The sequence below is a fragment of the Papio anubis genome, chromosome 11, assembly GCF_008728515.1.
Source record: "Papio anubis isolate 15944 chromosome 11, Panubis1.0, whole genome shotgun sequence".
Lineage (NCBI taxonomy): Eukaryota > Metazoa > Chordata > Mammalia > Primates > Cercopithecidae > Papio > Papio anubis.
Window position 1 is genome coordinate 57,196,510 of NC_044986.1, and position 144,179 is coordinate 57,340,688.

General features: G+C 38.0%; 3 long non-coding RNA genes across 4 annotated transcripts; 2 read left to right on the plus strand and 1 right to left on the minus strand.

The window, feature by feature from the left end:
- The first annotated feature begins 401 nt into the window (after positions 1-401).
- Positions 402-14,255, plus strand: LOC103887597. The gene is made up of 2 exons (XR_001906460.3): positions 402-5,185; positions 13,631-14,255. It is a non-coding gene; the product is annotated as an uncharacterized LOC103887597 (long non-coding RNA).
- Positions 14,256-32,336: 18,081 nt separating this feature from the next.
- On the minus strand, positions 32,337-74,561 carry LOC103887596. 2 transcript variants are annotated; one of them, XR_001906458.3, is made up of 4 exons: positions 74,495-74,561; positions 43,086-43,199; positions 40,215-40,367; positions 32,337-33,480 (listed from the first exon to the last, which is right to left on the minus strand). It is a non-coding gene; the product is annotated as an uncharacterized LOC103887596 (long non-coding RNA). The 2 variants fall into 2 exon arrangements; XR_001906457.3 differs by lacking the exon at positions 40,215-40,367.
- Positions 74,562-74,642: 81 nt separating this feature from the next.
- Positions 74,643-94,543, plus strand: LOC103887595. The gene is made up of 3 exons (XR_651756.4): positions 74,643-74,699; positions 80,158-80,352; positions 86,336-94,543. It is a non-coding gene; the product is annotated as an uncharacterized LOC103887595 (long non-coding RNA).
- The last annotated feature ends 49,636 nt before the right edge of the window (positions 94,544-144,179 follow it).

Below are 144,179 nucleotides of genomic sequence, written 5' to 3' on the forward strand. Positions count from 1 at the left end.
TAAATAAGCAATCTTATTAATAAGTTAACAAATAAATAAATATTGGGGACATATAATGAACATTTCTAATTGATGCAGTGCTTTACCAAAAAAGTTTGGAAACCACGGATTTACATATACAGGAATAAAATAATTTATTGGAACACAAAACCTTGGTCTTGAAGGAGAAGAACAAATAAATCCAACTTTTTTTTATTTAGTTTTCCTTATTTTTGTGAGACAGAGTCTCATTCTGTTGATCAGGCTAGAGTGCAGTGGTGTGATGGCTCACTGTAACCTCTACCTCCCAGGTTCAAGAGATTCTCATGCCTCAGCATCCTGAGCGGCTGGAACTACAGGCACAGCCAATTTTTGTGTTTTTAGTAGAAACATGGTTTCATCATGTTGGCCAGGCTGGTCTCGAACTCCTGGCCTCAAGTGATCTGCCCACCTCGGCCTCTCAAAGTTCTGGGATTACAGACGTGAGCCACTGTGCCCTGACCAAATCTAACTTTTTAATTACAGAATATCTACTAAGGGTATGGATTATTCAGCACCTTTCTATATCTTTCTTCTCTCCTATGCCTTTTAATCATTTCTCAATTTCAAGAAAAATGAGAAGAGAATAAAGTTTGTTAATTTACCATGATATTTGAAGAGGAAATTTGATTTGCCAAATAAAAGAAGTTTGAGATCTAATTATGGGTTTTTCAGTTTTGATTTCTTACAGATGATAATAATATGACTTGAGATTCACCCATCTTCAAATTTGTTGATTTTTCTCTTACAATGGAAAGTACCCATAAGACTTGAGATTTGAAGTAATATTCAAACATGGTCAAATTCTTCTCACTGTTCTGTCTCACATATAAGAAAGTTTTGTCCTACTTTTTCAAGCTATCAAAAACTCCCTTCTTCATACTCTAAAATTTTACATGTTCATTGGCAGCATGAATTTTTACATTTTCATATTCAGCCACATGTATTGTATAACTATTGGTATAATATTTTAATTAGGACTGTCTAGTTCTAGTTTCTTAGCTGAGTATCATCATATTATAAAATTTTGAGGTTGGAGGGATCCTTGGCTACAGTTCATTGTGTGAATGAAGATGCTGAGTTTCAAGATGCCTAAGGGGCTTGCTCATGGTCAAACCACGAGATCGTGGCAGAACGGAGACCAGACATAAGTCTTCTGACTTCTCATTCTGCATATTTTCTACTGCGACATGCTGCTGCAGAGTGAGCTTGATGAGAATGTTGTTTTTCTTGTCAGGTATGAGTTAGAGAAAGTGGGAAGCCTTCGGCTCTCTCAGGCAGCCCAGGGAATTCCAGTTCCCCAAATACCCCAACCCCAAATGGTGCCCATGAAGGAAAAGGAATCTCTCCTGGATATTTATTTATTTTACAACTAATAAAAAATGAGAGGAGACCTTATAGGTAATTTAATTTTTCTGCTTGAGTTTTAGAGATTAACTCACCGCTAAGCCACTGCCAGCTACTATTTTCCCAATTAGAACTTTAACCTTTATAAAAAATGTTATTTTGATAAGATGGTCCTAGTGAAAAAAATGGGAATAAGAATATCAGTAAGACACAGGCATGTGGCATACTTTAAACTAGTTGGTAGGGATTATTGGTTACTGATTAGCAATAATACCTAATGGTTTGGTAGAAAATTTTTAAGGAGAGTGAATGGAAACTTAATATACTGAGGTACTTAAAATACAACTAAATAAAATAGTGAAGAGTGTATTGTAGAGATAATCTAGTTGCCCAGATGGCCTTTCCATAGTTACAGTTTTTATTGTTCTCAAAATGTGTGTGTTCTTTATCCTTTTATGAAAAAATAAAGATTTTCTTTTTCCCAGGGGCATGAAGTTACCCTGCAGTTTAGTTGTTAAAATACACTGAATATTTTTTTTTTGTTACTTCTAGGACACTCATATTTATTCTGGAAGTCACCTTAGTTCCTGTGTTTTCCCTCTATATTTGAATTTCCAGATTTTAAGCTTGTTAGTTATTTCTCATGATACTCCTCATTAACTAGTTAATATGAGATTTTATGCCATGGATTAAAGAAGAAAATTGTTAAGATTTGGTTGTAGTCTTATGTTTTTAACTTTGATACTTTTTTTTTTTTCTCTCAACCTTGGAAGCTGCAGTAGGGTGGGGTATGTCTGAAAGGAATTTGGAAATTTATTTGTAGTTGCTACAAAGGTGACTTGTAAATTCTATAACCAAATTCCTATGGATTGTGAAAAGATTCATTTCATTTTCTTATGAACAAAGTCTCAGAGTTTAAAAAGTACGTATTTTTACAGCACTGTGCCTTCTGAGTTTTATTACAAAAGAAAACATTGAATAGTAAAATGACATCTCTATAAAGTCTGTCCAGATGGATTTTGTACATGTGGGCACCATCTTTTTTCCTTCCATAAAAGAAGATAAGTCTTTGATTATAAGGATTCTGTGTGTTTTGCTTTCTCAATATGCAGTGCCTAATAAATTTGGTTGTAATGTATTCATTTTCCACCTACAACATGCTTTGTGAGTAGAAACTGTAGACCCTGGAATTTATTGCAGGGGTTACCTGGAATTCTGAAACCATGATGTTAGAGTGCCAATATGAGAGCAAGTATTTGACCTTGAGAGGATATCCAAGCCTGAAGAGATGACAGTCAGAGATGTTAATATCATTAAATATTAGTAAATTAAAATCTGATGCTTCATCTCCCACATATTCCATTATTTCCTAGGATAGAACAGATTGCTGAGGGTACAAAAATCTATTTTTTTTTTTAGGCTTTTTGTGCTTTGGTCTCTTTACCTTATGCTTTTATATCTTTCTTGCACCTCTCTCCATGATTAAAAAGGATGCATTACCTATACTTTAAAAAATTAGGTTACAATTATGCCACGTCCCTCCTTAAAATGTGGTTCCCATTGGACCTAGAATTAAATTCTCTTAGCATAGGTGGCAAGGCCCTGTAGGAGCAACTCTAACTCTGTCTACCTCTCTTATCACTAAGTTGGTGATACTAGATGACTTTTTATTTCTTGAAGATAGTTTGCTCACTTTTGACCTTGCATCTGTAAACTTGTAATTCCCTCTGTCTGGAATGTTCAGAGCCCAAAATTTCAAATGACTGGTTCCTTCTCAATGTTCCTTTCCTCCCTACCCATCGAATGTGGCCACATACCCCTCCAGTCCTTCCACATCACTTTAATCTATTTTTAAAGGCCAATTTTGAAAATGGATTATTTATTTATTTTACATGTTATGACATAATCTTCATTAAAATGCAATTGCCAGGAAATTAAAGACCCTGTCTACATGTTCACATCTGTAGAATCATTATTTAGCACAGAACCTAGAACATAGTAGGTGCTTGGTAAATACATATTTTTAATGAAAATATGGTTGCAGGGATGATATAAGTAGTAGTCAAAAGTATAGAATTGCCATGATCAAATCCTGGTCTCTTGCCATTTAATTTTTCTCAAGTTCCTTCGTTGCCCCAATCACTATAAGATGGTAAAAATACTCATCAGTCAGGCTGTGGTGGATATTATTTTGAGGTGATGCATATTAAGTGTTCAGCACATGCCTAGCATATAGCAATTGTTCACTAAATAGTAGCTATAATAGTTTTTCTTCAAAACAGGAGCAGAACAGGATGGGCATCAGGCCATGTACACTCAGAATCCTGAGGCATGCCAGGGCTTGAAAACCAGAGAACAAATTCTTTTCGATCAAGTTCAAAAGTGCCAACATCCAAAGTTCAGAATTTGGGTAGAGTAGGTGAGAGCAAGAAGCAAGGATGAAGGAAAGGCAGAACGCTGAAGACAGTGTTTGCTAGTGGGATTTAGTCCATTTTTATTGGCAGGATTGCACATGAGTAGCTCTATTTGGCTGAAAACTCCAGAAGCAAGGCTAGAAACTGATTCTCTATAAATAAAACTTACATTACTTTGTTTGTTGATTTTTGAAACTATTTTGGATATTATATCTATCTTGCTCTAAATATCTAAGAAGAGCCTAATTTGATTATTCTGTAAGATAAACTATCTTCTTTTATACGTATGACTCTTCTCAATTTCATACTGAAATTTAGTGACTACATAAACCTTATTTGATCACTTGATGGTAGTTTGTTCTAAGTTATACAGGCACAGTGCTTAGGGCTATAGCAAAATAATGGACAAAAAAATGTCTTGTGAAAACAGTTTAATCTTTGATGGTTTAAAAAATAAGAAAGAGAAACAAGGAACAACAGCGTAGTTATAAGAAAAAACATCTAAACTTGGTTAGAATTCCTTACACATATTTATGACTTTGCTTTGCCATATTGAATTACATATAGATAGAGGGGTCAGGGCCAAACAAAATATCTCCAGGGCTTGGGCCTCCAAAGGCTTTAATTCAATCCTCTCTAGACACATTTTTATAAAACAGGATTGAAGATTTTATATCTCAAATCTCAGGTCCCAGCTGCAATTTTCAGTCTCCAACCCTAAGCAACTCTTCCTTAAATGAAAACAAACAAACAAAACCAAATACCTACACATTCAAGTCTTTTCTGGAAAAGGGGCATATGCTGTGGGGAGGGATGTTTAAATTTTCTGTTTTTAATTTTTTAAACAACTCTCCAAAGTAGAGAAAATTTGAAGAATTAAAAAATTAAAAAGGTTATATTCTAATCTCTGATGTCATTTTACAGTAGTTCCATTCAAAATTCTTTTTATATGCATTTCTTTAATAGCCTAGTAGTAAGCAGAGTATCTGAGAAATTAACAGTTGTTTGGGCCCTGTATGTTTTTGAAGTTAGTTGTAATCAGGATAGAGTAGGCTATTATGAGGTAACAAACAACTCCAATCTCTCAATGCCTTTACACAATAAAAGTTAATTTCTTCTTCATGCAGACCCAGGGGATTTGAGTGATTCTTCAGTTGTCTTCCACAAGGTGACTTGGCAATTTAAGGTCTTTTGATTTTGTTGCTCTGTTATCTCAAAATCTCAATTCAAGACTTCCTTGATTGTTACAGTGAAGAAAGGGGACTATACGGGCCTTTTCAGTTTTTCAGCCCTGCTCACATTTCACTGGACAGAACTAGGCCCTGTGATTCTGCCTAACTGCAAGTGCATTGGGAAGTGAGGTTTTCCATGTGCTGTGGAAGGAACTAGGAACCTGAAATATATAGGTTAGTTGTGTCTATCATTCCCCAAATTAATTTTTTAAAAGCAAAGGATTTAGCTCAGAGCTCAAAATTATTCAAAAAGGGGGTTTGACATGCATACAAATTTATAACCAGTAGAACTGGATTATTGGCCACTTGAGGCAGTCTAAGGATCATGCAAGGACTGCTCTAAAGAAAATACATTCTTATGGCAGATGTGACATAGCCAAGTACATTTTCATAATGTTATTATACTTATGTTCTTCAGCTTCCTTCAGAAAATTGGTTCTTGGCTATTTTGTCTAACCTCTTCACTTGGGCAATGGCCTCTACAAGAATAGGAGATTTAAGTTATTCCTGCTGTGATGTAGACTTGCAATGCTATTCTGAACTGAGACTATGTCAATGAAGAAACCCAGCCAAACTATTAGTTTGCCTTATGAAATTATTGATATTTAATGATTTTTATTACAAAAAACAAATTTATATGATTCATCTTTATAGTTAATATTAAGTAGAACAATAACTAGAATATTGCCATTTCTCTTATTTTACCTTTTTGCATTGGTGTAACTCTAATTTGGGTCTTTTAATAGGATCTTTGATCTCAAGTAAGGAATTTTGTACATAGAATTTTGTATTGTAAGCATCACTGCTTTACACAACCTTTTCAACCATGACCAAAGGTTCACAACATGACTGATGGTTAATTTTAGTGAATTATTTAACAAGTTAATTATCCCCAGTTTCTTTAGAACATGCAGTTCTTCCTTAGGTCAACTACTTATTTCACGTCTCTTAACTACATGGCTTATGGTAATAAAATATGCGTGAAGTTTATTTTTTTCCAGGTTTATTGAGATATATTGACAATTAATAATTTTATATATTTAAGAAAAATGTGATTTCATACATATATATCACTAAATAATTATCACAATGAATCTAATTAACACATCTATTGCCTCATAGTTACCTTTAGTTTTGAGAACACTTAAGATCTACTCTCTTAGCAAATTTCAAGTATACAATATGGTATTATTAATTATAGTCATCATGCTGTGTATTAGATTCCCAAAACTTATAACTGAAAATATGAACCCTTTGACCAACATCTCCCTGTTTCTCCCTCTTCCCGGACCTGGGCAACCATCATTCTACTCTCTGCTTCCATAAATTTGACTTCTTTACATTCCACACATAAATGAGATCATACATTATTTGTCATTTTGTGTCTGGCCTATTTCACTTAGTATAATGTCCCCTAGGTTCATCTATGTTGTCAAAAATGGCAAAATTTCCTTCTTTTTTTTTTAATGGTTGAATGATACTGTGTTGTATATATATTTCACATTTTCTTTCTTCCTTCATCTGTCAATGGATACTTATGTTGTTTCCATATGTTGGCTGTTGTGAATAATGCTGCAATGATCATGGGAATGCAGATAACTCTTTGAGATACTGATTTTATTTCCTCTGGACATATGCCCAAAAGTAGGATTGCTGGATCAAACGGTAGTTGTGTTTTTAATTTTTTGAGGAACCTCGATACTGTTTTCCTTAATGGCTATACTAATTTACATATAAATGGCCAACAGACACATGAAAAGGCCCTCAAAATCACTAATCATGAAGGAATTGCACTTCATTCTTCAGCCCAACCCAAACTTAGTTGCTTTACGATAACATACCAAGGAAGTATAGATAGTGATGTAAATTCTTGTTGTTTTGCAGTTTTAAAAATTGTTGTCACTTTGGGAGGCCGAGGCGGGTGGATCATGAATGAGGTCAGGAGTTTGAGACCAGCCTGGCCAACATGGTGAAACCCCATCTCTACTAAAAAACTACAAAAATTAGCCAGGCATGGTGGCCGGCACCTGTAATTCCAGCTACTCAGGAGGCTGAGGCAGGAGAACCACTTGAACCCTGGAGGCGGAGGTTGCAGTGAGCTGAGATCGTGGCATTGCACTCCAGCCTGGGTGACAAGAGCAAGACTCCATCTCAAAAAAAAAAATTGTTGTTACAGCATCCCTGAAAAATGACATCTTACCTCTTCCTCTCCAGGTTACTTCATTTCCAATAATTATGAAGATGACTACCATTTACTGAACATGTTCTTTGTTCCTAGCATTGTGTTAAGTGCTTCAATTACATTATGTAATTCTCCCAAAAACTCTATTAGGGAAAAAGTACAATTATGTCTATTTATGGATGAGAAAAACACATCTAAGTCTATGTATCTGGTAGGGGGAAAAACTAGCATTGGATCCAGCTGTGTCTCCTATAGTCCACTAGTTCATAACCACTTAGCATGTTATCCCTGTTCTCCTTCACCTTCTGTTTCTTTAAAACAGCAATACAGTTCTTAAAACTGTACTCCTGTAAAATCACCCTTGTACATAAGTATCATTTCTATTTCGATTGAAGGGAAGTCTTAATAGATGGTTTGGCAAACCAGAAATGTAATAGTGCCGTATGTCTCACAAGGCTTGGGTGTACAGAATTCTAAGTGAAAAACTGAGTTGTTGATATGTCTACTGGATTTTTACATAATAAAAACAAGATAATAAATATTTAACCTTTCTTAAATCTAGCTGCTGTGAAAGCGATGTCTGTTTTATTATTTTCATAATGAAAACAAACAAAATAAACAAAATAGTCTAAAAGATGAGCTCTTTGAAGTCATATCCCATACAGTATCCCTCATCGGGTCTTGAGTATGATAAACGTTCAGTAAGTTTTTGATGCGTGACTACAACAGTGGTTTTGAAATAGACCATAATGCATTGTTTTGCTCTAAAGTCTATTTGGGTGAAATCCTTATATTCTCAAGTTACTTAATTTGCTCCCCAGTGTAAATATTTAAACTTTTTAATTTTCATAAAACAAAATTAAAGCAAGGAATATTTTGGCTAAATTTCATACAGTTTTGGTTTCAGATAGTGAACCACGAAGTATTCCTGAATTGTAAGCTATCTTTATTAAGATAACATGTTAGTCATATTTTCTAAAAGGCTCATAGGTTTCTAAACTTTCAGAGAGAAAATGGTGTCATACCTATTTTATGCACATAATCTTCATGAATATGATACTAATTGGACTACAGCAAATGGAAAATAATAAAGGAAACAATGAATATCAGATTTTATATATTTGCTTCTTTACAAAAAATAATTCCTAAAATGGATGGAATGTAATGTGGTACTATCAAAACCTTTGTGGTTAAATTTACTTTTAATCATTTTTCCTTTATTATCTTTTGGTGGCAAGAAAACCTTTGATTAATCTCTGTGAAAAGAAATTAAACTTTAAACCTTACACACTAAAGAGAAAACGCTTCCAAGGTACACAGTGAATAAGCTTATTAACTTTAAAATTAGTCAGTTAACACTAGAAAATTCACAGTTAGGAAACTATGCTGATAATTATATAATACTTACATTATGCTCCTATTTGATTTACTCTGTTTGCTAATTTCTCAGTAATAATAATTCATTATATTTTTGATAGCCTGTAATTTCTATTGCAAAGATTTCAATTTGCACTCTTTACATACTTTTGATTTTATGACAGAATTTTAAAATGATATGCAAACTTGAGTTTAGAGAAATAATTACACAGATGCAAGAAGTACAATAGATAACTTCCAAAATAAACAGATTCATCCTCACCCTCAAAGCACAGTAACATGGAATGAAATGGTATGGGTTTCATTTCTACCTCTATCACTTATTAGTTTATATATTTGTATAATTATTTCACGTGTCTAAGTCTCAGTTTTCTTTTCTGTAAAATGAGAGTAACTGAAACTTCTACCTCCTAGCAACCTTGTGAAAATTAATGACATAATCTACCTTAATGCATTGAGTGTTGGAAGAGTAAATGACACATGGAAAGAACTCAATAAAGTTTAGCTATTATTTTTATTAACATGTCAGTAACTTTTTAGGAGTAAAAGATCATTTGGTTCTATAGACATAAATATGTCCATGTTGATTATGAGGGACCCGATAAAACAAATATTAAATACATTAAGGATGTTTCTAACAATTGTGGTTTATTGGTAGCATTTATAACAGTAATATGAAATACTGCTTACAATAATAAAGATCCCCATGAACAAATCATATTTATAATAATGAGTTTAATTACAATGGATTAATGGCATAATTAGAATTGTGGTAACTATTTAAAAGTGAGTTAGAAAATATTAACATTATATATGTGTTAATATAGATTGTTTATGTCAATATGGAATTGCAAATGTGTGAAAGCGGGAGATAGCACTGAAGGAACTTATGCTGCCTGATAAAAGAATTGCATGTAGGGAAAACAACTCTTGATCAGAGAAATAGACACGCCTGAAAATAAAAAGACATTTTCTTTAAGAAAATGAAATCACATGGTAAGTCAAGAGAGGGCAAGACATCCCACTGGGAGTCAATATTGTGGTATTCTTTCATAGCATGCAAAATAGTGGACTATTAACATTTGACAAAGACTCTATTGAAGCAACACAGAGATAATTTGCATGCAAGTCAGGAGAAATGCTTATGCCACAACACTGCATTTTATATAAAATGAAACTATGAAAATACAATTCTATTAAGACTGCTTTTTGGAATCACAACTGAAATTTCACGGTCTTCATGCTTTCTCTGCTCTGTGAGATCTCACTGGATACATTCATTATGAACTGACCATATATGAAGGAAAAATAAAGTAACCAGGAATAAGTGATTTCTTTTCAGAGATGAAAATTTGAGATTAATATAGAGTGAAAGAGTAACAAGTCAGAATTTTATTATCACTGAAAACTTGTTCCAAACCTTTTTCCTTGACAAAGAGTACTTTGTTACAAATACATCATTTATTTTATTTGACCACTATTTTAAATTCACTTAATCAGTTAAAATTGGTGGAAGACTTCATAAGCGCTATGAATAGGTATGCAACTGTAGGATGAATCAGGCACACAGATCTCGTTCTCAAAAAGCTTATGGTCAAGAAAGAAGGTTAAGAGTATGTGATTAGGCAAGAAGAGATCAAACTCTAAGAGATGTACTGTGAAGTCCATTATGCTGTGAACAGGCAAAATTATATGTAAGTGCTAGTTCTTCTGATAAGATTCAGGATAATGATCTCTGGGCTATTTACAGAGATAATGTAAACTCATACACTTAAGCTCTTCTTACTATTTCGTTGTAGCAATCATTCCTTTATTCATCCATATATCAAACATTTATAGAATATCTGCTCTGCCAGGCATTGAGCCTATAAGAATGAATTAACCTTTCATGAGGTTCATAGTGTAATAAGAGAGACATCACACTTCATTGTATTTTATTTCCTTGTCTCAGTGCTAGGACTGAAACATGAACCAAGTGTTTAGGGGTAAATAGGATGTAAGTTTAGGGTACAAGCAGAATAATTGTTGTTAGACTTGGCTTAAAAGTGATCAATTTAGAAATACAGAGAGATTTGCCGGGCGCGGTGGCTCACACCTGTAATCCCAGCACTTTGGGAGGCCAAGGCAGGTGGATTGCCTGAGATTGGGTGTTCAAGACCAGCCTGACCAACATGGAGAAACCCTGTCTCTATTTAAAAAATACAAAATTCGCCAGGCATGGTAGTGCATGCCTGTAATCTCAGCTACTAGGGAGGATGAGGCAGGAGAATTGCTTGAGCCCAGAAGGCAGAGGTTGCAGTGAGCCTATATCGCACCATCGCACTTCAGCCTGGGCAACAAGAGTGAAACTCTGTAACCAAAAAAAAAAAAAAAAAAAAGAAAGAAAGAAAAAAGAAATGCAGAGATTTAAATCTTAGGGGTCATAAAATTGACCTTCTTCATTTTACACAAGACAAAATGTTCAGAGAAGATAAATGATTTGCTCCATGTCACATGGGTTATTGGCAACTGAACTGAAAGTTGGATCCACCTTTGGTTCTTTCAGTTCCAGTCCATTCCTCTTCTGATCAAGCCCACTCCCTCAGGAAGGTTAATAGCTAACATAGATGTTTTATGTAGAGTCTGAGCCAAAGAAAACATTCCTAAATGGCTATTTTAAAGGAAAATAAATTAGTGATATGAGCAGCTTAATAGCAGGTGACAGATTAGAAATAGATTTATTTTGCAAAGATCAACAAAGGAATTAATGCAACTCTATGAAGATATTGTCTTACAAATTACAGAGTCATCAATATTCTGCATGACTCTGATGAGAATGCGGAGAGACATTTCATAGAATGTTAAAAAATGTAAAAGCTGGGGGCAGTTTTATAAATCCAATAGGAAAATTTCCATGCCTAATCAGAGGTGAATACAAATGGTATTTTTTTTTTTTTTCAAACTACAGTTCCTTGTGATAAGGCTAAAGTAATCTTTTAATAAATTAAGGATGTCTTCTTTGTCTACCTTTTTCTTCTTTTGCCACACAGGAATCTGTAGGCCTATATTAAACAGCTGATAGAGAAAAAATATTAGGACTCTAGGATAGTTATTGTAATAAGACAGTCTGGAAGCATGACATCTTCTCTGCCATCGAGTAGCTATTGACTTAGGACCGGTTACTACATTTCACTGAGCCTCAGTTTCCTCATTTATAATGTGACATATGTAATATAAAACTATTAGGGCTCCTTCCAGCTTAAAAACTCAATGTCTTCTCAGTAGATAATAGTTGCTTGTTCAAAAGGTACCTCCAAAGATGGTTAGCTGAGGTTTGTGTTCTACTTAATACGCATTGGTAAATAAAGTTGCTGATAACTAAGAATAGAAAGAAAAATGATAGCTCACTCATTTTAATGAGAATGCTGTAAGCATATGCAATGGTTTATTATTAAACTATTCCACTAGTGGAGAAATTGGAAAAATCACAATAAAATTTTTCAATTTTCCATTTCAGTAACTTTATTGAATTGCCAAGTCATATAACAACAGCCAAAGTTGATACATTAAATGTGGATGTTTAAGAAAAAAGTTAATATGTAATATTATTGTTTCTCATTTTAGTCCTTTTCTGTCAACCCTCTCCAAAGTTAAATAAATCTTCTTTCTTATTGCTAAAAAGTGTCTTACTATTTCTGATAGTTTGAATATTTTTTCAGTTAATTCTTTATTCTTATGTAAAGGTTGTAAATCACTGTGGATTTCTATTTCTTTACTGCCAAGTATAATACAATGTCAATATTCCCTTCCTTTCCAGAGTCTGTCTTATGGTTTCTATTTTCAGTTTATGATCCTTGTGTCTATATTTGGTAAAAGTCTGCTTATGTTTTTCAAATCTGATGTAAGGCAATCTTTTAACAAAATGTTTCTGAGTGGAACCTAAAGCAATCTGAATTATAATTTTAGATATATGCTTCCCAAGAAAGCAATATAATTTTTTTTCAAGGAGAGAGTTGCTATTTGGTTTCAAGTGTTGTTACATTTTATGTATTCACACTATATTTAATAATATTCTCATCTTTTTCTTTGACTATCAGGATCTGCCTGCCTCCTGACCCAGATTCCTTCTTTGTGTTTCCACACCCGGACAGAGGAAATTTCTTCTGGGCTCTAGGCACTGTTTGCTGCAACCGCTGTGGGCCTTTATTGTGACCACTAGGGGTCTTTGGCTTTGCTCACATTCTAACAATTAATTAGAGCAATTTTTAAAAGAAGTTACACAAAGAGTTCATTATAACCTATGTTCTTTTGCCTTAAGAGTTCTCAGTAGATAAGTATGATCCACAAGGGCACATGATCAATACTCTCTAAGGATGATCGCTGATGGCCCGGATTTTTTGCTAGAGAGGAGATTGTCAGGCTTCTGTGGCTGAGATTCTCCGAATCTCAGCCCTATTCTTGTCCTTTCTGAGGTTTAGTTGGTCGTCATCTTTAACTCTACAAGAAACTCTCGCATTCTTCTATTTTTCTTCTTTTTTTGGCTTAAATTATGCATTTTCGGTTTTGTGCTTGCAGCCCAAGAGTGCTCACTGTCTTTGTCAACTCGGACTGCGGTAACAAGTTACCATAGAATGGCTGGCTTAGACAGTAAGCATTTATTTCTGACAGTTCTGGAGGATGGAAGTCTGAGATCAGGGTGCCAGGATGGTTGGGTTCTGGTAAGGATCCTCTTCCTGGCTTGTAAATAGCTGTTCTGTTCTTTTTCTTATGAGGATACTAATCCCAGCAAGATGGATTCACCTTCCTAAGGCCCCACCTTCAAGTAATATGGCATTGGGGAATGGGTATCAACATATGAATTTTGGAGGAACACAATCATGTGGTCCATAACAAATACCTATAATAACTTGGTATATTATTTTGCTCTATTTGTATAACAGAACAACACATTACCTATGCTCAAATAATACACATGAATTCCATTGTTATTAACTGCAAATGCTGAGAGGAATGATTTTGACTTCTTCCCATTGTATCTCTGTAGTCAATGACAGCAGAATTGATATCCTATTTGTTCCTAGGTCCTGATGTCAGCTGAAGAGAGAAATGGTGTCTCCCAGAGTGTCCTCGGCTTACCTTTCCATCTGGAGGGTGCCTACTCAATTCAAGAGGAAAGAGTTTTTGAGAGAAGACCCAGTTTTCTTATTTTGCCATTCCAGTGGTTTCTGGCAAGCCAGGACACCCGCTCCTCCTTTCTGAAACTGATCTAGCTGTCATGTTTGCCTTAGCAGAGCCAGGAACTGCACCCACACAGACTCTTTGTTGGGCAAGTCAAGTCTCTGCTCATTTACTAGGAAACTTCTCTTTCTCCGCTGAGTTTTCCAAGAGAAAGATATTTGTACATGGATTTGTACATGGATTTCTCCTATAAAATGATGACAGTATGGATTTTGATTTGACTTTTCTCCAAGATGATGCCTCTTAAACCACCCTTCTTATTTTATTGTTATTATTTCTATGAAATCATTTAACTGGAACCTTTCTAACTACACAAATCATCTACATCTGTGGAGTCTTCTCTGCTCCTTCACCAAGAAACCTCACTCCACAACAGATCATAGTGATTATACTATGTAATTTTGAAACCTATGGCATTTAAAAATATATGTGTGGTTCAAAAAAAAATTTCAAAGTCCTTTTCTGATACGAAATTGTATCTGTGAAGATCCACTATAGAAAGTAAAATTAAAAAACCAATAAAAAAAACCCAAGAGTGACTGTGGTGGAGGTGGAAACCAAGATGTGGGATTGGGCTGAAACGCAATGTATTTGATACTTCTCTTATTTTCTGTGGCAGCTTTGAGAGTTACCCTACTCCCACCCCAACACTTGGGGTTACCTGGAGCACAGTTTGCAAACTACTGATCTCAATATTGTTCACTTAACACTTAACCGGTTACCGTCCTTTGATATTTCCTGCACTGCAACCTTGTTATTATATTTTGCATGGTTATTTAACTTTCCAAGTATTTGTGTTGACTTCCCCAGGAGGTTGTACTTTTCTTGAAATTAGAAACAGTATCTTGTATCTCAGAGAGGAGCCAAATCAAAATCCGCATAGCCAAAGTTAGTACTCAGCTTGTGAATATGGAGCTCTGTTAATTTTTAATTGATCATTGATTCTGTCTGGTTTTAGACTCAGAAGAGGAAACCATTCAGAAACATGGACATAAGTAAGTAGTTAAGTCTAAGTAGCACAATCAGGTGGTAAGTTGGACTCTTGCTCTGAGAAGTCAAGGTATGGATCCTAGGCTGCTGACATTCTTACAAAAGAATGCCATCAGGTAAAGTGATTCAGAAAACTGTGTGTACTTTTTACTAATGGCAATATTTGCTTGATATAGCTGAATTGATAGCTGAATAAAAGACTCAGAATATGGCTCCACCTATTCCAAGTGTGATTTTGATGTGTGCAAAGTTTCAAATCACAAGCGGAATTGATAACAGATTCTGTCCTTCATAGAACACTGTTCAATACCCAATAAATCAGAAAAGATATGGGAAGCTAAGTTCTCTTATTGAAACTAGCAATGTTACTAATTACATGCAGAAAGAATGGGCAGTATTATGAGCAACACTTCAATAGTCAGCTTAGGATAAAATTTTTCATTCTGTTCGTTGGTGTTACCACTGATTAATAGCCAGCATGACTCAAAAAATATATTTATATCCACAGTAGTTGGTGACTCCCGTGATTGTTATTTATCCAACATATACTATCTGAAGATGGTTGTGCTTTACAATATGTTTTATAATCAGAAGTCACTTGTTTCTCTCAGTGTGAACTAAATGTTTTATAAAGGAAGAATAAATATATAACATATGCTATAGGATGAAACTTCCTTAATATGTATTATAAAGCTCTGACTTGTTATTTTAAAAAAGTTAAAACTTGCTTGAACAAAGATCATACTGGAAATATTTAGTGGGAAGTGCTTATATGGCAATCTATAGTAGAAAGAATATAGTATATATATGTAGTAGAAAGTAGTATAGTCTTTTACTATATATAGTAGAAAGTAGTATATTCTTTACTACTTTCTATACTAAAGAATATTTTACATTCTTTCTATAATAGAGAGAATATACTATATTCTACTATATTTAGTATAAAGTGATTATATAGTGATCTCCCATTGCTTAAAAAAGTACCTTCGAATTTCCAAAGCCTAGGTAGTACAAAGAACTGGTATCATTACAGAGGAATTACACACACCTGGCCTTTTGACAACAGTGTCTAGGCAGAATTTTTGAATCCAATTTTTATTATTAATAATATAAGGTATGCACACATTCTCATCTTCTGAAGAGTGTCTCCACATATGTGATCTTATTCCCTTTTACAAGTACCCTTTGCAGGAGAAATGAACAGAAATGGCTGTGATTCTTTTACTGCTGGAGCAGCTGAAGAACAAAGAAGTGGTTGATTTGCCACTGTCACAAATGGATTGGGTTGAAATGAAGATCCCTGGTCTCCTAGCCCAGTACTCTATTCATCAGCCATGAAGTCTCAGTCTTGCTTCCCCACTGGCATCATGAATGTGAGGATGAGACACACTCCATGGATAATCACAGATCACAGTTCTAGAGATTTTCATGGGACATGTGTATGTGTGTTGGAGGGGATATTTCAAAGGGGTGTCTCAGAATTTTGGTGGGGTTACTGAGTGTAGTTTTAAAATGCACCGAGAAGTCCCCTAACCTTTTAAAATCATAGTAGCATTAATGCATTTTCTGTGCTTTTCCCAAATCTTTCCATCTATACCCCCTAAGCTTTTTCTTAGGAGTCCAGAAATCTTTTTACTTTGGAAGCTAAAATACTTCCTCGTTGGGCTGTTTATATAATATATGTTGACTGTTTCATTTACACAGTGAGCCCTTTGCCATATTGATTATTCTAGGTTTGGTTCAAAGCCAACCTGCTGCCCAGTGAAACCCAACCTCTCTCTTCTGACAGATTGTGACCTGGCTTCTGGTTGTACATTTCCCTACACCCTTGAAAGAGCACAGTGTGCTCCTCTCCTTTCTGCTTACCCCCTGAATTCTGGCTGAATCAGCCAAATATTTTCCATGCTAACAATAGTAATGAGTATGAGGTAGCCCTGTCTTCCTGGGGAGGTGGTCCAAGGATGAAGGAGAGGTGGAGAGAATGTGACTCTGTCGGTTGTTGGGACAATGAAGTATTCTGCTCAAGACACTCCTTGGTGAGATACGGAGACACCAAAGGGATATGACTGAGTTTCCAAAGAATGTAGGAAGGCATGATCATAGCTGTGATGTGAGGTAGTCTGGGATGGGGAGAATGGGTGTCTTAGTCCATCTGGGCTGCTGTAACAAAATACCATAGAATGGGTGGCTTATAAACAAAAGAAATGTATTTTTCTCAGTTCTGGAGGATGAGAAGTCCAAGATCAAGGTGCTGGCAGATTCCGTGTCTAGTGAGGGCTTGATTCCTGGTTTATAGATGGCTATCTTCTCACCAAGTCATCGCATAGCAGAAGAAGCAAGGAAGCTCTCAGGGGGGTTCTTTTATAAGGGCATTAATCCCATTCTTGGAGGCTCCACTGTTATGATTTAATCACCTTCCAAAGGCTTCACCTTTTAATACCATCTTATTGTGGGTTAGCATTTAAACATACGAATTTGGGGGGAACATAACATATACATTCAGTCTATAGCAGTAGGCAATGAGGGCGTCATATTCATTACTCCCTAACTCCCAACTTCCAAGGAAAAATCCATTTGTAACTGCCAGAAACATGATAGAGTCAAGTATCAGATATTTGCTCAAGGTCTACAAAAGTAGTAAAATTAATGACTAACACACAGAATGTGCTGACAGTGTGTCAGGCGGTGTGTGGAACACTTTGCACTCATTATTTATTTAATTCTTACAAAAACCTGTGAAGTATGTCATGATTTTACAAGTGAGGAAATAGAGGCTCAAAAAGGTAGAGTAAAATGCTTACAGTTACACAGCTTGTAGGTGAAAGGCAGATTTGAATACATGTTTTCTGATCCTGAAATCCCCCATATTTAACCACCACACTCCATTATCAAGGGCCCCAAAATGGAGATGCTCCAGAGCTTAAAGCAGATCAAGTCATCTGCTTTCATGAGACTCCTCTGCCATTAGGGTGGCCAACTATCCTGATTAGCCTGGGATCATCGCAGTTTTAGCACTGAATGTCTCACACTGTAGGAAACATCTCAGTTCCAGGCAAACTGAAACAACTGGTCACCAATGCTGCTGGTGCAAATCTAGGTCTCCTTGGGCATGGAGAAACCTGCCACCACTATGTCCAAGGGAACGATGCCTCCCTTGTCATGTTATCTCTGTGAAGCCCAAACTGGAAGGAGTCAGTGGTGTGGAGGAACCCAAGACCCTCTGGAGTACACTTTTCAGCCCTCTTTGGTGTCCATGAGGACGTAAACATAGCACAGAAAAATGGCTCCAGGCCGGGCACAGTGGCTCATGCCTGTAATCCCAGAGCTTTGGGAGGCTGAGGCTGGTGGATCACCTGAGGTCAGGAGTTCGAGACCAGCCTGGCCAACATGGTTAAACTGCATCTCTACTAAAACTACAAAAATTAGCTGGGTGTGGCAGTGCACGCCTGTAATCACAGCTACTTGGGAGGCTGAGGCAGGAGAATTGCTTGAACCTGGGAGGCAGAGGTTGCAGTGAGCCGAGATAATGCCACTGCACTCCAGCCTGGGCAACAGAGTGAGACTGTCTCAAAAAAGAAAAAATTGGCTCCAGGATGGAGGAGGCTTATCCTGGAGAGGAGTCCGAGGGAGACTTTCCACCCTCTCCTCAATTTCCTCTCTCCCTCTTTCATAGTGCATCCTCTCTCATGCTACATATTACTCACTTCTCTTTCAATCTGTGTTTTACTTTTGAGGAAAGATTCACTGCTTAATAGCTAACTCTTTGGTGATATAGGTGAATCCTACTATAACAACCCCAGCATCTAGAGATACAAATGTATTATATAAGAGACTAACTCTGGACATGATTTATTTTCTACTAGGATATTTTTTAGTGAAGACGAGAATAAGGTACCTGTATTCTTGCCAGCAGTAATTCCAGTTGCCACTATCATAAGCTCAGGTTTAAACTGATGGAAGCTTTGTATTTTACATTTCTTCTTTTTTTTTTTTTTTTTTTTTGAGACGGAGTCTCGCTCTGTCACCCGGGCTGGAGTGCAGTGGCCGGATCTCAGCTCACTGCAAGCTCCGCCTCCCGGGTTCACGCCATTCTCCGGCCTCAGCCTCCCGAGTAGCTGGGACTACAGACGCCCGCCACCTCGCCCGGCTAGTTTTTTGTATTTCTTAATAGAGACGGGGTTTCACCATGTTAGCCAGGATGGTCTCGATCTCCTGACCTCATGATCCGCCCGTCTCGGCCTCCCAAAGTGCTGGGATTACAGGCTTGAGCCACCGCGCCCGGCCACATTTGTTTTACATCTGTTCTTTTCCTTCACATCATTCACCTCATGCATTCTAATTGCACTTTATTTATGGTTTGAGCTCCTCCCTACTAGACTCTAAACTCCTCAAGGGTAGACACCATAATTATTTTCCTCTATTATTTTATTATGCATTCAACACAAAGCATGACATATGATATGCCTTCAATAAATATTTCTTGAATGAATAAATAAATCCTATATCAGAAAAATAATAGCATTTAACTTAATTTTCACTTTTTAGGCTTACCTCATGCAAAGCAAATAGGAAGGAACTTACAAAGTAAAGTGTGAGTCTAAGCTGTTTTCCAGTATGTACAAAACAACTAAAATGTATTCAGTGTATATTATGTGCCACACACATAAGCATGAAATACACACACACACACACAAACACACACATACATACACACACACACACACACGTAAACTCACTGGATTCTCACCTAGTTTCATGAATGAAAAAAAGGCAGAGAGAGATTAAATCATTTGCCGAATATTAATAAATAAGTGATCTGAACTTATTACTGACCAGAACTTAAGCGTGGGAAATCCAACTCCAGTTTTCCAAGCATTGTGGACAGCTGCCCTGTCTACTTACTTTGTGGCTGACTTTGTGAGTGTGACACAGCAAAATGACTCAGGGCCATGCACCAGCTTCCTCATGGGACCAATGCTCAAAATGAATGGTTCAGCAGGTACCCTTTCCTATCCCCAAAGGGCTCTACAAATATGCTTATATAATCCAATTTGTTATTCTCCCATTAAAGAGGTTTATTTTTGGCCCAAATAAAATTGATTTTGGCATTCACTGATTCTGATATCAGTCTTTCAGGAAAAGATGTTTATGCTACTACAGAAAGCATCCAAAGGTATAGACTTGATGACAGTGGCAGAAAAAGGAAAGGTTGAAGCCATTCAAAGACGGAAAAAGAAAGTGAGGCTGCTCAGATGGGATTATTATAAAGGATCATGTGATTAGCACTTTAAATTTGAAGTATATTACATCTAAAAACAAAATTATGACATAGAAATCAAATAATATGCTAGCTAACAGTGCTCCAGGAGTCACTCCAGCTCAGATTTTTTCTGGGCTTCAGTAACCTGGTGTCCTGGTTTTCTGGGAAGCTGATTACACGTTCTATCCTTGAAATCATGGGTCCTCCAGTGACCTTATGGCGACTGCTGCCCCAGGTACTCTTGCAGCAAATCTCAAACTTACCTCTTCCACAGTCACAAACAGCCCAAGTGACACAGCTAAGTAATGTACAAATACATTAAAAAAATGCCATAAGTTAAATCTTGGCCACTAATTGCTATAATAACAATATTACTGGGTTATTCTACTTGATATATTGGCAAAAGAGTCTTAAATATAGCAAAGGGTGAGCGAGGCAAAAAAATAAATAAAGTATATTTGAATCAGTATAATCTGATATTATATGCTTTATTCAGTGTATATTTGAGTCAGTACAATATAAACTCCAGAGGAAGCACTGAAATTTTGAAATTTTGATTACTGGTATTGAGGTATACATAAAGCATGACATAATATACTTAGTTTTTAGCAGAGTAAATATTCCTTAAAATGGTAGTGTGAAGAACGAAAAATAATTAGTCAACCAAAACTTCCCCCAAATCTTAAAAAAATCAGCTGAATCTCTTTCAATACTAATTGCTGTAAACTTGTAAATAGTAAAGAGAAAAACATTTTTAATGAATTGATAAATTTGGTGAATTGACTCTTTGCTTAATTGATTTTTCAGCAAAATGATTTTTAAAAACATGCTCAGTTCCCAAAAGGCCTCCTTTTCCAAGCTGCCATCTGAAACATGTCATGTATCATCTCAAATGGGCATTGGATGGGAACTGCTAAAACGGCCGGGTGTTATCCACCCCAGGAGAGCCTTAGATATGTTTCCTTTTAGCTATGCTGACAATCATTCTTTCCTGACAGGCCCTATTAAGAAAGGGTGTGGGCTTTCTTCCTTATTGTCTTCAATACCGCATTCCAGGATTTTCTTATTTGTACTTTATCCCTTGAATGGCCTTTCTTCTTGCCAAACTTTGCTTCATTTTTCATACTCTTTATTATCTAATTCTCAGTAAGTTTCTTTGTATTTCCTCCTCATCCCAGTCCTATGACCTCGTTCAATTTTCACCCACCCTTTCAACTAATTTCTTTCCACTCTATGATCCAGTGGTCACCCATCAAGCTATTTACTATTTTATTTCCCTCTGTATCTTGTTATGTCTTGAAGATATTGTCTAATACTCATTATTCTGATTAGCTACTTATTAAATTCTCAACCAACTGTATTTGGCACCCAACGTTTCACTCCCCTCCACTGAAGTGGTTCTTAAGATCATCAATGCTTTCTTAATTTCCAAACTCTGTAACCTTTTATTTGTCCACATCCCTAAAGTCATCTATGCAATATTTGATTCTCCTTCTTCATTTTTCTTTTGACACCATTCTCTTAGCATTCTCTTACTTTCTGCCTGGCTGTTCTTTCTTAGTATCTTTTGCTCAACTTTCGTCCATAGTTCTCTTTAAAGAGCTGTAGAGCTCTACACAAATGTAAGTGGAATTGTTGTCATTAATTTATTGATGTTTAAATTCAAACAAGGGACTGGAGGTTTGTTTTCCGTATCAAGAAGAGTGCACACACACTCACAAGGGACAGCAAGTCACTCAGAATTCTACATAGAATACCCTTTCTTGGATCTCGATGACTTTGGCAGAAGTAGCTATGCAATTGTTACCGGGAGTGGAGGGCTGGTAACAATTGTTCTTAGAGCTCTGAAGATGGTGGTGGGCACTCCCAAGATGGCAGCAAACCTCTTGTTCTCTGACCTGGGGTTCTTGGCCTTATGGATTCCAAGGAATGGAACCTTGGGGCCATGTGGAGAGTATTAAAGCTGTATTAGAAGCTGTGGGTCATGGAAGAGAACCATGGAACCCAGCGACTAGTGTTCAGCTCAATTAAGATGAACCTGGGCACTTAGCCATGCAGGAACAATGGCAAACCTTTAGCCCGATTGGGAGTGGTAAAGGGCACCTCACTGGATCGGGAACTCAGCAGACACCCTGCTGGATCCAGAGAGGTGGAAGTCAGTGGTGGGTCTGTGATGGTGGCAAACAGCAGTGGTGGATAGTGAGCGAAAGTTCAGCTTGAGCCTAACAAACACAAACCAGAAGAGTGTGCAGTTGCAAGATTTAATAGAGTGAAACAGTGCTCCCATAAAATGGGAGGGTATCCAAAGGGGGTTGCCGCTCCCTACTTGAATGCGTGGGTTTTTATCCTGATCACTGTTCCCGCCTTGTGCTCTCAGGTGATATATGATTTGACTATTTCTTTACCTTCTGCTTTAGCCTAATTTGTATTTTAGTGAGTCCTCTTTACTACCTTATTGTTCAGGTATGAGCTGAGTTACAAGCCTCGTGTTTAAAGGTGGGTGTGGTCACCTTTCCCAGATAGCCTTAGGAATTCTTAGTTGGCCTAGGAAATCCAACTAGTCCTGTCTCTCAGTCCCCCCTCTCAACAGGAAAATCCAAGTGCTGTTGGGGAGGTTGGCCGACGACCGTTCTAACTGCTTCCTGCTGAACTGGGGTGTAGTAGGGTTGTGCAGTTGAGATTTCCTCGGGACGGATGCCTTCCATGTCGTTAATATCAGAGCATGGGCTAGCAGGCTGGTTCAGGGGTCCACAGTAGATCTTAGTCATGGACTGCATCTGGGGCTCCATTCGAAGAACGATTTGTAATTTTACAACTTAGATTCTGGAAGAGATGAACTTAACAAGGAGGTTAAAGATACAGGGATTTACATGTATGGCCTGAAGTGCAGGGGCATATGGGTGTGGGTGGTGAAAGTGGGGTTTCCTTTAGAAAAACTCCTATACAATGGGGCATCAATATTTCTGGGAAGCCGCATTCTCCATAGAAGCTCTTGGTAAGGGGAACTACTGGTAGTACAGCAGCATGGAAGAGGAGCAGTGAGAGTGAAAGATTTGGTGAAGAGTTTTAAGTAATTTCCCTTGGTTAGCTGCAGGCAAAACTATTTTTCCTTCTTCGGTGGCTAGCCATCCTGAGGGGAAGAAACTATGTCCTTGTGAGGTTCCTCATTCTATTTCTTCTGCTGAGTACTGGTGCTTGGTTTCCCAGAGGGGATTACCCCATACTAGGGGTCCTTCTATAACCATTTCTAATGGAGGGTCCTGCCTTGTGGCTCTTTTGGCTTCAATATCCTCTTGGTAGTTCCCTTCTATTTCCCTTTCCTTTCCTTTCTGATGACCCCAGCAGTGTAAGACTGTCATCTCTTTAGGTTTCTGTAGAGTCAAGAATAATCTCCTAATGGCTTCCTGATGTTTGATAAGTGTTCCCTCTGAAATTAGGAATTCCCTTTCTCTCCATATTGCTGCACGGTCATGGAGTACTAGGTAAGCATACTTAGAGTCTATATATATTTACCCTTTTTCCTTCTAATTCTAGTGCCCAAGTGAGGGCTATTAGTTCTGCCAGCTGAGCACCTGTTCCTGGAGTGAGGGGATTATTTTCAAGTATTCCATTATACTGACCACTGCATACCCTGCTTTTCAAAGTCCTTTTTCTACAAAGAAATTTCCATTAGTATACAAGTTGAGGTCGGGATCAGTCAAGGGAAACTCTAGAAGATCCCCTCGAATGGCGTAGGTTTGAGCAATCACCTGTTGACAGTTATCTTCTATTTTTTCTTTATTGTTTGGAAGAAATGTGGGTGGGTTAAGAGTTGCACAAGTGAGCAGTCACAGCACTGGCCCTTTAAGTAATAGAGCCTGATATTTAAGCAAATGGTTGCCTGACAGCCACAAGTCTCCTTTAGCAGAGAGTATGCCGTTTACATCATGAGATGTCCACACAGTAAATCTCTTCCCTGTATTATTTTAACTGCTTCAGATACTAAGACTGCTACTGCCACCTCTATCCGTAAACAATGAGGCCAACCCTTTGCCACTACATCAATTTCCTTACTTAGGTATGCCATGAGTTGCAATCTGGTCTCTTGGACCTGTGTAAGGACTCCTGGAGCTATTCCTGTTCTTTTCTGTGACATATAAAGAAAAGTCTTGCCCTGTTGGCAAGCTTAACACTGGGGCTTGGGTTAGGGCCTTCTTTAGGGACTGGAATATCACTTTGGCTTCAGGTGTCCATCTTACTAAATGGGTATTGGTTTTCCGAGTCTCCTTAATTAGCGTATATAATGGCCTGGCTATTTCGCCGTATCTGGGAATCCATATTCAGCAGAAGCCTGTTGTGCCAAGGAAACTCTTAGTTGCTTTAAGGTTTTGGGATAAGGATAAGCCAGTATAGGCTGGATACGTTCCTTACAGAGGGCCTTGGTGCCTTTGGATAATTTTAGCCTTAAGTATTTAAGCTGCTGTGAGCAGAGCTGAGCCTTTAGTTTGGAAACTTTGTAGCCACAGGTAGCCAGGAAATTTAAGAGAGCTTGGGTGACTTGATGGCACAAGATTTTTGAATGAGCGGCTAAAAGCAAATCATCTACATACTGAAGGACAAGAGTGTCCAGGTATGAGAATTGGCTCAAGTCTTGGGCTAATGCCTGGTCAAATAGATGGGGGCTATCCCTGAACCCTTGGGGTAAAATAGTCCAGGTGAGTTGAAATGTTGGGTTCAAAGGATCTTCAAAGGCAAGCAAGAATTGAGAGTCAGGATGTTACAGGGATGCAGAAAAAGGCATCCTTAAGGTCCAGGGCTGTAAACCACTCTGTTTCCTCTGGTATTTGGGAAAGCAGAGTATAAGGGTTAGGTACAGCTTGGTAGAGAGGGACAACGGCCTCATTGATAATCCTGAGATCTTGCACTAACCTCTCCTGTCCTTTGGGTTTCTGTACTCCTAATATTGGAGTATTGCAGGGGCTATTGAATGGTTTTACTAGGCCTTGGGCTTTTAGGTCCTTAACAATCTTTTGGAGTCCTTATTGGGCCTCAGGTCTAAGGGGGTACTGCCGTTGGTAGGGAAAGGAGGCAGAATCCTTTAGTTTAACTTGAACAGGATGGGCATTCTTTGCTCATCCATATTGTCCTTCTGTTGCCCAGACTTCAGGATTAATTCCTTCCTCAAGCAGGGAACAACAAATGGGTGCTCCTTCTTCTATGTTCAGGTGTATAATGGCCCCTGCTTTTGCTAGGATGTCTCTCCCTAACAAGGGTGTGGGGCTTTCAGGCATAATTAGAAAAGCATGTGAAAAGAATAAAGCTCCCCAGTCACAACTTAGTGGCTGGGAGAAGTATCTAGTGACTGGCTGTCCTAGGACCCCTCAGATAGTGACAGATCTGGAGGACAGTTGTCCGGGACAGGAGAGTAAGACTGAGAAGGCCACGCCAATATCCAGGAGACAGTTAACCTCCCGGCCCTCAATGGTCAAGCATACCCGGGGCTCTGTGAGGGTGATGGCATGGGCTGGCACTTGCCCCGGCCACCCTCAGTCCTGCTGCTGGATCATCTGGTTAGTGGCTTCTGACTCAGAGGACCTTCATCCCCTGGGGCAGTGGGCCTTCCAGTGATTCCCCTGACATAAGGGACATGGGCGAGGGGGTGGCTTATTTCTATTCGCACAAACTTTTTTAAAGTGTCCTTGTAGACCACACTGGAAGCAAGCCCTATTAGGCTTCGATTTGCCCAGCCTTTCCACATTCCAGAGCCTCCAAAGTCCGCCTGCCTGAGGGCCGTGACTAAAGCGGTGGCCTTTTTCTTACCTCGTTTGCCCCGTTCCGCCTGCTCCTCCTGATCTCTATTATGAAAACCCGAGGTTACCAAGTTCAACAGGGTTTTTAAGTTTTGCTCCGGGCTTAAGGTGGACTTTTGAAGTTTTTTTTAGTATCTGCAGCTGACTGAGTGATAAACTTATCCTTTAAGATTAATTGGCCTTCAATAGAGTTGGGTGACGGAGAAGGATGCTTCCTCAACGCCTCCCTTGTCCGGAAAAGCAGTAGGATTTTCTTCTTTTCCTTGTATTATAGTGGACATCATTGAATAATTCATAGGCTTCTTCCTAGTTTCCCTTAGTCCTTCTAGAATGCAAGTTAGCAAATGTCTGCCGCACTAATCTCCATGTTCTGATTCTGCGTTCCAATGAGGGTTTACACTGGGAACTGCCTGCTGGCCTGTGGGGAATCGTTCTCTTTCCTCTGTTGTCATCCTGTCATTGACCTGACTGAGATACCAGAGATCGCCGAACTCTCAGGCTACAGTTATGGTGGCACTTCTCTCATTTGGGGTTAGTGTCTGATCTAGCAGTAACATTATATCTCTCCATGTCAGATTAAAGGATTGTCCTAACCCTTGTAAAACATCAGTATAGCCATCAGGGTTATTTGAGAATTTACCTAGGCCTATTTTAATTTGCTTTAAGTCTGACAGGGAAAAAGGTACATACACTCTGGGCTGAATTCTCCAGAATACATCTTAGGGGTGTTTTTGCCTTAGGGGGAATGTTTCCCATCTGACAAAACAAAACAAAACAAAAAACACAGGATGCTAGCACCCCTAGTCATTTTCCGATGAGCATTAGTACTAGAGCATCCTCTATGGTCCTAATGCTTATTCCTTTCTGGGGTGCGTAACCACCCATGGACCTCTGCTTATCGGATTAGTTACGCTCACCAACGTAGCAGTCCTGCACCCCTTTTCCTGCCTTCCTTGACCACAAAGAAAGGGGTCTGGGCTGCTGGATTCTCGTGGTCCTTTACCAGCATGCCCAACATTGCCTTTGTACTCAGGGGTGAGTCCTAGAGCTGGGCTGGGTTTCTGAGTATTTAGTAACAACCCAGTTGCCCCATCAAGATGCATTCCCACAAACAACAGTTCTCATGCAAATTCGTTTCAGAGAGGGCGTAGGTTACCTTTTGAGTCAGGATCCAGATAGATTTTTGATTCTGTAAGTACTTTAAGGCTTGGCTGAGTGCAAACAGCTCCAACGTTTGAGCAGACCAATTGTTAGGCAATTCTCCTAATTCTGCTTCCACAAGAGTCTCCCCGTCAATTACTGAATACCCATTGTGTGTGTGTGTGTTTTTTTTTTTCTCAATCACCTGGGAGGAACCATCTATCATCCTGTCCTGAAGGGAGTTCCTCTTAGGTCTGGTCGGAACTTTGTATGGTAATTAAGATTTAAATTCCCTGTTAGGAAATCTGCTGGGTTAAGGGAATTTTCAGTGGTTAATGTTAAATTATCTTTTTCTAACAGAATAGCCCCAAACTTTAAGATTTGAGTTAGTAAGCTACTTTTTGCTTTTTTGACTTAGGATAGCTCTGAACTGGTGAGGTGTGCTCACAATGAGGTTTCCTCTAAAAGTTATTTTTCTTCTTTCTTCTGTTAGCAAAGCAGTTGCTGCTACAGATTGAATGCATTTGGGCCATCTGCGGGTTACTGGGTTAAGGATTTTTGATAGGAAGGCTACGAGTTGTCTGTGGTCTCAGTGTTTTCAGGCTACACCCTTGTTTAGACTGACAACAAGGTAGTATTGGAGTGTTGTAGGGTCACAGAGAAGACCTTCAATTATCAATTATAGGTTTTAAATTTACCCTGGCTTTTAAAGGAATAGGGCACACTGTTTTTTCTTTACTACTTCTATCTTTCTCTTTCTCTTTGACTCCCTCTTTGTCTCTCTCTCTTTCTCTCCTCTCTGTCTCTTTCTCTCTCTTTTCTCATAGCCCTTTACAAACTTGGTGCCCTGGTAAGGGTGGTGGGAAACGGGTCCCACACAACTGCCCATGTTGAGAGCTGTATGCCTAAATTGGGAGGGACACCAGGGACAAAACTCTCTGGGTTCATAGCCTAGGGGCCTAAGGATACAGTGTAGAGCTTCCTTAGATCCCTTTGGAGATACCACCTGCAAGAGGAAATGAAAGTCTGAACCATTAGTACTTAGGAGGCAGGGATCGGAAGAAGTAGATTCAGAGGTAAGGAGAATTTTGGGGCTACACTTTCAAGAAAGTCGTGGTTGGGACCCAGGAGGTATGGATCAGAAGGAAAGGTAGTGGCACACACATGGGTGACTGTTGAGTAGAGACTTCTGACTGAGCCACGATCTCAACCAGCTAACGCAGGGAGTTCAGGACAACAACTTTCTACCTCTAGTTGGCCCTTGGCTTCCCCAGGAAAATTGAAAGTGGAAGCTAGTTGTAGGCAGTCCAACACTCCCAACCCAGAAGGGTTGGGGGTTGTTAGAAAGCCCTTTCCCAGACAGCCTGACACCTGCGTCTTAAGTCTGGTGGCACTAATCTTTTTTCACCAGCCAGCAGGTGCCTGGTATTTTCCTCCAATTCTAAGGAAGGATAGGACAGAATAGCAAGTGAGAGTGGTCCAATATTACTTACCACTTTGGATGTCCCCTCGTGGTCACCAAAATGTTACTGGGAGGGTCCTTGTTCTTAGAGCTCCAAGATGGTGGTGGGCTGCTTCCAAGATGATGGCAAGCCTCTTGTTCTCTCACCTGGGGTTCTTGGCCTCATGGATTCCAAGGAATGGAACCTTGGGCCATGTGGGGAGTGTTATAGCTCTATTAGAAGCCGTGGGTCATGGAAGAGAACCGTGGAACCCATCAACTAGTGTTTTCAGCTCGATTAGGAGAACCCAGGCACTTAGCCATGCAGGAACAATGGCGAACCTTTAGCCCGATTGGGAGTGGCAATGGGTGCCTTGCTGGATCAGGAGCATAGCAGACACCCTGCTGGATCCAGAGGGGTGGAAGTCAGTGGTGTGTCTGCGATGGCAGCAAACAGCAGTGGTGAATGGTGAGTGAAAGCTCAGCTTGAGCCTAACAAACACGAACCAGAAGACTGTGCAGTTGCAAGATTTAATAGAGTGAAAACAGAGCTCCCATAAAACGAGAAGGGACCCAAAAGGGGTTGCCACTCTCTGCTCAAATGCCTGGGTTTATATCCTGATCAGTGTCCCTCCCCTTGTGCTCTCAGGTGATATATGATTTGACTATTTCTTTACCTCCTGCTTTAGCTTAATTTGTATTTTAGTGAGCCCTCTTTACTACCTGATTGTGGGGTATGAGCTGAGTTAGAAGCCCCGTTTTTAAAGGTGGGCATGGTCACCTTCCCCAGCTAGGCTTAGGAAATCTTAGTCAGTCCAGGAAATCCAGCTAGTCCTGTCTCTCACAATGGCATCAGAGACACCATGGGGCATGGGATCAGAGAATCTACAGAGAAGTCATGGGAGTCGAATCCCGACCTTAGGAGAACAGATTTAGCCAGAGGTGTCAGTGCTGACAGGAACATGAGAAAAGAAACTCAAATTCCTGAATTTCTAAGTGTTGTGGAATGAATTGTGCCCCAGCCCTCAATCACAATTCATAATGTTGAACTTCCAATGCTCAGTAACTCAGAATGTAACTGTTTTGGAGATAAAGTCCTTAAAGAGGTCATTGAGTTAAAATGAGAGTATTACAGTGGGGCCCTAATACAACCAGATGGGTGGTCTTTTTTTTTTTTTTTTTTGAGATGGATTCTTGCTCTGTTGCCCAGGCTGGAGTTCAGTGGCGTGATCTCAGCTCACTGCAAACTTTGCCTCCCAGGTTCAAGCGATTCTCCTGCCTCAGCCTCCTGAGTAACTGGGATCATGGGTGCCCACTACTGCACCTGGCTAATTTTGTATTTTTAGTAGAGATGAGGTTTCACCATCTTGGCCAGGCTGGTCTCGAACTCCTGACTTCGTGATACCTCGGCCTCCCAAAGTGCTGGGATTATAGGTATGAGCCACTGCGCCCAGCTGGGTGTCCTTTTAAGAACAGGAGATTAGGATGCACAGAGAGACACCAGGGATGTGGGTGCACAAAGGGGTGACTATGTGAAGCGGCAGAAAGAGGGCAGCCATCCACAAGCCAAGCCACTTGTAATCCAAAAGAGACCACAAGAGAAACCAAACCCACTGATGCCTTGATCTTGGATGTTCAGCTTCGAGAACTGTGAAAAATAAATTTCTATTGTTTAAGCCACCCAGTCAGAGATATTTTGTTATGGCAGTGCTAACAAACGAATATGCTAAATTCCTGGATAATGAGTTTGGCACCTAAAAGCTGATGGGTTTGTCAGAAAAGGAAATGTACCCTAATATGGTGTTCCTGCTTGGAGTAAGTAAAATTCTTCCTTATGGATATTTTTCCCTAATCAGAAAAGGTTGGAATTTGCTATTTCCAGAAGAGTGAAGTAACCCTCCTCAATATGCCACTTGCTTTTTCAGTTGGAAAGACTATTAGCTATGTATGACCTTCACGTAGAGAATTGTTTGTGACAGTGATCTAGCAAATATCAAAATTTGCCTCAGCGAAGAGCTAAAAAGCAAAGCAAAACAAAAAATCCTTGATATTTGAAGAGTTTGTGTCCCTTACTCTAGAAAAAATTTTCTGCAATTCAAACAAGTTTTCTGCATCAGGCTTTGTGCTAGCTTCAACAGAGGATATACACTCAATTGGAATAGGGCTTTAAATTTGTTTCATGACAAAGGCTATAAATTTTACTAGGTGACTCAAATTATTCATGAGAGAGAGGAGATCTTGATTTATGCTCTAGTTTTGTGTAAATTTCATTTTTGTAAAGTAAATCACTTTTCCCATTGACTCACATTACTACTTGAGAGACTCTTTATCTTCTTTTCTGAGTAATCTCCTATTGACAAAGCCTTTTTGCACTTCTGTGCAAGCATTTAATGACCTAAAAGCAAATCCTTAAATGAAGCATAGCTATTTTCAGAAACTGCAAGAAAACCATATATTCGTCCAGCAAACATAACAAGCACTGAGTGCCAACTATGTGGCAAGGGCTGTGGATTCAGACACTGACCTCCTGTCTTCAAGATGTTTACTGTCTTTGGTAGACTGAAAAAGTCTTTTGAGAAGCAAATAAACAGCCCCCACATATAAATGCTCTGTAATATACATATTTTGAATGTTCTTAAAAATTGAATAATATAACTGTCAAAAATAAACGAGGCTGGATAACTACTTAAAGTGGTAAGTATAGATATTCATCGGCAATAGCTACTGTAACAGGGAAAACTACCCAGTCGGAACTGAACTCAACTTTAATTTGTACAGAGGTGACTGGGGATTTTAAAGGGAGAATGAGGGAGCAGGGAGGGAAGTGAAAAATTATCAAAAGCAGCATGAGGTTGGTCCATGTTCATTCCCTTTGGGCTTGGTAATTGTAGCTTATGCAAGTTACATTCCTTTCCCTCCTTCTCCACCCCAGAGACTTGGAGACAGGACTTGTATCTACATGGTGGCTGGAAAAAACAGTAAATGCTTTGGGCAGTCTTGAGTTTTCTCAGGCAGGTGCTTTAGGCAGGGCTAGGGTCATTAAGGGATGTGGCCTTGAGCTGTTAGAAATGATACTAGAGTGTGTTCAAGTCTTTATTGGCCAAGATTGAAGCCTAGTTCAGAAGAGAGCTCAGAGAAACCTGGCTGAAGTTTGGTCAAGCAGAGAATCTTTGTCAAACACTGTAAAGAATTTCGTCATTGTTTGCTCAGATCCAGTCTAGTATGCATCACTAAAATTGATGTCATGTGTATCACCAGCATTTCCATGATCATTTTATTGCTTTGGAAATACAGGAATTCTTAATCTGGAATTAAGTACATTAAAAGATGTATTATCTAAAATTGATGTAATATCAAATGTGTATGTGTACATGTAGATTTTTCTGGGAAGAGAGTTCATTACTTTCATCAAATTTGCAAAAGAGTCTGTGACACTAAAAATGATTATTTTGGGCTGAGCGTAGTGCCTCACATCTGTAATCCTAGTACTTTGGGAGGCCAAGGCAGGAGGATCACTGGAGGCCAGGAGTTCAAGACCAGCCTGGGCAACAGAGTGAGGACCTGTCTCTACAAAAAATTTAATAAAAAGGATTTAAAAATATTATTTGTTGCCTTGGTCCAGTATCCACTGATAATATTTCTAAGAATCTAGTTTCACTACAAACAATTTTGAGAAAATGAACTATAGTTATATGAGATAATTTATTTCTATACAAGAAGCATTTATTGAACACCTAACATGGTCATTGCATTTCACTAGCCCCTGTAGGGTCAATATGGGATCTTGAGATACAGCTGAAGAAACCATAACACTAAAAAAAATTAAATAGAGATGGGGTCTCACTATGTTGCCCAGGCTAGTCTTGAACTCCCAAGTTCAAGTGATCCTCCCACCTTGGCCTACCAAAGTGCTAAGATTACCAGTGTAAGCCATTGTGCCTGACTGGTAGCACTTTTTTTAAAATGAGGGAATGGGTGTGGGGTGGGTAAGGCTAATTGACAGGAATAGCATCAGGATGGACAGTTGCCATGAACAGCTAATAGTTCTATTAGGAACTATATAATATTTGTGCAGAAAATCTTATTAAACATCGATGGCTAGTTATGTAAGGGAATTTTAAAAATATTGTGCCAGCCTGTAAGTAGTAAGCAACTTATTGACTTGAAATGCTTTATCGCATGGAAAGCGTTACTAACATAGAGTATTTTCCATTTTCCATTCATGTTTTTCCTCATTATTTCTCTTGGGCTAATACTGTTTGGACACAATGAACACATTAACAGTACCCACCCTTGAATGCTCTTTAGAAAAACACAAAGTATTTATTGATTCTTTATGGGTTTTTATACCTAATTAAAGCTGGTTAGAATCAACAACCTCAGCAGCAATGTGTTGTATTCTCCCTGCTGCTAAAAAACAGCAGGAAAACATTTTTTAAGCAACAGAGTCATGCTGCAAGTTAGAAGTAAATGAGCACTTTCCAACAATAAGATCTGCGAAATTACTGCATTTATATCCTTTCCTTAATCCCTATTATGAAGATCATACAATGAAGAATATCTCTGTATAATGAAGGCTGTTGCTAACTCAAACACGATAGCACAAAGCAGGATGCCATCTGTTAGAATAATTTGGAACCTCTAATTTTACAATTGTTGGGAGCCCATCATTACTTTTCTATTTATTTAAAATATATATTCAAAAACTTAATGCTTCAGGCTTCATAATAAGACTTTGGTGATAAGTTCTATAAAAACATGTCGCTATAGTTTTCTCTGTGCTTGTCAGGCAATGTCTTTTACAAAGGAACAAAAGAAACCTCTAATATTGAATCCAAGACATTCAGAACTCAAAGAAAACAGATTGACAAAAACAGTCTATCAATTTTCTTTATTTGTGAGTTCTGGTACATGGAGTGGATGTTTGGACTTCATTATAGAAGTGGTGAATATTGTGGCATCCTGGTCTTGATTCTTCAAGCTGTGTGAGCACTCTTACCCTGGGTCATTCTCAGGCAACGTGTGCCCCCAAAGACACAGCAGACAGGCAGGAGCTCAGTTATTTCAGAGAACCTGGGAAAATGAAAAACATTGGTTGAGATCCAGGGAGCTTATCATACTGCTTAGTATAGCTGCTGGCTAGCAGAACCCATAGGAAGCTGATTTGTCAACTGTCTGAAGGGAGACTTTTATTGTTTTTGTTTTTTGACAAGGAGTGTCACTACGTTGCCCAGGCTGGAGTGCAGTGGCGTGATCACGGCTCGCTGCAGCCTTGACCTCCCCAGTCTCAGATGATCCTCCCACCTCAGTTTTTGTATTTTTAGTAGAGACAGAATTCGGCCATGTTGCCCAGGCTGGTTTCAAACTCCTGGGCTCAAATGATCCATCTGCCTCAGCCTCCCAAAGTGCTAGGATTACAGGCATAAGCCACTGTGTCCGGCCTGAAGGGAGACTGGAGAAGCTCAGTTCTGCTTGGCCATTTGGCTTAAGTATATTTTAGCTATGAACAGAGGTTGAGGTCAGAGATGGAAGAAGGAGAGAACGTCCATTCCTTGGCAAACAACCTCAGAGATATGCTCATGATCACGCAGCTCTTGAGGGGAGCAGGATTGAGATTAGAATTCAGGCTCCCTGGACTTTCAGTCCAGTATTTTTGCCCCTTGGTGTTATGGTGCCTAATTGCAGACACCATTCTATGTCTTCACTTCTGAGTAGATCTCCAACACATCAGAATTTCTTGCCTTTCTCTAAAGAGCTCCAATGACAAGGTTTTCCACGGCACCCATGCTTCCACCAGTTTGACCATTTGATTTTTATACCAACTGCCTCTTCCTCTTCTCCTCCAAATTTATTTATAACTCTTCTTCCACTTTTCTTTCCTCACATTTCCTTCCCATATTCACAAGAAACAGGTAACGTAAGACGGAAGAAGAGCTCAATGTACCATTTTTTAATTTATTTCTTCTCTTTTTCAAGTTCTAGGGATAAAGACTTCAGAGGAAGTCATGCAAACTTACAGATTCTCTTCCTCTTGGCTAGAGTGATGACTCCCTATAGCTCGCTGCCTGGTCCTCAGGCTTTGCCTGTCTGTTTTGGTTTCCTCATCTCTGAGACAGAGATAATACTGTACTTCTCAGCAGAGGGGCAGATAGTTGAACTGGTGATTGTTAGCCATTTCCTTTCTTGGCCAGTCAGCTGCAGTCCCTCTCTATTTCAGGGGCAAGTTACAGCTTAAAGAAAACAACAACATCACCTGACAACACCTAAAAGAAATGTATTCTGCAGAGAAAGTGCATCTCCTTGTACTCTGAGGCTTTCTTCTCACAAAGGCTGTTTGTCTATCACAGCTCAGAAGGTTGTGCAGTTGAATTTCCTAATGTGACAGCTGGGTGTTCCAATATACAGATGTCCCGGGAGCCAGGGTGGTGGCAGAATGAGGGGAGCTAGTCCAGGGGATACGTAGGGATCACCAGTAAATACCCTTCCCAGGTGCTTGGGTGGCTTGGGTGCTGTGTAGTCTATCACTCTCCCAGGCAGAGCTGCCTCCAAGTCGGGAATATTGTCAACAATTCTGAACTGCACATTTGGAGGTGGTGAAATATTACAGTAAACATGTGATTTTTATTTTTCTAATATTCCTTGCTTCCCTGCTGCTGTCTATGTCTTCTCTTCCACACTCAGCCACATCGGTTCCTGTTGCTCATTTGGCATTCCTGGCTTCATAAATATAAATTTTATGGTTTACTTCCTTGACTCTATCTTAAATGCTTCCCACTCTGTCAGTTTCCCATGCATTTTTGAGCTACAGCCAGTTTTCTTTAACAAGCTGTACGTTCCTTCACAGTCTGTTAAAAACCGCTATTTCTTTACTGCTGTCCTATAGACTCTTATCAATATTTCAAATCTTGTGATCACCAAGTTGCCCAAGAATAGCATCTGCAGTGAAATTAACAGGGATAAAATTACAAGATCTATCAATTTTATGCTTCACGATATAAGGAGGTCATTAACTGAGGTCAGGAGAAACTTTTGCCTGACAGCGAGCTCCTTCAGAATTAGTGCGTTATGGGAACATTTACAAATTAGTCTCATTATATTTAGGAGCATCTGGTATGAACCTCTTGTCACAATCATGATTCTGGGAAGGCAATTAATAGGTTCTTGTGAGTTCTCTGTAACCTCCAGCCTAATTTAAAAAAGAAATTTGGATGCATTTCAGCTATTTTATCCAAAAAGACTTTTCCCCCTCTCTCTATGGTTGTTAATCCAGCAGCCAAGAAGTCCATTATGAATTGTGGGTCTTGATGTAATTGTATAAGTAGTGTCAGTTAACATAAGACGACAATGCCATTACTTGTCTTTTCGTCACATATATCCTACACTTTCCAACTTACTATCGGTCACAGAGTCACAAAACACCAGAGCTGGAAGAGAAAACGGGTCAGATTCTTCAGCATTTTCCAAAGCCCATTCTGTGGAACACCACTTCTGTGTGATGCTATGAGGTGTGACTTTGCGGGGCAAGGATTTGTGGTCACATCATGGGGTTCAGCTAACTTAAACCACATGACTTTTCTTTACTACATGACTTTTCAGAAACCATTGGATGTCAATGCCTTCTGAGTGTCTCCTAGAGGAGATAGTATGCAGGCTTCTTCATAGGTATTTAAACACAGAATTCTTTTGTCAATTCCTGTGCTTTGTAGCAGGTACTTTTGTAAATGCTGATCCTCTTGCACCCTTTTATTTTGTAGCTGAAGACTCAGCAGAGGAGCAGAGGCTCAGGTAGCACACCAACACATGGCAGAGGCAGCCTCGGGAGCCTTGTCCCCTGATTTCTGGCCCAGGGTTCTCACTGCTTTACTCTGTGCACGCAGAGCGGACCTACAGAGGCCTCTCGTAGTGGGGTGATGCACATCAGCGACTTACATTCACACAGCTTCTTCTGCAGCTTGGCTTCTTCCAGGTCTAGTAGGGAGCCACAATGGGCTGGCCACTGGCATTCCCAGTCCATGTTGGAGGTATCAGCTGAGCTATGCTTACGATTAGGAGTCTTCTCATTTTGCCCATGACTGAGAAGGTTTCTGGTGTATAAGATTTTCAATGCTAAACCAGTAGAATCTAGGGCAAACCAGGACTAGTTGGTCACCCCACTAGGCTGCTCACCCAGTATCTTGAGGGGTCACTGTGCTGAATAACTTCCTATTGCTTCTTTACCCACTAGATCCTCTCTTCACCTTTTTTTACCCTGTTCTGTTTCCCAAAAAGTGATCCCTTACCCTTCGGATTCCAGATGAGCTGGATCAAGGGTGGTATTATTAGGAAGAGGTGAACGTATTTATTCTCCTGCTTCTTCCTTGCCACTGCTGCCAGAAGCTGTCTGCATCCCTTTTCTGAAGGCCACAACTCCTTGTAGATGGTCATCTTTGTGCAGCTACTTCCCACAGCTAATTACCCTGGATTCCGGTTCTAGAAACCACTGGTTCCTCTTGTCTTTTCATTTCTAGGGGTGGTAATAGCTTCCCATTATTGCTGGGCCTGTAATGCTGCAATATCTCTTTTTTTTTGTTTCCTTAGATTCTGCCCACAATTTTATAAACAATTCCTTTATTAACTTCTCTTCAAATTACCCAGTTTGAGAGTCCCGTCTGTTTCCTGTCAGACCCCTGGCTGAGACAGTCACTGGTTGATCAGTGTCGCTTTGAGATTCAACTGGCTTTTGCCCAGGCAAAGTGATGGCATGGCTTTGGAGGATGCTGTGAGAGCAAACAGATCTTTCACTTGAGGATACTTTTCCTTTTCATGCTAGATGGGAAGCCAGGTAAAGGAACCTCTGATCTTAGACAAGGCCTACATAGCCAATAATTAGGGGCAGTAATATCTGCCCAACATAACTCTTCGGACTAGCAGCTATTCCATTTGGAAGCACAGATAAGATAATTATGCGATAATGCTTTCAAAAGTAAGACTTCTTAGTCTTACCTTCATTCCGAGGTTGAGGGGAATAGCTGAGGACCTAATTGCCTGTACACTACCAAACTTTTAGGTGAGCTTTGTATAAAAACTAGAATTGGAGGTAGAAACATATATCTGCAGGCATCACAAGAAGACAGGGGCTGCAAGACTGGCTCCCTTCCAGCCCAGCCTTGTTACTTCTAGGTTTGAATTTACCAGTTGCTTGGTGCACATCCAGGCAGCATTTGGCATTTGATGCAGAGTACTGTAACATGACTATTGCTGTTTGCAGGAAGATGGATATCTAAAAAATCTTGAGATTGGACCCAGTTTCATGGAATATGCTGGAGGCATGTTTTCTAAATAACCCTAATCCAGAACCTCATTTCCGGAACCAAAATCTGAACACAGCTTCAGTTTAGTATGATAGTTGCTTCAAGTAGGTGATCTGCCCAGACTATGCAGAGAGTTCTTTAATATTCATTCATTCATTCATTCATTCATTCATTCATTCATTCAATATAAGTGGACTTCTATTATGAACCAGGTACTGTGCTCAGTGCTGGGGATAATGCAGTGAGCAAGGCAGGCAATGTACCTGTGGAAAGAATATTCTACCAGCTGTGGTGGCTCACACCTGTAATCCCAGCACTTCGGGAAGCCAAGGTGGGAGGATTGCTCGAGCCCAGGAATTTAAGACCAGCCTAGGCAACGTAGTGAGACTCAGTGTCTACAAAAATTGTTTTAAAAAAATTAGCCAGAAGTGGTGGTGTGCATTTGAAGTCTCAGCTACTCAGGAGGCTGAGGTGGGAGGATTGCTTGAGCCAGGCAGGTTGAGGCTGCAGGGAGCCATGATCACGCCACTGCATACATCCTGGATAACAGAGCAAGACCATGTCTCAAGAAAACAAAAAAAACTTTTTAAAAAAAGAATATTCCAGTGCAGGTACCTGGGAGAAACAAACAAGCTGACTAATGTAAAAAATAATTACAAGTTATGACGTATTTTATGTGAAAGGTACAAGTAAGGACCACAGAGAGAGAATGACAGGGAAGAGATGCCTAACTTTAGATGGGGTTAAAGGAATGCTTCCTAAGGAGGTGGTATTTAGGCTCAGAGCGAAAAGATGAGAAGGTACCAGCAGGGAAGGATTCTGCAGGCAAAGAGAGCATGTACGAAGTCACCAGGCTGGCGAAAGCCTCTGAGGGATCAAAGGACTGGAAGACAAGAGGGTAACTGGAGTATGAGCAGCAATTATCTGGGTTTGAATCATGGTTCTGGCACTTAGGCTGTGATCCTGGGCAAGTCCCTTAACTTCTCAGGGCTTGATTTCCTCTTCTGTATAATGGGGATAAGAATAGTACCAACTAGGGAGGCTGAGGCAGGAGAATGGCGTGAACCCGGGAGGCGGAGCTTGCAGTGAGCTGAGATCCAGCCAGTGCACTCCAGCCTGGGCGACAGAGCGAGACTCCGTCTCAAAAAAAAAAAAAAAAAAAAAAAAAGAATAGTACCAACTATTCTTAGCATTAGCTAAATTTATTAAGTTAATATTTGCAGAGTCCTTAATATTTTTTATACAGTAAGTACTCTCATTACATAGCCAGTGCTGTTAATATGAGGTTGCAAAGAGAGAGACAGAGAGATACACAAGCCCAGACTGTGTATAGGACTTCAGAGAAATCAGTCACAGATATGGTATTAAAAGATAAAATATAGTAGAACATCTTTTTTCAAGGCACAACACAAACTAACGCCTGATGATGGAATGTGAAGTGCATAAATTACTGCATTTATTTTTAAAGACAAATGATGTCTTTTTTGTGGTCTTTCAAATTCATCAGATGTTTATATAGGCAAATAGGGCCCTCTTTGACCCCCTTACTCATCCCCCCCAATAATTCACTCTGATATATATAGAACATTTTTTTCTCAAGGACATTTGGAAGTTCAGAAGTATGGGGTACTATTGATTATTTTAGTAAGTGTACCATGCCTGTCATTTTATCCTGCTTTTGTGCCTCATCAGAATTTAAACCTATTTTTAGTTCCACATGGGCATAATTGTATATGATCTAAAAAAAATCATGGTGAGAATAACATTGGACAAAATCTAAAATGCTCCCTATAGCTTGCATGACAATAGCGTTCATTGCAAGCATTTTATATAGATTCTTTAGGAATGCCACTTGTTAGTATATTTTATTTTCTAATTTTTCCCATATTTTGAAGGAAAAAAACCACACATCATTTTCATATATGTCTCTACTTACAAAACTGAAATACAAGGTGGTGAGGGAGACAGAAAGATAAGAGAAAATGTCCTCAAGCCATATGTTCAAAAATCTGCTCTAGAGAGAAGAGGAACCAGAATAAATATTTTGGTGAAAATTAGAAATGTGGTTGCACACCAGAAGTTTTCCAAAGCCCTTCATTTTTCTTGGTACGCTTTCTGCACACAGTTCTAAAAAAGTTATTCTTCCCACTGCAAAATTACCTCTTTGGAATAGATTTTAGAATTGGTATATATTCAGGCAGACTGCCCATTCCTAATTCAGAACTTGGGATGAATAGTTTAGAATATTGAATATGACACTCTTTCCAGTCTTGGCCAAGAGAAATCATACGCTAAGGGCCTTGACCAGAAAAGCCAATTGGAATAAACAGAGTTGAAACAATGCCTTTTACTGCCTTTCATTTTGAAAGTGCACATTTAACAATAGATGTTAGAGATACTCTGTGTTTTTGGGACTCGGTGACTGTGAATCTCGGTAGGCTTTAGAAGAGTAGGTAAGGAAGGGAATGTAAGATTAAATAACATGTTGGATATTGAGTTTTAACAAAGCTTCTTAACCTTTGTACACAGATGACTGTGATGCAAGGTGGTAGTTGGCTGGGTAGAACAGAATGACTGTCAATAGTATTCTTTGATGTTTTCTAATCTTCTTCTTCTGCTCTTTACTTGCACATTCTACCTTGCTGTTGTTTTGCTGCTGTTTACAGTGTTCTATCAGGTGAGAGACAAACCAGTGGCCATCAGAGGCAGAAAAATGTATTTTAAAAACCTTAACCTAGGTTTACCTCACATTCTTGAACTCAGAGAAGACAGAGTAATATAAAGTTCACAGCTATTGAATAATTCTTAAGTTAAAATATTTTTAATGTCCTGTAAACGATTATAACGACCAAGTGAGTAAAACTGTAGGGTCTTACAAAGTATTTTATTTTAGGGTGACCAACCATCCCAGTTTGCTTGGGACTGAGGAGTTTCCTGAGCCATGGGGCTTTCAGTGCTGAAACCAGGATAACTGGGATGGTTAGTCATCCTATTAACACGATGTATCATAGACCTTTTCCTTCTTCCTTCCCCATCCTGGTCTTTCTCCCTCCCCAAAACTGCCATTTGCCTTAGCTCCATATCTGTTAGGATGGTGGCATTCTTGGCAGATGCTATAGCCCTTCCCCTCAGGCATCCAGAGCTCTCTGCCTTTTAGGTCAGTGGAATTTGAGAATAAGTACTCTTACACTTCTCACAGCAAGTTCACATTCCTTGTAGCATTTGATTTTCATAACAATTCAGAGAAGCAGCAAAGGCAGGTATAAGCCCCATTTGACTGATAGGAAAACAGGAGTTCAGAGAGGTTGCTGGTTACTTCCTGGGATGACACAGCTTGACTTGACCCTCCATCTCCTCACACTAAGGGCAGTGGTTCTTTCAGTTCACAATGCTGAGGCTTCCAAATTTTTGTGACATGGACAGCTGGGAATCGTCTTAGGATAAGAGTCTGAGCTATTCCTGGGGCTGGTAAATTGGATAGTGGAAAAGAACATTAGCTTGGAAGTCACGGGATTTGGGGTGCGTTCCTGAGCTGTGAGCAGAATGTTACTGGACAAGTCATCATCTGTCTGGGTCTCACTTCCTTCACAGAAAAGTGCTGATGTTGGAGTAGATAAACCTAAGATCCCTTCTTGTTCTAAATTCCATCCTATCTTCTCTTTGCCATCCATGCCCTCTTTTGGACATGAAGATGAAGAATGGCAGAAAACTCTTAGCTGGCTAGCAGGAAGACTGGAAGGGTTAATGGTCTAAGTCAGGCCCGTTGAGCACCTCCTAAGTATTCCAGAACTCCACCTTTTAAGGAATAACTTTGATAGGAGGCTTTAGCTAAATGATCTCTCAATGATACCACTAATCTTGGGACCAATTATGTGGAGGCGTTAGAGGGAAAGAGAAATGAAAAAAGTGGACACACAAACCAGAAGAGCAACTGCCTTCAGAAGAAATGATACTTCCATGTCTTTGATGTCAAAGTTGCAAACTGCAAATTCAGACTAGATAGCCTACTTAAAATATAAGGTCCAAATTCCAAGCAAACTGGAGTTTGCGTATGCTCCTCAGAGACATCCACTGAGAAGCAAATGGGCCTTCCAGCACACTCCCTGCTATCTCTGTGACTCCATGAGAAAAGGCTATCTTAAGGACATACTTGTCCATAACAGGATGCTGTACTAGATTTTTAGAGTCCTTTGTAAGTTTGGGATCTTAGATCTGTGCACTAGAGATAAGATGATGCTTAAGGGTTTTCCAAAAGAGTTTGCAGAACTTCAGAAGAAGAAATTGGAAAATTTGCCTTCTTGCCTCCGTTCTGACACATCAGTGAAGAAGGCAAGGAGGTAACTCGGGGAAGGAGATACTAAAGCTCCCTTGAACCTCATGTACAGCCTTGAGGACAACCTAATTGCTTCCAAACAGCAGCCTTGGAAGTATATTCATGCCTAGAATTGAGCAGCATTTATTTATTGAGGGGTTGCCATGGGCTTCTGGGCTGGGTACTTTCTCCAGATCCTCTAATTTAACCCTCACAACAACCCTACGGGCAGGTACTTTCATGGCCTTTTTACAACTGAAGAAACAGAGACTTACATTGTCAAGGTTATGTAGTTTGAGATCATACAAGTTGTAAGTGGTGGTGCTGAGAAGACTCAAACCCAGGTTTCTTTGTTTTTTCTTATCTGCACCTATCAGCTGTCTCTATAAGGCCATCCTGAACCACAAATGAAAAAACTTGCTATGGCATCTAACAAGCGTAATGGATAAGATTGATGTTCAATAATTAAGAGGAGGAGAGGAAGGAGAAAAGGGACTAAGAGTTTCTTCCTTCGTTTCTACAAATGAACAGTATTGTAATAATTGTGCGACCTGAGGGCAAATACGCGTCCCCAATTTGTCAAGTATTTGATGGTGGTGATTGTATTTTTCCAAACCCACTTCTCCTTCTGTGAGCCACTTAGCAATAAGCAGGCTGGTAAAAGAATGGCAAAGATATCACCCATTTGCTGGGAGGTCTTTTTTAGGTACTCTGTGTACTTTGGGTGAAGGTAAGAGAGGGCAGCCAGAAGGAAAGAGCCCTGGATCCAAGGGGTGATGATGGGAGCTTCAATCCCCACTTCTCTTCCATGTTGGACATCCTTAGACAAGTCCCTCAGTGGCTCTGAGCTTTAGTTTCTTCATCTGTATAATGGTCACCACAATTTTATATATAGAAAGAGTCATGAAGAGGTAATATATATGAGAGTTTCTAAAATAATTCTTACTTCCCCATAAATACCTTATGGAGTCTAAATAATTCTTCTGGTAAAGGTTGTGTTACAAACGTAAGCATTTAACGGCCCAGTGAAAACAAACATCCTAAGTCTGCTCCCACCTCAAGGTTTCTGGACTTACTTTTCTTGCCTCCTGGGCCACTCTTCTCCCAGATCTCTGTCGAGCTGCCATGACTCATCATTCAGGTCTCAGCTTAAATGTCACCTGGCGAAAGATCTATCCTGACTGTTCTATCTAAAGAAAAGTATTCTGTCACTATTTCATATTTTGTAATGTTCATAGCACTGCTATCTAAAATTAATTATTTACTTGCTTGTTTATTCTTTTCTCCTTCCATTCGAGTACAAGCTCTTTAAGAGAGAGGGCTTGTCTGTTTCACTTGCTGCTAAGCAGCAGGGGGCTAGATCAGGGCTGTCCAATAGCAGAAGAATCATTACGAACAGTAAAGAGAATAAGGAAAATGCATTTTGATGACACATTTTCTTTAATCTTATATATCTCAATAGCATATCCACATGTCATCAATATAAAATTATGGAGATATTGTGCATTCTTTTTTAAAATATTGACTGTTCACAATCTTATGTGTATTTGACACAGCATCTCAATAGTAACAGGTGTGTCATGGCTGCAGCACTGGGCAGCACAGGCCTGGGAAAGTAGCATGCCCAGGTATTCCATATTTGCTGGCCGAATATGTGTGAAAAGATTTGGTTGAGACCCAGCTTGTGTGAATCACTCTAAACCCTTTGTTTTCAAATCAAAGAATTAGAGCTTTAGAGATTATCCCCATCTTCCATCCCAATATAGATGAGAAAATCTTCATCCAGAAAGGGGCAACATTAGTTTCTACATTGTCTTATGGAATGTAGGTGTCCCCATAGAAGGTGGCAGGGCCATGCCTGGAATTCGTGTTTTCTTATTCTATAGTGAATGCCCTTTTCAAATACTCATGCTGATATAGAGATTTAAAGAAATCCTCTGTGATATATACTGCATCATTTTATTTCAGAATATACCAAATGATTGTATACAGCACTTCTTGACATATTTGGGCATAACGTCCAGAGTTTGGCATCAAACAAATAAGCCAATTTTAGTTCCCATTGTTATGAGAAGTCTTTCTTCATACCTTGTTTAATTCAGTCATTTAATCTAGATCACTCCGAGAGCTTGTTTTTGTTGTTGCTGTTGTCGTTGTTGTTTTATGAGGTGGAGTTTTGCCCTTGTTGCCCAGGCTATAGAGCAATGGCGTCATGATCTCGGCTTACCGCAACCTCCACCTCCGACATTCAAGTGATTCTCTTGCCTCAGCCTCCTGAGTAGCTGAGATTACAGGCATGCACCACCACGCCCAGCTAATTTTGTATTTTTAGTAGAGAGCAGAGACGGAGTTTCTGCATGTTGGCCAGGCTGGTCTCAAACTCCCGATCTCGTGATCCACCCGCCTCGGCCTCCCAAAGTGCTGGGATTACAGGCGTGAGCCACCGTGCCCCGCCCACTCTGAGAACTTCTTAAGAACTTTAGCTAAAAGCTTTAAAAACCAAAATATTCACTTTCTTGCTAGCATTGCATATTCCAAGATGTTAAGAATTCAAATGTCACCCACACACCTGTAGACCATGTGACCACCTTATTCACATTCCTTCCTTTCTTGAATCACTGGGAAGAAGGCGAGCAGCTGCTTGTGAGGTGGCATAATATTGATTAATGGTGTCTACAGGAAATCAGCTCAAGACAATTAATTTTTACAGCACCAGCCCAGTACTTTCAAGCATTCTATTATAAAATTATGCATTGTTAATTGATACTGCTGGGAATTAGGAGCAAAGACCAGTTTGCCAAAAATAAATAAATAAATAAATAAATAAATAAATAAATAAATAAATAAAGAAGGATACAACTCTGTTGCATATTCATATTGACTTTCTACTTAATAATCCAGTGGGAAGGGGAAATCAGAGCCATGGTCTATCAAACACACTACAGATGAGGAATTATTGCCTGTTTCTTTTATTGTTAAGTTATGAACATTAGGAATTGTGGGCTAAGATAATGAGTTGTCACTTCTGCCAACGGAAACACGGTGCATATTTTGTCAGTCTTCCACTTTTGAACCTCTAGGGGCAAACAACACAGTTCCTGGGCTGCTGTGCGTGTTCTGATTTAATTCTCTTTTGGTGTCTATTTGCATCTTCAGAGCATGGGAGGGCATGGGATTACTGCCATCTTTGCTGTGCAGGGTCTGGGGAAGGAGACTAAAGAGAGACTTCCACAGTCACTACCCACATCTCCAAGGCACTTGCTAAAATACATTACAGAAAGTATCAAGTTGAATGTGGATCCTAAGAATGAGAATTTTCTTGGCTTAGAGAAAAATTATTCTTTGTTATTCTTTTTGAGTTTAAGTAGTTACATTTTCCAATATTTCCCACAGGCTTGCTGCTCCATTCTTTTGCAAGAAAGATTGTCACCTTCATAAATGCATGCTTATGGTCTCTATAATAATATAACCGAGAGAACAAAGAAAGGTGAAGTTTTCTAGAAATTTTCTGTATAAAGCAACAACAATAAAAAGAATTCTATTCATTAAATACTTCTTTTTTTAAATAAAAAATTATGTTTTGTTACCATTTTACAAAATAAGAAAACAAGGTATAGAGAAATTATTAACTGTGTTCTTTTTTCCTGTCTTTTAAACAAGATTTTTATGAATTTTTTTTATTTTTATAGATTCAGGGGGTATATGTTCAGGTTTGTGGCATGGATATATTGTGTAATGGTGAGGTTTAGGCTTCTAGTGTGCCCATCGCCCAAATACTTCACTTTAGTAGTTCAGTAAACAAGGAAAAAATGTGTCTCTTAACAATGGAGAAAGCAGATTAAAATCCTGAATGTTTTTGTTGAACTAAAATGTCTTTATTTTGAGTTTGGCATTTCAGCTTAGCTGCTTTAAATTTCAAGTTTTGCTTTTACATTTTAAACTTATTAATTGATTATCATTCATTGAGTCTTTATTTGATAAGAGCCCTCTAGTTTTAGTAAGATTGGGAAGAGGGGCTGAAGATGGATGAGAAACTTAACTGAGAGGAATCAGCTCTGGATACCCACCAGTGTACTTATTTTTATTTATATAAATCTACAGGATACAAGAGCAATTTTGTTACATGCATAGATTGTGTAGTGATCAACTCTAAGTGATCAACTTAGAATATCCATCACCCGAATAACACACAGGGTACTCATTAAATAATGTCTTATCATCCACCACTGCCCCACCTCCTCACCCTTCCTAGTCTGCATTGTCTATCATTCCCCTCTCTATGTCCATGACACCCATCAATTTAGAGTGTGCTCATTCAGAGGCAGTTCGGAGTGGAGTTAAGACTTTAGGCCATGACGTCTAGTGGACAGGAACCCCACTGCTGATAGCTATGTGATCTTGGACAGAAGTCTTACTCTCTTCAATCTCAGTTTCTTTGTTTGTAAAATACCATCACTTTAGACCCCATCTCAAATTGCCATAGTGAGAAAATACATGTACAACTTCTGTTATGTTCTAAATGCCCAATAAACATCAATGACTGTCATCATTACTATAATTTTGTTTGAGTAAAAGTGTCCTTTTTTTCTGAGACAGGGTCTCACTCTGTGGCCTAGGCTGGAACACAGTGGAGTGATTATAGTTCACTGTAACCTCCAATTCCTTGGCTCAAGTGATCCTCCCACCTCAGCCTCCTGAGTAAATAGGACTACAAGCACCTGCCACCACACCTGGCTAATTTTTAAATTTTTCATAGAGACAGAGTCTTGCTATGTTGCCCAAGCTGTTCTCCAAATCCTGGGCTCAAACAATCCTCCCACCGTGGCCTCCCTAAGCACTAGTATTAGAGGTGTGAGCCACTGCACCTGACCTTTAGTTCCTTTATCGCAGAGTAAAGCAATCGATGTCTGGGTACTGAAATAACTGTATATTTTTGATATATTACTTTGTAATAGAGGCCTTTTGTCATTTTTTCATTTTCTTAATTGGATTTACTTTTAGTACTCACATATATCTGAGTTTCGAATGTGCACAATATTTGAAAATAATAAAGCCATCTTTAAGATAATTTAAAATATAGCCTTGAACTGATGCCTTGATTATTTTCTCCTGAATTTCTGAGATTTTTAAAGAGACCGTAGTGATTCTACGTCATCCCAGAATGACAGCCCTAATATAATTGCAAAATAAGGGTCAGGGCAGGATGTCACAAATTTTTTGTTTTCTGCAGGCTCTGTCTAAGATTCTCTCTGCACAGTACCATGACAACGGGTTTGAAAGAGAAAAATTTAGTTAATCAGGCAGTTGTTTTAGCTACATGAAGCCAAACAACCGGTTTCAATCTTGTTTTCTTCTGCTTCATTGCATTGATGAGATTCAACCCATACTTCTGACATCATGTGTGTGACCTAAATCACATTCTTTTACATTCTGGAAATGGCTTTAATTGAGTATTTAATGGAGTATTTGCTCTATTCGAAAGACCTTCCTTTGCACATATGTGTGAGGAGAATTGTAATCCAGTGATTATATTTCTGGGAGAGGCTCTGCTTCAGTCAGTGATGGTGCTTTAAAATATTTTTCCTGTCGTTGGATGGGGGAGTGGGTGGTGACTTCAAGATGGGCTCACCTGAAGTGGTTTCACAGCAATGACAGATGACTTCGATGAAGGCTGTTTGTGTGTATTTATTTTCTTATTTTAAGTACAACTCAGCTCTACCCCTGACTAGTTGCCATATATTGTGTTAGATAAGAATGACTGTTATGAAATAAAATAGAGTCTACTTAGTCTAAGAGTTTAAAAGTAGAGACTCTGAGTAAGTTGCTTCATGTTTCTAAACTCCTGTTTACTTTTGAGTAAAGTATTTTTGTTTGCTTATTTGTTTATTAGAAAGAAACAAAGCAATAGTGCATGTGGAAAATCCTTAGCCCGGTAGCATATTATAAATATGCAATAAGCAGCAACTATTTTTATTTTTTTCTGTGCTCATACCTATGACCTCGGCATGGTAGAACACACACATAAATCTTATTTTCTAACTAATGTGCCCTATTAATCAAAACTTCAAAAAAGTCTTCTGTTCAAAGGGAAAGGGAAGCTGCTAAACAGTATTACTTTTCAATTAAAAATGTTCCTCTGCCCTTCTTGTGCCAGTGATTTTGGTTCCAAGAAGATTCCACATGAACCTTCTGATGTGTGTGAAAGAACAAATAAGAAAAGCTCCTGGAGATGGGCTGAGGAATGACACTGCAGTTTCGCTCCCCACTTCCCCAGGATTTGGTGGCAATGACAAATGGCAACTCAAAGCAGTTTTCCAAAGGCTTCTTTAAAACAAGCCAAACAGTTCTTGTTTGAATTGGCTGTTTACTGTCATTCTTACATGAAAAGAAAGAAATGTTTGGCAAGAGCAAATTTCAGCAGGCTGCCAAAAGGGAGCTTCCAAGAGTCAGTGTGTCACTGGGCAGTCGTTCAATCCACCAGGGGAACATCATTTAAACTCAGCTTGAATGGGCCCATTTCTCCGCATACCGCATGTCTGATGACAGCTATTAAGATTCACACATGGGTTTCAGATATATTCACACCTTTGTCATTGTTTTAAATTTTTATTTCAAAATAATCGCAGACTTAAAGAAAAGTTGCAAAAAATAGTATAGAGGTCCTATTAACTTTTTCCTCCGAAACATTGTATATAATAACCATGGACAATTGCACTCTTATTAATTCGATACCTATTATAGAACTTGCAATATTATTGTTAATACAATTTCTCATTCTTCTCAAAATCCTATGCCTGGGTAGAATGAACATTTTGTTCATATTTATGAATGAAGAAATTGAGGCACAGGTCATAGAGCCAGCTAGGGCTGAATTGGAACTGGATTTGGTATAGTTGATTCCCAACCCAGATGTAAAAATAAATGAGTTTAATGTAGAATAAATCATTTACACACACACACACACACACACGTTATGTGAATCATTTTGATAATTGGTTTGCTAATAAAATAGCTCTTCCCTCCCTCGTATTTAGTCCACCCTTTCTGTCCCAAATATCCCTAGAACCTATTGCCTGCTTCAAGTACCACTAATGTTCCCTAGAATTCAGACGTTCTCTACTCCTTACTTGTATTTTTGCAAAAATAAATTTCTTATTTATCTTCCTGACTCCACGCTCTTGCCAGAGTGTCTTTTTTCCCTAAGTCACTGATCCAATTACATCATTCTTTTGTTTAAACTCCTTCAATAAGCTCATGTGTGTTGTTCACTCATTTCCAAGTACCAAACAGGGTATTCAGCATTCATCATCTCCTTTACTCCACACAACCACACTATGAGGTAGGCCTTACGTCATTTCCTTGGTTCAATAGGATCACAGGTTGAGATTATGTGGTAGCTAAATGCAGAGTCAAAACCACAATGAGATACCATCTCACACCAGTTAGAATGGCGATCATTAAAAAGTCAGGAAACAACAGGTGCTGGAGAGGATGTGGAGAAATAGGAACACTTTTACACTGTTGGTGGGATTGTAAACTAGTTCAACCATTATGGAAAACAGTATGGCGATTCCTCAAGGATCTAGAACTAGATGTACCATATGACCCAGCCATCCCATTACTGGGTATATACCCAAAGGATTATAAATTATGCTGCTCTAAAGACACATGCACACGTATGTTTATTGCAGCACTATTCACAATAGCAAAGACTTGGAATCAACCCAAATGTCCATCAGTGACAGATTGGATTAAGAAAATGTGGCACATATACACCATGGAATACTATGCAGCCATCAAAAAGGATGAGTTTGTGTCCTTTGTAGGGACATGGATGCAGCTGGAATCCATCATTCTTAGCAAACTATCACAAGAACAGAAAACCAAACACCGCATGTTCTCACTCATAGGTGGGAACTGAACAATGAGATCACTTGGACTCGGGAAGGGGAACATCACACACCGGGGCCTATCATGGGGAGGGGGGAGAGGGGAGGGATTGCATTGGGAGTTATACCTGATGTAAATGACGAGTTGATGGGTGCAGCACACCAACAAGGCACAAGTATACATATGTAAAAAACCTGCACGTTATGCACATGTACCCTACAACTTACAGTATAATAATAATAAATAAATTTAAAAAAAAAAAAAAAAAAAGAGCTGAACTTAGGACTCTAGAGACCTCAGATCACCCAGTCTGCCCATTGCCTATAGGATCAAATCCAGATTCCTGAGCCAGTCCACTAAGATTCAGGCTTGACTTTAGGTCATCTTTATAGTAATTTGGTTCCTTGTATCCTGTGCTTAGGTATAACAAATTTCTTGCCCTACCTAGTTGTTTTTTCATACTACCATGCCTGTTCAAATATAGGACTTCTCTCTCTGCCTAAAATGACTGTCCCCATTTTTGCTATTGGCAACACCTACTTCAAATTCACAGTGGCGCACTAGGATAGAGAGGGCAGGGTGGTGGGAATGCTCCACCTGGGTGCAGGCAGTAGTGAATGCATTCTGTAGACATTGCAAGTAGTAAATGCACTCTGTAGAAAGTTACTATCAAAACTGAGTAAAATCATCTGCTTCTTATTAGCATCAGGTACCAGCAATTGAAAGGATGTCAATGTCAAAAGACTCCTCTCTGTGGGAGGCGTCAGCTACCCCTGCCTAGGTAACCCTCCTGCAGATTCACTATCTCCTTGTTTCTACCGCATTTACTACAGAATCTCCGTTAGAACTGCTCAGATTATGTTACAACTACTTCATTGTCTCTTCCTCACTCAGACCATGTGTTTCTTAAATCCAGTGACAATGTCTTAGACACCTTTGTGTTCTGCGTGCTGAGCATAAGGCCCAGAGTACACGTGTGGATAAACGAGTTAAAAAAAAATCCCGGAATTATTGCCTTTATATCCTTCCTTGGAAGTACTTCTTATTAATAATGAGTATGAATACCTTTGTGTTCTGAAGAAATTTTGTGAAGAAGTATCTAGTATTTTAAAATTATGTAATTACACATCACAACCAGTGATTTCAAAACTGTATGTGGTAACTTTTAAAGATAAAATCTGGATAGTCTAAAGAATCTAGGGGCCGTTAGTTGAGTAACATCAAAGAGGCATATTCCGTGGAACTCCTGATAACATCATAACGATAATAAGCACAGCTTTAGAGCTCAAGAGACTGGAGGCCAAGCTCTGCCTCTGCCCCATACGTCACACATAGTGATCATGAACAACTGTTTATTCTCTCTGGAACTTAATTTTCTCCTGTATAAAATAAGCGCTGTGCAAAATAAACGTACAAACATGGATAGTGTTTAGCAAAGTGTCTGGTATATTATATTACTAATGACGACCACATCTTGAAATTTTGCCCTCATTATTAGTATTTCAGAGATTTCTAAAACAGGAGTTATTTTAGAAATATAAAGTCATTTAATCAATTTATATTAGTTATAAACATAAAACTTTTCATGAGATCATGGAGTAAAAAGCTACCTCACAATGAAGAATTTTCCATAGGCATTACCTTGATTTTAGTCCACTGCAATGTAAACTTCATAGTATGTTGACATGATTGTATGTGGAGGAGATAATTTCTATGTTGACAAGGGTTTAAAACGTCATACATTTTGTAGAAATATTACCTTGTTTAGATTAAACATAAGGTTTATTTGCAACGTCCATAGTAGCGGGTCTATTATCTAACGTGATTGCCATTGGTGGATAAATTCATCAGTAAATTGAAAAGAGATTCGTGAAAATAATATACACATATTTTAAGTATTTATGTTGTCAATTTTTTTTTTTGATGAAAAGCCAGTGTCTTTCCTTTGAGTGTAGGTGCACTGATTGGAATACTCTCTCATCTTTCTTGTATAAATTATACCCACAATACATTGTCTACTGTCTCTACTAGTTTCCATTTATTAAAAGCAGAGCTAGAAGTTAAAAGACCATTGTGAAGCTGTCTGAAAGCAGAATCTGTCTAAATTTTTACAAATGTTTCCTACTCTTTCATGGATATCTCACCCACATCTTATTAATTTGCTTTCAAACTTGCTTTTATGAACTCTTTCTAAAGTACTCAACTGGTTTTTTACAGAAACCAAAATCTCTCTTTCCAAATTCATATTGCCTCAGTTTGTGTGTATTTAATTGTGTAATTCTAATAGTAAGTAAACTGGCATAAACTGACTTGAGAAAAATGTAAGCAACTCATTGTAAGCATAAAACCTGTGGGTAGACATTCTAGAAAATAACCTACTAACCATAATTGTTCATTGTAACATCAGTCAAATGTCTTATAGAGAAAATGGAGACCATGGCTCAGTCAGGTGTACTAGTTAGGAGCATTGAGAGTGTCAGCTGGATTTAATTTTGAGAGCTTAGCTCCCCTCTATGAACTGAATTTTGCTAATTAGAAATGCTGTGGGATTCAGAGCTTTTGACCCTTAAAATGTTTTAAACTTTTAGAACTTTGTTGTGAGGTTATTTCAAGGCAATTCAATTTAAGATGTTGCTTAGTGTTTGAATTTTATCTTTTGCCAAGCAATTTCTCTTTTCATTACAGCCCATGGATCTTCTCTAATCCATGTGCCCTAATAAAAATATAGTTTAATTTTAAAGAAGGAATTGGACAATCCTATCCTGAGGAAACAGTATCTGCCAAACACTTGCTGGGGAAAAACACCAATAATGTCCTAATGCTCAGCTGAACACTCACATCCCTAAATCCTTCCTGAGCAGCCAAGCTTTAAGAACACTTCCTGACACTTTTACCTAATTTGATGTCGAACGTTTTTAATGCAACTCACAGAGAACTGATCTTTTGTCAACTCACATAAGTCTCTTTTGGCCTCCGATTAATACAAATATTGTCTTAAATAGAAACAATTCAATGTTCTTTGTTTAGGCTGAAATCCCATATTTCAAAGGATTATGAAATAAATGTGTTTGCTATAGGGTAGATGAAAAGAAGATCTGGCATTTGAAAATCTTGATATAATTGATCTGATACATTCTTAACTCCTGCTGACGTCGATGAGAAATAAGGGCATGTGTAAAGAGCCAGAGGTCACATTTGAAGTATTTGAAATTTGAAAATGTTGCCAAGAGGGTTATCTAAACCTTACTGATGGCGCTCATTTGTTGAGCCATTTGGTTGGGAAATATGAAAATTTGCATGACTCTCTATAATATAATAGGTTAGATTGGTGTAAGTTTACAGATTTTTTTTTCCTTTGTAGCATTTTAAAATCTTGGAAATTTTACAATTAAAGAGTGAAACAGAGGTTGATACTAGCTTATATTATTGCATGACAGCAAATGGCTGGAGCTAAGCAGCAACTGCTGTTATATAGGATCTTTCCCCTCTGATACCCTATGGTTCCCCCATTCCCATCCATAACACGTGCCCATAGCCAGTCATTTCTGTTACCTTCTGACAAATTACCTATAAGCAGGTGAATTTGCAGTTCCTCTCATGGACTTTTAACTTTTTGTTTTTTTAAATGTAAGTTTTGTATACAAAGATGTATTTATCTAGAAGGATTAGGTTCTTCCAGTGTAATGAGTTGTTCCTTCTGCTGTCTGCATGAACACTTTCAGGCTGTTGTGTTGTACCTTAACCTACTGCAAACACTTAAAGCAGAAGTTGCCTCCCCCTCACATTAAGAATCCCAGTTTAGACAGATTTAAGAATTTACAGCTTTAACATAGACGTGCCATCTTGCAAATACATCTTCAGATCAATATCTCCCTAAACCCAAGGCATATGTGGTCATTTACCTTTTGAGTGCCCTGCGCATTCCTGGGTTTCCTGATTCTTCAGATTACATGCAATTTGCATTGTGTTTTCTTGGTGACAGTATTGAAGTATGGAGAGAACCCCAGAATTAACTCGGTTTTTGTCCTGATTTCCTGAAACATCTGAACAGGTTGCCCTTGACCAATGTCCTTGTCACTAAGAGTTTTTGATGGTGCTTCCCTAGTGGTTTGGCATAAGGAGCATCAGGGTTGGAGATCATCCCGGAAGGAGAGGGGATCTGAGGACAAAGACAGACTAAAGATAGTGGGGAGGTTAGAGAAAGTGTGACAAGTAGGATCAGGCCAGGGGCGCCACAGGAAAGGTACAGCTAAGGACAACAACTAGAGTGGAAGTAAAGCTAGAAATGAGTGGAAAGTGAAAAGAAAGAAGAGTTTTCTTGTCTGTTTGTATACTTACTGCTAAGGCCAGGCATTCATTTCTACTAGATATGAAATGGGTGAACCAATCTTCATACCTGGGATTGTATGGAGGCTGAAGAGAAAAAAATGATTTCTAAGGAAACAGACTTGTATTTCCAGTTACTTAGAACCCTTCACACATATTTAAAGTTTTATTTTTGGTCATTAGCAAGTGCAAGGATAAATTGGCTAATGAGAGTCTTACACTTAAGTGGCTTCTTAATCCTTAAATTCTCTTAGTCTGCAGACCAGTGTGTCTGTCCATGGGAGATGCCAATATTAGCAAAGGTAGTTCTTGTCGCCTATTTACAGCCCTCTTTCTGGGAACCCTGATTAGTACACATGATAAAACTGCTTGAAAAGGAATCTGTGCATGAAAGAAGGTGGGGAAATGGGCTGTGGTATGACTGGAGGAAGCAGAGCTTATATGGCTAAATAGCTCACTTTTAAAATCCTGATATAAATAAAATGTGTTTCTTAATATTATTGTTTGGCTATTTTCCCGGGTAAGTGCATGAACCATACATCTTTGACCTTGGCTCTAAAATATGAATTTTTATCTTGCAAGAATGTAGGGTCATGGGTTATAGATCATGGGTTGTTTGAGGTGAAAAAGACTTAGAGATCTGCTAGTCCAATCCTTAATTTTATGGACGAAAAAATGTATTCCAGTCTCTGTCATATTTAAATAACTCTGAATACATTGGAACATATGAGGTGATATATCTGTTTTAATTTATTTTTTTGGAGAGGGAACTTCTGGGGAGCCTTCTTTGCTCATGCTCCAGTCTGGATTCGTGCTTTCTGAGACTGGGCACAGGGGTCACCCTGGGACTTCATTACCATCCTAGGACTTGCTTTGCCTCTCTCTTATGTGGGATCTTGAGTTTCCTTGTTTCTATGTCTTTCTCTTTTTTGGTTTATATATTCCTTTTGGTGGAGAACACATTATCCTGCATCTTTTAGAGTATCGGGGCATAGATGATAAAGGTTTTGAGGTCTCCCAAGTTTAAAAAGTCTTTATCTCCACACTTATTGATAACTTGACTAGATATATGTCTGTATTAGTCTGCCCTCATGCTGCTAATAAAGACAAATCCAAGACTGGGTAATTTATAAAGAAAAGAGATTTAATTAACTCACAGTTCCACATGGCCGGGGAGGCCTCACAATCATGGAGGAAGGCGAAAGGCACATGTTACAAACTAGCAGGCAAGAGAGAGCTTGTGTAAGGAACCCCCCTTTATAAAACCATCAGATTTCATGAGATGTATTCGCTATCACAAGAACAGCATGAGAAAAACCTACCTCTGTGATTCAATTACCAGGTCTCCCCCATGACACATGGGAATTATGGAAGCTGCAATTCAAGATGAGATTTGGGTGGGGACACAGCAAAACCATGGCAATGTTTTAGTCCATTTGTGTTACTATAAAGGCATACCTGAGGTGGAGTAATTTATAAAGAAAAGAAGTTAATTTGGCTCATGGTTCTGCAGACTGTACAGAAGTTCAGTGCCAGCATCTGCTTCTAGTGAGGCACTCAGGCTGCTTCCACTCATGGTAGGTGTGTGCAGAGATCACATGACAAGAATGGAAGGAAAAGGATGGAGGACATGCCAGGCTCTTTTCAACAAGCAGCTCTCCTGGGTACTAATAGGGTGAGAACACACCCATTACAGCAAGAGTGGCACCAGGACATTCATGAGGTATCCTCCTGCATGACCCCACACACCTCCCATTAGGCTCCATCTCCAACATTGGGGATCAAATTTCAACATGAGACGTAGTGGAGGAAAACACACCATATCCAAACTATAGCAGTACAAAATTTTGGAAATCACTCCTCTCTCTGAATTTTGAAGACTTTGTGTCTTTGGGTTTTAGCTTCTAGTGTTGGCATTAAGATGTCTGATACCAATTTGTCTCCTGATTCCTTCTATATGACAGTTTTTCATTCTAGCAGTTTTTATTGCTTGTATACTGGTGATGGGTCTTCAATCGGTCTTTTTCATTATACTGGGTACTAAGTTAGTCCAATAAATCTGGAAACTTTTGTCTTTCCATTCTAGGAATTTGGTATAAATGATTAATTTGATAATTTTCTGCCCTCTGTTTTTTTTCCTGTGGTCTTTCCTTTCTTTCATTTTCAATATCTACTCTTATCTCTAATGCTATAATGATAATTTTCTAAGTTTTCTTATGATCATATTTTTGTATCTTTTCATCTTTGATGGTCATTTTTAATGTATTTTCCACCCTCTTTTTATGTTAGAGAATTTTCTTATTTACTTGGTAATTCTAATTTTTCTCTTACTGATAAGGAATGAGGAACTAAAAAAAGGTTTTAAAGTTCATGAGCAAGGATGAAAAACTTGTGAACTGCTAGGTTCGTGTGTCTATAATTCCTTGTAATAGATTTGGGGAGAAAAATGAAAGGAAATGCACTTGTTCAATCCATAATGTTTAGCTGGATGTTCTGACTGGTATATTCTAAACTAGCTGCAACATTACTAGAGCCTAATAAAGCTTTGGTGCTTCTCTTCCAACTTGCCTCCCTTTACCAACATCCTATCTCTCTCTCCTTCCTTATCTATCTGTGTTCATTCCTTCTACCATATTCATATCATGTTCAGGGGACACTTGTTCGGTGTATTTATTTTTCTTTAGCATTTCAAACAATTTGGAAAAAAGCAGTATGGAATACAGTTTAAAAAATTAGATTTAAGGCTGGGCGTGGTGGCTCACGCCTGTAATTCTAGCACTTTGGGAGGCCGAGGCAGGTGGATTGCCTGAGCTCAGGAGTTTGAGACCAGCCTGGGGAACATGGTGAAACCCCGACTCTACTGAAATACAAAAAAATTAGCTGGGCATGGCAACGGGCGCCTGTAAACCCAGCTACTCAGGAGGCTGAGACAGGAGAACAGCTTGAATCTGGGAGGCAGAGGTTGCAGTGAGCCGAGACTGCGCCACTGCACTCCAGCCTGGGAAACAGAGTGAGACTCTGTCTCAAAAAAAAAAAAAGAAAAAAAAATTGATTTATAACTGTCAAGGTTTGTCTAAGGCCAGTTAGGATGATATCACCAAATATCAGGTACCTTCCATTTAATTCGACAACAATGTATTGAGCTCCCATTCTTAGCATTCCACATAATTACCACTGAAAGAAAAGTAAACAAATAAAAAATAAAATAGTACACTCTGTCTCACAAGGCTTACATGCTAATATAGTCATGCATCACTTAATGATGAGATTACATTCAGGTAAATGCATCCTTAGGCAATTTCACCATTGTGTGGACATCATAGAGAGTACTTACACAAACCTAGAGAGGTGTAGTCTACTACTCACCTAGGCTATATAGTGTAGCCTATTGATCCTAGACTATAACACCATACAGCATGTTACTGTACTGAATATTACAGATAAATGTAACACAGTGGTAAATATTTGTGTATCTGAACACATCAAAACAAAGAAAAGGTATGGTAAAAACATGATACAAAAGATTAATAAAAAAAAAAAAGGTACACCTACACAGGATACATACCTAGAATGGAGTTTGCAGGACTGGAAGTTGCTCTGGGTCAGTGAGTGAGTGACTGGTGAGTGAAAATGAAGGCTTAGGACGTTACTATTCACTACTGTAGGCTTTCTAACCACTGCATACTTAGTCTACACTAAATTTATAAAATCCTTTCTTTCTTCAATCATAAGTTAATCTTAGTTACTGTAACTTTTTTTACTTTATAAGCTTTTAAATTTTGTTAAACTTTTTGACCTGTAATCTCAGCACTTTGGGAGCCCGAGGTAGGAGGATCATGAGGTCAAGAGATCGATTCCATCGTGGCCAACGTGGTGAAACCCTGTCTCTACTAAAAATACAAAAATTAGCTGGGCGTGGTGGTGCACACCTGTAGTCCCAGCTACTCAGGATGCTGAGGCAGGAGAATTGCTTGAACCTGGGAGATTGCAGTGAGCCGAGATCGCACCACTGCACTCCAACCTGGCGACAGAGCGAGACTCCATATCAAAACAAAACAAAACAAAACAAAAACCCCACAAACACACTGTACAGATGCACAAAAATATTTTCTTTATGTCCTCATGCTATGAGCTTTACTCTATTTTAAAAATTATTTATTTATGTTTTAACTTTTTAAGCGTTTTTGTTAAAAACTAAGACACAAATTCACATGTTAACCTAGGGCTACCCAGGTCAGGATTATCCATATCACTGTCTTCCACCTCCACATCTTGTCCCACTGGAAGGTCTTCAGGGACAATAACGCACATGGAGTTGTCATCTCCTATGATAACAATGCCTTCTTCTGGAATATCTCCTCGAGGACCTGCCTGAGGCTGGTTTACAGTTAACATTTTTTTTTTTTTTAAGTAGAAGGAGGACACTCTAAGATAATGATTAAAAAGTATAGCAAATACATAAACCAGTAATATAGTTGTTTGTTATCATTATCAATTATTATGTACTATACATAATCGTATGTACGAAACTAACACAGGAACAGAAAACCGAACACTGCATGTTCTCACTCATAAGTGGGAGTTGAACAATGACAACACATGGACACAGGGAGGGGAACATCACACACCGGGGCCTGTTGAGGGGTGGAAGTCAAGGGGAGGGAGAGCACTAAAACCTACATCTAGGCTTAAAACCTAGATGATGAGTTCATAGGTGCAGAAAACCACCATGGCACACATATACCTGTGTAACAAACCTACACGTTTTGCTGCACTTGTATCCCAGAACTTCAAGTAGAATAAAATAAAAAATAATTGTATGTATGTAGACTTGTATAGGACTGGCATTGCAGTTTTATTCACACCAGCAGCACCACAAATGCATGAGTAATTTGTTGCTCTATGATGATATGAGGATGACTATGATATCGCTAGACAGTACGAATATTTCAGCTCCATTGTAATCTTATGGAACCCTCATTGAATACACAGTCTGTCATTAACCAAAACATTGCTAATCAGCGCATGACTACTTTCTGCCTGAGTCATGACATTGGACCTGCTACTACTCTTTCCATTATTTTAATGGAAACTCTGAATTAGCTCACATAAACATCAAATTAATTAAGGTCCTCAAAAGTTTAAAATTGGAATTTTATCTCAGCTTTTTTCCTGTGATCATTGTATGATTTCGGAAAATACTAACGCTATGTTGAACTTCTCTGTATTGCCTCAAACTGCCTTGCACCATGCTTTCCCTAGCAGGTGTGCCGTATGGGTTTGTGGTTATGATGCTGACAATAAAACTCTGGTCAATATGACTATAGTCTCAGATTTTGATAGAAAAATCAATGCCTCACTTAAACATTGGAGGTAAGGAGCAGGCAAAAAGATCCCACTGTAATTGCCACATGTGGTGAAGGAGATTCAGAGGTTAGGATCAGGTCCAGAGAAAGGGAGCATGGTAGTACTTGTACCTTCTTGTTATTCCTCAGGTAAACAGTTTCCAGGGTTCCCCAGTGAATATCGTTACTGGGACAAATAACAGAAGCAGTGATTGACTGGCTCAAAGTCAGATCTTTCATTTTTCATACCTCGTCAAGATTGTCCCACACTAAGTATTTTATAACCTCTTATCTGCTGGCACTGGACGGAGTAGACCCTGAGTTTTCTGACCACAGCTGTATTTTTGGAATGTCATGTTAAATACAGAAAGGACAGTGTAGCTTTTCTCCTAAGAAATGGCAATTTGAATGAAAGTCTGCCTGTACATGATGCCAATTAAAGATCTATGTATATATGGTGACTAGAGTTAATAATAATTTACTGTAATCTTGAAGGTAGATTTTAAGTGTTTTCACCATATAAAATAATGGGTGTGTGAGGTAATGCATATGTTAATTAGCTCAATTTAGCCATTCCACAATGTATGCACATTTCAAAACAACAGTTTTACATGATAATTACATACAATTTCTCAAAATCTCTTTTTTACTTTATGAGACAGGCTCTTGCTCTGCCACCCAAGCTGGAGTGCAGTGACATGATCACGGCTCACTGCAGCCTTGACCTACTGGGCTCAGGTGGTCCTCCCACCTCAGCCTTCTGCGTAGCTGGGACTACAAACGCACACCACCGTGCCTGGCTAATTTTTTTTTCAGTAGAGAGAGTGTCTCACTATGTTGTCCAGGTTGGTCTCTAACTACTGGCCTCAAGGGATCCTCCTGCCTTGGCCTTCCAAAGTGCTGGGATTATGAGCATGAGCTACTGTGCGCAGCCAATTATAAACCATTTTTGTCTGTCAAGTAAATAAATATATAAGAAAAGAAATAATGTGTACATTCACATATACGTATTATACATGTTTGTACAGTCAAGTCTCTTTATTCAAAGTCGTTACATTCTGTATGGTCACTGTGAATACTCAATATCAAATACTGAACCATTACTTCTAGGAAAGGTATATAGTTAGATTCCCTGTGGGCTCACAATATTCATTCTTATCAACTGCTCAATACATAACCTTGTTTTACATGATTATCTATTTAATATATATTTTGATTCATTTGCTTTGAACTCATAGCCAACAGCACTATAACTCATGTTTAAAGGAAGTTTACCTAACACACATGTTTTCTGTGTCAGGAACATCACAGCCTCCTTGCACTCAGGAAGAGTAGACAGCACTTCAGCACTACATTTGGGGGCCATTTTAAACAGTGAAATCACCACCAAAAAGTACAAAAAATGAGAAAACCATGGTGTTGAATAGACTGTGGAAAGGACGCTTGGTAGCAGTATGAGAGCTGAAACAAGAAGGCAAAGTATTGTGGCCTTGTTCACCTCGGTTGGGACTGCATAGGCAATTACAATTTTTTGTCATTCTGAGTATGTCTATGAAAACATCACAGGTATTGATTTTGGAGTGACAAATTTTATCAAGTCGGCAAATTTGCAAATACAGAATCTGTAAATCCACCAATAATGAGGATTTTCTGTGTGTGTATCTGTGTGTGTGTGTATCTGTGTGTGTGTGTGTGTACTATGGGCAAACAGCTAACAAAAGTAATCCCCCGAGACTGATTACCTCTTCAACTTCACAGGTGCATAAAAACTGACAAGCCTGACCCTGACCTTTTGCCAGTGGAAGGACAGATCCTATTCCTATCAGCTATGGCAGCCAACATGTCACATGAACCTCCAGGTTTGTTTTCCTTTCTCCCTGTTTCAGTGGGTTCTGTTTTATGAAAGAAGACAGGTGAGTACACAGTGACCAATATTTTGGGCTGATATCAGGTAGGCATTGTTGAAACAGCTGAAGCAAGCTTCTTTCTGCCTGGGGCAGAGATCTTAAACTCTAACTACTATGAGCTGCCTGAATTGCCAGAACCATCTGCTGTTGAATTATTTAGTAATACCACATAGGCAGGGTTTGATCAGTTTCATTTCTTTGTCCCAGTTCATGACATCTAAAAAAATCTACTCTGCTTGAATAATTTCTATTCTTGTCACATGGTACAGTGACTTACTTGGATCTGGGGGGAAAGACCAAATCATGTGTTAACTTGTGGGATCAGGAGTAAACTATAGAAAGAAACATAGCTGATTGTATTCACCCATACTATGGATAAGTAAATTGTGAAAGCTGTCAATATTTGGTAGACTCATTTTAACTGTGTAAAATAAATTTGTGGCAACAGTGGACTTTAAAAAAATTATTATTTTATTTTTTATTTTTTGTATAGTTGGGCGGGGGGAGTCAGTCTCACTGTGTTGCCCAGGCTAGTCTTGAACTCCTGGCCTCAAGCGATCCTCCTGCCTTGGCCTCCCAAAGTCCTGGGATTATAGGCATGAGTTGCTTCATCTGGCCTAACATTTATTTTTAATTGACACGTAATAATTGTTCATATTTATGGGGTACAGTGTGGTATTTCAATACATGTATACAATGTGTAATGATCAGATCAAGATCATTAGCATCACCATTGTCTCAAACATTTATCATTTCTTTGTGTTGGAAATATTCAAAATCCTCTCTTCTAGCTATATGAAAACATACAGTTAAGTTATTGTTAACTATAGTCACCCTGTAGTGCCATAGAACCCTAGCACTTCTTCCCCCTATCTAGCTGTAATTCTGTATCCGTTAACCAACACTTTCCTATGCTCACTTCCTCCTACCCTTCTCAGCCTCTAGTAATCACTATTCTATTCTCTACTTCTATGAGATCAACTTTTTTAGCTTTCACATATGAGTGAGAACATACGGTATTTATCTTTCTGTGTCTGGCTTATTTCACTTAACATAATGTTCCCAGGCTCCCCTATGTTGCTGTGAATTACAGGATTGCATTCTTTTTTATGGCTGAACAATATTTCATTGTGTATATATGACACATTTTCTTTATTCATCTGTTGATGGACACATAGGTTGAGTCCGTTTCTTGGCCATCATAAATATTCCTGCAATAAACATGGGAATGCAGATAAAGAACTACCATACAATCTAGCAGTCTCACGTCTGGTTATATACAAAGAAATTGACTTTTTAAAAACTCCACTGACTAACCGATTTTGAAAGTTGTTTTCTGACTCTCCTTGAATGTTGCCAAGGGACATTGGTATTTTATAACACTATGTCAAAGAGAAGCAATAGTATGGGGTGCATTGGAGGAGAGGAAAAATCTAGCATGTTCCTCAAAACCTTTTGTAGTTTAAAGTCCATGAGTGAGAGAAGGGTATTAGAAAAAACACTAGTTAAGAGCTGATTCTGATCCTGAGAGGACTAATCACATGATTTTAGATGGATCTTGGCACCATTTTAATCTTCAGGGATATTAGTCTTTGGATTGGTCAGGAGTCCTTTTCTAAGTGGAGAAAACCTGTTCAAAGGCTTCATGGTGAAAGGAAATGTATTGGTTTTCATAGAACAATGAATGTTCTATGTAGGCTTTAGGTATGGCTGGATCATGGGGTTCAAATGATGTTATCAAGAGTCAATTGTATTTTCTCCTTTCCTCAGTTCTGCTGTTCTCCCTGTTGGTTCTTCCCTTACATTGCCAAGTTGGCTTACATTCTAAAAATCACAGTAACACCATTAGAAATGAGCTATTGTGTGTTACTGACAATATTACAAAAGTCCCAGAATTTAATACCTTTGTTTCTTTTTTGGACCTGATGTTCATCCCTGAAACAATCACTACAGTCCAGGGAATACAGTGCTCTGATAGGTCAGACATCCATCACTTGACTGTTTCTAGATTCAGGGCAGGAGTTAGTGCCACATCTAAAACTTGGAATAAAAGTAGGGTAGAGATTATTTTTCAGAGAAAATCAGAGTATTGGTGTCAGAAGAAAAGTAAATGAATGCTGGGCAAGCAAAATAATAAATGCCCATCTTGGTTCCATTAAAACCATTGGCTTGCTATATACTTAAATTAAGATAATGAATATTGAAGTGCTTTGGAAACAACACATGAATGTAGTATATTAATATAATTATTATTATTGTATATTAATAGCATCAATTTAAACATCTATGTTTATATTTACATGTATATGTATATAGATCTAATGACTACTGTTTAGTAGGTATTATGGAAGATATCAATGTGAGTAAGAAATAATGCTTGTTCTCAATGAATTTTAATGTAGCTGGGATATTGACAGGAAAAAAATCATTCATTGTAACAAAAAGCAGGAGGAAATAATTACTAAAGAGCAATGTGAGTGGGGAAAGCAAGGAATGTTGGAATATATTAATTTTGAGCAAAGAAAGTTTAGAACATAGATCAGCGCCTTAGTAAACCAGATCTCACAGTTCTTGAAGAGAGCATGGGAGCCTCTGGTATCTGCAAGGGCAGAAGGAACAAGAGATATAATAGAAAGGGGATGAAATGGACAACAGAGTTGGAGATGAAGAGGAGAGAAAGGAGAAAAATAATAGCGTACAGAGAGACAAGGAGTACCCAGGGGTAAGAATGTGGAGGGTTCATGTCTTGTGGTTTACAACAGTCAGAATTAACTGTGAAAATTAAAAAACTCAGGGAAGTACTGCTTCTCCTTGACCTTCAGAAGCAGTCTCTAGCTGGGGCCCAGAGACACTCATGAACAAGCCAGCAAGCTCCACCTGGGACTCTGAAGCACGCGACTGGCACAATTCTTTGAGGATTCATCAGAAGAGTGTTTGCTAATATGCTGCCTTTCATTTCTCTTTCCAAACATTTATGATCCCAAAATTAATACTTTGCTCTTTATGTGTTAAATGATGTTTATGCTCAATAATATTTTATTTACATTGCACATCAAGGTTGCACAATGTAGGGATGGAAATAAGTTGGTCTTGAAAGTTGAGTTGTGTACTTAAAGCTTCAGATGAAAAGAATTTATATACTATCACGGCCCATTGATACCTCATTTATCAGAATGCCACTTAATCAGCCACATCGACTATTGGTAGCTTAACTAAGAGCCAGGGGAAGGAAAGGGAATCTGAGCCATTAAAAGTGTAGCTATCATGCCCAGTCACTAAAACTCCTGCATTTACTCTTGAAAGAGTCCTTAAAGGCTGATTTACAATCCTGTCTCTCACACACACACACACTCACACACACTCACATACTCCCTAACATTTACTCTACTTGTACGTAGCAGATTAGATAGAACTAGGGATTCAGAACAGGATTCAAAACTAAGGATTCAGAACAAGAGCATTTGGGGTGGCTGAGAAAGAGTCTTAGAACCATCAGACTGAAATGATGCTGAACAGCTGAAAATAAAAAGGAAAGTAAAGAACTATAAAAAGCCAAATCAAAATGAATGCATGAAAATATTAGGATACTGAGAGTGCCACAGAGATACATGTTCCTGATGAGGGAGCCTGTGTTATCAAGAAGCAGCCACGGTCAATACTTTCTGCTTTAAATGGCAAAAAATAAGTCATATATTTGTAATTTGTATGTATATAATTATATAATATGTATTAACCTTATAAAGTTGTAATTTATATTTTTGTATTATATATAATTTAAATCTTTTTTCTCTATTTGATGTATTTTTAAGAAGTTGATGCTTAATGCAGTAAATTTCAGTTATTTTGAAAATTCATTTACCTATAACTTACTATTCTCTGTTTCTGTTAAGTGAGAGATTATGGCATTTTATGATTTAATCTCCCCTGATATCTAATGTTTCATGAAGGAAGGAGTATGCCCAGGGAAGAAACAGTGGTACATATGTATTTTTTAAATGTCTTTTTTCTATTTTGTTAGTTAACATTGTTTTCCAGTAAAGCAGCAAATCAGAAACTGGCTTAATCAACTACTTATCACTGAGGTCTTTACTGCTAATAAAACGTGCTTCACGTTTCATTATAAAAGTTCCTCCCCTAAAAATGGAAACTTCTTTCTTTGTGGGATGAAGCTGGAATTCTGGGGTTTGAACTTCAGTGGAGACCTAAGCTGTAGCCAGTATTCTTGGGTTTCTATAGTTGTCACCTGGCAGAAATCACAGGGCTATATCCTAGGGGGCTCTTGGCTATTTCTTCTTTATCTGCTGGAGTTCCTAATTTCTCACTTTGCTAAAAATGAGACAAATACCTAGCAACAAGCCTATGGTTATGCAAATGAAGTTATAATTTAAATCTCTGTGCAAATCTCAATAGTGATGAATACAAGCAGAGATATTCCATATTCAGTGTAGAATGTTAAGGTGTCAGTAAAGAATGAAAGGGTCTGATTCCCTCCAGATTCTTCTGCAGTGGCTTCAGATGTACATTTAATTATAGCTTCAAGTCAGGTATGTTAACATCTAATATCCTTGTTGAGGATGACTGTACTTTGCTGGATCAATTCACCAATCTTTCCTTGTGTCCACTTGAGACTCAAAATGGTGAATTGGATAAATATACACAGTCCATGTTATTTTTTATTGTTAACAAAATATTAAAATAACCTGAATACAGGATGGGTAATATTGACTACAGGTAAGCCTAGGCTGAACCTCTACTTTGACTGTGTTTGAAATCCACAACTATGAATATTTCTGCCAAGAAATATGTTACCTTGACTAATGGAAGGCAGTGGCATAGTGGACACCTTTTCCTCCTACCTCATAGAGGTGTGGCTTTATAGATAGAAGGTGGGACATTCTTTTTTCTTTCTTTTTTTTTTGAGATTGAGTGTCACTCTGTTGCCCAGGCTGCAGTGCAGTGGTACAATCTCGGCTCACTGCAACCTCTGCCTCCCAGGTTCAAGCAATTCTCCTGCCTCAGCCTCCCGAGTAGCTGGGACCACAGGCATATGCCACCATGCCCGGCTAATTTTTTTTTTTGCAGTTTTAGTAGAGATGAAGTTTCACCGTGTCAGCCAGGATGGTCTTGATCTCCTGACCTTGTGATCCGCCCACCTCGGCCTCCCAAAGTGGTGGGATTACAGGCGTGAGCCACCGCAACCGGCAGAAGGTGGGACATTCTTCACTAGCCTAAACTTTGTTCAATTCTGAGTTTGACCTCCAGCTCTCAAGTGGTAAGCTGAAGTTCACTCAGATATTAAGAGCAAAGACTATCCTCCTAAATGTGCTAGTTGGCCAAGGATTGGGCTCCTTATGAAGATGTTAATGGTTCAGATCAAAAGCTTTCAAAAACTCGAGTAAAAGAAATAATCTGTTTCTTTACACATAGTTTTCAAAAAGTATCCTTTCTTACCAAAAAATTTTCCTCTGTGGTTTAATAGATGCCAAGACTTCAGATTTTCAAGACTTTGGAGATTAAGATCTCCTGTGAATTCCCCTCATTAATCCATATTGCCCTTTGTTTATTCCAAGGATGTTAAAGCATGAAGAAGGCTTCGGGCCAGCTAATACTCAAGGCCAGCATGCACTGCTCCCATCTGATGCAGGGAAAATCATGACACCTTGTTTGCTTCTTCAAAATAGGTTCTCAGGGTAAAAAAAAAAATGCATATCTCATTAGTTCTCTAAGCCACGCAATTTCATAATTGAGGTTTAATAATTTTAATGTTCAGATCAGATCCTTCATCAGAACCTCCAACCTCATGGCTTGTGTTTGGGATTTGGGATAATAATGTGGTGACAAAGATTCACTGTGCAGAAAAAATAAAAGATATTCCAAAGGAGGTATTTTTAATTTAGTAAAAGAAAGGTTTTCTGGAGAAATGAGGAAGTGTTTGATTTTTCTAGCTTTTATCTTTTGCCATGGATATACTGCTGAGGCAGATGAAATGCCTTGTTCCTCAGGTGCACCAACATCACCCTTTAATGACAAGCAATTAACTTCAGTTAAAAAAATGATGCTCTGGCGAAAATGCAGGGGATGGAGCAAGATTGCCTGTAATCTCTTATGAAGAACCCAGGAATCTGACCTTTAGAAGCATGCAAAGGAGAGGGAAAAAATTCAGAGTAGATCTTTTGGAAGAGAGCGTGGGGAACATAACTCCTATGGAGGCCTAAAAGGTAAAGGACAGGAACACAGCTGGGCAGGGAAAATAACTAAGCAAGTCCCACCTGAGTGGTACAGGATGTGAACTGCAGATGGCAGGTTATACCCCAAAGGGTCAGCAACTGCTCAAAAAGAGCCCGATTTAGGCCATGCAGAAATGTGGGCTCAATGATGCTCCATCTAGGAAATACTTTCAAAAAAGATGAAGATCCAGATCTTATGTAAAATCTCCTCGTATGTAAATGTTTGTCCAGATTCATAAAAACATGATATGGCCCATCAGAAAATGATGGAGGTTTGCACTTTTGGGTTTAGAATGTCAGTATTACACCAAACTTCTTATGAAGTCCATGGTCACATGTTGTTCAAGTGGGCAGTTTGTGGTCCCAAAGAACAAAAACTCAAGCATATATAGTGTATGTATGTATGTGTGTGTGTGTGTGTGTGTGTGTGTGTGTGTGTATATATATAAAATTTTGAGGGGTGAAAGTAAGTATACAACTGGCTGTTTCATAAACATTATGTATGACTGGAAAGAAATTATCCCCAGGGCTCATGGGGACAGGCCTGGGAACCAGAAATTGGGAATTGTAGTATTTGTCTCTGTGTCTTTCTGAAGCCACATGGTCCTGTGTTTCTGCCTTTCCGGAAACACCTCTCCATTTCTCCCTGCAGACTGGCTTCCTCTTTTTCTAGGTAATGCTGCTCCACATACATGACTTTTTAGCTCCAGAACCTACCAACTATGAATGGCAGTCTCTATATCTCATTCTAGAGAACTGGATTGGCTGAGCTAAGACTATGAATTGGTTCCCCTGGGTAAACAGCTGTTTGCTGGTCCAATTAGCAATGGTTCCCCTGGGTAAACAGCTGTTTGCTGGTCCAATTAGCAATGGCTGGACAGAGACTGAGTTGGGTTGAGGTAGAATGTAATGTAATCAAAGATTCATTGGCAGGTTAGATTAAGACAAAAGGGAAAGTTAAATGTGGATATAGACTGGCTGGCATTGTATATACTATACATACAATGCTGATATTTTTTATTTTAAATGTTGACAAATTTAAGTTAAGAAATAATATGTGATTATTGAAGAAAGTCTGGGAAATTCTGCAAAGGCTAAACAACAAAATCTCTCTTAATCTCATTACCCAAAGTCCAGTGCAAATATTTTGATATACTTACTACCAGTCTTTTATTCTACAGATCTCAAAATGCTACAAGAGCAAATCTTTTATTTTCTTCCAACAAAAACTTTACTTTACATTTTAATGGAAAATTTTAGTTGATTATTGATTAAAAAGCTCATCAACTTCCTGTCTCTACAAATCTGCCCAATAGCAATGTTTAATCTTTTTGCTTTTCATTTCAGAAGACAAAATATTACTCCACTTCTTCAATACCAATTCCTCTATTTCTTTACTTAATCTTATCCCCACAGATTTTTTTTTTTTTTTTTTTTAACTTTTATTTTAGGCTCAGGGGTACATGAACAGGTTTGTTACATAGGTAAACTCATGTCGTGGTGGATAGTTGTACAGATTATTTTGTCATCCAGGTACTAAGCCTAGTACTCAATAATTATTTTTTTCTGATCCTCTCCCTCCTCCCACCTTCCACCCTCAAGTAGGCCCCAGTATCTGTTGTTCCCCTCTTTGTGTCCACGTATTCTCATCACTTAGCTCCCATTTATGAGTGGGAGAATATACAGTATTTGGTTTTCTGTTCCTGCATTAGTTTGCTAAGGGTGATGGCCTCCAGCTCCATCCATGTTCTGGAAAAAGACATAATCTTATTCTTTTTTTATGGCTGCATAGTTTTCCATGGTGTATAGGTACCACATTTTTTAAATCCTGCCTTCCACTGATGAGTACTTAGATTGATTCCATGTCTTTGCTATTGTGAATAGAGCTGCAATGAACATGTGTGTGCACGTGTCTTTATGGTAGAATGATATTTATTCCTTAGGGTATATACCCACTGATGGGATTGCTAGGTCAAATGGTATTTCTTTTCTTTAGCTTTTTGAGGAATCACCACGCTTCTTTCTACATGGTTGAAACTTACACTCCCACCAACAGTGTATAAGTGTTCCCTTTTCTCTGCAACCTTGCCAAGCATTTGTTATTTTTTGACTTTTTAATAATAGCCATTCTGACTGGTGAGATATGATATCTCATTGTGATTTTGATTACATTTCTCTAATGATTAGTGATGTTGAGCTTTTTTCATACATTTTTTGGACACATGTGTGTCTTCTTTTAACAAGTGTTTGTTCATGTTCTTTTCCCACTTCTTAATGAGATTGTTTTTTTCTTGTAAATTTGTTTAAGTTCCTTAGAGATGTGGGATATTAGACCTTTGTCAGATGCATATTTTGCAAATCTTTCTCCCATTTTGTTTATTATTCTGTTGATAGTTTCCTTTTCTGTGCAGAAGCTCTTAAGTTTAATTTGGTCCCATTTGTCAATTTTTACTTCTGCTGTGATTGCTTTTGATGTCTTCGTCATGAAATCTTTGCCAATTCCTATGTCCAGAAGGGAATTGCCTAGGTTGCCTTCCAGAGTTTTTATAATTTGGGGCTTCACATTTAAGTCTTTAATCCATCTTGAGTTGATTTTTGTATATGGTGTAAGGAAGGGGTCCAGCTTCAATCTTCTGCATATGGCTAGCCAATTATCTCAGTACCATTTATTGAATAGAGAGTACTTCCCCCATTGCTTGTTTTTGTCACCTTTATCAAAGATCAGATGGTTGCAGGTGTGCAGTCCTATTTCTGGGCTCTCTGTTTTTTCCATTGGTCTATGTGTCTGCTTTTATACCATACCATGCTGTTTTGGTAACTGTAGCCCTGTAATATAGCTTGAGGTCAAGTAGTATGATGCCTCCAGCTTTGTTCTTTTTGCTTAGGATTGCCTTAGCTATTCCATATGAATTTTAAAATAGTTTTTTCCAGTTCTGTAAAGAATGTCATTGGTAGTTTTACACGAATAGCATTGAATCTGTAAATTGCTTTGGTCAATATGGCCATTTTAATGATATTGATTCTTTCTGTCAATGAGCATGGATTTTTTTTTTTCATTTGTTTGTGTCATCTCTGATTTCTTTGAGCAGTGTTTTGTAATTCTCATTGTAGAGACCTTTCACCACCCTGGTTAGCCGTATTCTGAGGTATTTTATTCTCTTTGCGGCAATTATGAATGGGGAGCTTTTCTGATTTGGCTCTCAGCTTGACTGTTGGTGGTGCATTGGAATGCTAGTGACTTTTGTACATTAATTTTGTATCCTGAAACTTTGCTGAAGTTGTTTATCAATTGAAGGAGGCTTTGGGCTAACACTATGGGGTTTTCTAGTTATAGAATCATGTCATCTGCAAGCAGGGATAATTTGACATTCTCCCTTCCCATTTGGTTGCCATTTATTTCTTTCTTTTTCCTGATTTATCTGCCCATAACTTCCACTACTATGTTAAATAGGAGTGGTGCGAGAGAGCTTCTTTGCCTTATACCAGTTTTTGAGGGGGAATGCTTCCAGCTTTTGCCCATTCAGTACCATGTGGACTGTGGGTTTGTCATAGATGGCTCTTATTATTTTGAGATATGTTTCTTCAATACCTAGTTTATTGAGAACTTTTAACATAAAAGGGTGTTGAATTTTATTGAAAGCCTTTTCTGCATCTATTGAAATAATCATGTGATTTTTGTCTTTAGTTCTGTTTCTGTGATGAATCACATTAATTGATTTGTGTATGTTGAACCAACCTTGCATTCCAAGGATAAAGCCTACTTGATCATGGTGGATTAGCTTTTTGGTGTGCTGCTGGATTCTGTTTGCAAATATTTTGTTGAGGAGCTTTGCAACAATGTTCATCAAGGATATTGGCCTTAAGTTTTGTTTTTTATTGTGTCTCTGCCATGTTTTGGTATCAAGATGATGTTGGCCTCATAGAATGAGCTGAGAAGTCCCTCCTCCTCAATTTTTTGGAATAGTTTCTGTAGCAATAGTACCAGCTCTTCTTTGTACATCTGGTAGAATTCGACGATGAATCCATCTGGTCCTGGGCTTTTTTTGGTTAGTAGACTCTTCATTACTGATTCAATTTTGGAGTGTGTTATTGGTCTATTCAGGGATTCAGTTTCTTCCTGGTTCAGTCTTGGGAGAGTGTATGTGTCCAGGAATTTATCCATCTCTTCTATGTTTTCTAGTTTGTGTGCCTAAAGGTGTTTGTAGTAGTCTCTGATGGGTATTTGTATTTTTGTGGGGTTAGTGGTAACGTTTCCTTTGTCATTTCTAATTGTGTTTATCTCAATCTTCTTTCTTTTCTTCTTTATTAGTCTAGTTAGTGACCTATTGATCTTATTTTTTTTTTCAAAAAGCCACACATTGATCTTTTGAATAGCTTTTCATGTCTCAATCTTTTTCAGTTCAACTGTGATTTTTATTATTTCTTGTTTTCTGCTAGTTTCAGGGTTAGTTTGCTCTTGCTTCCCTATTTTTTTAGTTGTGATGTTAGGTTGCTAATTTGAGATCATTCTAACTTTTTGATGTAAGCATTTGTTGTTATAAATTTTCCCCTTAACATTGCCTTAGCTGTGACCCAAAGAGTCTAGTATGTTGTATCCTTGTTCTCATTAGTTCCAAAGAACTTTTTTATTTCTGCATTAATTTTATTATTTACCCCAAAGCTATATAAACACATGGCTTTGAGTGATTTTTTTTTAGTCTTTTTTAGTCTTGATTTCTATTTTTATTGCACTGTGGCCTGAGAGCTTGTTTGGTAAATTTCTATTCTTTTGCTTTTGCTGAGGAGTGTTTTATGTCCAATTGTGTAATGTAAGTAATATATTTTAAGAAAGACTTAAAAATATGCACCATCTTTGATCCTGCAATTTCTTATTTAATGATTAATACAGAAGAAATTCTCAGAGATGTGTACAATGATGTATGTATGAATACATTTATGAATGTATTCATGATCATGGTCAGAAACTGGAAACATCTGAAACATCCAACAATAAAGGATTGGTTGAGAAAAGTGTAAAACAGACACCAGATGGAATATTTTGTGAAAAATAAAAAAATTTTTGAGAACCAGCCTGGGCAAAATAGCAAGACACTACCTCCACAAAAAATTTTAAAAGTTAACAGACTTCTGTGGCATATAATTATATTCCCAGTTACTTTGGAGGCTGAGATGGGATGATTCCTTGAGTCTAGGAGTTTGAGATGGCAGTGACCTGTGATTGTGCCACTGCATTCCAACCTTGGTGACAGAGTGAGATCTCATGTCTTAAAATATATATTGGAGAAATATATTTAGAGTGTTTACAATAATTTGCTAAGCAGGCTACCAAGTTACATGTGCAATATATGCATTTTTTTTGTATAAAATTATATACATATTAAAAGAACTTGGAAGATATTCACCAAACTGTTAATAATGGTAGTCTCCAGGTAGTAGAATAATGAGTCATTTTCACTTTTTACTTTTCAGTATTTTCCAGTATTTCTGCATTGAGCATGTATTACTTTTGTAATATGTAAAGAAGCCAACTCAATACATACAATACAGGAAGAAAGAAATTTTCTGACAAGGAACTGCATGAAAATGAAGAACAAAATTATGGTGAGAGAGTGTTTTGCAGTTTCCAAGCTCAGTAAAGAGTGAGGTTGATATTGGGCTCCTTGATTAGAACTTCTTTTAGAAAGCTGTCCAACCATGTGAGTCAAATTCAAAATGTAGGCACTTCCTTTCTTGTCTTATAAATGCATTCTATATAATTAAAATGCATCCCTCTTCCTTTCATAATTGAGATCTCCCAAGTTTTCATTGGGTTTTTTTCCTGACAACTTTTATTTCTTTTCATATGCTGAAGATAATATGTCTATATTATACACAATCAGAAAAATATTAAAAGATACAAAGAAGCAGAAAAAAGTCCCTCAGTTCTACAGAGTCACCTTTTTACACCACAGTGAGTCAAGGAAGGTTGAAATGAAATGATACTGCTATGCTCAGGAACTTAGTATTTCCACTAGATTGGAAGTGGAGTGAGATGTGTACATGCATATTTCCTTTCTTCTTAGGGGTAAAATGCAACAAAACAACAATAACAGCAGCAGCAGCAGCAACAATTCTGGTTAGTTTACAAGAGTTCCACAACACTGAATTCTAAGTAGTCAAGAGTTTACTTCATTTGTAATAAACTAAGCATATTTTCAAAGGCGAAGTACTAACATACTTCCTGAGCATATCTGATTCTGCAGGTAAAATGAGATTATTTCCTCTCATTTCTCTCTACCACTTTATTTTTAATTTGGAAATATATCACTCTGTGAAATAGGTAGAAGATGGTTGCTAAGGAGATTTGGAATGGCTGAAAGGTGACTCCCATGATGTTAAAATGCTGAGGCTATTGAACAGCCACCAAAGAAATACAAAAGTACAGAGATAGCCTCTCAAATGGTTTGAGATCAAGGCCTATGAAGGCTATTTGGTTTCTTAACATTTGCATTAAAATTAAATAAAAGTATATATTTTATTTAATGTTCGTGGTTTAAAAGAGCAAATAGTATAGAAACACATAGAAGGAAGAGCAGTAATTCTTGCCTTCTGGTAATTTCCTTACTCCATTTCCACTTCTCAGAGATAACTACTTATCATTATCTCTGCTTTTGTCTATTCATGTGTTTTTTTCCATTTCTTCATATAAAAATTTTCATATTACTATTTCTAAATTTATTATTTTTTTTACTTTATCACTATTCTGTCTACTAACAGTAGATAAGGATTTATTTAGCTTAATAATACTGACCTTTATAGTCTCTCATCCTCACCTCTGTCCAAAGGTACTCGTAGTTCCTTCACAGGTCATTTTTGCACCACTCAACAATATTATGTCATCATTTCTTGTTCCATCATAATAGACAGTATCTATTGATTTCTTACTCTGAAGATAATGGCATCCATGTTCCTACACTTCTTCCACATTCATCCTCCCTTCATCTATTCTATTCTTGGTAAGGTTGAAAATGTGTATATTCTGTTTAGTAATTAGAGTAAAGTGCTTTGTACTTTGCCTACAAGTTGATTCTAAAAATTGAAAATAAGGATAATTTATATTATTTAGACAGGATATAACAGTATTTTCCATCTCAATGTCTTTGTTGTACTTGGGAGATTTGCTTAATTTACTATTATAATATGTCTATTAATTTTTCAAAATTTGAGAGATTTTGGATTTTAAGAGTCTTCTTTTGTCTTTGTACTTTTTTCATGGTACCCTCTTTTTGGCTTATGGTTGCAATATCTTCTCAATCTTCTCTTTGGAGAGCAATTAGAAGTACTTTTGTTCTCTCTCTCTTATTCTCACTCTCCCCTCTTTACTTCTATTTTATCTTTAGTCACTTTTGTCTATTACCTTTATTGTGCATGTTTCAGCTTTTTCTCAAATCTCATCGTCGGTGGCATTAAAAAACTGACCATAAGCCCTGTGTATGTGAATATGACTTGTTGAAGGGGAAGGAATCGATTATGGAAGAGATGATAGGAAACCAGAGATTATGCACTGGGACTCCTAAATAGCAGAATGATGAGAGATTTGCTCCGTGATGATCATTCCTTCACTGACTGCCCTACCTCTTCACAGATAATTTATTCAACATATCCAGAGGACACTCCTTTCCCAACCCCCGGGGGAAAGGATACGTATATCTCACTTTAGAGTGCTCTGCATGGGTAGATGAGAGAAAGAGTGTTGACTATTTCATCTATAGGCTTCCAATTAACCCTTCTCTTTTCAAGCCTATGCGTTGAATCTGTCCTCCTTCATATTTGTTCTCTTACAGCTTGCAATCCACTTAATCAGTATCCTTGGTTATGGCCTTCTCCGCCTTTCTCCAACAGTCTTCAGACTCATCTGTCTGTTTTATTGTCTTATAAAATTTTTATGAAATTTCTTCATTACAGATGATTCCACTCTCATTCTCTTTGTTGCTGTGGGGTTATATCTATCTGTTCCTTTAGTATCAAGTATGACAATGTCCCAAAAGAGAGAGGAGATAAACGCTGATGTCATATTGAGATATAAGCCCCTGCTACAATTTTGTCTAAGAAATTTTCTGGACTGTAAGTTCAGAAGAATTAAAGGCTATCAATATCCTAGCAAGACGCATACCATACAAAAGTTAATAGATACGTAGGTTTCATATAGCATCAGGCTACAAAGTATTACCCTAGAAGACGAAGGAGGATATACCTTTTGATTGAGAGTGACAAGAGATTTGTTGCTTTTGAAAGGTGGTGGATCGTGATTTAGACATTCACAGTCACAAATTCTATTCAATTGATGCATTTAGAAAAGCAATAGCTGACAATTATGAGGTATGTTGCATAGCAAAAATAGGTGATCAGAGGTAAAGTGATGTTTTAAATAACAAAGTAACAGATTATGGTATTTTTAATATATTGCAAGACAAAGAAAATGCACTAGTATATACTGACTGGGACTTTGAAATGCTGAGAAACATCAGAGTTCCCTAAAAAGATAATTAGGGACCCCAAAATGTGCACAATTAATATAGTGGATCCTCTAATAACCGTTTAAAAGTTAAATACTCTCACATTAAGATAAGGTCATTTCTTTCAGGAGGTAGGCTGCTGCTATTTACAAAAGGCAAAGCATGTTCCAAGTGAGCAGACTAGCACTTTGTTTTGACTATTAATTTCTACAGGACACTCATTGATGTCAGCTATCATTTTCCAAGTGTTCACTTTATGCCAGCACTGTACTAGATACTTTACATATATTACTAAGTATCTAGTATGACATATGCCTTTCCAATATATCTTAATAATTTTTAACTACATATTAATGCTATATATTATTTATTAATATAAATCATTGTATATCCAGTGAACAATCTTATTCTGTCAGATGCATTACTTAACAAATCCAGTGATCAAAATCTAGAGAGAGCAGTAGTTAGTTGCCTGCACAAATGAAGTTTTATAAGGTACAAGTAGATTTTGTGAAGTGTCTCTTCTTATGAGACCTCACATATGCATAGAGTATTTTACACATGTTGTATGCACTATATTATTTTTAAAATAAGGAAGAACATTTTAGCATTACAAGTTGTAGGAATTATAAGATGGAATTTTAAAAATTAAGTGAACAAATGCTTAGAAAAATGAATGATTTGTAAAGCAATCTCTTCATATTTCAGTATTGATATTGGAACTGATAGGCACAGTTTTCATATGATGTATGTTGCAGGCTTGGCCATGTGATCCCCAGGTAAACCTTCTGGAGACAATGAAAGCCACACTCAAATATGTTTAGATTTAGACTCTTCACAAAACCCTATGAAATAGATAAAACTTTACTTGTTAAGCAGGACGGAAAACAGAAGCCCAGAAAAGTCACTTTGCCAAGAACATCAATGCTAGTTCAATGATAGAGTCAGGATTCAAATCAAGATCTAGGACTACAAGATCTCTAGCTTCTTTCACTACCTTGCCTTCATTCTCCAAACAGCAGGCAGTCTCAGACCATTTGCCTCTTTGAGAGGCCCCTCACTTTATTTAAGAACTGAAAGGTAAGAAAAAAAAAAAAAAGAAACACCTTACTTTTATGATTGACCCTGCAAAGGTATTCTTTATATGCTCACCTGGTAGGTCAAAAAACTCACTTCCACATTAGTTCCCTTCAATTCCATGTGACATAAGAAAGACAGACCAGTGCAGTGGCCATGATGTTCAGAGAAAATTCTTCATCAAAATATTGAATTATGATTGCTATGAAACCTGCCTGTCAGCATAATATTTTAAAAACCATCTAATTTGAGCAGAAGTATAGACAGGATGTAATTATTCACCATCAGCTCAGCTGAAAGGGTGGCCATTTCCTTCTGAAATTTGTGTCTGAAAACCCCAAAGTTTGAGCTGTCAGGGCACATCATTGCCCTGCCGCAGAGATGTTCTTCTGTTGCCATTTCTCTGAGCATCACTCTATTTCTCTGATCTTTGTTTTTCTTTCTTCCTGCACATTCTTGACAATGTGAAGGTCTGTGCATGCCAATTCAGGTAGAATACCCCAGTTCTGTCTCAGCAATGCTCTAGTCTCCTGTTGACACTATTGGGGCTCTTACAGTCTATCACCATAATGCCCACATGGTTCTGAGTCTCTTTGGCCAAAGCAGAATTTTGCAACATGTTCCTTGTGCTGGGATGCCTGAAACCTTCTCCCCATTAAGGCACATCATCATCTTTCCTCTACACTTTTAAGCTACACCTTGACATAGAGTTATTTCTTCTTAAAATACCTTAATTTCAGTAGTTTTTTTCGCCATTCATTTTTGGCCCCTGGAAAGCCAGCCTATGGTCTTGAAAGAAAATGTCTTAGATAGTGCTTTCGTGTAAGTAACAATTTAAATCAGTTAGAATGAAGGGCCTAAAGTTGTTCTTCATGCAGAATTAAGCTCTCAATAAATGTTAGTTTGTTTATCTCCTATCTGGTTTAGATATTGTGCTAGGTATTTATGTGTGTGTTGCTGTTGTTTTTGTTTTATAACTGTTAACTCAGATTGAATTCTTTAAGAATGTGCTGCTTACCTGGAGTTCTAGCTTGATCCAGGTGTTTTGTATATATCTACATCTTTCTGTAGATGCCTATAAGTCTATATCTATCTGTAGATACCTATTTATTTATCTATCTATATATCTACATATATGTATGTATATGTCATATATATTAAGTGAATATCTCTAATATCTAATGGAGTACTTAATAAATGTTCTTTCGTGGTGATCTGAGTCTCAGTTTCATCTTTATAAAGGAGTGGTGATAATCTTTAGAAAGCATAATTAAGCCAAAAGCCCTTGTGCCGGTCTGGTCCAGGTCGTCCTCAGAAGATGGTCTTACCTAGGATTTTGGCTTCATGCTTCAGGGCTCATACAACTAATTTCTGAATGTTATTAGCTTTTAATTACATATGTGACCAAAATATAATCATTGCATAGTGTACTTTCCCCATGAACATCTGTAGATACATAATTGGTTTTTAATAGCATTTATGTAATAGGGTGACTAAGTGTATTGAGTGAGTTATGATATGTAAAATGCCCAAAGGAGTTCTGTGCATCTAATAAGGACCATGTCCGCATTTGGACTGTGAAGTCAGACCTCTTACATTCTGGTTCCAACTTTGCCACTTCCTAGCTGTGCTATCGATAACAATAGAACTGCTTCACAGGGTATTGTGAGATTAAATGTAGTAAAGTATTAAAATGCTTCAAATAATGCCCGGCAACAAAAAGCCAGCTATGTTAGCTGTAGTTTATCAGTAGCATTAGAATCACTATTTTTAATGAAAGTTTGCATTTATCTACAGCTTTTGAGTATGATTCCCCTCCCTGATCTTCCGTTCCACCCTTACCACTGGGCTCTCCTGTTAAAGGTGCTCTAACTTTACTTAGGTTGGCTCAGCAAATATTTTCTAGCTGCCCATTCTTGGCCTTACCTGCCCATGCATGTTTCACGTGATAAGCCATCTCTTTTCCTTCATTTCTTCTCTACTGCCTCCAAGAACTTCACTTAAAACAAACAAACAAAACTTTTTCTTGCTTCCCAAACCTGTTTTTATACAAAAAAGTTTATTTTTGCCCCAACTATCCCAACAAATGAGCTCATATACTCTCACATGTGACGTTGTCTCCCCAGACTCTGATAAGAGACAGTGAGGAAGGTGGAAGGCAGGTGGATGATATTCTTTGAAAAATGCTGTCTGCCAGCTTTATTGCTGAACTGTGGAGGCCATCTCTCTAACTCAGGTGGTCTTTAGCTTTTGCCTTAGCCTTACTTTTTTTCTGCTCTGATTAGCATTCATTGCGACCTGCTGCTATTCAAGGGTGGGTGTTTTTAAACTCTCTTGTAGAAAGATAGTTCCTGGAGTTCAAGGTGACAGTGGCTTCCCGATTGTACAGCATAAGAAACTTCCTCTGTAATACCGTTAAATACCCCGCTGGCATTACTCTTAGGTCAACTCCTGCACAACATGGTATGAGTTACACTTTCAAGTGTTATCACACACAATTCTTGCAACAGCCATATGTAATATTATTACTGCTTAATAGATAAAGAAATGGAGGGGCACATTAGAACATCTATGCAGTCACCACTGTACTCTAGCTGTCTGAAGGCACCGGCCTCTTTACCAGTGTTGGAGACAGTAGAAATATCTCCTTTGCATGACCCCTTGCATACCAACTAAATGGTCAAAATGCTCACCTTCAGCTTCTGGGAACATGACCCTGTAATCAGCAACTTGGGAAGAGGCCCAGAACATAGTCATTTTAAAAGTTTCACTTAGAGTGAGTTCTAAGGCATGTAATATTAATATCTGTTTTGTTCTCACAGTTACAAGAGAGTTCGAAAATAAATGAGAGTTATTTTTCTCTATTTTTTAACTTCCTCAGAGCGACCAAGCCGAGAGTCCCAGAAGTTGGGCATTTTGTGCCCTTAGGGGCAAATGACCATTTTTATGTTTTTGAAAATCTAAACTCACCGAGGGAATGGATTGCCTAAAAGGTAATAGGCCTCAGAGTACAAGAAAAAGGAGATGTGATTTGACCTGGAAAGGAGAGAACTGGATTTCCTCACTCCTATTCAAGGTTAGCTACCTTCTAGATACTTTAGGTGGGAATGTTCACATAAATGCTTGAAAAAAATCTCTCCACTGCATCCCAGTCAGGGTAAAAGGTCCCATGCCCAAGCTTAGCAAGAGGCAGGGGGAAACACTTGCCTTCACAGAGCCTAGACTATGTGTAAGTATTTATGAGTGAATGTGTGTGTTTTTGTATGTATGCATGTACCCTACCTAATAAGCATCTCAAAGGCGGTCATGATGGTATGAAGAGACCTCTTTCCTCAATTTAAAGATTGGATATACCCTCTGGCTCTACTGAATAACTCCCTACAGAGAAGGAGAACTCCCTAAATATGAGAGGATTTCAAAAGGTTGATGGTGAATGTAATTAAAAGATAAAAACCAAAAATGTAAACTTTATTTCTCAACATAAGCTTCATCAATTCAAGACACTTTTGGAAGCAATGATATCAATCCCCCCTTAAGAACTGAGGGTCACGGGAATTTCACCATGTCAATGAAGGATTTTTCACATTATTAACTGCAGACAAATGGGTGCCTTTTATGGATTTTTTTAAGATTAGAAAAAAAAAAAAAAAAGAGAAGGTACCAAATCAGGACTGTAAGGGGGATGCCTAATGATTTCTCACTGAAACTCACAAAATTGTCCTTGTTTGATGCGAGGAATGAGCAGGAACACTGTCATGGTGGAGAAGGGCTCTGGTGAAGCTTTCCCAGGCATTTTTTCTGCTAAATCTTTGACTAACTTCCCCAAAACACTCTCATAATAAACAGATGTTATTGTTCTTTGGCCCTCCAGAAGGTCAACAAGCAAAATGCCTTGACCATCCCACAGAACTGCTGCCATAACCTTTGCTCTTGACTGGATCACTTCCACCTCTTGGTAGCCATTGCTTTGATTGTGCTTTGTCTTCAGGATTGTTCTAGTAAAGTCACATTTCATCTCCTGTTACAATTCTTCGAAGAAATGGTTAAGAATCTTGATCCCACTTGTTTAAAATTTCCAGTGAAAGCTCTGCTCTTTTTACAAAGCTAATCTTGGTGCAATGGTTTTGGCATCAATCAAGTGGAAATCTTGCTCCACTTAAATTTTCCAGTCAGAATTGTGCACACTGAACCCATTGAAATGTCTGTAGTATGGCTATTGTCTGTGCTATTTATTGCTGGTCCTCTTCAATTAGGGCACAAACAGGATGCATTTTTTTCTCACAAACTGATGTAGATGGTTTGTCACTGAGGGCTTTATCTTCAACATTATCTTGTCCTTTGTTAAATGGCATATCCATTTGCAAATTGCTGATTTCTTTGGGTCATTGTCCTCATAAACTGTGAAGCATCGTTTCACCGTTCTTCCACCCAAGCTTCCTTATAAACTTGATGTTTGCTCCTGCTTTAATTTTAGCAGAATTCATGTTGCTCTGATAGGATCTCTTTTCAAAGTGATGTCTTATCCTTCAAAGTGCTTCAAACTAAATCCTATTTAGACATGTTATAACAAGTTAGTATGAGTTTATTTTGGTGCAAAAAAATTTGAAATTCATAAATAGTGTGTGTCATAATTTTCCATAAACTTTTACAAAGAACATTTGCATGTCTAAGATTCAATTTATTAACTCTGTGATTAGTGAGGGGCTTAGCACAAGAGTAAATTTGATTTAGAACAAATGAAGCAAGGTAACATCTATTTTATCCCTATTATCCCTCAGAAATCTATTTTATCCCTGATATCCCTTAGACATCTATCAGTAAAACAGCTACCATAACTTGATTTTAGTATTCTATACAGATCCCAATTTAGTTCTGGATGGAATTGACGGCTGAAAAACTGGAAAATGAAGGAAGAATAGAAGAAATGTTAAGTAACGCAGTTGGAAAGAAGGAGAGGGATTTAAAATGAATGGTTAAGGGAGAAAGAGAAGGCTTCATTATGGCCTGTGAATTGTGGGTGCACCTGTGCAATGGGGTGACTGTGTGCAATACATGTGTGGGAGTGACTAGACATATTTACAATGGGTGAGAGAAGAAATGGGAAAGGCAGTAGACTTAGCACTATTTTCTAATTTTGGAGGTGGTTGAGAATTTCCCTGGTTGTTGTGGGACAGTTCTCTGAATAGCCTCGGACTGACCCACTTCCTTTTCCTTTCTCACTTATAGTTCTCAATAAAAAGTGTAGAATGTGCTGGGAATACAACATCTTAATATAAAGAGAAATTGGCTGAAAACATCCTGGGCTTTGTTTCTGTCCCTCCTAGAACAAGACATTTTACACACTATAGCTCAGTGTGTCACATAATCCTGGGGTATGTAACCCATAGTGGGCTACTTTTCAGGGTCTCTCAGCTGAAGTATGATATGGGGAATGCACAGACAAGATTCCATCTCCCCTGTGTAGTTTTCCTGAGCCTTGGAGAACTAGCTTGTCTTAAATCATTGGCTTCTACTGTCCCTTGCTGCCTATCTGTGAGTAATAAAGTTATTTCACTCAACTTGTTTTGTGAGTATTCTCTCTCACTCATGAAACTGGTAGAAATTACTACCCAGATGAATGGGCTGAAGGGATAACTAGTGCAACATGAACTTGCTTTGCAGTTGTTTAGGACCAGACTTTCAAAGTTGCTCATGATCTTAGTTTTTGAGAGACGTGACAGCTATGCCTGCCCATTGACCAACAGCACTGTGCTGCAGCTTTATCAGTGTCTCTGGGCTCTTGATGCATAAGAAACAAAGCCAAAGATAACATCTTATTGAGAAACTGAGTTGACCTTCTTTGGGTTGCATGCCTAATTTACACTTTCTTCCTCCCTTGGGAACTGCCCCGCGTCATAGCCCTTGCTGAAGGAATGGGTCTGAGTAGCTGCTTCTTCTGTTTCCCCCTCCTGTCACAACCTATCAGAATAGAGATAAACTCAGTTTGCCAGAGACAAGCCATATTGTTTGTCTTGCAAGTCTGATGTTAAAGACACTGAGTGTGTACTCATAGGAAGGTGCATGCTTACATCCAGCTACCACATAGCAATAGGGCTGGGACAGGGTATATTTTCAGCCATGTGCTTTCCTGATTAGTAATAACAGCCCTCAAAGTGACACGGGTGAGGGAAGGAGACGAGAAAAGAGAAGCAAGGAAGAGAGATCAATTGGCTTCAGAGGAAAAGACAGAGAGAAGCAGAGCAGTTGCCTTGGTCACATGATGTTAGTGTTCCTAAGTCATCAAAGACCTTTCCTTGCACTTTCCCATATCCTTCCAATCTCCTTGCTTTATTTGAGCTTAGTTTAAATGAGAGTCTATTCTTTGCAGTCTGCAATTCCTGATGAAGAAGAGGAGCTATCATTTAATGAGGAGACTTTATAAAAAGGAAATTAACAAAAATGGCTTTCCCTGTCCCAGCCCTCTATAGGAATACAGAAAAAGAACACTTATGAGAGGACCCTCTAATCCTAGGGAAAATAAATATTTATTAAGCCAAATTTCCATGTCTGCCATTGTGCTAAATGCTTTACAAATCATTTTTCATTTAATTCTCACAACAATCCTGCAAGGTATGTAATTATTTATCCCCATTTTACAGATAAAGGCAGAGACCCAGAAAAGTCAAGTAATCTTTCACTTTATAAGAAAGACCCAGGAATCAAAATCAGATCCTTTTATTCCTTCTAACATACTCTTTCATCTGAATTCATGTAAACTGGGATTTTGACATTTTTCTTTCCCCATGGTACTGTTTTAAAATTTAACACAGTTTGTTAGTCTTGATAAGTAAAGTACTTTTAGTATTTGTGTCAGCATTGGCCTTTGTGTCCTTAAATTTGCTATTTCTGAACTTAGAAATGTTATTCATGATTCTCTGGGAACTTATGAAAAATCTTTACCTGTACTTCTACTTTGGGACTTTCAGACTCTGAAGCAGTTCTGAAACTGTTGAGAAAGTGTTGTTGAAACCAAAGAGATTCAGAGGATGCTAAAGGAATCTGGATAAATTTAAGAAGAATGCAGGATAATTATTCTGAAGAGCCCAATAATTCCTAGTGGTGGATTGTTAGCTAAGTAATTCGTGGGAGCCACCTGGTTGGCTGTGATTGTATAAGATAAGAAATTACTGGAAGAATGTTAAGACATTACTTATGAGACTTAAAATTTAGAGGGAAAAAAATATCTTGGAATGTGCCCTGAGGAAGTTCTGAATGGATTCCAGGCACAGCATACTGTTCTTTACTGATTGATGTTCTGTTTAGTTAAATCCTGCTGTTTTGCAGTTTCAGTGCCATCCTGTAACTTCATAGAAATTCCCGGAGGCAAAATTAGCATCTGTCTCCTATTCCTCATCACCTTAAAGAATTAGTGCTAAGGACTGTGAGAAAATGTTTTAGGAAATTATGAGATGCTTACATGTGTCCATCAATCAAAACCTTTTCTAATTCTTAAAGAATATTTTAGGATATTTTCAATAAAATTACAGGTGGCACTTAAACTAATTCAGATAAAATTATACTACTTAAAATCTATATTGCACATACTTTTAACCCCTGAAGCATGCTAAACATCTTAGATATCTTTGGATTTTGAAACGTATTTTTCAAGGAGAGAATTTTAATATGAGCTCCTTTGCATGAATGCAGAATCAAAAGTCTGGCTGTTACGAGTTTTTATCATACAACATGAATGGGGAGACCTACTTATTAAAGATAGCTGTATTGGATTCCATTAAGGGATGCTCATGAAATGTAGATTTTCAGTTTATTGTAAACTGTCCAACAGGTTTTTAGCAGGAACCCCCGTGAGAGAGATCCACTTTCCCATCAGATTTCCATTAAGATCCATTTGCCAGAGCCGCTGTTTGTTACTCTGCTCTTGGAATGTCTTGAGAATCAATCATTCCATTTTATTTGCCTGAATGTCATGTGAATATAAAAACACATGGTCACAGGTTTATGATCAGTTAATCATAGCAAGCGCTCCTTATATTTGTTTTTGTGTAGTTGTGCGTTTCAGTTATTGGAGCAAAACTTGTTGATGCTTGCTTCAGCGGGAGGTGTAAGGACTGAAAGTTGGCTTTGTTTGTAATAACTGCAGGCTCTGTCATGATTATTTTTTGCAAGTTTCTTCTAGGGTCATAATCACTTCCATGCTATGCTGTAGTACTAAACTCTGAAAGTTAATGCCATGTAGGTGCTGCCACAGACTAATAGCTGAATGTGCTAGTTTCTCATTCCTAACACTGCTCTAATTCTTCTTCTTTGGGATATAATTAAGTAGGAATGGGAATTCTGCAAAGGATTTAAACACTGACATGAAATAGTTGAAAGTTGCGATGGGCATTCCTTTCACAAGAGTCCTAAAACCCACTGGCCTCTGAGATTGAAGACCAAAAATTTTATCCATTTTTTTTTTCTGGTTTTATAACTAAAATTGATTCAAACATTTGCCAAATATAATTCAGACTTTCTGGTTACAGACCAAGTTTTCACACTAAGCATTATGAATTTGCAATGAATTCATAACATTTAGTATTCATGGTAATAACACTGATCATTATGAAAAGATTTAATATTCATGAGGGTTACACTGCTATTTTCTCAGGTGCCATGATAATTTTTAATAATAATTCAGCATTTCTTAATGGGCAGTTGGCATAATAGAGTGTGATCCAAGAGTTTTGGTTAAAGGATATTAGAGGAAAGAAAGCAGGGCATTAATACAAATTTTAAAACTTGATCTTCCATGAGAACGTTTGATCAGTATTATTCTATATTATTAAAACAAGCTGTCTCTGTTAAATGGCTCTGAAATGTCAAACAAATCTCTCCATTGCGTATTCAAGCTGATGACTGGCACAGTTCACAGTTTAAAAGGGGAGGGAAAACAAAAATATCTTCAAGACCATTTTTCTGAGGGAAAAAACACTTTTAGTATTTGTTTCAATGTTGGCCTTTGTGTCCTTAAATTTGCTTTTTACCAGCGCATACACTTCAGAGTATTTTTTTTTTTTCAGCACGCCATCTGTTTCTTTGCAATTGGGGATGGTTGAATAATTTCCTGAGGAATTGCTGACAAGATGTGTCCCAGGAACAGTAATCCAGCAGGACTAGATTCCTCATTAAAATCGCTAAGCTCAGCTGTGTTATAGCAAGCTCTTGATTTAAGGTGGTCACCCTGGGCCAGCGAAGGTCAGTGGCCACCAGCTACCCATTTTTTTTTTTCTAAATATAGGACTGTAAAATCTATGCATGTACACTACAAATGATTCCAGGTACAAGATCATTTAGGAGGGAAAGTGTCACTCGTCCCAAAGGGATTTTCTTGGGGTCACCTTGGTAGCAGTGATCATCCTTGTTTACCTTCACATAGTACTATCTCTCATCGCCTGAGGTGACTGATGTATGGGTGAACATCTCTCACTCATTACACCATTTTAGCGTACACTACTCTACTGCCCCTTTTTTCCCCAGTCCACAGATAAACTGGGATGCATATGTGCTTTTCTGGAACTTTCCATGGTTCTTTTAGCAGAACCTGACCCTTTTCCTGAGATGCTCTTGAACTGCTGGCTGATGGCAGGAGGCATCTAGAATTAGCAAGATTCCTAAGCAGGGCAGATTGGAATATGAACTTCAGCTATGTTATCTCACTTAATGTCCACAACAACCCCGTGACTTAGATATTATTATTTTTCTCTTTTTACAGATAAGAAAACTGAGTCTTGGGGCATTTAATAACTTGCCCCCAAACACACAGCTAGTTAGTAACAAATCAGGAATTTGTAACATCTTGCCAGCTTTCTTTACCACCTCCGGAGGCATGTAGTCTCATAATTCTATATTTCTAGACTAGTGTGTCCCAGAATGTTGTCAACTGATCACCAAAATCAGATGCAGCAGGAATGACTGTTAAAAATAAAATCCCTGCTCCACACTTCAGACACACTGAATCAGAATCTCTGGGTTGGTGGGCGCCTGGAGTTTTTAACAAGCTCCCCTGGTAATTCTGTTGCACACTAAAATATGAGAACCACTGCCCTACAGCATAATAAATGTTATTTAATTAATTGGTTCATTAAATATTGAACAGTTAAAGTCATTATAAAGCTAAGAGTTGAGCTGGGTGAAATTAAAAGTAAAACTAGAAAGCTATGGTGGAGGTGGGGGTGGGGTTGAGGCCCAGAAAAGAGAACCAGGCAGGGACCCTCTTCTGTGGAATAAATCATAGCAAGATTTTTGCCATCAAAAATTTTGGTACTCAGTAACAATGACGACCTTAAATGGAATAAATCCTGCTTTACTACCTTGTTTTGCATTTCAGTTGACCCATTTGTAGGTGGACCCAACCATTCTGCCTGCATTTTTCCTATGGTGTCTCACTTCTCTGGAAGAAAACAGAAAAAGAGGCAGCTCTATGTTTGTATGGACTGTGCTCTGCTTAAGGAGGTCCCCATTTCAATTAAAGATTCATCATGTCATGTTTCTTCTTACCTCTCCATAAAAACTTGACTAAATTTGGATGGACATCTCTAAAGATATACCATGAGTTTCATTTTGCAGCCAGTCATTTTTAGGTAAAAAAGTTGTTCAGTTTTTATATCATACAATGTCTTGGATTGAACTTGATAAGGTTTGCGAAAGAGAATTACTGTTGAACTCATCAGTTCTTGATAACAGATTTGAACTGGCTTATGAAAGGAAGAGGAGTATTTGTTTTAAGGGTGTAGAATTGTCACAAGGAGACCAACAGCCTGAATGCTGACAGGCAGTAGAATGCATTTAGAAACATGAACAGTAGTTCCCAGAACTTTCTCCCTGTCTCAAAGTATTGCTCCATCTCTGCATTACTCTTTGCTGTTTCTTAGGCTGATGGAAGGTAGCCACATCCCAGGTGCCCATTTCATATCTCCTCTATTTAAAATAAAAACTCAGACTGTTTCTTAGATTCCACTTCAATTACGGGGGTAAAAAGATCTAATTGTTTAGCCTGGGGCAAGTCTCTTGGCTTAGTGGATGCCTGTAGCAGGCAGGGAACCTAGGATGTGGGTGAGGGTCATACAACTGGCAGGGGAGGAAAAGATTCCTACCTTCCCAGTGAAGAGGGATGGGGAAGATGGTCCAAAAGTTAATCCTTTAAGAAGATGAACAGAACATACCTTGTCAATGCCTCAAATCTTGTTTTCTCTTTGGGTGGAAGGCAGGTGAGGGATAGAATTGGGAAACGAATGCAAGAAACACAGCTTTCCATAGAAAAACCAGAGCTTCACAAATCCTCTGAAATTTGACATCAGCTTTCTTCTTTGCTCTTGAGTTATCTTCTCCTAAGAGTGATAGTTATCCATCCTGAAGAAAAAATACACAAATAAAAACCATGTTAGCTATTTGAGGTATGGGTTTTATATGTAATGCATCTTGCAGTTAAATCCTAATGACATAATATTATGTGCATAACTTTTTATGCATGACTTAATGTTATCATCTTGAAGGAATGTTCATCGTTAAGTATGGGAAAGGTAGTAATGTTTCCAATTTGACATTTAATCAGGTGGTGAAAGTCCACACCTATTTCATCTATAATGACATCTTAACTAGGGATCTTTATGAAGTATTTGTATAACAGAGAAGAAATGACATTTGATGGCAACTTCTTTCAGTCATTTCCATAACTCTTAGCGGCCAATTCTCTTTATAGAACAAAGATGAAAACCAATGTTGTACCATTCCGACAATCCCAGCTGCTGGTCTGAAAATACCAGGACTGATGTATTCCTCAATTGGAGGGAGAAGCAGTGTATTCTAGGATAGTTTTGATGTCTTCATTTAGTAAGTATTTATTGCCTATGGCACAGGTTAAAAAGTGGTGACCTGTGGGCTGGACTTGTCCTGAAAATGTGTGTGCATATGTATATGTACATGTGTCAGGGGCAGGACTATATTTATATCTGTATAGAGAGAGTCTAAAAATGTCTAATTGGTTGCCAACATTTAAAAGTTAGAATATTTCATATAAAAATCCAGATTTCAAGCTTTACTTGAAAAATCAAGAGATGGGCAGCACTAATTTTACATATTTACAAGGTAATATTGGCTAGAAATCTGGAGTAGGAAGGGCCCTATAGATGAAGCATATATTCTCCAGTTTGGCTACAATTCCCACCACTCCCTACCATTTGTACTTTTGACCAATTATATTCATTTGCATTTGCCATGCTTGTTCCTGTGAATGTTTGCAGTTTCAATTCCGTATATGTTCATAGCACATTAAGTTAATTTGTATTAGAATGTTCTCTTAAGCTGTGTAACTTTCAAACAAACAAGCTTCTTCTCATTATTTAAAAAAAAATGCATAGCTTGAAAAAAACAGAGATCTAACACCAAATGAGATGCGATAGCTTTGTGACATAATTAATTCCAGTTCCTGCTTTATCTCTACACCGTGATGTGTGAAAAAGGAAGCATTGGAGTTAGTCAAGTTAACCATTTACAGAGGGAGGCTACCGATGATCCTAATTGCCTTACTTCTTGGGCCTTAATCCATAGAGCTGAGTTATCTGCCTTTTATTCAAGTTCATTTATGTGGTGATTTCCCCAGATTCATGCCCTCTAAACAGAAGATTTCTTGGCAGGGGTTGGTTTGAGCCCAAAAGGTGAGAATAATATTTACTTTTCAATTCTTTCTCTTTCTGTATTTGGTAGCCTCCAAAATGATTATCATGGTGTAAATCTTTCTTCCTAATGTCTTAGTAGGGCAATGTTGGAAGTTGGTGGAAAGAGATACATAGGCAGAGAAGTGAATGAACACGACTTTTAATGTTGGAAGTTTTAGCCACGAAGTACTCCTATGTTATCTACTCTTCCTGGATCAGTAAATTGCTCATACTCCTGAAATTTGATGAGGACATCAGCTTAAAACAGATCATTTTATAGATCCCTCAAATAACTTGCTAAATTCCCCCCTGGGCCCAGACTAATTTAAATCCTACCTTCTCAGTAAATGAGTCCTTGTTTTCACCAACATAAGCTGAATTCACCCTACTAAACCTCTATTATACACCGTGTTTTACCAGCATTTTCCAAACTGCTATGAACTGAATTGCATCCCCCTCTCTCCACCCCTACAAACTCATATGTTGAAGCCCTAATGCCCAAGGTGACTGTATATGGAGACAGGACTTTAGGAGTTAGTTAGGGTTAAATTAGGTCCTACGGATGGGGTATTAATCTTGTAAGATTTGTGGCCTTATAAGGAAAGGGAGAGAGAGAGAGATCTTTCTTTCTCATCATGTAGAGACATAATGAAAAGATAGCCATCTGCAAGTCAGAAAAAGAGCTCTCACCAGACACTTACCACATTGGCAACTTACTTTTGAACTTCCAACCTCCAGAACTATGAGAAAATAAATTGCTTGTGGTTAATCCACCCAGTCTATGGTATTTTGCTATGGTAGCCCGAGAAGCCTAAGACACAAACCATGTCCTAAAACATATTGGAGCCCAGCAGATGGTAATAAGTGCCTCAATATAAGGGGAAGGTTGCAATGATCAAGTAATTTTGGAAGTACTGAATTAATTTAAATAGGATTCTTTATCACATGACTTCTCAAAACCTTTAATTGTTAATGTACACTTATAAATCTCTAAAGGGAGATATTTTATGCAAGATTTTCTAAACTTATTTAACCATAGGATACGTTTCTCAAGAAACACCTTTTAATATCTTGAGCAAAAGTTATATTTTATGAAGCACGATTTAGAAAATGCATATCTATTAATCTAAAAATTATTTTAAAACTGCTTTATGGTATCTTTTATTCTACTGGATTGTTACTTTACTTATTTATTTAAGTTTTCCATCAACAAAAATTTACTTAGGACCTTCTGAGTGTCAAGTGCTATGGTAGTTGATCTCCCAGCTTCATGCGACTTAATCATCCTAACAACCCCATGATCATGATTTGACAGATTATGAGACTGAGGCTCAAATTAATTGGCTCAAAATAATGATTAGCAGAAAATATGAGTTGGTCTGATTTTATAGTCTATGCTTTTTTTTCATAATCTCCCCCAAATCCACACAGACAGAGATACTGAGACTGAGAAGTTCAGTAATCTGTACAACACCTCACAGTTAATACAGTGATGATCTTGATTTCAAAACCTGGCTTCTTAGACTCCAAAGCCTCTGCTCTTTCCACTAGAATGTGTATATTCTAGGCCAGGGGATCTACATGAGCAAAGCCACAGGGGAGGAAAGGCACAGCATATATTTAGGAAATAGCACATTTGGCTGAAACACAGTTTGTAGAGGGTGGAAGGGTGTCAGGTGCAACTGAGAAGTAATGCTGGGAATGGATTGTGAATTTTTTGACACTATATGTATTAGTTAGCTTTTACTGCAGCAATAAGCAACCACAAAGTTACAGTAACTTACTACAAGAAATATTTATTTATTGCTCATGTTACGTAAGGTACTCAGGCTTTTGCTAACTCTTGCTGGGCTTGACTTGGTTTGATTTGTCTCAACTTGACTAGGTTACATGTGCCTTCTCATTCCCAGACCCAAGCTAAAGGCAGAGTCAACATATGGGGTGTGTTGTTTTCATGGTAGGGGCTTAAGCTTCAGGGTGCAAGCAATGCCTCTTAAACTCTCTGTTTAGAACTGTCACACTCTCTTCCATCCACATTCTTCTGCTCAGAGCAAACCACATGACCAAGTTGAGTGTAGCATTGTGTATTTTTTCTCATTCTACCCGGTGGGACTGCAAAATCAGATGGCTAACGGTGTAGATGCATTTTTTTTTTTAAATAGAAAAGGAGTGAAGTATTGAAATGATAATCCACTCCATCATACTGTGATAAGGAGTTTGGACTTTATATAGAAAATGAAGAGTTATCGAAGGTACTTAAGCATATTTATATTTCTTCTTTCTCCTTCTAGATTAAAAAGCAAGAAGTGAAGTTTGATTCTGTTTTTATCTTTCATAAGACTTTTTACACCACCATGCATGTAGTAGGAACCCAGTTAATGCCCCTTTCCAACTCCATAAATATAATGTAAAAATAAGTTAACCACCACAGAGTTTTTCAGTTTTGGCCTCATAAGAGTTAAACCTTCCCTTTAAATCTGAACTTTGTCACTGATAGACAGCTGTTGACACATTTATTGAAAAGCAGAAATAATTCCTTTTGGTCTGGAAAAGTGGGTGTCGGCTGTATGTGTGAGAAAGAGTTATGTTGGATAGACCAGTTATTTTCCATCCCAGAGTGTGGTGTGTAGGTAAACTTTTGTGGCAGAGTGGAACTCTGTTCCCTTATCACTTTTGTTTCTCCCCATATTCACATTGGTATGAAGGGTTGTTAAAATCCTTCTCAATGTTACTAAGAGAGAAACTGAATTATCTTTTATGAACTCCAATCTAAAGAATATCCATTTCCAGTCGTACCTTACCAGGAGGAGGGGAAAGGAACCTGCTTCTATCACCTTGGACAGAAAGACAGCAGTAGAATAAACCAGAACTTTAGGTTTAAAGCTAAGAGGTAGAAAAGGAAGGAAAGAGATCAAGAAGAGGAGACATCTGGATACCATATAAGGTGCACATAATAAGAACACACAATTAATGTTTTGTGTTAGTTTTTAGATTCTGAATGGATTTACAATTAGTCAAAAATAGGGTGGTAGGATTGTTTCTGATGGTTTTGTTGTTGTTGCATGCTTTTCAAGACATTGCTCTGCAAACTGTCAGGATTATGCTATCTAGGTTTTTGACCATAACTCCACGGGTGAGAAAGGAGATAAGAGGGAAAAGGGAAGGAGGCGCTTTGCTTCAGGGTGTGCAAGGCAGTAAAAATTTGCCAGGTCAATCTGGACCAGTGATTGGGAACCTCTGGAATACACAGTCTCCAAGGGAAGGGACTTGTCTCGAAGGCTTGGCTGTCAAATTCTTAGCCTTTTGGTGTTGATCCATACTAAACACTCATGCATATCTCCACCAGGATGGCAAAAACTGAGGTTTTAATAGCCTTTTGTGTCTTAGTGTCTTCTGTTGGCTATGTCACTGGGGATTCTTTACTATTGTTAGTTAAAAGCTTGATAACTGTGTTCTGTTACAATATAATTAAATATTTGATTAATTGCTGCAGTTTTATTCCATGGAGTATGCAGCTTTCTTGAATCAAAGAGTTTGTCTCAGCACGGTGTCAAAAACCACAAAGATTTAAAGCTCATCCAAGCATCAATTCAGAGCTAATACAGGCACCTTGACTCTCAAGGCTGCTGAATGGTAGGATTAAACAAATGTTTTTAAAAGGGGGACTGTTCCTGCTACCGGACAATAATGGTAATAAAGTGGGATAAATATAGAAGAATGCAAACTTACATTTTTATATCTGATATGTGTGCTCTGGCTCCCTGGTTTTGATCTTGCCTATTAATAGAGAAAAAATGAAATCTAATCTATAAGAGAGAGATCAAGGTGTTGAATAAACTGAGATGTGAAGAAAGTGTTTCCCCAGTCACCAAACATTTAGTGATCACCTTTTGTGTAGCACATACCTACAGCAGTAAAATTGCTTTCAAAGTGCTCATGTTCCATTAGGGAATACAGATCTTTGTGAAATACATTACAGATAGATAAATACTAATAAATGCACAAACAGAGATAGTGTGATGAATGTGGTGGGGCAAGACAAGAGTGAGAAAGAAAGAAAATCAGAAAAATAAATACCAAAATAACTGACTTTTTGAAAAGGGTCTCTAAAGAAAAGCTAAATGAATGGAGTGAGAAGAAGGAAAGCAGTATGGGTAACTCAATGTCAACTTTAAGATGGTGACGTCACAAGGACATCTGAGAGCTGCCTGGATTTTGCAGACTCCACATCAGCAAAAACCAAACTTCTATTGTTTTGAGTCACTGAGCTTTTGGGGTTATGAATTGCAGCAGTTAGCCTAACAGGAGCAGTATAAAAATGCAAATAATAGCTATTCTACATTTCATATGGTTGTCGAGAGCCTGAAACATAGCAAATGGGAAAGACATTGTAAAATTTTAAGTACCAGACAAATGTTAGGGATCGTGGTTGGAAAGAAAATCAAAACTTACCAATTGAAAATTCATATCGAATTTAATAAGAAATGTAATTGGATCAATTGAAAACATGTTTTCAATGATTACTCTGGTTATATGCTGTTATGAAAACACCTTTAAATCTTAACTGAAGGCCTTTTGTTTTGAGTGATTCTTAATGCTATAAAATAAGTTTAATAAATATCTACTTCTGAACATAAAATTGTATGATATCTGATCTGGGTTCTTTGGTTTACTTTTTAACAAAATATAGACAGATTGTCTCAAGGGAGATACAACTTGAAGTTAGAAATAAAGAAGAGCAGGGAAAGACTAAGTAAGGAGGATTTATAGGGGAAAATGGTGAATTGGTCAGAAATCTTTCAGGTACAACTGACAGAATCTTGATATGAAGTGGTTAAAGCCAAAGCAGGACTTTATTCATATGACATAACTGCAAGAATGGCAAGGCTGCGGCTGGGGCTCAGCGAAAGACTAAAATGCCATTAGGTTCCCTCTACTTCCCCATTTCAGCTTCCCTCTGCAGGTTATATCATGCCTTTATTGGACATTGCTTTTTCTCTTTATGGTTGTTGACAGTTCCCTGGTTCCCTATCCTAAACCTTCAGTTACCAAGGTAGGCGTTACCTGCAATCTGTTCTCTTTCAAGTCCTAACATTCTATGGAAGGGATTTACTGGGTTATTTGAGTTACGTTCCCACTCCTGAAGGGGATGAAGTCATTAACATGGCTGCTTCTGGGTTAGTCATGTGTATGAGGAAAGAATTTACTAGGAAGAAATCTCAGAGGCAAATTTAGCAGCAAAGAGAATTTCTAATGCAAAATAGTCAATTAAAAATTACTGTAAAAATACTATTCTAGACTGTTAAAGGACTGTAATAAATGAACAGACACTACTGTTCTCTGGGAACATCTACTACTCTCTGGGAACTTAAAATCTGCTGTTCTCTGGGAACTTAGAATCCACTGTGGAGATAAGACAAATAGACTTATAAAATGTTTATTTATAATGTCATTTGAGTGTACAAGGCAGATCTTTGTTTACTTTCCATTAACATACATGATATCTATTATGATTGAAAAGTCTTGATTCTTGGACAATGTACAGACTTGTGACTCATATATTTTGGGATTCTCACCAACTTTAAGATTCTAAAGAAAGTTTCCCAGCTTAGTATTTTCATATAACTAATTTCAGCCACACTTTGTAAAAATATACATATGAGATTTCTTAAAAAAACTTTTTTTTATCTCCACTGCTGAGATCACAAAAAGGGAATTTGTGTCTTGGCAACAGAAACTTATTATAAGAGATAATAATGTTTGACTTTGATTCTCTGAATCAGAATGTTGGTATGGATTTAACTGGATTATTCTAAAAGCATGCTAAAGTCAACATTTGCACGGTCAGAATTTGAGTAAATTTGCCTACATTCTGAGACATCTGATTAAGGAATCTTTAATCATGTCTTTTGTTGTCTTACTGTCAGCATTTGCTATTACTTTCAACAAAATTTAATACCACCTAGGTTTGAGATGGGATGGAGGAGGATTGTGTTTAAGAAAGGGAAGGCTCAAAAGGATTTGCTTTCAAGGAACATTGAAGAGACTATTTTAGATGATCACTGTGGGTAGCCATAGATTCAATCTGCTTAGGGCATAGACACAGATGATGCTTTCAAACTGTTTTCAAGGATTCATTGCGTGGATTGCCAATGGTGCTGAATTCCAGGGTCATCTTTTAATCATTCCAAGTTCAGGTGCTGTTTTTCTTCATCATAGTTACCAACAAAAAGAAAAGTAAGATGTAAAACATGAACGCACTGGACTCACCTCTTCACTCTTTGAACACTCAACGTTCATACTCTGGCACTTCCTAGATATGTAAACAGGACTTTTGGAATGTGATCTAAGAATCGGCAAAGAGTCTTGCATTTGCCTTCCTTTGTACCCTGCCTAGATGCACCCAAAGGCTTCATCATCAAACTCATTCAAGTTGGTTAACTCAGTGTCCATCTGGGATACTTTGTTAAACTGTAGAGGTCAATGGAGTTGAGCAAATCTGGAGAGGCATTTAATGGAGTCCAAGAGACAACATATTTATAATTTGTGCCATTCTATAAAATGTGATATAGTCTACTTTCCTAGAAAAAATGGAATAATACTATGCTTACTGGTTTGTAATTATTTTTTCTTTTGAGACAGGATCTGTCTCTGTTGCCTGGACTGGAGTAGAGTGACAAGATCACAGCTCACTGCAGTCTCGACCTCCTGGGCTCAAGTGATGTCCTGCCTGTGACTACCTCATAATTAGAGTGTATTTTACTATTTTGATAATTCTCATATTGTGGAAAATTTAGGTCATTTCTAAATTTTTCCTCATATAAACAGTGCTTCCCAAACTTTATCACTAAATCTTCATTTACCTTTTTGATATCAACTAAAATTTTTTTCCTAGAAATATAATTAATGAGCCAAAGGACAGATCTTTAAACATTTTATTTTTTATATATGCTGCTCAGTTGCCCTCAAGAAATATTGTGTGGGCTTAGACTCCTAATATTAATGTGAGGGGCCTAATTATCAGCATCTTTTTTTGAAATCTCAGTGTTAAATTTATTTTAAACACTGACCATTTTATACATACAACATTCTGTAGCGTTTTGGTTTAATTTTTATTCACACTGTATGAGATTAAATATTTTTCATGTTTATTAGACATTTATGTTTGTTTACTTGCGAATTATGTATATACCCTGTGCTTGTTTTAATCTTAGGGTGTTTGAATTAAAAAATTGATTTGTAAAGACTATTGATCTATTAAAGATAATAGCTTCCATATTTTTATTACATATATTCCAACATGCAAATTTATAAATATATACTTTTTATATGGTCATATTTATTCTTTCTTTCATGGTTTTCCTCTTTGGTGTTATGCTAATAAAGATTTTCAAACTGCTACATTACACACACACACACACAAATTTTTTGTTTCTAGTGTATCTATATTGCAATTTATTACATCATCTTGAAGATGTTATTCAACTGTCTTCTAATTTTCATTATTATTTTTGAGATATTAGCTGTAAATCTTATTAGGATTTCCTTTTAGGTAAGGTGCATTTTATTCTGGCTTCTTCGAAGATTTTCTCCTTGTCTTTGGGTTCTGGTAGTTTCACTATGATAAGCCTATGTGTGTTTCTCTTTGCATTTATCCTCATTGTGTATCTGTGTCTTGATATCTTTGATGATAGGAACCACTGATTAAGACAATCAGATCTGAATTCCCTTCCAATCAAACTTTTTCTTTGTGCAATTGTATGGAAGTAATATTTCTAGGCCTGTCTATCATGGAGCTAGATGGGACTAAAGGGCTTTTGAGAACGGAGAGTGAATGAGTTGGTTTGTGATTTTATGCCTGTGAATGTGAATCCTGGACTCTGTGTAAATAAAGTTGTATGTTTATGCTGGTAATGGGAACAGTATAAGAGAGAGGGAGAAAGAAACTCTCTGTTGTACAGATGAAAGTGTGTTTCATTTAGGATTTTTTGGATTATCCAAGACATCATAAACCTATTGAAAAAGAACTTGTTGGCTCTGGTAACTTAATATTCAGTTGTAGATTTAGCTTCAATCTCTGTTTTCTGCAGGGATCCAAATGATGTAATCAGGCCCTGGTTCTCTTTCGAAGTCTCTCAGCTACCCTTCTTTCTATTGGAGTTATTCTCAGATAAGTAGTCTGTTGTGTTAAAAATACTACCTCTACCAACTTTAACTTAGTTATTTCAGATTCAAGTCTCAAGAGAAATAACACCTCCCTTAGTTTCAGAGTTGCAATGTCTTATTTGCTCTGATTTGGCCTTTTGGTCATCCTTGAACAATTATTATGGCCAGAGAAAGGAAATGCCTTGATTGGCTGGACTAGTGTCACATGGTCACTCTATCCTAGGTCTGAAGAGGGGAATTAAGTCAATTTGAAGTTTGCTACTTGATAATGGGTGAAAGGGTTATTTGTTAGAAGAAAATTGGGATTCTGTGGTGACCTAGCCTTCATTTCTTCATCCTTTGGCCTTTTGAGATTTTTATAACTCCAGTATTTTATGATGCAAAATAGTTTTTTTTTTTTTCTTGAGTGGCTATCTGGAATTGTTATATGCTTCTGAAATACTTGAATATACTCATGTCCTATATCGATGTTTGCAGTTCTTGATTCAAATAATCTGCAATAATTTTATAGCTAGAGGCAGATTCAATGGTTTTGGACTCTGGATACATATTAGAAGAAATACCTGGAGAACATTTATGGAAGATTACTGGCTTTTCTGTGGATATTCTGATATAGATCACCTAAAGTGAGAGCAGGGCATTGATGATTCACTGTAAAACCAGGATGAGAACCATAGGTTAACAAATTCGGGAGCAAATCAACTATAGAATTTCTTAGGAGGTGGGTGGATTTTAGTTCCTGAAGTGTTTGATAGTTTCCTTTAGCCATTATATGTTGACATCCTTTATTTCAATGCTGCTTGATTTTGAGTTAAAACTCATTGCTAGACATGCTGGGTTAGCAAAGGGGATGATGAGAATGAAGGTGGGAATGGCAGGAGAGTACATACAGCTATAAGTGAGATGCTTTTCCTTAAAGACCTCTGTGAAGCCACAATAAAAATAGCCCACCTTGAAATTCTACTTGGTGAAGCACTCATTTACTGATATCTAGACAGAGAGCACATGGTGGATATTTTCCTTCGATGCTTGGCTGCCTGCCATTAACTGTTTCTTTCTAGCTGGGGGACTTCAAAAGATAACATAGCACTTGTATGTATATCCAGCTGTCCCATGCTGTGGACTTCGGTTTTAACTAGGTTCCTTTCAAGCCCTATTTTCAGTTTCTACGAGAGGTGTTTCTCATGGACCATTTCAAATAAATAGATAGACTCAGAAAAGTAGCGACCCAGCCGGTGCCTGGAGAGCGTCTACTTCTTAGCTACATAAGACATTTCAGCATAAACACGATGGACACTAAATGTTTGCAAAGGTTCGAAGACAGTTTTCAAATAACAATGAATGAGACATTTCAGCATAAGCATGATGGGCACTAAATATTTGCAAAGGTTCGAACACTGTTTTCCAACAACAATGAATGAAAATCTTGTACTTTTTTTTTTTAACTTTTAATTCTATATTATTTCTTCCTTTGCCTTAAATTCATAGCCAGTTACAGTAACAGAGGTGAATATTTTTGTGAGCTCTCAGATGCCGACATCCAGAAGTACACAGCTGGCTCTAGTATTTTTAAAAACATAAGAACTCTTCTCTTAATATTTATTTATTTATTTATTTATTTATTTATATTTACTTTGAGATGGAGTTTCGCTCTTGTTGCCCAGGCTGGAGCGCAATGGCATGGTCTCACCTCACCGCAACCTCCGCCTCCCGGATTCAAGCAATTCTTTTGCCTCAGCCTCCCGAGTAGCTGGAATTACAGGCATGCACCACCACACCTGGCTAATTTTGTATTTTTAGTAGAGACGGGGTTTCTTCATGTTGGCTAGGTGGGTCTTGAGCTCCCAACTTCAGATGATCCGCCTGCCTGGGGATCCCAAAGTGCTGGGATTACAGGTGTGAGCCACTGCACCCGGCCAACATTTATTTATGTGTCAATTTTTGCCAGAGAGCCAAGAGTTTGCCTTTGCCTTGCCAGTCTTCATGTCTGTAGATTGAGGTGGAGATAGGGACCCATTGGAGCTGTTGGTCTCCAGTCTACTGTCCTCCAATCAACCTCTCTCTGTTCAGCCTGTTTCGCCTTCTTGTCCATAGGCTCACAACATTTTATGCTAGAGTCTGTTTAGTTCTGTCGGCTCCCTGGCTGCCATTAGCACTATATTCCTTTTGGTGCATTCTGGAATGTGGATTATTATACTGTTTTATCTATCAACATCTTTATATCTGCTTTCCAATTCCAAAAATGTGAAGAATTGCCCTCTTCTCCCATTGTCTCTGTTCTTATGCTTATAGTCCTTTGTGCTGATACACCCTTTTATGGGTGGGCTTTTGGATGGAAAGGGAGGGGAACACCTGGTCTCCCATCCTGTACCTGTAAGTTCTTTTTTTTTTTAACCATGTCATGTGTGATATGGTTTTTCATTCACTTAATGAAACATACCATAATAGTGCTTTCGGAAGTAAATTTACTCAAATCTGTTAGTTTTACACATAAGGATATGGATGAGGAACAGCATTATTCATGTGGAGGAAGGAAAAATGAAGCTTAATGTTGTTTCTACTGCCAAAGTCTACTATGAGACTTTGGAAAATAATTTAAAAACCAAATAGGTGAGAGCTTTTACAATGTAATTTGTAACATTTCACAAGGATGACAAATGTCTATAGAATTAAAAGAATGAACCTTTTGGGCAGACTATGGGACATTCATCTAAGAATAAATTACTTTGGAACTTCTGTTCCTTCTTTAATATTTGTAAGCAGTTTTTACCCAAGGCGTAATGCCAAGCAGTTTCAAAAGTATGAATTATTACCCATAGCTCACACCAGTTTATCCTTTTTTTCTATTTAATTAAATGTGCCTCTCATCTCTCTATCAAGAGGAATAAAACTCAATTGCGATGTATTTAGTCCTTTCTAGTTTATCTTTCTGGTACTTTTTAAAGGTAGCTCCATGCCATATGCTATGTACCAGAATGGCTGTAAATAATCATAAAATTAAATGCCAGAATTTACCACTACATGTGGTTTCTCATTAAGGTTTGATGTGGCTTCTCTAAACTGAAAATGGTTGAAGGGTTGATTTCTTGTATTATCAAGCTGTTTTCTGAGCTTTCTTGCTGGCCCACCTACCTGGATATATAATTAACTTCAGCTCTGAAAGGCTCCTGGTAGATTTGGGCTATATCTTTGGGAAAATAAGAGGTTATTCTCTGAAACACATATGTGCTTTGGAATAGCAATTCCAAAGTATCTTCAGTGGCTGTTCCTTAATATGACGGCAACCATATGTGCTGGATATTCCCTACCAATCCTATGTCATGTAACCTGATCTGGGGTTTGGAAAATATAGCCAATACCATATGTAATACTAAGTAGGGAGAATAGGTCAGGCTGTTATTGCTAATGAGCTAAATGTTATTTTAAGATGAATCCCAAACTAACCCAGACTATATCAGTCATTATTTTAGATTCATTACTTTAATTTTCTTCTTTAAATAATACTGTATTCTAGAGAATTAAAATTTTCATGACGAGAAACTATGGCTCTATGATAACAAATCCATTTAGGGAAGAGATTATAGACAGTAAAATCAATACGGATTAGACTATTCATATTTTGAGCTCAATTGTTTTGATATTCTTCTTTAGATATTGTATTATAGAGAATTAGGAATTTCCAAATATAGATGACAGTGGTCCTATGCTCACAAGTCAATTTGGAGAAAAGATTATATAAGTTAAACTTAAGTTTTTCTCTCTGTGTGTGTGTGAGTGTGTGTGTTTCTGTCATGATGGCAACAAGTAAAGATTAACTCCACTAAACAGTGTTTTAATATTTCCATATCTTCCAATGGACTGTGTTTCATTCTATCATCAGTAATGATCAGGGTAATTATTTCAATAAGCATTGTTTTTGAATGACATCTGTTGTGCAAGGTAGTGTCCTGGAGACTGAGGACACCCTAAAATAGATGTCTTAACTTTTGTTGCAAAGCAGCTAAGACTAGTGACTGGAGAAGAGTCAGCTTCTTCTCCAGCCACAGTGGTTCAGTGTTATAAGCCAGACAGATAGGTGCTTGTCACTTATCAGGTGTGAGACTTGAGCAGGTTAAATAACTTCCTGTGAGCCTCGGTTTTCTCATTTACAAACTGGGGCACATAAGACCTACCCCACAGGTGGTTGCATAGGATAAATGAGGTGATATTAGTAAAGTGCTCAGCACAGTTTCTGGTACACAGTAATTCAACAAATATTGGCAAAAGTAGTCATTACTGTTGTAATGATATAGTTTCTATTAAAATTGGTCGACAACATATGTCAATATCTGGCAGTGCTTTCATTCGGCAGAAGGGATAGGAAGTATTTGCCTTGGTTTTATCAATATTACGTCAGAATAGGAGTGGAGGTGAAGTGTGGCAAGAATAACATAAAGCTGTGTCTCTGTTCCCTAATGGTTGGCATCACCAGTTCCTAGAAACTCCATCCCTGTTCATTTTTCTTGGTTCCCCCCCCCCCCATTTTTGCCCATGCCCAGAGGTCTCCACTTGTTAATAGTCTACCCAGCTTCCTAGAGTGCTGAGCAATTTCTCTGCTTGATGGTGGGGCTGGTCTTATCCTAGCATCAAACATAAATTCAGCCACCAGAGCCAAGAATGGAGAAAAAGACAGAAATCTTTTTTTCTTGATTTTTGAATTTGTTACATAAGCAGCTTTACAACATAATACATTTTTATTATGCCCAATTAATTGACTTTATTGATATAGCTAAAATTAAATGAAATAGGCTCTATACTGGAACATCTTGGTTGCTGAGAGTAGGGGGCTGTCTATAAAACGCATTACCGTAATGCAAAATAAAGAACTCACATAAGAAAGAAAGCTGAAGTGCCAGGGAGCTCATAGAACATTTAATCATCTTTAGAAAAGAATTTGTTCCTATTTCAACAGAATCAAAAATCCAAAGTGATGATCAGAAGAAAAAATGACCATATACTTATTCTCTGTGTTTATTTCTTTTAAGAGACTCATAAGGTCTGTGCTGGAGAAGATCTAAAGACCATCTAGTCTGTAGTGTTTCCCAACATTTTTGTTTTAAGACTGTAGCAGCCCTTGTTGAAGTGAAGTCCTCCATAGAGAGCTTGCATATGAAATAGAAAATAACTAACCTGCATGGGAATGGAGGCAGAGCTCCTAGAACCTGTCTGCTTGGTTTCCCACCTCTACTCCATTCACAATCTCTGATTGCACCAAGGTGTTAGCTCAGGGTTCTTGAAGGTTTTAAAAATCATGGACTACGGTGATCTCATAGAATCCTTTATTTTATATAAAAAACTGAGACCTAAAGGAAGAAAATTATATGTTTAAAATCATTAACTTGGTCAGGTGTGGTGACTCACCCCTGTAATCCTAGCACTTTTGGGAGGCTGAAGTGGGAGGATCACTTAAACTCAGGAGTTCAAGTACAGCCTGCACAACACAGCAAGACCTCATTTTTACTTTAAAAAAAATAATTAGCTGGGAGTGGTGGTGCACACCTGTAGTTCTCAACTACTCAGGAGGCTGAGGTGGGAGGATCACTTGAGCCCTGCAGCCTGGGTGACAGAGTGAGACCCTGTGTCAAAAATAAATAAACAAACATAAAATCACAAGCTAATTACTGTCAAAACAGTAATAGAACCTGGGTCTCCTAACATCCAATCCATTGTGCTTCACTTACAGTATGGTAGCTCCTCATTTAGCCTGTTTATTTCCTTCAGTAGTCTCAGTAAAGAGAAAACAGGGAAGTACAACCGCCCATAAAGGATATTATTGCTGCTACTGCCACTACTACTACTTCAGCTATTACTATTTCTACAGAATGGAAAAAGGAAAACAAATAAATACATCCGTGATGAAAATGTTAATATAATCTATATATACAACCTGACATGATGTGCTTCTCTCTTCATAAACACGTATTTTTAATAGACTAAATTCTGATTGTATTTGAGGAGATATCAAATATAGAAGAAATTCTTCAACTAATGAAGATGATTAACTGCATCTGTTCTTTTAAATATAAGGTTGACTTTCAGTAACTTACAAATGAATCATTTCATGCTTTTCTATCTGAAATTGATTACGTGGTCCTTGAAAGAGAGTGACAACAAAGAAATGAAAATGCTTTTCTAAGCACTTAAACCATATCTTAGAATTGGGCAACAAAAAGAAGACATCATTGGATACTATATCTGACCTTTGCTTTTGCTACTAGCAACATAAAGTAATGCCATTTACTGCACAGGCAAGTAACAGATTCTGTTGACTGATAGGCTTTTACATGTGCTTGCCAGTGTATTAGTTTTCTATTGCTGCGTAACAAATTACAAAAAGCTTTGTGGCTTATAGCAACAAATTTATTTTCTCACAGTTTCTGTGGGACAGGTTTCTAGATACAAGTTAGATGATGGGTGCCCTGTTCAGACTGTCACCACGCCAAAATCAAGTTGTCAGTCAAGACTTGAAGTCCCCTTGTAAGCTCACTGGTTGTTGACTGATTCATGTCTGTGTGGTTGTATGACTGAGGCTCCTGTTTTCTTGCTAGCTGTTGGCTGGGGACTGCTTCTGTTTCTAGAGACCACTCTCTTCTCACAACATGGATGTTTTCTTGAGGGCTAACAGGAGAATGTCCCTCTGACATTCCACCTTCTTTTATAGAATACTCTGATTAGGTCACGCCCAACCAGAATAGTCTCCCTTTTGATTAACTCAGTCAGCTGATCAGTTACTGAATTATGGATGTGATATCCCATTACATTCACAGGTTCCCCCCATACCTAAGAGGAAGCAGGGGTTTATTCAGGGCTTGTACATCAGGGAGCTGTAATCTTGGGGACCAGTTTAGAGTACTGCCTACCACATTTGGATTTTTCTAATTTATGGCCAAAGTAAATGAACATCAGGCAACATTTTCATTTAAACCAAGTTTGTATCTTTTTAGCCCAAGGAATAAATTTCCACAAATATTTGATTGTTGGGGGAAAGATGCAGGCAGGAAGGAAAGAATTGAGGAGATCCCTTTCCAAACTAAGAAATACTTTCTTAGAAATAAAAAGTTTACACTTCAGCAGGTTTCTCAAAAACAGGGAACTCAGTATTTTAGTGTGAAAATGTTTTTCCTGGGAGTCATCATTGTCATTAAAATTATTAAAAACAAAAACAAACAAAAGAAATCCTCTAGATTAAAATTCCATGTATTTTTTCTTTTTTTGTTTTTTGTTTGTTTGTTTGTTTGTTTGTTTGAGATGGAGTCTCACTTTGTCACCCAGGCTGGAATGCAGTGCCATGATCTCAACTCACTGCAACCTCCGCCTCCTGGGTTCAAGCAATTCTCTGCCTTAGCCTCCCGAGTAGCTTACAGGTGCCTGCTGCCACACCCGGCTAATTTTTGCGTTTTTAGTAGAGACGGGGTTTCACCATTTTGGCTAGGCTGGTCTTGAACTCCTGACCTTGTGATCCACCCGCCTCGGCCTCCCAAAGTGCTGGGATTACAGGCGTGAGCCACCGCGCCCGGCCTCCATGGTTTTACTCTATCCATGAACACAGCTCAGATCTTGTCACCAACTTATGGGGATACAAACCTAAGAAGCTTAATAACTTTCTGACTAAACATTCTGAGTTATAATAAGGTAGAGGTGGGCACTATTTTAGCAAGTGTGAGGTATCTATTATATAGAGAATAATTTATGGTCAAAACAATTTTTGCTATGTTTCACACAAAAAATCATGTAATTTCTGACAATTTTTGCTTTAATTTGATGAAGAATTCTTTCCCCCTGATTTCAAGTTCTTTCAGAGTTTCAGGTTGAATTCTTTAAAAACTCTTTCAGACTTTACCATAAGTCAAAACCATCTCAGTGGGACTTCTGGAGCTGACTCCATTTCAGTAGAAGTTTGCAAGCTTCTGTCTATTGGGGTTAAGTTCAGATTGGTTATAAATTCTGAAACTGTGGTTTTGGTTTCAGGGAGGAGTGCCAGCATTTGGTTCGGTTGTTCTACAAATGCCTTTGGGCTCTAGTTTGCGGCCTAGTGTTTCAATGGAAGACAATACATGAGGAATTTGATTCTACTATAATTCGGCCATTCTTTGTGACTCTCATCAAACCTTAGTACTTTGTACTCAGGGTACGTAGTATTTCAGAGCAGTTGCTGAATGTGGTCCCCCATTTCAGTACTTTCAGCACACAAAGCCTCCCAGATAGATGAGAAAATGGAAAACTTGAAGTACAAATGGGAATTTTTCCTCTGTGTTAATATTATTGCCCTTCCTCTGCCCATGCTTCCTTTCCTTCCTTCCTCTCTCTCTGTCTCACAGTCTGTCTCTCTTTATTCACCCCCCAAACTACTTTGAAAACAATAACAGCAGACAAAGAACAGAGAAAAGAAGGGACCTACTCATTCTCAAGTGTCTAGGGTTGGACAGAGCCACATATATAATGTGTGGACCCTGGTCCCTAAGTCCTTAGAGCTCTGCTGAGACAAATGTCAAAGACAACAGCTGTGCAGCAGCTTCTCAGAGGAGTCAAAATTTGGCTACATCTTTAGGGATTCAGATCCTTGTCTAAAGAAGATTTTCTGGCCCTTAAAATTGAAGAAGTTATGACATATTACTGAAGATGTGTTCCCTCCTCCCCCCCGAACCCCGCTTCCTTTCTTTCCTTTATTCTGTGTTGGTGGTAAATATTTTATCACTGTGAAAATAACTTGGGTGATGGATGATTCTAATAGGTGTTTCACCCACCCTTACAATGATCTAGCCAGGCCCAGTTGTTTAATAATTATGACCCATGGTTAAATTGTTTCAATGACATTTGCATTGCATTCTATAGATAAAATACCTAGGATGAATTAGCCCTGACTGTATTGCTCTTGGTATTAGTGAACTGGTTTTTAAACTGGCCAATACGTGGTCACCTAGGACATTTAACCTCAGTATGAGCAATGCGTTAAGCGACTCTGACATGATAAGGACATACGTTTTTCATCTTGTCTTGGGCCTGAGAAAGGCAATCAGGGCATTTTCTGAAGCCACTCTTGTCTTTGTCCCTTGGATGAAGTGATTCTGGTTCAGAGGAAATGGTATGAAAAGATTATCACCACTGGCCTTGTGTGAATTTGAGGAAAAGTACATGGCTCACTTTTTGACATTAAAACATGTACAGCCAAATCAGTGCAATACTGTACTTGTATCTCAAAAGTTTTGCCACTAATAAGATTATATTTTTCTTTTAAATTAGGCACATTAAACTCTAAAATTCAGACAAACCTCTTTCTATCCTACTCAAAACCCTCTGAAGAGCTTCATGACGTGAAAGATATGGGAAATTTAACTGAGTTAAGTGTTTTATACTAGACTTAAGTTTTGAATTCTCATTGGAGTAGTGATTTTGCAGAGTTCACATAGCAATTTCAGAGTTTGTGGCATTACCAAAGAGTCACAGGACTGTAGCAGAAAATGGATAAATCAATAAGGCTCTCATGCCCAACATTCTATTTTCTCTTTTCTTTGTCTGCTGTTATTGTTTTCAAAGTAGTTTGGGGGGTGAATAAAGATTGCTTTCTTCCAAAAAATAAAAAAACTCAAAGCCCTATATTCCCCAAAGTACTACCTTGTGCTAAAATACTGCTTTTTGAGCCTAAAATTTCCTGTTCTTGCTACTGTGTAAAGCCCATGGTTCATATTAATATAGATTATTGATTTCACTAACTCTCTCTAGTAAACTTGAGGTATTCTGGATAAGAACTTAGACTAAGTGTAGAAGTAGACAGCAAGTGGTTAAACCTGGGACACATGCCAAGTCTCATAATTCTTATAATCATATTCCTTAGGTCAAATCTAAAAATAATGTGAAGATGTCATGGCCCTTTTTTCCCAGCGCTACCAGTCACACTTCCTAAATCTTCATACTCAAGGAGGGTGACCTTCACAGACTACATGGTTCTCCAGCCAAATATATGCACTTTCCCACTGGATCCACCAAACAAATAAATAATCGTGAAGCAAGAAAATACAGTCTGTTAACTACAGTAAAGTCATCCTGAATAGGTACAATAGAATAGGCCCAGCAATCCAGACAAAATGCTCGTTCCCCTTTTCTGTTGTGCATTTCAAGTCTGGTGCATGAAAAAAAGACTTCATGATTATATGAAAAAGGATTCTCCTGATTTAGTGACAGTAAGACCTGTATTTTTCGTGTCTTCCAAACACTCTGATTCAGGTTGTCTTTATGTAACAAGCATTTACTCTGAACCTACTAAGAACCTGGCACCATGCTGAGTGCTTAATGAACAGTTCTTGCTTTTAGCAGCTCACATCTAGTATAGCAACAGCTGAAGTAGCGGGTAGCTATAATGTGATATTGTGAGTGCTGAACTAAAGAGATACAGGTACAAATAGTTTTACAAATGCTAAAGAAATTGAATGAGTCAAGATTGGGTTCACATGCGAATGACAGAAAGTCTAAGTTTAGTTCTTTCTACATAGACAATTTTTGGCAGCAGGCAGTCCAAGCAGCCCACTGTCTCTACAATCACCAGGAACTCAGCTTCCTGCTATCTAGATATTCTGCCGTCATCAACACTTGACTTCCACCTCATGGCTATTCAAGCATCAGCCACCAAATCAATAATCTAGCAAGCAGAAAGAGGAAAGAAGTGAAGAATGCCATGCCCTCCTCTCTTTAATGACACTTCTAGAACCAGCACAGCACTTCTGACTACATCCTGTTCACCAAACCTTGATCACATGGCTGGCCATATCTGTCAGCAAGAGAGGCTGATACAGTCTTTATTCTGGAAAGCCATGTGCTGGTTGCAAACTGGAAGTTCATTAACCAAGCAATAAGAGAGAGCGGTTACTAGAAGATAATGGACTTTTTCTGCCTCAGGATTTCAGACCTGGGAGAAAAAGTTTTATCTAGAAAGGAAGAGCATGTCTGGAAGGCTTCCTGGAGGTGACATTTAGTATGGGTTTCCGAGGAAGGGAAGGAGTATATTGAATAAAAAACAAAGGAGGCACTATATAGGCAGAGGGAGCAGTACCAGAGTTGGCACTCAGAAACAGCTAGCCTGAGAATGAAATGTAGTCAGTCACGATAGATCCATTTTATGCTGAGTGAGGATCTAAAGGAAATATTTCACAATGTTCTCAATATCTGAGCAATTTTGTCTAATCACATGCATCTAGCTGCTAAAGACTAAATTATCACATCATGCTCACAGAAGTGAAACATAATTAGAAAATATATTTATTGAAATCATTGTCCATGTATATTAAATTGGATAATCACTTGTTAAATTAGGAAAGATATTCAGAAAGTTAATTAATTCTGGATTTTGATTATGACATGTAGCAAGTGTGAAATAACCATCTCTAAGGCCATTTACACACATGTTCGTTTATTAATAGGCATCACAATAGCATAACATCTTGCTTAAAACAAAGAAACAATTAGTCCTGAAACAGAAAAGCACACAACACAGAATAGGCAGGATAGCATAGTGATAGTAATAACAACAGCACACACTTAGTAAATACTTGCTATGGGCCAGGTATTCTTCTAGGCACTTGGCACATGTGAGCTTCCTTAATCTTCACGACACTGCGAGCTAGGTTTCTATCACTGTCTCCATTTTTACCAAGGAGGAACTGAGGCTCAGAGAGGTTAAGTAATTTGCTCAAAGTCCCTTGGCTGATATATAGAGACACACAAACACAAACCCATGCAGCCAGATCCTTAACCACTCCACTAGGTCACCAATGGAAGAGGGTTATGGGATAGATCCCACCTCCATGACTAATTAGCAACAAGACTCTTGGGAAAGTTATTTCACCCCTCTTTGTCTTAGTTTCTTCGTTACGGTGACTGAATAAGAGGCTGTATGTAAAAGTTATCTCCTGAGGCCTGGCACAAGTAAGTGCTCAGTAGTTAAAAGGGCCTGGCATGGTGGCTTGTACTTGTAATCTCAACTACAAGGGAGGCTAAGGCAGGAAGATCACTTGAGCCCAGGAGTTTGAGATCAGGCTGGGCAACATACTGAGACCCCTACTTAATTTTTTTTTTTAAATAGCTAAAATGTTTAACGAGATCGAGTTATTAATTATAAACACTAGCCAATATTTGGTCCCTAAATACACTAACCAAAAGGCAGACCAAAAACTATTTCTGACACACTGTTATATTCTCTTTCAAAAGAATAAAATCTCTCTTTCTTCTACCCATTTACCCCAATCCCCTGAGGTCTGCCTCTCTGCTGGTTCTTGAGTTTGAGCTGCTTTTTACAGCCATCTGTTACAGTGTTGTGTAACAACAAACAATATCCTCCTAAAAATGTTTACAAATGCTTCTTACATTAGTGCTGTATATTTTTTCATTATGCTGTGGCATCTCCATTGAAAAATTATTTTAATCATTGCAAACTGAATTACACAAGGATAATGCATAAAGAGATAGTACTTAAAAGGCTGAATGTACATTAATTGCTTCAGCTAATGAAAGAAACATGACTTAGCCAATGCACACAACATGAATCCTAAGATGCATGGACAATTGACTACGGTAATAAAACAAGTATTAGTGTGTTAAATCTGAAATCCTCATTATGCTTCATGCAGCAAAACCAACTGTGTACCTGCTGTTCAGTGTGCATTTCCTCCTCTTGACACCAAGAGCTAATTATAGAACGAGGCACAGAGTGAAAGCATGTGACCTACGTTTGGGGACCTTCAACAACACTGCAAAGTTATGTTTGGTGACTTCTTATTTTCTTTTTAAGCTGATAAAATATGTGTTGGTTGAAATGATTTTGGAATATCTCGATGTTCTGTAGGCAATTTTAATTAAAATATGAATTATTTATATATGCACACAGTTTATTTCACTTACATTGGGATCTTGTTTTATCTCCCTTGGCTCTATCAACTAGTAAATTATTTATGCAAGGATAATTTATGTCACAGTGTTCAAGATGCTGGCCATTGATTTCTTTGCCTGTCTTTCATTTCATGAACCCAAAGTAAAGATGATGATAAAATCATGGCATTTAAGAGATAAGAAGAGAAGTAAATGTCTTATTATTACTGCTTATCTAGAATCACAGAGCCTAAATGTTACAGTAAATTATAAACAGATTGCATTAACCTACCACCTTCCATTTATAGAGTAAAAGTATCATGTTATTAGGAACCTCACAAAAAGCTGATATACTTTAAACCAGCACCCCCATTTTTGAGAAACTTTGAGGGCACTAACAATATACTTCAAGGGATATGAACAGTTGGCTTAACTCAAAGTAACTGCTTGATATGGGTTGGCTCTGTGTCCCTACCCAAATCTCATCTTGAATCTCATAATTCCCACGTGTTGTGGGAGGGACCCAGTGGGAGGTGATTGAATCATGGGGTTGGTTTCCCCCATGCTGTTCTCGTGATAGTCAGTGATTTCTCATGAAATCTGATGGTTTTATAAGCATCTGGCATTTCCGCTGCTTGCATTCATTTTCTCTCCTGTTGCCCTGTGAAGTGGTGCCTTCCACCATGATTGTAAGTTTCTTGAGGCCTCCCCAGCCATGTGGAACTTTCAGTCGATTAAACCTCTTTTCTTTATAAATTACCCAGTTTCATATATTTCTTCATAGCAGCATGAGAACAAACCAATTACCGTAAGTGGGAAAAGAAAATATTTCCTTTCTAGTAGAACCAGATCTAGAAAATAAATCTTTTTCTCTTTTGTAGTTTATACTATATGTTGTCTTTTTAAATTATTTTCTCAGTAAAGCCTTGGATATGTTCAAATGTATTTCTTTTGTGTTTCTTCCCAGGTTTGTAAATTGATGACTTTGGTACCAACTAGCCTCACATTTTGGATGGACACAAGGGCCTTTCAGAGTTCAATTTTTAAAAAAATGATGGGCAAAATTCTCTTTAATTGGTAATACTTTAAGAACTCAGTGCAGATCAGATTTTAGGTGATTTATTTAAATGTTTTTGTCTCTGAAGAAAATGATATACTGGCTTATTTCTTGTTTCAACTAGCTTGCATATACTCTTTTGGTCAATATTATTTCAATTTTTTAGTTTTTCTGGTTCACTTATCAGAGTTCTTTAGAGATACCATTTTGAAGCATCTGTGAAGCCAAGTCAGCAGCAGCCATACTTCAACAGCAAGAGTATAAATTAAGTAGAAACCCCAGGATCTCAATAAGTGACATTCTGGGAAATTTTACTCTAGTTGTAGATTATGGAAAAGTGGAAAATTTGTGGGGAGAGGTGAGAGAAATTATGGGAAATGTTTTTGATCTATTCAACCTATGGTTCTAAATGTTAATGCACATCAGAACCCCCCAAAGAACCTTTCATACATTTGGTCTTCAGGACCTACTCTGCAAAGATTCATCACATCCCAGGAGGGTCCTGGAAATCTGTATCATTCACAGATCATCTGAAACTAGCATAGAAACCATCCAGAAGTGTTGATTTCCAAAAATTAAACATTTTTACTCATTTAGTTACTCAACAAATATTCAGTGAGCCTTTAAACCGTGCCCCCAATCTTAGCCCTCAAGGAGGGCTTGAGGGAGTCTGGTGAGGAAAGTAGATAAGAAAATAGCCAATTTCAATTCAGCAAGATAAGTGGATAAGAATGGGGTGTTCTGAGAAACATGGATCATTTAACACAGTCTAAGGTATCATAAAGGGTTGGAGGAGATGGTGTCTAAGCTGAAACCTGCAAGGTAAAGAATAAGCAAAAGGTAGGAGGACTTAGCCTGTGTGTGTGTGTGTGTGTGTGTGTGTGTGTGTGTGTGTGTGTGTTGTGTTTTGCAAGGAGGCTGTGGGTTGTGGGGCTGGAGGAGAAGGTGTGAGAAAGGTTAAAGAACTTGTAAGACACATTTTCAGGTCTCAAGGAGCTTAATATAATTGGGGAGATAAGTGATGGCAAAAGATTTTGGTAACAGATGAAGACAAGAGAAGTGACTTGCTAGGAAGCCTTTTGATCAATTAACAATTGAATAATGCAGACTCAGCATGCTACAGGATTTCTCTGGAGAAAATATCTAGTTTCTTTCAGCAGTAAAATTCTGTGATCTACAAATTTCATTCTGTAGTGGGAAAAAAAGACTTCATAGAAGAGATAGGGATTCCACTGGGGATTGAAGAATGGGTAGATTTTTATAACTTCTTATTTTGATAGAATTTTAAGCTTAGAGAAAAGTTACAAAAATACTATAAATCACCTTATGTTGTATCCATATTCACAGACTTACATCTTGCCCTATTTGCTTTTGTGCTCTCTCTTGCTCTGTACACACACACACACACACACACACAGGCACACACCCACACAACACGGAGTCATTTTTTCTGAACCATTTGAGAGCAAGTTAGAGACACTGTGCTTCTTTACTCCTGAATACTTTGGTGTATATCTCCTAAGAAAAGAACATATACCTACATCTCATAGTAAAACAAACTTATGATATTTAATATTCATACAATGCTATTATCTAATTGACAATCTGTCATCAAATTTTGTCAGTTGCTTTAATTATGTTCTTTATAGGCTTTTCTTTCTATCATGCATTGCATTTAGTTGTCTCTGTAATTGTCCTCTCACTTAAACAGCTCTTTAACTTTTCTTTGTCTTTATGGATCCTGGCATTTTTGAGGAATACAAATCAGTTATTTTGTAGAATATCCCTCAATTTGGGTTTGTCCATTGTTTATGATTAAGTTCAGGTTATAAGAAGAGAAGTTAGGTTGTGTCATTCTCAATTTATTATAAAAGGAGACACACAGTATAGGTTTGCCTGAATACTGGTGATGCCAACATTGATAACTTGGTGGGGTGTCCACTAGCCTTCTTCACTAGCATTATTCATTTCCCCCTTGTAATTAATGATAATTTTATGGGAAATACTTTGAGGTTATGTAAGTATCATGTTCCTTATCAGGCTTTCATCTGATAGCTTGAGCATCCATCGATGATTTTCTAATCTATCATTGCTTCTATATTTATATTACTCCATCTATGTTACTATAAGGAAGAGCTTTCCTGGCTCCTCTGTCTATTTATTCATTTATTTATATCAGTATGGGCTTGTGGATTTTCTTTTTTTAATGGATTATAATCCACCACTGTCATTACTTATTTTGATGTTCAAATTTTCTCTGATTTTACCACTTGGAGTCCCTTCAAATTGGTTTCCGTGTCGTTTTGCTAGGCTCCATTGTACTTTGAACACTTTCTTACTTTCTGGAGCAGTACACTACTTCAAGCATATGTTGTATTTTTCCTGTTCAAATCCTAGAATCTACCTTATGTCCAAGAAGTACTGGTTCCTGGTACCAAAAGCTAGATGCACTCATTGCTACTGTGGTCACAGTTTTTCTAGATTCCCTTGGTGGATAGGCTAGGATATAGATATTTCTATTTCTCTATTTATTTATCAGTATTTTAAAAACCATGAGTTCATTCTGATAATGGTAGATTCTAGTCTTTCTTGCCTTCATATTTCTCCAATCTCCAACAGTGAGAAGCCTAACTCAGAATACATAAATTTTTAAAAGGCAGAGAGAAATAAGGAAGTTTTTCTGACCTTGAAGAATCTGTGAGATACCCAGGTGGAGATGGGCCTGGACCTGAGTTATTTCTATCAATGAGAAAATTTCCATTGACTTATGGCAATTTATGAAGTAGAATAAATGCTAAGAATGTTACAGTTGCAGGATCTGCATTGGACAGGAGATTTTTTATTCATATACATGCCTTCCATTTTATACACAAAGAAAACATCATCTCTGGCTTTCATTGGTGGAGGATGGAGAGCCCCCTCAATGCAAGAGGCTTGCATTGAAGTTAATGGCTCCTTGTTTTTAACAGTGAGATATTTAAGGTTAACCTCTTACTGAACTATTTGTGGTGTCAGGTTTCTGTACCAGATGAGCTTGACCATAATTCTTATAAAACAAAACTCTCCTAAAAAACCCTTCTTTCTAATAAATTTGGTTAAGGAGTTCCTCTGTCAAGCTAAATGGTAAAACCTCTTCAAAACATAATTGCCGAGCTTTTGTTCAGGACCGAAGAAGTCTCTTTTTGTGATCTGTCTCCCTTCGTAATCTTTCTAATCATGGACAGTCATTACAATGCTAGCCATGGTTGAGCAAGATTACTTTTACTAGTGATCAGTTGAAGGTAACTTGAGACTGCAAAACCCGATGCCAGAGTATCAGACAACTGGAATTTATTTTTCAGCATGTGGTGAGAGAAAAATCATTTTAAAGCTTTTTGCTTTAAAAAGTGTGTGGGGATCACAAAATGTTTCCTAGTTAGACCAATGACTATTTGCTTCTTCTTATCGGAGAAGGTACACTGAGTACTGGATGAACAAATTCTCTCAGCTGAGGGGTGTGATATTGTGACAACTGGAAAGAAATTTTCCCTCTTCCAAGTGAAAATAATCGTAGAAAATAATACTTTAACTGAAACCTGGGCCCAAGACACAGACTATTTCTTATAGGGTAACAAAGCTTGGAAGAACTTAACTCGATGACATGAAAGGTGTCAAGATCTAAGCTAGGCCAAAAAAATATGCCCGAAGCAGGGCAGTTAAATATTTACATCAGGACTAATGCTTTTTGCCTTTTAACTGGAAGGGCAAGAGAGATTAACACAGGCCTGGCTTCTGAAACAAATATTTTATCTATTTGGTGAAGCCTATTTCTGGGATAAATTTTTCTTTATATCTGAATTAGTTTTCCAGCCAGAACCAGACTAATCAATAAGCGACGCAGGCATAGATTGATGTCTCCTGTTCCCCTCCTCTTATGATCTCCTCACTTACTCCCCAAAGCCTGACACTCCATTAACAAATGGCTGCATGTGTTCCATACTCATTTTGTAATACAGAAAACAAATAATGTAGATGAGATATTTAACATGGTGCATGTCACATAGAAAATACTCAGTATTTAACAGTAATGATTATTATTTCACAGTTTCAAAGGTAGCTTCACAAAACTAGTTTTTGAGATGTCACATTATTTCCTTTAGGTAAAACTAAATTCAACTCTGAGTCTTTTTCTTTATTCTCTCTCATTGGTAGGAAATTTTCTTTCAGTCATTATTAGGCTACCCCCTCCCAGTCCTGTGACCTAATAGAGAAAAGAGTAATTGTCTAAGCACATATGGCCTCTCACTGTTAGGGAACCCTGGCATCTCTGCCTTGCTTGATCCTGGGACTTTGCTGCACACTCTAAGGCCAAGGGCCAAGACCCCTGTGGGCCACCATTTAGTCCCTCTCCACTGAGGTCCCACAAGCTCTCTTTAGTACTAGGGGTGAGTTCAGACCCAGTTCCTGAGGGACCCTCAGAATTTGTCCTGGATTTGGGGGCTCCCCTCTCTCCTGTTACTTTCTTCTCCCTCGTTTATTCCTATGTCATATTTGCAAAGTCTCTCTCCTTTCACCCCTATAGCAGGGTCTCCAGATTTAGAAAAAAATAAAAGAAAAGTCTGCCCAATTAAATTTGAATTTCAGATTAACATCATTTTTTTTTTTCAGTATAAGCAAGTTCCATGCAATGCTTGGGATAAACACTAAAAAAAATCATTTATCTAAAATTTATATTTAACTTGGCATTCTATATTTTATCTGGCAACATTAGCCTAAGAGTTTCTGCTTTTGAAAGACCCAGGAATGGAAGTTGTGGGTAGGGTCAGATCTTTCAGTGCAAATATTCATTGACACAGAAGAACAATCTGCATAGACTTAGAAAGGTACAGGGGAAAACCCAGGACTGACAAAACACAAAATAATATCCATAAATAATCCTGTTACTCTCATCATCATTGTAGTTTCCATCTTCATCGTCATCATTATTCCCATCATGATCACTGCCCAAGGTGAGTTGTTGCTAAAGACTCAAGCCCCCTGGGGAAGGCCATAATTCATGAATCTTTTTCTGAATACAGTTTAAATTAAGATAAAAGAAAGGGAGAAATGAGGAGGCACGGGAAGGCTGCAGGCTGAGTTGGTGGAATAGAAAGCAAGGGGAAGAGGTTAGGGCCAGAAAGGCAGCTTTACAGCTCATAATTTCACTGGTTGACTTGACTTGGGCAGCACAGGCTGGTAGAACACACTCTAGCCTGACTTCATTCAAGTCCCAGCACCACCACCACTAAGCCATGTAGCTTTGGGCAGGTCACTTGACTTGTTCCTCCAGCTGAAATCTCTCATAAGATTCAAACCCAGCAATGCACCCAAATGTTTCGTACGTGCCCCAAAGCAACATGTACAAATACAAACTCATCTTCCTCTTCTCCAGACCTGCCATCTCTGTATTAGTGAAATGATACCACTGTCTTCCCAGGGATCAAGGCAGGACACCTACAAGTCATCTCAGACCTGGCTGCAATGTCTTACCCATGGTGATTGCCACAGCGAATCACCTGGCTGGTGAAGCCTACATCCTCTGCCTCCTTCTCTGCTATGAAAGGTGAGGAGCTTCGCAGACAGAAGAGGTCCATCTGAGGTAGGAGCTGGGACTTTAGTTTGGAGGCAGGGCTGAGACTCCAGACCAGATTGAAGACTGGCTCAAACAGGGAAGAGGAAAAGCACTTCTCCATAAGACATGCCCAACAGTGCCATGTCAGTTTACCATTGTCATGGTAACACCCAGAAGCTACCATCCCTTTCCATGGCAGTGAACCAATGATCCACAAGTTACCACCTCTTTTCTAGAAATTTCTGGATAATCTGCCCCTTAATTTGTGTAGAATTAAAATTAGGTATAAATATGACTGTAGAATGGCACCTGAACTGCTACTCTGGGCATACTGCTTGTGGATCAGCTCTATTCTTCAAGAGCAGTACCACTGCTGTATACTACCACCTCAATAAAATTTGCTGTCTATTACCACCACTTTGCCTTTGAATTCTTTCCTGGGCAAAGTCAAGAACCCTCCCAGGCTAAGCCCCAGTTTGAGGGTTTGCTTGTCCTGCATCACATTCATACTTTTCCAGGAGGACAAAGACACAATAAAGTATTCAGAGAAAGCAGAAAATGGTTCTTCTGTACATTTAGGGGAAATGTTGAATTACATATCCTCCTGTATTTTTACAATGACTTTGTGATACTCCACTCTACCTTTCTTTTTTTAAATTGATTTGAACAAGTCTCTGTTCCTGTCTATCAAAATAACAAACAGAAAATCATTTTACTCTCTTTTTCTCCATGGATATTTTATCAGAAGATGTTGAACAAAACTAGAATGGCAGGGTACTAGTAAGGGATATTTACAGCCTGGGGAACTTCTTGGGTCTTCAAGAGCTAAAAAATACATATTGGAAATTATCATAATGGAAATCTTCTTAAAATACCCCAACGAACAGAAAATTATTTTAAATGAATCCATTGAGTTTAGAACCCAATAGAACAAGGTAAAAAGGCTTCTGAAAAGAAGTAATCAATCTTCTCTACTCTTGAAATAGCCTTTTCTTTCCCATGGAACATAGAGAAAGAAACCAAATAAGTGGGAAATGGATGAGAAAGCACAATCAATACTAATTCATGGTTCCTGCTTTGAAAGACAGCAAAAAGTCATTCATAATCTCAAGCCCTTTTCTAGTTGTGTCATACAAAGGCCTATGGTAAAAGGATAAGAGGAAAAGCAGGGTCATTATCCATGTTTGAAAAATTGTTAAATTGTTTGCGAAAGGAAAAAAATCTCTTCTTAATAATCTCAGAGACACAGGACCTAAGTGAAATCAATTTTGGGTAGTTTGGGATCATTCTAGCCCAGTCAAGAGAAAGTTTCAAAATGGACTGTAGCAATGAGGTTCATTTGTTATAAAACCACCCTAGAGGAGAATGCATATGTAGGCACACGAACACACATACACCCCATACTTTGTATTTTTTATGTATTTGTGTATATAAAGTGTTCTATGTTTAAAATTTTATATATATATTATTGACACTCAAAGTATAAATTTTTGACACTCTCCCAGCAAAAATTAGATTCAGAATTAAGTTTAGATCTTTGGTCAGCTTTTGATAGGGTTTGCAAATAATCGAATATAGAAAGCAAGTGTTTTCTGTTTTCTGAGTTCTATAAGAATCCAGTGTGTGTATATTTGCATGTGTGCATGCATAGAATTCTTTCCCTTATGGTTTGCAATCATCCTACTCTATGCCTCTCAGATATTTAGCTAAGAAAATGATTCAAGTTTCATTAATGTCATTCCAATATCGGATCCTATCCAGAGCTGTTGGTGTGTTTGATGGAGACATAGCTTAAGCAACTGTTTTTTGAGTGCCTGTTAGGTAGTAAGTACCTTCTTCATGACAATCCTGCTAGTTCAGATTTTTACCCATTTTTCAGGTTAAGTCACTTACCCAGGATCATGTCTGACCTCCAAGTAACTAAGATGGAATTCAATTCTATGGTGCCAAACTTGGAAGCCCAGTCTTCCCATGGCTAGTGATGACTCTATGGATCCTGGAGACAGACTGACTTTGAATCCTGTCCCTGTTGCTTTCTAGCTGTTTTACCTTTGGCAAATTACATAACTTTTGTGCCTTAGTGTCCTCATTTGTAAAATGAAAATAATCGTCATTTTAATATTATTTATTAATTTGCTAATCATTTATTAATTTAATAAGAAATTGCTTAACAAGATTGCTGGGAGAATTAAATCATACAATATATATAAGGTGCTTATCCCACCCATTGTAAGATCCCATCTATATTGGTCATTGTCATGATTATTCTGTACTTTGGCAAGAGATTCAAGCCTTGAAGCTCTCATGGCACATGGAGATGCTAGTTTACTAGCCATTTGCCCCATAGACTGATTGGTTCATGGCTAGCAGCAACTACTTTACCTGTCCTATCTCTACATGCTTCTAAATGGGGTAGGGGAGGGACCCCAGGATATGCACATGGAACACAGCCAGGATTTGTCCAATGCATTGCAGGCGACAGAGAACTGGCAAGCCCATGTTTACTTTCTAGATTACTTGGGAAAACTTGAGAACTTGGTGATGGTAGGATGGCTTTTCAATTAGAATAACCTCATTCAAAATCATACATATTTCTTCCTTTTGGGAAATATAACTTGTTTGATTCTAGTGTCCAAAACATACCTTCTCTGAATGCCTCCCACCATGGCGCCAGAGCGAGAATGAGGTCATAAATATGCAATTATTCTTCTCTGTGGAATTGACTCTACCAGGCTCATTTACAAAGTTACTCAGCTGTGACTTGGCCACTTAAATAACCCTGTTGCCTAAAGATATCCCTTATTCTAGCCATTTGCCCTCTAAACCATGTTCATGTTATAGAAAAATACAAATACAAGCATGTTCTGCACCAGCAGTATTACAAAGCTGTATTTTGTCAGTTGTAAATTATATCTGGTTTTGAGAGAGGAAAGGGAGATCAACAATTCTATATTCTATGAAACAATTTCATAAGAAATATTAGACCCTCATAATTCAGAAGTCTCATATGCTAGTTTTATTTTGTTCTGGTAGATTTTAGAAGCAAAGAATTCTCTGGGTGCCTAAAAGTAATGCCTAGGTTTCTGTTTTTACATATTTAAGCTATGCATTTAGATACAATTCAAGCATTCCAGGGTGTTAACGGTGTTTACAAAGAAAACTGCCAGAGGCAAATTCAGGCAGTTTCTTAAATTAATAATGCTTTTGTTCAAACTCCAATTTTTTCTTCCAGTTCTGCTAGAACCAATGTGCATCTTCCCCATTTATTCGGAGGATAATGATGACAATTTCCATTTACACATTGCATTTCATCTGGAAGGCACTCTCTGTCACACACTACATCACTGTCTTCCACCTTCAGCACGGCAACAGGAAATGCAAACTGCATTATCACAGTCATTGGTCAGTGAGGAGAAGGGAACCCTCAAACCAAACACTGCGCCAGAGGCTGGAAGAAAGGCAGGAAGGCCAAAAGGGCAGTCAACACATTGCTGTGTTTGCTTGGAAGATATGCCTGGTTCAAGGAGCAGAATGTCTTCTAGTGGCCACCCCTGTATCTCTGTAGGAATAAGTAGGATTGGGGAGCTAGTGGTTTGGAGCTAGACAGATGTACATTTAAGTCATTGGCCTATCACTTTCTTGTCAAGTGTCTTTAGGCAAATCAGCTGATCCCTTTGAGACCTGGTTTTTGCATCTCATTAAAGGGGAAGAATAACTCCTACTTTCCAAGGTTATATATGTTGAATATATATGAGTAAAGCATGTTACAGGGGGTTACTAAATGGTCTCTAGGATTTGCTGTGATTACTAGTGTTGCTATAGTTACTGTCAGTCACTACTACCTATACAGTTGGATACGATAGGTGTTGTGGACTCTCTTCACTTGTCTGATCTTCAGTCCTACCAATGGAGACAATCTTGTGGTTTTCACAAAACAGGGAGGAGTGTTACCACCCAAGGCCCAAATTATAATGCCCTTTTACGGGGTAAGGAGAACATATGGTGTTCCATGAGCATAGGCTACACAAATACTTTACACAGTAATTGTCACATTTTGGTTTGCCTAAAAGTCATCTGAAGAGTTTTTAAAAACACAGATTGAAGGTCCCTGCCCTAGAGTTTCTGATATGGTAAGTTTTGGGGCCCAGTAATTTGCATTTCTGAAGAAGTTTCCCGGTAGCACTGCTCTGGGGACCACACTCCAAAGACCGCTGCGATGCCGGGCACATTAAAGGTGAAGTCGGGGATAGGTTGAACACCTGCAAAAGGTAAAGACTGGGGGGCAGGGCAGGTGTCAAGATCCTGTGGCTCCTATTTCACAGTTGCATCTATACTTGCTTGGCTTGGCTTGACTCAGGGTTTCTGTCCTTTCTCCCCTTCCTCCTGGCTTTCTCTTTCTCTCTCAATCTCTCTCTCTCTGTAGGATTTAATACTTTTTATTATAATGTCACTTAAGCACAAATATAAAACTAGTTACAGTTACTTTGTGCCTATAGCTCTTGCATAGTCAGCTGGGCCATAACAAAGTACATGGGCTGGTGGTTTAAGCAACAGAAATGCATTGTCGCCGTTCTGAAGGCTGAAGGTGGAAATCAAGGTGTCAGCCGGGCTGGTTCCTTCCAAGGGCTCTCTCCTTGGCTTGGAGATGCTGTCTCCACTCTGTGTCCTCACATGGTCATTCCTCAGTGCATGTGTGTATCTTAAACTTGTCTTCTTATAAGGACATCAGTCAGGCAGGATTAGAGCCCAGACTAATGACCTCATTTTAACTTATTTACCTCTTTAAAGATCTTATCTCCAAACATGGTTGGTTATGTTCTAAGGTACCAGGGGCTAGGACTTTAACATGTCAATTTTCTGGGATACATTTTACTGGCTTCCTCTTTCTAACCACTCTTACCCTCATGGAGTGACTCTTTCCACTGAGTCGTCTCCAGACTGGCTGATGAAGAGACAAGGAAAGAGGGCCTCAGATAGTAGAAACAGCATGCTAAGTGGCCTGAAAGCTGGATTCCAGTAGCTAAAAGCAATTCAACTTTGTTGGAGCCTAGAATGCAAAGAGATAGCAGCTTGGGAGCCTGCTGTGTAGTGACACAGGTAGAAGTCGGGTCACCAACTGGACTTGATCCTAAATACTATGGGATATTACTGAAGGGCATTTATAGGAAGTGACACTACTTGGTTTGTAATTTAAAAGGCTCACTCTGCTTACAGTGCTAGAAGTTGACTGGAGAGGCTTGAGCCTGGAGACAGGGAGACTGGAGAAGGCGATGTTGTATGTGTCTAGGCATGAGACCATGGAGGCCTCCACCTGGGTGAAGCAGCAGGGTGGGAAAGACTCATTGAATCACTGTTTAATTATGATAGGATTTTTTGAACCATTTCAGTCATTTATTCCAGTCGTTTATTGTAGTGACTCCCACGCTTTAGTAGACAAAGCAATCTGAGCAGGTCCCTGCAACACAGTTTTATGATTCAGTGACTCGGAATGAGGTCCAAGAATTTCCATTTTTAATAATCTCCCAAGAGATGCTGATGCTGATGCCGCTGGTCTTGGGACCAGACTTTGAGAACCACTGACTTATTACTATTTTGCTACCAAGAGAATTACAGCCTTGAACCCTTCCAGCTGATAGGGCCTCAGCTTTTGGTAACCAGCATCAGTGTGCTTAAATAAAACATTGAACCTGTTTGCTAAGATTCTGCTCCTCCACCATCTGCATCAGTTCACCAAGCTCTCTCAGGCTCTAATTCGTCTTCGTGAACCATCAGCCTTGCTCTAACTTTTCCAACAACTGCTTCCTCTCAGGCTTCACTTGGCTTCTACAGCAAATGGAACCTGCTCATCCCCAAGAGATTCTAATTAACTCTCTTGGGGCCAACTCCCTGAGTGAATGACTTGAATAACTCAGCATGATTGCAATGTTTTATTTATTTAAAGATTCCAAATTTTTCTACCCTGCATGCCTATGTTAAACAAGGACAACCCAAAAAACAATCATGAATTAAAGAAATGCTTCTTTATACCCCGAGTTGTTCCTCTGTTCTCCGACTCTTTCCATGTTCCTTTAACTTTCACAGATGGCCAATCTTTCTTGATTTTAATTTGGCAAAGGCCCTCCTTAAACATATTTTGATGATGGTAATAGAAAATAAAAATTAACTACAAGACTGCTGTCCTAATCTGTCATTAACAGGTTTTTCTTCCTTTGGAAAGATTAGCAGAGTATGAGTCATTTCAGAGGGCTTCTTTTTCTTTTCTTTTCCTTCCTTTGTTTCTCTCTCCCTTACTTCCTCCCTCCTTTCCTTCCCTCCTTTCCTTCTTCCTTTCTTCTTTTTATTTCTCTCTCTTTCTCTTTTACTTTAATCTTCCTCCCTCCCTCCTTTCTTTCTTTATCTCTTTCTCCCTTCCGCCCTTTCTTTCTTCCTTTTTCTTCTTTTCCCTTTTTTCCCCCCTAGGCCCAACCCTTCCAGTCTCCGTTTTTTGCAGCGTCGAATTTCTTGCTCCAAAATTGATGGGATTGCCGCATTCTCTGCAATGACTATACAGGCTCCCTTCTTGATCTCAGAGAAGTGAAGCTTATCCTTGTTACCTTCAACTCCTTGCACGGATGAGCAACTTGGCCATGCAGGGACTTTAGGGCCTGCGAATGGATTCTTCGAAGTACTCTGCAGGCATTGATTAAAATGGGAAAGAGAAGGGCAGAGAGACGAGAGAGCCAGCAGAGGCAAATAACATATTAGTGCTTCTTTGTGCCTTACTGAAGTCAAGGCTGACTTCATAGTGTCACTCAGGGAAGGAGGCCGGGATTCTAAAGAGGAGAGATGATTAAGAGGGAAGCAGAGAGGAGGATGAATTCAGAACCAAGCAGGGAAAAAAACCTCCTACCAGCCATTATGATAAAATCAAGTAGGTGTAAGGAAATGAATGGGCAATTTGAGAGTGAAAATTATTTTATATCAGGCAGAAGACTGGATTCAAGAGTACTTCTAGCTTCAGGTATCTCTCACCATGCAATGTATTGGTGTTGAGCTGTAAAATAAAGTACTTAGAGTCTAACTTTCCCATTGATGTTATTATTAATATAATTCTATAATATAAATACATTTAATATATACTTATATGAATATAAATATATTTATATTTTAAATATAATAATGTTATGTGTTTACAAATGATTCTAAGTTATATAAATTATTTCACTAAGCTATACATATCTTTCTAATGAGTGAGGTGAGGACTTTTGATGAGCAAGAGGATGAGTTGTAGGCTGCTTCTGTGCCATACTGGGTGTTTTAGAGAATTGAATGGGATTTGACTTTACTCTTTTTCCTTGTTTTTGTTCTTACAATCTGATTTTTAAATAATGGATCCTCTCTTTCTTTCTACCCTTGGTGGAAATAAGAAGTATTTACTTCATACTTAGAAGTCCGTAGTTTCCACATTTACAATGCCAAATTTAATCTTCTTATCTTTTGCCTAATTTGAGCATAGAAATTTTTTTTTTTCATTAACTTGGATTCCAGATTTGCAATCTGTGAGCTTTTGGATAGTTTCACTTAAGAAAAAATCAATCAAGATAGGGTCATAAAATTTTTGTCCACTTAGGGAAACAAAGTGACATTGAGAATTTTTAAAACTTCAATTAAAAAACGAATTAATTGCAATTTAAGACAAATCACTACAGTATAAGCTGAATATTTGCTACAGTAAACAGAAATATTGTCCGTAAAGACCCAGAAGAATTCACTTTGTGTCTAAGTCAAATTACCTAGAGTATTTGAATGAGGCAAAAGCATGTAAAAGTGATGGTCTCCTACCACGGATTTTGCCCAGTTCAGTCTGGCTGTTTTCCATTGTGTCTGACTTCCAGAGGTTTTGTAGTACAATATTCAGCAGTTCTGGTTGAAAACACTACATTTCACCAATAGGTGTCACTGTCTAACACATGATATATTCAGACATTTAAAAAAATTATTATGTATGAATTTCAAGGTTCTGTAATTCTAATGAATTCCATACTTTATCAGTGTGGCAGTGTAGAAACGTTGAGCATTAAGTTTCTATAAAGCGAAGACTCCAGAGGCTGCTGGGGGCAGAGGAAGGAAGTGGATCAGATACAGAATTCTAGCATTTTAGCTATTTCAGGGAGAAGTTAAGAGAACATCATGGATCTTGAGCTCACTGGCACCCAGAAGACTGTGAACAAGCTGACGACATAAATAATTTGAACAATTGCTTCTTGAGGCTCAATTGGTTTTCTCCCCCTTTAATCAGTGAAGAGTTACCCTTGAACACTTGACAAAGCAGGCAGTATTTACGGATTAGAAAAAGGAAGAGAATCACTGTTTGGTCAAATTCTCTTAAATATTTAAAGGCCTAAGTAGAATTCCCCTAACCCTTTTTTTTTTTCTTTTTTTTGACAGGGTCTTGCTCTATCACGACAGGGTCTTGCTCTATCACGAAAGGGTCTTGCTCTATCACTCAAGATGGAGTGCAGTGGCATGACCAGTGTTCACTGCAGCTTTGAACTCCTGAGCTCAAGCGATGCCCCCACCTCAGCCTTCCTAGTAGCTAGGACTACAAGGTGCATGCCACCACACCCAGAAATTTTTTTAATTTTAATTTTAATTTTTTGGTAGAGGTGAGGCCTTGCTGTGTTGCCCAGGCTGTTCTCAAGCTTCTGGCCTCCTGGGATACTCCCACCTCAGCCTTCCACATTGCTGGGATACCAGATGTGAGCCTCCACACTGGTCACTTTCATCTTGATGGTACAAGAGGAAAGTTGCTTTTTCATGAACTTTAGTGAATCTCATGGAAAGTTTATTTTTTATCAACTGCTTTAAAAATTATTACGGAAGTTTTTGAACCTATACAAAGTTAGAGAGAATAGTTTAATATACCTTGATGAGCTTATGACACAGCTTTAACTATTATCAACATATAGTCAGCCCTGTTTCCTCTGTACCTTCTCACCCCTGCCTTACTCTTCTTGATGATTTTGAAGTAAATACTAGACATGATATAACTCCACCCCTATATATTTATGTATGTATCTCTAACAGACAAGGACAATACTTTTTAACCATTCGTAATATCTTAAAAATTAACATTATTTTAAACATCATCTAATATGCTGTCAGTATTCAGCTTTTTTCTTACTGCTCCATAAATATCTTTTCTTTTTTAATTGGTTTATTTGAATCAGGATCCAAATTGCATTTGGAGGATGGGTTTTATCAAACTCTTGTAATAGTTTTCTTCTCTCTTTTTAAAAATGCTATTTCTTTGCTGAAGAAGCTGGATCTTTTGTTTCATAGGATATCCTGCAGTCTGGAGTCAACCTATTACATCCCTGTGATGGCATTTGGTATGGTCATCTATCCTTTGTGTATTTCTTGCAAACTGAAAGTTATATCTAGATGCTCGATTACATTCATGTTCAATTTTTTAGAAAACACTTTTTATAGATGATGCTCTATATTTGTCATTGTATCACATAAGAAGCATATGATGTTACACACACACACACACACTCTCTACTGTATTTAACTTTTTACTTTATTTTATTTTTTTTGATGTTAAGATTACCTAAGGGTTCAGGTGCTGTCAGCCTGATTCATGGATCTTTCCCCAAATAATTTTAGCAATCATGATGACCATTGTATTGACCTATTATTTCATTGGGGATTAAAAATGGTGATATTCTAATTCAATCATCTCTTCCACAGTTGCTAAGTGGAGTTCTTCAAGAATTCTTCCTCATCAACTATTTGTCTCCTTTCGAATATAGTTTGTGTAGGAAAGGCAGGATAAATGCCTTTTTATCTCCCCTTTATTTACCAGATGTAAAATGAGGAGTTGCTGCTTTAACAGCTTTCAAATGAGACTAATGAGGTGTTTAAAAAATATATCCTTATTACCTCGATTAAAAAATTTTTGATGTGTTTTAATCTAGTGCAGCTATCCTACTTTCTGGTGCACAAACTATCTCATCTTTAGTTGATAGGAGTTTTGCTTTAACTTGACTCTGATTATCTCTTGACATGACCCTAGTGAATGAGGATAGCCTCTTTGCTTTCTGGTATGACAAGATGTTTCAGGCTCATATTGCAAATTTACTTTACCAGACCTGAAATCAGTCACTTCTCCAATAATACAAAGTTCTTTTTGTGGAGATAGTATTTAGAAACCACAATCTCAACACTAGGGGTGCTCTGTACCACTGAGGTGGTCATTGCTTTTAGACCTTTTGTGTAAATAGATGTAGGTGATACACATACACACACACACATGCACACACACATTAAAAAATACATTATGAGAATATTAGACTTTTAATTTAAATGCAAATCTACAGGTTTCATTGAACAATATTTCCATTTAACCATGTTTCAGACTTTTATAAGATTCAGCTTAGAGAAAATTGAATTCATGACACTTTGTTTGAGTTTAATGACAAATATTTATGTGATTTTTTTAGTTGCTATTGTATGTATTGAAGTTATTCTTAATATTCAGTGTATAGAAGAGCCATTACTTCTATGGTTCCAAGAAGTAGAAATATGAATGTTGGAGAGAAAAATAGATTTGCAATGTATGGAACCTGAAGCTGGTTTCTGAAAAATTCTTCTAATCATCAGACATGCTTAATTTTTAGTGGAGGAGTCAGTTCTCATCAACATCTAGTCAAAATAAAAGTGTTCTACTGTTAGGAATATATTTGATAAAGCAGTATATGTTACTGTAAAAGCAACATACACATTTTTAAAATTTATTTGATCATAATTCTTGTTTTTAGGGTACAAATTTACAATGGGAGTATACAAACAAGTACATATTTTTGTGAAGTTGCATATTTTATGTATCCCAGCTATCAATAACAAATTTTGATTTATTATTATAGAAAAGATTAAGGGCTGGGAATGGTGGGTCACATCCATAATCCCAGCACTTTGGGAAGCCAAGGTGAGTAGATCACTTGAACCCAAGAGTTCAAGACCAACCTTAGCAACGTGGTAAAACGCTATCTCCACAAAAAATACAAAAATTAGCAGGGATTGGTGGCACCTGCCTATAGTCCCAGCTACTCAGGAGGCTGAGGTTGAAGGATCACCTGAGCCTGGAAGGTGGAGATTGCAGTGAACCACAATTGCTCCTCTGCACTCCAGCCTGGGCAATAGAGCCAGACCCTATATCAAAAACAAAACCAAAAAAGATTAAATTATCTTTCTATTCTTTTATAGGAATTGATATTAGGAAATTATTCTTATAGGAAGAGATGATAAAAAGATTTATAGTCAAAACTGTAAAGAATGCATATATTATAAAGGTATCTTAGGTACTTAGTTTATAAAACTGTATTGGGTTTTTAAAAAATTTTGTGACAGTGAGTATTTGTCAGCTATTTCAAATTCATTGTTTGTTGTGATTTCTTAATTTAAACAAATAAGCACTTCCACCCCAATTTGTATTTTAAATTTTATACTATTATTTTTCGAAGTGGTTCCCCCAAACTGTAGGCATCCCAGATCCCACAAAATCTGGAGTCGCCAGGAGTTGGTTGTTTTTCATTTAACCTTTGCCGTTTTTCGCCCTTCTCTGCCCTATTCTGTGCCCTGGGACCCTACAGATTGTCTCGGCTGGGCTTGCTTGTTCTTTGGCTTCAAGAAAAGAAAAATGTTGGAATACTCATTCTTTCTGCTTGCTTTTGTCTCTCATCCTAGTTGCAGTAGTGAATGTACTCCACTAAGACCTCAGGATTTGGTGGGAGGCTCACACTTCACGGTTTCAGCTTTTATGGGGCCTTGTAACACCATTTTCCCCCTTTTCCCTTTCAGGCCTGAGATATAAAGACGTTCTCCATGATTTCATTATCCTTACTGGTTTCCTTAATTCTCTTCAATACTTAACTATTTACTTCTATTGTGAAATTCTTTAGTTAAACTCTCTCGAGTATGGATTTGTTTTCTGCTGGAACTGACGTGGATATTGAAGTTAAGCCTGAGTAGAGAAGTCTGGGATGAGGAATTAGCCAAAGTTTATTGCCTCCTTTTGGTGCACGTGATACCTCAGTTTGCAAGTTCCCTTTGCATCAAAAAGCTCTTTTGTATCTAGACCCTGTTCAGGGCATGGGACTCTTTGGCAAGGCAAAGATTTCCTGTGCTTAGGTTTTAGGCTGCACTGGGACACCAGTGCCTCCTGCCACCACCTGTGGGCATGCCTTTTTTCTAGAGTGTCACAACAGCATATGAGTCTTTGATACCTAGGATACCTGCATTCAGTCCTCTTTGCAACGTCTGGAATTATTCCCCTTTTGCTTGCCGCTCACATGGGTACATTCCTCTCTTCCCTCCTTCTCTAGTATCTTTAGTATGGTATCTGCCACTAGTCAGATATTTATTTTCTATAAGAAGAGTTTATGATTTCACATAACTTATGGTTTCTGTCTTGCTAAAATCTCTGAGGCAAAATGTTGAGGACTGAATAAAATGAGTAAAAGGGAAAAATATAGAGAGAATCAAAAAACTTAAAATTATGTTGTTATGTCCCAAGACCATCCAAAATTTTTGCAGGGTATTTATTAGTGTGATACAAACTGCTTCCTGGGATCCATGTAGGGCAGATCTTGGTCTGGTTATTTTCAGATCCATACTCTGTCTTTTTCTTCTGCCCTGGCCAGTATTATAAGAAATTACATTTGTCAGGCTTCCAGTCCTCTAGTGTCTGTGCAGGTTTGGCCAGTGCGATACACTGGTACAAAGAATGTATAAAGTAGAGAAGCCACGGTATGCCTTCTCTTTTCTCTACTTTTGGTCAGGGCTTTGGCAGCATCTCTGCACGTCTTCTATGGATCCAGATCCTGCTGGAACACACTGCTCCTCATGGTTCAACTTCTAGTCTGTAACTACCTCCTGGATTTGAAAGCATGGCCTTTTCCTATGTTTCTCCAGCCCTTTTTATTGTTGTCAATCTCTGGGATGCCTCACCATCTCCTATTTGACTTCTCAGTTCTTTAATCACCTGGATAATCCCCTAGATTAAATTTTATCTGGTGGAAATAGCTAGAGCGATTTCTGTTTTCTGATTGAAATTAAAATAACGCATCATATTTCTGCCCAGTGGAATAATTTATCTTCAGCTGAAGCTTCATTTCTGTCTGAGATTGTTTGTATATAAAAAATAGCAACCCAATCAATGTAAATAAAAAATGATTTATCAAAAGTACACAGATCTCATGAAATTCAAGATTGATTGAGAGTACTCAGAATGTGAACTCTGTTCTATTGTCTACTCTGGGCAGGTTTAGCCCTCAGATAGTTGTATGGATAAAGAGACCAAACTGATTCAGCAGCTGGCTATTTTACTGCAGCCTCTGGTCTGCTTGTACAAGGTTCCTGGAAGAAACTCTTTCCTCTTTCCAGTCCATGGTTGATTTTAAGCAGTGACTTTGACAAGGGGGAGAATGTGGTTATACAGCCATATGATTTATTATCCATTTAGACTTGACCAGAGACAATGGGAGGACAATGGGGGTCCTCCAGGTCAATGGTACCTGGAGGACTTCCCCAGATACTGGCTTATGTTTACTTTCAAATTTCAAATTATTTTGCTTTATTTTAATCTATGTAACTAACTCCTCCCACACTTCTTTCCAGACCTCTTCTAATTAATTTTATTTTTGCTTTATTTTCATGTATGTTTTTCTAATTAGAGTATCTTTAGCATGGGGAAATATCTCTGTGTCCTGGACAAAAAAAGAATGGGTCATGTGCAGACATTTGGTCAAACTTCAGCTATAATGGTGAGGTCTCATTTTATTTCATGTAGCATTCTTCAGTTTTCCCCTTATTATTTTGACTGTGTTTCCATAAGATCTTAGTGACTTAAAAATATTCCTCCAATTTTACTGACTACACATATTTTATTTTTAACTGTATCTCTTTCCAAAGCAATAGCTTCCTCCTCTGATCTATACTGCTCCATCAACAAATCATATTTTGGGATGAATAAGAACCAGGGCAGTACTAAGGACCCTCCACAGCAAGAGTCTGTGAATTTCACTCTAGTGCCCCAATATTAATGTGTCTCAGGTCCCATCTGCCTCCAGTTCTGAGTGGTGGGCAATCTTTCTGAGTGGTGGGCAACCTGGCCTCAAAGATATGAACAAGGTAGTCTCTAGGTGAGCATTCTGTCTTTGTCTCTTAGTTGATAGCTAGCTGTTAAGAGATTTGATATCTTAGTATATTATCTATTTCTTCCCCCCTAAATCACAAGAATTGACTTTTCCTGTATTTTAAGAAGCAAAATAATAATACCAACAATGGTCATTTTAACTAGAAGTGTTATTACTTTTAATAAAAATGAGAGTAATTATAATAAAGTACTATAAGCTTCAGAGACTGAATAACTCAACTCATGGAGAACTTGGCTAACTGAACACCTTGGCTGCTCAACACCCCTCTCTTATTGACCCTATTGCATAGGTTGGTCTCGATGTGTCCTCCAGAATTGCTACCAAGAAAAAGAATCATGAAGTGGTTGCCTCTGGTGGGACTAACCTGTCGATTTGTAATCCCTAAACCCCAAAAGACCACAGTCTGGATCTCTTCTGTGGTTCTGCAGAAACAGAAAGATGCTAATCAAAATTCCCACTGGTCGTTTATTCACTGATTAGTTCATGTGTATTAAATAATTTGCACAATCAATCAATAGCGACCTAATTGAGGCATTGAGGTCTACTGATGCCTTAACCACAGGTAGCAGGAAAGGCTTGAAAATAGCTACAGGTCCGGAACTTCAATAAGAGTCACATGTAAACCAGGGACCCAGGCATTAGAGATCACCAAAGAACAAGAGTCTAAGGGAGGTAAACATCCATGAATGCAGCTTTTGCTGAGATGGTACCTTCACATTTATTTAGATGGAGAACTAAGGCCACTTTTCAGATTGTATGTATCAAGGTAGCACTGCCATCCTAAATATTTATAATGTTTATACATATTATAAATATTTTTATTTATAAATATATTTATAATGCAAAGTTTTTATTATAAATTTTTAATTATAAATACATTTATAATGCAAACTGTATTCTAAACAATTACATACAATTAACAAGGGATTATGTAGTAACTAGGGTTATATGTATGTTTGTGTGTGTGTGTGTGTGTGTGTGTGTGATCTAATTCTCTAAAGGAGTTTATAAGGGCAAGAAGAGTAGAAACTCCTTCTACCTCAAACTATACAGAGTAAGGCTCCTTTCTTACCTACCACTCCCACCCAAAATCTTGGGGCTGGACTAAATGTAGATCATGGCGGAATTTGTTCAGAGCACCAGTTACAGATCAGCTTAGATTGGTTATAGAATAAATGGATTGTGAACCACAGGACCTTATGTGTAGAGAGAAAGAAAGGCTTTCTACATAACTGGATTCCCCATAGGCGTATTACTGCAAAGTATTTTGGTGGAAAATAAAGCCGCCTTAAAAATTAGCTGATGGGCAACCTATATTAATAGTCATCATTTAGAATCATTTCAGACAGACCTGAGAATTCTGTTTACTAATAACCAGGAACCTAGGACCCAGAAAATGAAAGTAAAAGCCTGCTAAACTTCGTGGAACATAGAGAAAGAGGAGCCAAAGAATTTTGAAGCAAAAATCTCAATTGGGTCAGTGCAGAGATAATTCACCTACCACATGACTAAAGGTTTCTATCAGCTTCTCTACAAGTTAAACTTAGACCTTAATATCAGACACCTGATGCATAGTATTTATAGTTTCTTATAGATAATGATGCCTAATATTACTATTCTCTTTAGCATTTTTTCTACATAGGTTTAGTCATCCGTGATTTATTAATTTTGCTGCTTTCATTAAGTTAGAAGAAGTCGAGTTAAGAAACTGGTCCGAGTGTCGTTGAAGAAAGAGATCAGCACTCCAGGATTGTATGAGAGTTCAATAAAGAATCGATTCTCAGTGTGCTAAGACCGGGTTGGGAGCATTACAAGAGGAATGTTGCTGTAGCGGGGGCTTCTTTAGGACTGGGTATGTCACAAACCACATACAAGAATCAAGGGAGAGACCAGTTTCCATTGAAATAAGTGGCTAGAAACAGGCATAAGTTGTAGCAGAACGATTTGTTGTTGGATGGTCATTAGGTTTAAAGATGGCCGTACATAAAGTTGTTAGTTGTGTGTAGTGCTCAAAGAAACTTAGCTCAATTGCATAACAGCTGTGTGGCTTTAGACTGGGCATTTACCATTCTGTGCCTCAGTTTCCTCCTTTGTAAGCAAGGTTGGGCATAACAACTCTTTATGGATTCTTGTGAGAAGTTGATGAGTTAGTACATGAAAACCACTTGGAAAAACCATTCAGTAGAGATTAGCTCTTGACATTGTTACTAACTCTTGACATTGATAAGAATTAATTACATCAATAATTTATTTCACTAAAATAAAGGCTGATATAAAATAAAGACTACTGGATATACTGGGTATAATCTACTGAGTATGAGTTTGAGAATACCCATACTCAGTAGGATATAAGTTTGGAAATATGGCTTCTAGTCATGGCTCTGACAATTACACCCCAAGTGAGCAATAGAATTTTAGAACTGGAACATGAAAGTGATTCTGAAATTATCTTATTCCAATTCCTCAATTTATGTAAAATAATAGGGCCAGGGGATTCTTGCTCAAGGTCACACAGCTACTTGGTAGCAGCATGCATTCCACTCTACTGCCTTTCTTAAATAAACTTCACCCTTAACTTCCTCATGTGGAAGTCAAAGTGTTGAACTATGTTAATTATTCCCCCAATTCAATTAAAATATAGGCCCTTTAAAGCTCAAATCATTAAATTAATTAACAGATATTTATGTCTAAAAATATCTGAACATATGTTTGTTCTATAACACAGCAATTCCACCCTAGATATATATCCAATAGAAATGTGTATATCAAATGATAAGAACTAGAATGTTCATAAGAACACTAGTTATATTACTCCCAAACTGGAAACTACTTAAATGTCCATCAACAGGTGAAAGGGTAAATATACTGGCACATTCACACAATGCAATATATTGCAGCAAGGAGAATGTATAGCTACAGAAACTACCAATGAGTCTCATCAACACAGTATTAATCGAAAGAAGTCATACCCAGAGCAATTCATGCTATGTGATCCTATTCATATAGAGTCCAAAAATAAGCAAAACTAAACTGTGCTGTTTGAAGTGGGGATGGTAATTATCCTGATAGGAGTTAGAAACTGAGAAAGGGTCCAGAGGGGTTCAGAGGTGAATAATAAGATTTTGTCTCTATTTTATTTTATTTTATTTTATTTTATTTTATTTTATTTTATATTTTATTTATTTTTGAGTCAGAGTCTCATTATGTCACCCAGGCTTGAGTGCAGTGGCATGATCTCAGCTCACTGCAACTTCCACCTCCCATGCTCAAGAGATTATAGTGCCTCAGCCTCCTGAGTAGTTGGAACTATGGACGCACGCAACCACACTCAGCTGATTTTTATAATTTTAGTAGAGACAGCGTTTTGCCACGTTGGCCAGACTGGTCTTGAACTCCTGGCCTCACGTTTTGCCACATTGGCCAGACTGATCTTGAACTCCTGGCCTCAAGTGATCCACCCACCTCGGCCTCCCAAAGTTCTGGGATTACAGGTGTAAGCCACAACTCCTGGCAGGTTTTGTCTCTTAATCTGGGTTTTGGTTGCATAGATGTGCTCAGTTTGTGAAAAATCAATGAGTTTTATGTTTATGTGTACTCCTCTGTACATGTATTATTCTTCAATAAAAATAAACCAAACACAGTAAAACAAAAAATATTGAGTGTCACCTCTTGTCAGCCACTATTCTAGGTGCTGGAGATAATGAACAAAATGGACAATCTCTCTACCCTCAAGGAGGCTACTTTAGTGAAGAGTAAAGGAGACAGATTTGCATGATGAAAGGAAGCTAAAGTTATTTTGAAACTGTAGTTGGGCAGTGATTGCTTCATTTATTAAGTAATTACATTGTAGCTGCCATTGTTGTCTCTCAATTTATGGATTCTGATATTATAGTTAAACATTCGACAGTATATCATCTCTCATTCTGTCTCCGAGAGCTCCTTTTAAATACGATTTTTAAAAAAATCTCAAATGGTTTTTCTTTTCTTGGCTGTCTGCTACTTTCCAAGTGGTTTTAGACTCATTTTTCATCAGTATGTCAATGGGCATTGCCAATTACCACAAAGTGCTCATTTCTCATAAAAAAATAGAAACAGCAAACTAGAAAAACTTGCTACAGCAGCCAGTGGTATATGGGACCTATTACAGCCATTTAAGTAACCTCAGTAGTGATCTGTTTACGAAAGAAAGACATTTGCTTTTTAAGATCTATTGCCCATTTAGCAACCTCACTGACAAAGGCAACGTTATTCAATATTATTGTCATATGTTTTCAAAGTTGGACTTTAATTGCCTTTCAGACAAAAAGGATACTTTAATTATTAAGCTTAATTGTGCAGAGAGAACAATTGCAAAAACTGGGATATGCATTGATGTTCCAATGTGCTTTTTTTTTTTTTTTTTTTTTAATGGGATAAATGAAGCCCAAGAATCAAACGAAAAATGCTAAGAAAATAGATGAAGAACTCTTTAGGAAAGTACAGATGTTTATTGGTACCATATATAAGAGCCCCTAGACGATGAAGGTTTTGATTAGCCTGTGGATAACAGTGCACTTTTCTTTATCACCTTTGATTGTATCAAAATGTCCCCGTGGACTGAAGGAGTGCATAAAGCCTCTAGCTTGAGTTTATAATGAGGTTAATGGTATTATTTAATTTAATGTTTTATAAGCACCATATTATTTAATAAAGATTTCTTATAGAACTTATGGTGACATTTCTTGAGTTGTTATTGCAAATGATTGTTTTCTGGCAGTCCTCTCTTCTCACATCTCAGTTAATAGTGTTATGTGGCCCCGTTGACCGTTTTGCACAGCATGGCTCTGCCCACAGGTTACAACTGATTGGAGGAGGGGACAACACACGTCTCAATCAGAGCACTATTTTCAGATTGTAGCCACAGTTGATTGGTCAAAAGGTTGGTATGTGACCCAAGCTTGCCCATTTCCTTCTCCAAGAAATTTGGTTTGGGTTTTAGGGAGAGAAGGTAGTTACCCTTTGGCTGATGTATGAGTGTGATTGTTGTTTGTGGACATTTTTTCTGCCATGTGCCATACTCTATAACAGAAATGAGTGGTGCAGGTGTGTTGTGGGGAGCAGAGTTGGGGAGTGGACATTATTAAAGTCATCCCTGTCCCTGGTTCCTGTCCATTCACAGGGCCAAGTAGCATTCCAGTTCTTGGATTCCATGGGAACATTATTTACTCTGAAATGGTAGAATTGGTTTCCGTACTTGCAAACAACAGCCCTGCCTCATGGAGCTTTCTGACTTTACACCACTCTCTTCCACCTGAGATAATATATGGACAACACTTTGCAAAAGTCCAGCAAGTCGGCTCAGCTTCCTTTTGAAATGAAATATGTTTTAAATAAATAAAATTTAAAAAGGGTTAAATAAATGTTTTAGAATTCCTAAAAGGGGTTTATATTTCATTTCACATTTGAAATTATGTTTCACTTAATGATGAAGGGTAATTATAGAATCCATTCCATTTTAAAACTGAAAGGGATCTCCCTCCTGTTTTTTTTTATCCTGGCTGAGGAAACTGGGACCCAACGAGGTCAACCTACCTAGATTTCACGGTTCATCAGTCCTAGTAGGGCTTTCCATTTGAGATAGTAAAGTGGAAGTACCTAGGCGCCTACAAAATCTGAGCCTAAAAGCAGAGAGCTAAATTCAAGAGAGAATGGAAGCCAGGGATGATGGGACATTTGTCTGGAATGCATGGAGAGTGGGGTAGTGAATTCGGTGTCAGGATCCCAAACATCGAATTCCATTGCATGCCTTCTCGTTGCTTGACATTGCCTGCTACTTCGTTTTTAGCAAAGACATCAGAAATCTGCATTTTAGCAAAGACATCAGAAATCTGCACCTCCTTTCCAGCTTTGAAACTCAGAACTCTTCTCCCTATCCTTCTTTAGCTCTCAACCTCTTTGGAGGGATCCTTAGGCTAGGGCTGAATGAACAACATCTTAGGAAGATATCTGTGTTACCAGTTCTTTGAGAAAGGTGTGTATTGGTGAGATTGAAGACAGGTATGTAGATGAGGATGCACTTTAAAATAATGTATTATCAAAAGGAAAATAAATTCTGCATGATGAACTCATCTAGTCAGAGGTGATAGAGAGCTAAATAGAAATTTGTACGTTTTCTAGGTGGACGAGGACACTTTTCTGAATTTCAGTCTCTTAGGTGGACAAGCTACTTGACCTCTCCAAGGTTCACTCATTTGCCATTTTAAAGGGGTGAAATGCACTTGCAGAATTTAGCACTGTAAGCACTCGCTATATGTTAGTTATCAACACTGGATAGGATAATACTGAAAGGGTAAAATTTTTAAAAGGTAAAATCATGACTCTCACAGAGATATAAAATCAACACATGTCAAAGATTTCGTTTAACCCATTATTAAGTGAATACAACTGGTTCAAAGGGAAATCTAAAAAGCAGACTCATTCATAAACCAGTAATATTAAAATTAACTGCTCTGAACAGTGCATAGTTTTCTTTTGAAGGCACTCAGTAATCTTTCTTGCTTGTTCCAAATTTCCTGACATTGCTATAATTATTATTAATTACCCTGACTGAGTCCCCCCATTCATGCTCACTTACCAGGAAGGACTCTAGTTTTGACATATCATAAATCTCATGTGCCTAAAATCCACATTTACAATATAAATATTCTTGCCTGTTCTAGGTAGATTTTGCAATAGAGTTCCATTACTACAGCCCTTTATTATCAAGCCTTCAATTCTTGGCCATAACTTACTAGCTTGGATTAAAGTCAAAGGGTGAAAAATATGTTGAGGCTTAAACAAGAAAGAAAAACGGAAGTGGTCACGCTGGCAATTTACCTATTTAGAAAATGTCTGGGGCTATGAAAACTAAATCCACTGTTGGCAGAGCATGCTCAAGCAGGAGAGTCTATTTGGTGCGGGAAATAGTACTCAACTTTCCATTTTCAGCAATTTCATCAAATCTCTCCTGCTCACTCAAATATTTATTTAGTCTCCTATAATTTATGGTAACCATGGCACTTAGTATTACCCAGGTGTTAAATCAAACACACAAAAAAGGTAAAAAGAATAGTAAAGAAGTATCGAGTGATGCCCAAGGGAACTTATTAAGTGTATTTCATTTAAATAATCCAATTCAACGGATTGAGGCAGAACTCTTTTCTTAAAAAAAGTACAACTTGAAAGAACTTGGCTCAAATTGGAGCAGTCACCTTACCTGCAAGCTGCCCAGATCATTAATTTTTAATAATTTCTATTGCACACTTCTGAAGTAGACTGCATTGGTTGTTCTTTGCACTTGTTCTGTGATGTAATTAGGTTGCTATTAGGATCTACACTTGAAAGATGCACAATGAGGTCAGTGATTTGCACAAGGGAGTAGTCAGGGCCAAAGACACACATTCTATTTCAGCCAATTTTTGTCTCACTTCTGTGGAACCTGGGATTTTTTCTTCGTAGAAACAGACCATTTTAGAAGGTTAGCCACGTGATCTTGAAGTACTGTCCTACAATCTCGTATCCTTCTCAGAAACCCTCTAGTTTCATGCCTTCCTCTCTACTAGTCGACACCAACTCCATGCACCTTCATAGATTCAGCTGGTCAACTTACTTATTGATTGCCTCTCTACCACATCTAAGAACAATTTTTAGAAGAGGAGGAGGAATATTCAATACCATTAATCACCAGGGAAATGCAAATCAAAACTACAATCAGATATCACCTCATACTTGTTAGGATGGCTATTGTCAGAAAAACAAAAGATGAGTGTTAGTGAGCATGGCATGTGGAGAAATAGGAACCTTTGTGTGCCATTGGTGTAATGCTAATAATTAGAATTTTGTGGGCTTCTGAGCATGTTTATCACCATTTGAACTAACTTAGTAGGAGAGAGATTATTATAATTGACTCTTCAATACTAATATGTTAATATTGTAGGATGAAGAGAGCATAGACTGTGGAGTCTCAGTCCTTAAGTAGTTACTATTTAGTAAATAAAAACATTACTTAATATTTCTGAGCCCCAGTTTCCATACCTTTAAAATGGAATGACAATATCATGTGGAGTTGCTGTAAAGATTATCTGCGATACATTGAACATACCTGGAACAAAATACATGTTCACTAAATAATAGCTATTATTTTTAACTTATAACTTTAGACATAAGTCTTCTGTGAATTAAGTATTCTTATTTTTTATCTACCACATATTAGAGAAAGGAGAATGTGAAGGTTTAAGTACGGCATGCTGCTGTCTTTTTTTTTAACTGTATAAACTAGGTTATTTACTAATTTGAGTGACATTTATCGAATATGTGGATAATCTGTGACAAGTGTTTTGTTTTAGGCTAAGTTTTAATAATGTATCACCAATCTACGTGAAGTCTCCTCTCTTGCGTGGTAATTGCTCGGTGAATGGAAAATAATTTTATTGGCATTTTCAGCCAAATCTGGACCATTAATTCAAATGCAGTAATCCAGGGAAATATTATTATAAAGACAAAAATTAGTAGCATATGTTGGAAAGTAGGACTACACAGAGAGTGAAAAGTCACAGGTTTCAGTTCACCTGCCACACATAATTGTAAATGTGACCCAGAGTCATCACTTAACTTCTTCGTGTCTCCATTTAATCTGTGCTGTGACCTGTTGAACCACATATTCTCTGATGGCAGATGTGTAGAGGCACATAGAGTCTATGCTAATTAGAAGTCAGTTACCAAAACATGGGGAAATAGATTCAGATTATCTGTGTTTTGAATACTACTGTTTCCCTTAATTAACATGAAAATCAAGGATATTTATAACCACCACTAAGAGTGATCACACTAGCATTTCTGTAGGGCTTTGTAGTGTATAAAGTGCTTTTCAAATACATTGGCTTATTTGGATTTCACAGCAACTTGTGAAATAGGTATTACCATTCTCTCTCTTTGACAGGGGTGTGTGTGTGTGTGTGTGGCTGGAGGGGAGTAGGGGGACAGAGAGAGAGAGAAGTAGGGGGTGGGTGCAGGGCGGGCTCAGAGAGCAAGTGCACAGGAGTGCACAAGGGCTTGTGAGCATGAAACTATTGTAGATATGAGATCAGTAATTGGCTTGTTCTAGGGCATTTACACTCCTACAGCTTTGCTGTTCCAGTCATCCTAGATCTACTTATTTTTAGTCCAAGCCCATTAACTTAGGAATAATATTGGAAACTTTGCGTTGATAAAGTCTATGAATATGGCTCAGGGTAACTCAAATAATTAATCAATAATTCAAAGAACCGTTGACTTTTATCACATAGAAACAGATCTTATACCCTTTCCAGACTTCCTATTGGCTCTAAAGATGACTTTTCCTGGACAGGGCACAAATAAGATAGTTTAATGACTTTCTCAAGCTTCAGGACAACTGAAGGAAAAGTGGTCAAAACAATTTTTCCAGTTTAAAAAAAATTAAAAAGAGCTTTAATCTCATCACAAAAACAATACATATTTACTGAAGAAAATTAGAAAACACAGAAAACTACTTCAATTACACAAGCCAGAAGGCACTTCTCTTGATATTTAATAGTGTCAGTGATGACAACTGTGTTTGGTGCTTGTGCTTAAAATTAGCCACCTGTAATCAAAAAAGAATACTCATCTTTCACTTTTTTTTCCCCTGAACCTGAATTTGGCCTCAGAATCTTTCCCAACACAGTGCCAGTGGGATCCATAATACTTGATCAGAGTTGGCCTGTGAGTTTAAACCTATTTTCTATCTCTCGTGCCTTTCCAAAGTCTGTACTCTAGCATACACAGAAGCAGATACATATATTTTAATAAAATTAACTTATTTGACTGGCTTCAAAGCATGCACCTGCCTTATTAAAGTGATGCCATCCATCCTGTTTTTTATAAAAGGTACAACTCTTGAACACCAATCAAAGGATTTTCTCTGCAGCTTCAGGGAATGGTGAGATAAGAGTAGAAAGTTAAAAGGACTTATACCGACAATCATAAAAACCAGTTCTAAAAATGAACTTTAATTTGAACAGTTTAAGTGCAAAATTTTCAAAAAGAGACTTTTGTGGTGAAACTACTTAATACCCAACATTTCGTGTTAAGTCTGCGTGCGTTCCAAATAAGGTGTCCCCCCGTCCTTCTAAATTACTGAGCATAAAAGCTGTAATGTTATATGTTCCCGAGGGGCAGAGAGTAATTCAGACATGAAGTAATTTTAATAGAAATCATTCCTCTTTTCTTGGCAAGAGAAGAATTTCAGTAGGAATTTTTCAAAATTACAAAATATCCTTCCCTGGGGGATCCATGCCGCCACTTAGCAGATTTCTCATTTCATTTAACACAAATATTTTGATCCTCAAGGGGAAATCTGCTCAGTTACAGTTTCTGCGTTACTGTCTCCCAAAGATAAACGAGGTGCTTTTCTCCAAAATGGACACAGGAGAGGTAAGGTGGGAGGAAAATAATATAAATCCCGGGAAGAAATTTCTAAAACCGATTGACCAAAGCCCTTAAGAATGGAAACAATATTCAATTTCTATTTCATTTTCATCTCAGAATGCTTTCAAACAGGAGAGATACTATTTTTTTTCCCCCCTGGGAAAATTAGCTTGAAAATCTGCCTGGAGGGAACAAAGAAGGAGGTGATTTTGAAAGGCAATGGGGCTTCTCTTCCCTTCCTAGTTCAGGTTATCACAGTGGCCTTCTGGAAGGATGGGCAGAGAAGACTTCAGGCCTGCATCTGGTTTTAGCTGAAAAGTGTTCTCTCATAGAGAAGCCATGTCTACTGGGGAGTTGTGGGCGAGGATGCTTTCCATTTGCTGACCTTGAACTGGGTGCCATCGTTAGCATTGAGTGCTAGCACACCTGTGAAGAAGATGCAATTTGTCATCCGTGCCTGTTGCCAAGTGTCCTCTGCTCTCCAGATCTTCTGAAACTGAATATTTAAACCTGCACTTCTCAAGCAATGTTAAAAATGATAGCTTGTCTTATTGATAATTGTATTGGGATTCCACTTTGCCAAATGACAGGCAGACTGATCTCCCATTTGGGATGGTGAGGTGTAAGTGGGTTACACTCCATTCTCTAGTGGTCCTGTAAAAAAACGCTGGGCTTGAAGTAAATAACTAGTGGTGATAAGCACCAGGAGTTGGTAGGGAAAATAGGTATTTCTGTGTTCATCAAACTAGGCATCTCTCTATTCTGTCACTCTGAGAGACTGACATTGCTTTTAAGGTCAACTTTAGCACCTTGTTTTAGTAATAAAATCATTTCTTTCTTAGAAGGTAATGCTTTTAAGGCTTTCAGTGGAGGAGGCACTAAATGAGCTTTCAACTAAACTTTGGTGTCTTCAAATAAATTCAGGTTCAAAGCCCCTTACATGCTAACCTTAAGCATCAGGTTTCAGGTCCCAGCATTTGAATTAAAAACTCTAAACCTTAAAAACATGAAGCCATAGACCATGTATATCTTTTCATCATTTTACCCCAGTAATGATCACAGTGGCTGGGTACATAGTGATCAATACGTGTTTTTGCCCCAGCAGGCTAGAAGCGTTAGCAACACCAAGGGAAATTGCTTAAGAAGACTAATCAGAGCTCTGCTTCAGTCATGCAACATGTCTTCACGCAACCATGGATTCATGGTCATTACAAAAATTCAGGGTCAGAAACGATTCTAACATACTAGTCGTCCGATGTCACAGTGATCTTTATTTCCTAATAGAATATTAGAAGTTTCATTGCTTGACAGATAGGCATCAGTGTCCAAGGTATTTGCCAGATGTTTTGATATTAGGCTGTAAGCCCTTCTGCAGGAGAAGAAAAGCAGCTCCCCAAAACCACAAGCAGCCATTTAAAAAAAAAAAAAACAATTACTCTTTAGAGTTTTTATGAGCATTTAAGTTCTAAGAATTTTTAAAGTGGTATGTAAAAACACCATAATGTCACAACTTTAAATTAGATTTCAAATGAGCCCCTTTGTAAGGAAGCAGACTTTATTAGGCCAATAACCTCTTTACTCTTTTCTGTTATTAAAGTGAACTAAATATGGCCTGAGAAGGACTCTGCACTTCTACACTGGAGTCCATGTGGACAAACTGCAGCCTAGCTTAATAGCTAGACAACACTGAAAACCTAATTTAGGATTATGTGCCTGTAGCTGAGTCTTGACCAATCCCAGTACTGCTGAGTGTTCAAACTGTGTGAAAATAATGCAAATGCCCACTTGTAACTAATCCAGCCGTTCTGTACCTCACTTCCAATTTCTGTACCTCATTTCCCTTATTTTGTCTATAAACCTTCT